Genomic DNA, 144,179 nt, shown 5'->3' on the forward strand with positions numbered 1-144,179 from the left:
ATGCTGCCTGAACCTGGACTCTGGTTCTTGTCTTGGAGCCAGATGATATCTGGGGCAGCAAGCCTGGCCCTTTGCGGCCAAAGCCCTTCTCCACATTGCCTCTGGGGACCCGAGAGCCTCTTCATGCCTGAGCATTCTATGGGTATACTTAAGGAAAAGCTTGGAGTTGTTCAGTAGTGATGCTGTCTGGTGACTGGCATGCTACACTCAGAGAAGGGGAGAGGGCAATCTAGGAAATATCTGTTGTAGGATTGTGTGGGTTCTCAAAGCTGGGGCCATTACAGGCAAATAATGGAGAAGGGGACTGCCATGCTGATTGGTACAGAAGTCTGTCGCTCATACCCCTTTCCCCTGCCCCAATTCTTTTCCTCCTCTCACTTCTTGATGTCAATGAGTAATGCTCTATTCTCCCTAGCCAGAATTAGAAGTGAAGATTCAAGGTTCAAATGGATATTGAATCTTCCCTGCCTCTATTTAGATCACAGTGATAAGGAAAAATGACATATTTCATATAACACTTTTTTATATGCATTGAAATATAGAATTGGGATGATTACCTATGATGATATGAAAGAACCAGGGAAAAGTAATTCCTATGTACTAAATAGGGAATATAAATAGAAAATGTATTATACATGAATTTGTTAACCAATAAATTAATTAGCATTTATCAAGAGCCTACTTATTGCAATGTAAGGTTGTGATATGCTGTTTAGTGAGGCTCACAAATTGGGATAATCATTTTATCACATAATAACAATCCAAAACCCTAGTATTTTTTTTGGAAGGAACCTTAGGGGTTATTAAAAATAAGTTTTACTGTGAATAGAAAGTTATCCCTTTTGCATAGTAGTCAAGAAATACTAGCAGTAGAAAATTAACTGGTTTAATTGCAATTCAGCAAATCTAATTTTAAACATGAGGAAACCAAGGTCCCAAGAATTGAAGTGATTAGCCCAAAATGACATAGGTGATAGAGTGTCCCAAAAGTCTTAGTGCAGTTTTAAGCTTAAATAGCTTAGAAATGGACTTTGGGCACACTTGATAAAGGCCCTATGGGCCCAGAACTTTAGAAATAATGCTTATTTCACTTTAACATGTCCTTAATTTTCCATTTGTTCTTCTCTTTTATACCATTTATAACAGGCCACTGGAGTGAGGAATCACTATCTTAGAATCTAACTGGAAGCAAAGTCTCTAGATAAAAGGAGCCCGCAGAGAAGATAGTGATCAGTGATTGCCATTGGAGATATGTTCTTTACAAGTCATTTAAGGAGACATCTACTGCATGGGAAGCTTCTTCCTATAGGGAATAATGGAAGGAGGTAGGGAAAGCTTTTTACATCTATGTGTAAGTATGTAATACATATACACACACACACACATACCAGGTCCTTCTTTCCTTTCAATTAAAGCAAAGTGAACCTCAATGTATTAGTTTAGCTCTGTACTTATTGGCTGACAAACATGATCCTGGAACTGTTAGACAAATTACTTATTAATAATAGCTCACATTTATGTAGTACTTTCATTTCATCTCATAATAGCCTTGTGAGGTGGTTGCTTCTCTTATCATCATTTTACAGGTGAGGAAGTTGAGGCTCAGAGAAGATACATAATTTACATAGGATCACATAGCTAGTCAATTATCTGAGACAAGATTCAAACCCAAGAATTCTTGACTCTATATTCATGGTCTTAATCATTACTTCACTCTTGCCTCCCTCAGTTCTTCTGCCCAAAGGAACTTGCTTAAAAGTTTTTCAGAGCCAGATTAGAGAAATATTTGTCTGGAAGGCATATGATAATTTTTTTGCTGGCCTGGTTAAAAGTTAATAAAAAAAGACGTCAATTTGCCACAGCTCATAGCTGAAGTAGCAGACTCTCCTTAAAATGATTTTGGAAGTGATTTATCAATGGATTATTTTGCTCCTGTGTATCTGTTTTCTTGATTCACCAAGGTGAATTTTTAAGGAAATGAAAATTGCCAATAATAAAGAAGGCTTCTGAATAAGTAATCAATCAATAAACATTTATTAAATGTCTACTCTGCTAGTTACTGTGCTAAATTCTGGGGATAAAAAAGGACCTCATGGAGCTTGCAGTCTAAAGGAGACAGAAAGCAAACACAAAGGTAAAAAATAAGCTATATTCAGGATAAATAGGAAATAGGGAAAGCACTAGAATTAAGAAGGGTTGGGAAAGACCATGTAAAGGAAGGGAAAGAATTAAGGATCAAATTGAAGATAAATGGAAAAATTAAGAAATAAAAGTACATTATTTTAGCTGTTAGTTCTTAGATATATTTCCAGTAGACTCCCCAAAACTTGAATAAAAACAAGTTTCTTTTTTTAAATCAAGATATTAAGTTATCAAAATCTTTGGGCCAACCCCTAATAATGAATCCTAACAGTCAGCAATGTTCAAATTCAGTCACATCATTTTACTGAGTAAGCAAAGCAACAATTTAGTCTTTCCATCTAAATCTTATTTCAAAATGAGAAAATATTCTGTTAGAATACAGTGAAATTTTTCTATTTGAAGAAAATACCTTTCAGCACAAGGAATTAACAGAATTAATTATCTTCATCTGTTTGAACAAGACTTTTTGGGTAATTCAATAAAAATGTCATTCAACTACTACTTTCATTGCTTTTAACCTGAGACCAATACACTATTGTCATTAATGGCTATGAAACACTATAAAAACAAATTCAATTTACGAAGTTTATTTTGACAAGAAATAAACACAAAGGTAGATTATAGTTTTCATAGTGTTGATATTATAGCATTTATGTTATAATTGTTATATAAAGAAAAATATTCAAGCATGTATAACTTGCTAACTGATTGCCAGTAAGAGGTTTAATTGAAAACAGTTTCTGTCATTTAAAAGTAATTTACTTTAAATATGCTTAAGAAAAAAAAACATTCTGGTTGATAACTACTTTAGGTATATAATATTATCTCAATGTGGGATTTAAGTAAAAGGTCAGATCTTGTAGGAGTATTTTCAGTATGACTCAGTTCTGATCATAGATAAATTTAAGCAAGGAAATGAAATTAGTTAACCTTTTCAAGTCTGAACATCTGTTTAAAGAGGCAACAGCTGTATCTTTCATAAATATGGAAGTTCAAAGGGAGAACTTTGGTTTATACACATAAAGAAGAGATTGGAAATGTTGCTATTATTTTTCTTTGAGAACCAGTGACTGACTGTTAACCTGCAATGCGAAACTGGACTGCTACCAACATAATGGATTTCTCCATAAGATTGTATAGCAGACAACAGCTCAGGGCAATGACTTTTTTCATTAGGTCTTTGCCAGGAACCTGCTAATTGTTGATCAAATACAGCTGGGCATGCAAGCAAGCATTTCATAGTCTAATAATAGATGTAGGAAACTCTCCTATAGATAAAGTTTTATTCAGAATATCCCAGCCTCAGCCACCAGAAAACAGGCAGAGCAAACAGATAGTTTAAAGGGATAATTAAGTCCCAAGAGTTGCCTGTAAGAATGATGGACAACTGAATATCTTATTTCCATCATCCTTCATGGAGGAAAAGGAAAAATTTTTAACAGTCTGTTGAGAATGTTATATTTGTATTACTGCCAGTGTCAAATAATACTTGTTTACACAATATACAGATTGGTCTCCCTATTAGAAGAATGAGTGAAAAGTCTGAAGAAACTTCAAAGGAAAAGAAAAGAATGGAAGAACACGAAAAGAAATCAGAGAAGAAACAAAATCTGAAAATGCAGAGGGACATCCTGCTTGTGCAAGTAGATTGGTATATAGAAGACTGCAGCAAAGAGGAGGAAGGGAAGAAGGCTAGGTTTTTCCATAGAGGAGGGAACTGGGGCCTATCAGCTGGTCTCAATTCTGTCCTATGAAATGATGTTAAGGATCAACAAATGTAACAAGGAGAGAAGCCACCTTATACTAGTCAGAGAAAAAGAGATGAGGGAATCATGATCAATGATTATGTGATAGAAGGCACTCATGTATTCACATATCCAATTGAAATGAATGGTAGAAAGTATGTTACCTTTCTGTGGAGAGCCTGTTGAGTTTTGGTAAGCCAATTGACCAACCTACTTCTGGCGACTGATGTGAGAACAAACGATTCTACTAGAAGAAATCTGGAAAGTATTGTTAATTCTAAGCAAAAAATTAAAGACATTTGTAGTATACAGATTTTTAAAAAAATCACTACTAGTCAAAGATCATATTGGAGAGCTGGATTTGTGAATCATTAGCTAGTTAAGAAGATGATGAACCATATTTCTGGATCATAATGGGAGATATAGAAACTAGGAGGTTTGGGGGAGGGATAGACTATCCTAACCATGTTCAACAAAATGTATATTATCCCAGAGACTTAAAAAGTTTTATCAAGAGCATCTTAAATGGAAAGTGAGGTCAGAAAACTCCCCAATATTTAATGAAGTGGATTTCACAGAGAGAAGACATTATGGCACAGGAAGAAGTGAAGAGAATCAGTTTTTCATAAGAAACAATATCTAAGAATAAAGCAGCAATAAAACACATGACTTCAGATATATACATATGAATGTACAAATGTACAGAATCATAACAATAAAATTAAAATGAACAAGTAGTCAATGTAAATCTTAACAGCCCCAAAAGCACAAATTTTTGATGCCTCAATAATAATGTAATTCTTCAAAAAAAATGGGAGAGCCTAATGTGAGGCACATAATAGATCTGAGAAAGTATATATCACAGAATTCAGAGCAAAGCAGTTAAGATTCCATAACCTAAAAATTTTCTAAGGGAAGTTGGCTAGAGAGAAATGGGAATGCTCTCAAGAAGGAAATTGACAAAGTCACAAATTATAATAATATTTAACTTCACTTTGCAATTCTTGCTTTACTTGATCCTCACAATTCTGAAAGGTGGTTACTATTATTGTTTCCATTTACAGATGAGGACACTTAGGAAAACAGGAGTTAAACAACTTGCCCAGAGTTACATAGCTGGCAAGCAACTGAGGCCAGATTTGAACTCAGGTAATTCTCAAATGATTGTGAAGAGATTATGTTATGTGATTTTGGAAATAGGTAAAACTAGATTTTATATCAAAGGACTTGTGCTCAAATCTGGCATTTTCAATTTACTATTTGTGTAATCATTTACCCTCTATGGCTCTCTGTTTTCTTAGATATAAAAGGAAGGAATTGTTTGATCATCTCAGAGGTCCCTTAAACCTATAAAATCTATATGAAGAGAAACTCTTTAAAGAGATTAATGCACAGGAAACTTATCTTAACAGCATGTATTTTTATTAATTTTTTTCTTTCGTTATCTTTTATTTGTGATCTTAACAATCATAAATAAATACAAACATTTTGTTTTACAAAGAAGTACTGTTAGGGACTGTTATGTGTGGGAGCATTGTAAACTATCATCACCTGGTGTCCTTGAGCATCAGAGTCCTATCTTACTAAGTGCCACAGGAGTGGAAGTGGATTAGAGACTGGGAAGGTATTTAAGCACTGGTATTTTGGTAAATAAACAGAGCACTTAGAGATCTTGATGGAGTACTGGTCTCCGTTCCCCTCCAATGCTTGCCTGGGGAAGTTTGAGGGAATCCAGAAGGGAATTTGACATAAGAGTCCAGGAAAGGGACTCAACATGTGACATCCAATAGGGATTCAACAAAGCATAAGAGGCTTAATATTTTTTTCTTCAGTGAGGGGAAAAAAATGACCCTTTATTCAAAAACAGACTTTGGTAAAATGAATATCTGTATATTCCAGTGCATAACGAATTATCCTAATAATAGCTAGGTCATTGAAATTCCAAAGGGTAGAGATGGAAATTGATAATTTACTCTGATAATAAGGAAGGATTCCATTGTAATAGCAAAAGAGTTCCTTAAACTGGGTTAAGGGAAGCCATGTGGTTGGTTTCAGAAGGAATCCTCTTCCGGAGTTCGAATCTGGTCTCTGTCCCATACCAGTTATGTGATCCTGGGTAAGGTGCTCAACCCTATTTGCCTTAGTTTTGTAATCTTCCAAATGAACTGGAGAAGGAATTGGCAAACCACTTTGGTATCTTTGTCAAGAAAACCCTCAATGTTTTTAAAAAGGCATCTACAGATTACAGATGCCAGAGCAGACAATTTAGGATGTATGTTGTTCAGTCATTTCAATCATGTCTGACTCTTCATGGCCCTCTTTTGGTGTTTTCTTTGCAAAGATACTTGAGTACTTTACCATTTTCTTTTCTAACTCATTTTATAGAAGATGAAACTGAGGCATACAGGATAAATGACTTGCTTAGGATCACACAGCTAGTAAATGTCTCAGACTGGATTTAAATTCATGATGATCTCTTTGTGTATAAATCCCTTTAATTTCCTCTTTTCTTTTTTAGTATAATTATTTGAGTTTATGATGTCAGGGTTTTGTTCTTAAAAGCCCTTCTGAGTCAGCCTGTCCTTTAGAATTTTAGATATGTCATAGGGTTATAGCTTACCAATCCTTTTTCTGAACTCTGAAGTATGATTTCTTTAATTCTGAGTGTATATCATAATCCCTTTACTCAGCATCATTCCTAGGTTTTTCGGAATCAATTCCTTTTGTAATTTCTAACATGAATTATAATGCAACACTATTCCACTATTTCACATACAAGATTTAGTCAATCCACAATTTCTTGCACAGAATTGCAAATTGTCCCCTTTGTTTCTTTTTTAAAATTCCAATAAAAAGTACATCTCTAAATATTTTGAACATATGTATCTTTTCCTTCTCTTTTTGAACTCTAAAAGTTGTTGTAGTGGCATACATTCAAAGGACCATAGTTAATAATTTTTTGATATATCTAAATTGCATTCCAGGATGATTAGGCCACTTCACAGTTTCACCAGTAGAGCATCAGTGTTCCTGTCCTCATGATTTAGTATTAATATCACCACCTCTTGCAATTACTCCTCTTCCTAATAAAAAAAACACAATTTCTCTTGTAACAAATAAATGTAGTCGAGCAAAAACAAATTGTCACATTAGCTATGTTTAAATTATATCTGTCTCCAATAATAGTCATTTTTCATTTTTTGCCATTTTTGCCAATCTTAACATAGATATAATATAATCTCAGTTGTTTTACTTTTCATTTATTATTATTAGTAATTTGTAGCATTTTTCTGTTTTAAATTTCATTTTTTCCCCTTGAGAATTTGTTCATATGCTTTGACTTGTAATTATTCATTGGACTTGTAATTATATATTAGAATGACTTGTAATTATATGTTTGAATCAATTCTCTATACATCTTGAATATCAGACTTTAGACAAAGAAGTTTGTTTATTCCCATGATTCCCTGCCTCCCCTCCACCATTTTACCATTTTCTTTCTAATTTAACTATGTTGATTTTATTTGTGCAACAATTTTTTCAAATTCATGTAATCAAAGCTGTCCATTTTATCTTATGATAGTTGCTTTATCCTTTCTTTGGTTAAGAATCCTTCCCCATCTGTATCTGTGAAAACCTACTCCTTTTCTGTTCCTTTAATTTATGATATCTAGGTCTCATATTCATTTGGATTTTATATACTGTGAGAAAAGTGAGTTGAGACTAACATAAAATGCCTTTCAGATTGACTTCTAGTTTTCCCAGGCTCTTAAAAAATCAAATTGTGACCTTAATGTAGTAGTTGAAATCTTGGATTTCTCAAATTGATCATATATTCTACCATTCTCATTCTAAAGATGAGGAAACTGAGAACCAGAGAGACAAGTTCATTCACTCAATAAATATTTATTAAATTACTGTGATATTTCAGGCTATTAAGTGCTGGGGATACAAAGAAAGCAAAAGATAATCCTTGTTCTTAAGTAACTCACAGTCTAATAACTTGTTCTAGTCATGGTTAGGATTCAAACTTAAGTCCTCTGACTTAAAATCTAGTACTTCCAATATATCATGTGATCTTATTTATCAAATGAGATAATGCCTATAAAGCATTTTGTCAGCTTAAACTGCTCTTTAAATGTTGGCCATCACCCCCATCATCCATTATCATCCATCATTATCTATCATCATCAATCATCATCAACTACATTTTCAACCCTATTTTTGTCTTTCAGCCTTAGGAATGACAGTTCTTCTTGGATAGTAACAAGAGGGACCATTTCCTACATTGTTTACCTGGCTATAAAAGAAAAGTTGTGCCTCTGACACCCTGAGTTTGTCATTGGTTCAGGTCCTGACCACCATATTCTCAGCTTAATCCTTAAGAATTGGCCAATGATTCCCTATTTGTACTAATCAGGGTCCTTTGTAACATCTTATCTCATTACCTGTTCTCTCTTTTCTGCTTTGTTCAATGGTTGAAGCAGAATGATTTATTCTAAGAGAATTTACTGTTTTCCTTTTAATTCATATGCAGAATGATGGAACTAGGAGTTCTGGGAGCGACACTGCTCTTTAGTGATTCCTCTTTTATTTGTATTCCTGATCTTGTGTGTCACTTGGGAGGTAACCTGGTATAGCAGAAAGAATTCTGAACAGAGACAGTAGACATAGGTTCAAATTCTTCCTTAGTTGATATGTAAGGGTTGTTTTAACTGAGATTTTCCTCACAGCTGATATATTGTAAATAATAATTTATATCTTGGTTGTATTGTTAACAAATTCTTTAATCAATAACCTTGACATTCATTTAAACCTAGGAAATTAAGGGGCTTGAGATATCTAGATATCTATATCCATATCATATTATAAATACACCAGTCATGTAATCAATAAATAATTTATTAAGCACTTATTAGGTTATAAGTAAAGAACACACACATATAGGGAGAGACAGTGTATGTATATACATGTGTACACATACAGACACACACACACACACACACACACACATATATATATATAAAGAGAGAGGGGAGGGGGAGAGAAAGAAATAGAAGAAGAAACTTATTGGAAAACTGATTTCTATAGTTTAATAATAATCATTAAACTAGAATGGAAGGTTCAGAGCTAACAGATTGATTGAGACATGTTGAAATTGCTAAAATAAATCATATGACTATGGATAGTTTGCTTAACTTTCCTTATCTATTCATATCCCTTACCTGGGATGTAATACCTACAATACCTTCCTTACAGGGCTATTGTGAAAGAGCTTTATGTCTTAAAATACTGTATGATCATGTATTCTTATTAATAATTTTGCAGATCCCGGGTCTCCATTTGAAGATGAATTTCAGTCCTAGTTCTTTTCTCCTGGAAAGTTTCTTCAGTTTTGTTTTCTCTTCTTGTAGAGGATTTAAATGCTGTTGTTTTGACCTCAGGACTATATTAACATCCTTAGGACTAGAGTACTTAAATATTTAAATAGACTTGTGGTATCATTAATATGGAAATTTCCTTTAATGATGCAGATCCTCCATTCCTACCCATCCCTCATGAATCTTCTCCTCTCATTAGTTCACTAATAAGAACCACCCAGCATACTAGAGGCCTTCCTTGTAAGAAAGGAGGACTTTAACACCTTCCTGAACACAGGTGTAAGTAATCAGGACTATGACTAGGAATTTCCTGGCAAAGGCTCAGGGATACTGAAATAGAGTTATGCCCTTAATTGCTGTTATTTTGTGCATCATTACCCACATAGATCAGCACTTAACATGCACAAATGGGAATACTCTAATTAACAGCATAATTAACTTTTTTTTTTTAGAAATTAAAAATGTATCCAGTGCTTTAGGGCTGGCTTTGGACAAATGATGAAGTCAGAAAACATTATCTATACTCCCCTCTCCTCTCCCTTATTTGTATTTCTCAGTTCTTGGCTCACTTTGCTCTCAGCTGGCTGCCATCTTACTGATAATTGTATATTGTATTACCTTTTCTGAGGGAAATGTGCATTTTACCAGGAGGCTCCTGAAGATAGGAACAGACTTCAAAACACTAATAGGGGGACTTGGGACAATACTGAGAGACCCTGGAGCTGATATTTTAGCCAGGAAGGGCTTCTTACAATTTTTTTAAGCACTCCAAGTTTTTGCTCATGCCTTTTCTTCAACCTGGAATGTCCTTCCCACCTGCTCCTCTCTCTCTCTCTCTCTCTCTCTCTCTCTCTCTCTCTCTCTCTCTCTCTCTCTCAATCTCTCTCTCTCTCTCTCCCCTCCACTTCTTCCACCAAGCCTCTAACTTCTCCAGCTCCAGATCTTCACTGCCTCTCTTTCTGAGCTCTTCAGCAACTTTTTCTCTTTCATCGTTCCTGAAACAATTGCTTCAGTTTTATCAGTCTTGTCTTCCCAACTATGTTGACTCTTCATTTTATATATCTTTTGCATTCTCCTCATCACAGGACCCTGCTCACTATCTACCTGCTGAATGAATGAAATCAGAGTGTGTAAGTGGGGCTTCTCTTCCAATTAATTAATATTCTTATACTGCTCTGAAAATTCCAATGATGTAAAAGGAATATGGAACCAGGGGAATAAAATACTCATTGACATAATCATCTTGCAACAACTACAAGTTCAGTTACATGCAACTATATCCTGGAATAGAAAATAATGAAAGCTATACTCACCTGTAGAGAACAGCATATTGGAAAGAATGCTCTACTTGGAAGTCCTAGGGCATGTTTCAGACATAGACTCTGATGCTTAGAGCCACAGTGACCTTGTTGCTTAGTTTCCTTAACTATAAAATGGATTAGACTAGGTGACTTTTAAGTTTCCTTCTATCTCTGTGGTCCTGTGAAATTCATCTCCCTTCTGTTTCTGCTTGCACACTTGTTTTCTTTACCTTTTGTTCTTGAGCTTTTGTGTATCATGTCATTGGAAGTAAAAATAAAATTCATGTAAACTTTTGAAAAAGATTTGGAATCAAATGCTTCATCTTTTCTTTATTGTACTACAATGAAAAGAGGACTGAATTTGGAATTAAAAGCTCCAGGTTCAAATCCTGACTCAGCACTGATTATTGATGTCACAATGTTATGTTCAGTGGGTGGAATGCTGAGCTTGGTGTCAGTAAAACCTGAGTTCAGTCCAGCCCCAGACTATGTGACCCTGGGCAAATTATGTGACTATGTGACCCTGTTTGCCTCAGTTTCCTTAAGTTGTAAAATGGGCATAATAATGGGGTTTGCCTCCCAAAAATTGTGTAAGGATCAAATGAGATGATAATTGTAAAATGCTTATCACAGTGTCCAGCTTTTTCCAATTGCTATATTAGTGTTATTATTTCCTCATCTTTTTTTTTAAAGGCAATGGACTAAGTAATCCCTAAGACTCTTTCCATCTATCAATCCTACAACCTGCTATTGCTAAAATTACTAATTAAACAAAATCTTTGACTGAGCTTTCATGGGTTCTAGTTGAGATGAGTAAGAATTTATTGGTTGAATACAGGCATTATGAAAGAGATTATGAAAGTGAGTAATACATTAGATCTAGAGTTAGAGGAACTGAGTTCAATTTCAGACTTAGCCTCTTCTAAAATGTGTGACCCTGGACAAGTCACTTAACTTCCTTGGGCTTCAGTTTACTCCTTTGGAAAATGAAGGAGTTGAGTTACACAAACTCTAATATTCCTTCTAGCTCTAAATCTATGATCCCATGCCTTTCTTTCAACAAATACAAAATTCACAATTGGAATTACTGGAGACATGAAATCCTCTTGTACAAATCTTTCTCTTTGTATCAGGCCTTTTATATCAATAGAACAATAGTGGTCACAAATATTATTTTTTTCTGGTTCTGTTTAGATTTTTTAAAAGTTCTGTTTAGAATTAAATTTTCCTTAGCATGAGGGGTCAACAGAGCTCTTTGGGCTGTCACTGTGGGAATATTCCACTGTGGGCAAAGAAGATGCCTCTTTGAGTGTGTGAGGGATGACTTCATCAGAAGTTAGGCTAAGTCATTTTCAGAGAATGAAAAAAAAAGCCAATTTGATGTTCACACACTCACACTGGAATATTCTGCTTCTATTGGGCCAGAGAATGACTTTCAGACTTATTCAGGTCTCCAAATTTAGCCTCTATTGTCAGAGCTCTTGGCAGTTCAGTATTGTGGCCCTCAAGTGAGAATTCAGTAGGTGAACTCAGCAAGTGTGGGTGGTGGGTCTGTAGTGCTGACCAGTCATAATTACTGTGTCTGCTCTGGGCAGAGTTGTGATATAAGTGGAAACATTTATTCTAGTTCAAATGAGGCAGTAGTTGCTTTAATTTGTCAAAACACATAGGTTATTTTTTTTGCTGAAATAATGCTATTTTAAATTGCACTGCATTTTCTTTTATAGGGCCAAAAAGAATTCAGAAACCAAGATCGTATTAACTCTCCTTCTGACATCCATCCTATTTAACCCTTGAATTTTCAGTTACATCTAGGAAGAAAAATTGTGCCTAGTTTCTTCAGTTAGGATTATATGGGGAGAGAGCAAACTACTTGCAGAATCAGAGAATGTAGGTTTAAATCCTACCTCTGAATCTCACTGGGTGCCTTAAGATAAGTCACTTAACATTTCTGAGCTTTAGTTTTTAATCAACAAAATTGCGAGGAGAACTGATTCAATGGTCAGGTGCCTCTTAGCTCTAAATTATGATTTTATGATCTTTCTCCTACAATGACAGTGTTTCCCATTTTTAACCAAGTTCCCAGGTTCTTTATACTTTATTCCTGTTCCCTGCTAACAAAATCTGCTTCTCTAAAAATTATCCAAAAAGCCTTTTCACAGTATAGTAAATTGTTTTCTAGAGCAGGAGGGCTTCTCTAGGTCTCTGTGTTCATCGTATTGCATATATTCTTGAAGTCTGACTATAGATGATCTATAAATAATAGAATCATAGACACAATTAGAAGGGGGGCCTAGGAATAGTCTGATCTGAGAAAGAATTCCCTCTACAACATTTCAAAAAAGTCTTCCGATCTTTGTTCAAAGTCCTCCAGCAATGAATTCATTTTTTTTTTTTATTTTTACCTTCTCAATGGCTTCCTATTCTACCTTCATGTAAAATTCTAGGCTTGTAACAAAAGGTTACAGAACTATCAATATTCGACCATGTCTGATATATTCCTCATTCTTCACACATATACACACACACGTATATATGTATAGACCATATATATATAGAGATCACCACCTCTCTGTTGAGAGGTGGGAAAAATTTTTCATTGTAATTTTTATGAAGTCATTATTGGTCACTGGATTAATCTGAATATCCATAGAAACAAGTCATGATTCTTTCCTATTATAACTCCTATTCCCCTGAAACTTAGGCTGACCTATTCCTCCATTGAAAAACATTATGGTGTGGGGCGGCTAGGTGGCATAGTGGATAGAGCACCGGCCCTGGAGTCAGGAGTACCTGACTGACTTCAAACACTTAATAATTACTTAGCTGTGTGGCCTTGGGCAAGCCACTTAACCCCACTGCCTTGCAAAAAAAAAAAACAAACCTAAACAAAAAATAAAGAAAAACACTGTGGCATAGGAGGTAGACTTCTTTTGTTCTAACATTTCAAGTTGTCTCATGGAGTCATTAAATTCTGTTATTTCATTCTATTTTTCAGAGAGTTCATTATTTCATTACGTTTTCTACTTCTTGTTCTAAGCTATTCTTTTGTTTTTTTTTCCCCTCCAGAACTCACATTTCATTTATAATTTCCTTTTTAGAATCTCTTCATTGTTTCTAGTCATTCTTGATGTGTGGTAACACATTTTTTTCCTCCGAGGCACTGCTTTTGGGACTACTCTTTTCTCCTGGATTTACCACTTGGGTTTCTTTTAACACACAATATTTCTTTATTATGTTTGGTGTTTTCTTCCTACTTAATCATATTTTCAGTCTCAGTTCTTAGATTGAGATTTTGTGTTCAGACTAGTCCTCTCTGAGACTCTTGAATAGGTTAGGTAGGTCTGGTTTGGACCTGTTCCTTCTGCAGTTTGCATGCTGATAAGGTGGTTAGAATAAAGTTCCACATTCTTCCTTTGTTCCTTGTTTTTGTTTTTATATATTGACTTCAGATATCATCACTGGCTGTTCCCCCACACCTGGAAGGTTCTTTCTTCTCATCACTACCTTTAGGCTTTCTTAGTTTTCCTTTAAGATTTTGTCTAAATTTGCCCTTCTATAGAAAGTCTTTTCCAATCCCTCAATTCTAATACTTTCTTTCTATTGATTATTTGCTATTCTATGTAAAACTTTTTTATACATAATTGTTTGCATTTCTCTCCCCCCCATGTTAGCTCCTTCAGAACAGATACTGTCTCATGTTTTTCTTTGTAACCTTATAGTGATTAGCACAGTGTCTTGCAAACAGTAGTCACTTAATAAATACCTTCTTTCCCAACTAATTGCACTCCTTTTGGACTTTTCCAAAATGACTCCAAGAACATCATCAAAGGAAAGCTTCATCATCTGGCAAGATCAAATCAGACTTGGCACTCAATTCTCATTAGAAATTTCTACCCCTTTGACTGGGCAATAGAACTATGAGCTCCAAAACTTCCATTTAAGAAGAGGGCTTGGGATAGCTATTTCTTTTGGGGTTGCAGGTACCCAGAATTTAGCACAATGCTTAGACAGTGTAAGTGATTAATAAATAGTTATTGACTGACCACTGACTAATTATATTACCTATTAAAATTTCTTCATTGTCTATGATACCTTTTAGTAAAGTATAATTTCCTTATTTGTCTCTTCTAATCATGCTTGTTTTTGCCGTTACTTTATCTGAGATCATGATTGTTACCCCTACCTTTTTTTACTTCAACTGAAGCATAATAGATTTTTACTCTAGACTCTTATTTTAACTCTGGATAAAATTTTCTATCTCAAGAGTGTTTCTTGTAAACAACACATTATTAGATTCTCATAATTGGATAACAGCATTCTGTTATGCTCTTCCATATTTATTTTTCATTGAGTTCATCTCAGTCATGGATATGATCATAACTTGTATATTTCCTTCATCCATCCTCTTATACTTTATTTTAGTTTGTTGCAAGGCAAATGGGGTTAAGTGACTTGCCTAAGGTCACACAGCTAGATAATTATTAAGTGTCTGAGGCCAGTCAGGCATTTCTTACTACAGGGCCGGTGCTCTATTCACTGTGCCACCTAGCTGTCCTTGTGCCACCTAGCAGCTCCTATACCTTTTTTCCCCCCTTTTGTTCCTCATCTTCTCTTTACAAATTAAAAGGTAGTGAAAGAGGTGTGTGCTTAGCATATATAGACTTGATGCATCTATTTCTGTACTTGGTCTTCTTTTTCTCTTTCGCTTACTCAGACTTCAAATCATACACTCTTATTCTTTCTCTTTTTTTAAAAATTCCTCTTCACATTCTATTTTCTAAGGTTGGGGTTTGGTTTACTTTTGACTGATCCTTCCTTGAATTTACCTTTTTTTTTTCTTAGATTCCCCTCTTTTTTTCCCTTGTTCCTGTTTTTCAGTTGAATGAAATGTATTTCTGCACCCAACTCTGTATGTGTGTGTTAATTACCCTTCTTGTTTTTTTATAGTTCTATTTTCCCTTTGCTTTTTTTCCCTTTTGGGATCATCAAAGCATAAGAAAATCACCCTTAGAACCCAGCTTATCAGTTTTCTATATGGCATATTTAGAAGACATATATAGCATTTTCTTCTTTTTGCACATAAGTATTTGGTATCTTCCAATTGCTTACTCAAAGTTACTCTCTTGTTTTTTCCTGACTTTTGTATCTGCATCTAAAACTTCTACTCAGTTTTGGTCTTTATGAATGTCTTAGAAATAATTTATTTTTCCCATTGTGGGATTATATTAAATTTTTCTGTGTGAGTTTTTTTTTTGGTTCTAAGATTAGATATTTTACCTTTCAGAATCCAAGCTCTCTGCTCTTCTAAAGTAGCAGTTGCTCTATCTTGAGATATCTTATATGTGGTTCCATGGTACTTGAAGGAAGCTTGATACTTCAAGTTCATGGTATTTAAAGTATTTCTTTCTGGCTGCTAGTAATAGTATTTCTTTCTTTTGGATTTTGGCTAAAAATTCCTGGATGTTTTCATTTGAGGGTTTCTTTAAGGTAGTAATTGGTGGGTTCTTTCTTTTTTTTTCACTTTTCTTTCTGGTTCTAATATATTTGGGTACTTTTGTTTCATGATTTCTTGAATTATGAAGTTCAAGCTTTTTTAAAGTTGAATTTTTAAAAAAATATAACACCTCTTCTAATTTTTCATCCTTTTGTTTTATTGTCTCAAGGAGTTCATTGCCATTTATTTGATCCAATATAACTTTCAAAAATATGTTGTTTGGGTTGTGTTTTGTATTTCCTGTAGTAGGCCGTTAATTCTTCTTAGTTCTCCTTCTAATGCTCTTTTTGTCCAAAGCTCATTTCTTTTCTCATTCTTTTTTATGAGCTATCATTTAATTTATAAAATAATTTTAACTCTTGCTTTATTTTTTTCAGAAATTTTAGTTGACTTTGTGTCCGGATTGTGTTTTGTTCTGAAGCTTTAGTTGCCAGTGGGCAGCCCTTTCATCTATTATCTCTGTCAGCTCTTTATGGTGGGAGTTTTTATTTATTTATTCTTCCAGCCTTGATATCAGAAATCAATTTTTTGTGTTAGGTCCAGACTTTGTATATGGGGCCATGTTTGTTCCTGATTTGTTTGCTGTGGGATCCTCCAAAAGCTTTCTCCACATATGGAGTTCTGTATCCTTCAGGAATTATAGGAATTCTATATGCTTCAGGAGCTTAGACTGGAGAACTGTCTGTTTTCAGTGGATTCATAGTGTTCTGATCAAGGCAATGTTTTGTTCTTGCCCAGCTTGTCTAATCCGAGTTCCTTATTCTATTTTGAATCTGGGCAGTACAACAGTGGGTTTGCACTTGGTTGGAACACCAATAGATTGCTGCTGCTCCAAAGACCTTTTAGATAGTTAGGAGGCTCTATAGATTCATAGTGGCAAAATTGCCTCTTGACCTGAATAACAAGTTTCAAAGAGGGGCAGAGATTCAATCTAATAGCCTGATTCAAGGTAGATACATATAGTTGCTGCTTCCTTTTATTCATATTCCATGCCATGTTTTATTCTTATTCCATGCTGTTCCATGTTTTGAGCAATGTAGATGCAAATTAGCCACTCCTAGGCAAAGGTTCCCTTCTCTGTCCACTATGGATCTGTGACCTAGCTCTGGTCTGGATTGACATAATTGCTAGTTAGCTCCAGTACGTGTTCCCTGATAGATCTGGAACCATTCCTTGCCCTGTTACTCAGTTTCAGACCCCAGTTTAGAAGCCAAGAAGATTGTGAGCAGTATTTTTGTTTTTGTTTTGGCTAGATATTGTTCCTTCTATTCACAGGCTTTTGTCAATTTGCTTTTGATAATTAGAGCTGTAAAAGTGACTCAGTGATTTTTTTCCTCCTACAGTTTCTGACCATTATTCTATCTGTTTTTTTTTATTGACATGTTACTACATGTTGGAGAGAGTTGAACTTTACTATTTCTTCCTATTCCATCATCTTTGCTGGTTCCTTCCTTCTGCTGACCAAGTCTGTTTACTGGATTTTAGCATCACTTCTCTTACTGCTTTTGTCAACTTCTGTCTACATAAATACATTTGTATAGTTCTGATATGGAACTTACTGATGTAGGGAAATTCTATTTCTTTTTGTTTTATTGGTTTTCCCTTGAGGTTCTTTTCAGATATTTGCTGGGAATTACATGGGGGAACTGAGCTTCTCTATAAACTTTTACATTGACATGTTAATTAGAAGTCCTGATCATAATCTGTCATTCTCCTCTATAATGTTTTACAAATGAGTTTACATTTTAAACAAATGTCTCCCTTGTCTGCTACATCTTTACTTCACAAAGTAAAGCTGCCTATGGTGACTTCTGCCATCACTTTGTGTCAGCGATAAGGAATTGCTTAAATATCTTTATGAAATCAAGATGATTAATATTACTTTTGAAATATTTTTGAGTTTTGACAATTTATTTTAGTGGGTTCCTGTGATCACATGTGACATTTCTTCCCTCATATTTATCCTTTTGTTCAATGATAATAGTTTCAACCTTTCTTCTGATTAAAAAGGTTGATAATTTGATTTGACACAGATAGCAGATTCTGAAAGACCTACTACATTGATAACTAGCTATTTCCTGTATGTTGATATTAATCAATTATTTTTTTGATGTCACATGGTACTTGCCATATCCAGCATCTTCTAAGTTTTTTTTTTGAAAAATATCTTAATGAACAATATATACATAGTACTTCAAGTCTCTGGATATTTTCAATTCTTGACTTCAAACTATTTTCCAACAGAGTTGCCATCATCCTTCTCTTTGCAATGAAATTACAAAGTGTGACTGTAATCTTTTGCTTTGAGAAAATCTGGTGAAGTTCTTCCTTGAATTTACTTATTCTTATATTACTTACAACAGATGTCATTGTTATTGTCTTCATGGTAATTTTCTTATCATCATTGTGAACACTGAAATGTTACATAAACAAGTGTCCATGAAGTGATGCTTTTTTTTAAATTAAGGGAATACCCATCAATTAGGGAATGGTTGAACAAATTATGAAAAATAAATGTAATGAAATATATTGCTCAGACAAAAGGAATGGATTAAAGAAATCTTGGAAGGTTTTTGTGAATTGATAGTGAAATGACAACAAGCAGAACAATTTATACAATTACTAAAATATTGTTAAGAAAACAAACTTTGAAAAAATTAAGGACTTTGACCAATATAATGACCAACCACAATACCAGAGGCCTCATGGTGAAGCATATTTACCCCTCCAGTTAGAGAAATGATAAGCTAGAAGTACTAAGGGAGGCAGACATGTTTGGGCTACTCTAGGGATTTGTTTTGCTTGACTATGTTTGTTACAAGAAAATCAAAGTGTTTTGAGTTTGGGGAAGAGAGAATGGAAATAGTAATACAGAAAAAGGAAAAACTATCCAAAAGAGAACTTAAAAGAATACACAGGATATTCAGAGGGAGACACAATCAAGCAGGAAAACTTTGAAGCTAATGTGTTGAATTCTCTGTACACTTCAAAAAAAAAAAGGAAACCAGTTGGACAAAGTAGAAATTCATGAATTTATAGACAATCTTCTTTTTCTGTTTTTTTTTATTGCCTAGGCTCATGTTTGTTAAGTGTGGATTAAAAAAAAAAGAAAGACATACAGAGGTAGACAGAGACAGAGAGATAGAAACAGAAAGACAAGAGAGAGATGGTAGAGGCAGAGCAAATGATTGATCAAAGTCTTGCAGGGGAAAGGATCAATGAAGTAGGTGCAGTGGGTAACCTTCAAATGCATAACCTTTATGTGCATCTTCTGAATAGCTAAGGAGAAAAGCATATATGAGAACTTGAAGGAATTTTAAGGGTTAAAGAATGAAAGATGAAAGAATTAACAGTCAAAAACTATAATCTCAAAACAAAAAATCCTCTCCTGAGAGGGAAACTGGGAGGAGATATGGAGAAGAGTAGAATAACTATTGTGGGGAAATAGGTATCAGTCAAAGTTGAGTAAAAGGGGTGGCTAGGTGGTAAAATGGATAGAGCACAGGCCCTGGAGTTAGGAGTACTTGAGTTCAAATCTGATCTCAGACACTTAGTGATTGCCTAGCTGTGTGGCCCTGGGCAAGCCGCTTAACCTCATTACCTTACAAAAACCTAAAAAAAAACCACAACAAACCCCCCCCCCCCAAATTGAGTAAAAGTATTTCCTTAGAAGGATTGAGTTGAAATTTAAGAATATGAAGTATAATGGGTCAAGTCGACATGATTTCATGACTATTTTCATGTTATAAATGCTGTGCTTTTGGTTGGTGCTTAAAAAAAAGGAGTAAGTTTTAAGAGGTCAATGGATATATGTCACTAAAATGGAAAAGATAAGATTCTATTTCCTCATATTTAAGATAAGTATCAATATAATAATTGATTATTTTATATGTTTATATATCAATATCATTATATTGATATGCAATTGTGTCCTCATCAATATTATTATATAAGCATTATATATATTGCCATTTTAACATAATATAAAATTCTTTGCCACATAATATTCTTTTAAATATGAGAGAATGCAAAGTCTTTAGTTTTTGGTTGAAAAGAAATAAATATTCCCATATAAAAATATTCTTTATTAGGAATAAGGATTTTCTTTTTGGTAATAGTTGTGATGATCATTTTGTCTAAAGGATACTGTTAAGATTTTCTTGTTGACCTTAGACCTCTTGTACTGTGAGTGACTTTCCTTCAGTACTGAATAAACTTTCATTCCCAGCACAGCTGATTTTTCACACTGGTCCATTATATTCATAATATTGCTTATATTCCTGGAGGGAAGACCCAGCATGGATTGACAAGTACCAATCAACAGGAATGTTTTTCAACCAGATCTATAATTTCTGACTTCTTGTCTATTTTCTAAACGTCTACAATGTGCAATAATAGCTCAAGGTCTCCTTTGTGTTCATAAATACATTTTTAATAGTGATCTCTTTCCTATAATATACACCCCCCAAATCTCCATTCTAATGGTTCTATTTTCCTCCTCAATACAAAACAAATCAAAAACAACACTGACAAAAAACAACCAAAAACCTGTTCTTAATTATTTGTTTTCTGGAGAAAAAAAATCTGTATTTCAGTAGAAACTGCTTTACTGTAGTGATGAGAAAGGGCTTTTTTTTTAGTTTTTTTTTGCAAGGCAAATGGGGTTAAATGGCTTGCCCAAGGCCACACAGCTAAGTAATTATTGAGTGTCTGAGGTCAAATTTGAACTCAGGTACTACTGACTCCAAGGCTGGTGCTCTATCCACTGTGCCACTTAGGTGCCTCTTGAGAAAGGGCTTTTTAAATGGTGTATGGGCTATCCCTGTAAAAGTGTTCCCTTTTTTTGTTATGTGGGGTTACCCTATATTTTATGTTTGTCACTTTTATAGTTATGATGCTATATTCTGATACTATAAATTTTAGGTGAATGTCTTTGTTCTTTGCATCTCTTCATTTTGGTACTTCAGCTATTTCCTATGTGCCTTTTCAATATTTTGACTATATCATAATTTGCCTATTTCCTCTTCTCCTGTCTAGACACCCTCCCCCATTCAAAATTTTCTGTTTACCAGGGATTCATGAAAAAGTAGAAAGTAACCAGAGAACCTGGTTCAAATCTTAACTACATGTGATTTTGAAGAAGTCACTCTTTGGCCTTCAGTTTTCTCAGATGTAAAATGAAGGGGTTGGATTGTATACCTCTGAGGTTCCTTCCATCTATGTAATTCTATGATTCTGAGCCTAAATAGAGAGTTGTGTAAGTCAGCCAGTTCATCCTTTAGTCTGGACCAAGGACCATACTTAGCCTATATTGTCAAAGCAATAATCTAGTCTGCTCCTGATACTTTCCAGATAAAGTCTTAGGATTATCTGTTTTAATATTTCAGGGCCTTCCACAGAATTGTTCTTGTGTAATTAAAATTCCTCATACTACTGTAAACCATCTTCATGATCTCCCTTCAGTGAACTGAGACAAGCTAGGTCCCATCCTTCATGTGCTGAAGTTCTCATACTACTCTAATGAGGAAGCTAGAGTTTGAGGTAAGAGCCTAGCCTCCCCTGTCAGATGATTTGGGTTTTCCTCTTGCCTCTGTTATTGTCTACCTAGATAACCAAGTGTCAATGATTCTGATGATGATGATGGCGATAATGGAGATAATGATACTTCAACTTCCTATTTCCCAAGTTTGTTATAATGTCAAATATTCAAAATGCCATATAAATGTTAATCATTTAAAAATCAGAACTCAAGAGCCCCATATTTCAGGGATTAATTATTCTGGGGAGAACCTGGCTCTTTCCCTTCATTAAAGTTGCTGTCTAGGGTTTGTTAGAAATTCTCAAGGGATAATAATAAAAGAAAATGTCTGGTTACAGGAGGTTTGAAGGTGGAGCAAAGAATTTTAGACACAGGTAGATAGATTCAGTGTCTGGGAGTCTCTTAAGCTCCAAGTTGTGATAGTAGATTTGCAGCAATGGGGGAAATTTCTACACTGGAAGTTCCTCATATTGATGAAAATATAGGTTCATATCAAAAATAAAAAGAATCACTTTTATGCTATATGCTCCTCATAGAGACCATGAAAATGAAATAAAGAATCTGATCTTCCTGTTAAGAGTGGTCTCTTAGGAACAATATGGCTATGATCTTATTTATGGAGTAAAGGGAGTAAGCATTTACAGAGTACCCCACTATAAACTAGACCCTATACTAAGAGCCTTACAAATATCTTATTTGATCCTCACAACAACCCTGGGAAGGAGGTGTTATTATTATCCCCATTTTATAGTTGAGGAAACTGAGTCAGTCAGAGGTTAAGTGATTTGCTCAGGCTCACACAGCTTGTATGTGGGGGAGACCAGATCTGAACTTAGGTCTTCCCAACTCCAGAGTCAGCATTGCGCCACTTAAAAGCCATCTCATATTTAGTTATGTTGATTGAATCAATTGATTGTTCCTCCTTACTTAAAGGAACTAACAAAACACCCTAACCCTGATATCTTGATATCTTTTCAAATCAGAACACTTGTACTGAATCAATAAATCAATCAAGGATATGGTTCTAAGTAGACAGCTTAGTTAATCAAGTTAAGATTAACCTGGTAGAATGCTTCCAGGTTTGGATAAAATGAAAAAGAGTTATACAGGAAGTATATGAGGATCGATTAAAGAAGTTTCAGACATACCTTGTGGGAACTGTATAAAATAACAAGTCAATCTGCAACCCTGCCTTCCAATGTCTGACCGGTTCAGCCAAGGAACTACTCTAGTCTTGGGCCTGAGAAGGAATCACTGGGGGAAGAAAAAAGTGAGAAGAGCCTCGTTCTTCCCCCCTCCCTACTTCTCACTTAACCTCATGAACTTCAGAGGGTTAAAAGATTTGGACTTTTTTCTCATCAGCATCCCAGCAAGTGTCCCCGGAACAACAGGAGCTCATTGTAATCTCTAGGGCACCAAGGACAAACTAGATGCAATGAAAAAAGTCAGATTCAAAGTCAGCAGAAGGCAACACCATTCTTAAGGAGAACTTTATGAGAGCTCCATGAAGGAGAAAGGAAGGACTTCCAGAGTTGTGAGTTATGACCTTTGTTACATTGCACCAATTATTATTAAAAACATCTTCCAGTTGAGAGAGAAGATCAACATTGCCAAAACCCACTTCTGTTGCTAAAGGGATAATAAAACTAACTCTGGGAAGAAGTCAACCTGAGAGGTGCTAGCAGTTTTCATCATGACCCTATCTTCAGTTTGCTATTCCAGAGACTTCTGGGAATTTCCTTTTGTTTAGAGTCTCTGTCTCTTTCTCTCTCTCTGTCTCTGGTTTTCTCTATTTCTCTCTGTCTTTGTGTCTTTATCAGTTGAGTTATTTCACTCTCAATAGGAGAGCTCTTTCATTTTGTCTAGTATGCATTCTCATGCATATTTTCTGATTTCTATTTTACTATCATCTTGGATAGATGTTTCTTTACTAAAAACAACAGACCTTAACCAAAAACTTTAGGAAGTCAAAATTTTTAAAAGTTAATTCATAAGTCTGGCCAGGTAATTGGCATTAATTGATAATCAATTGAGGAAGCAGAGTGGTAAGGGATGGCTCATAAAATACTAGAAAACCATATTTTAGCCCAATAGTGTCAAACTCAAATAGCAGTATATTGATTTTAAGCTCCACAAATTAATGTTATCAATGTTTTATTGTATTTTTACATATTTTGTTTAATATTTCCCAATTATATTTTAATCTAATTCCTAGCACCACTCAAGAATATTATGAAGAACTGATAGGTTATTTTAGAGTATTTACTTTGTTATTTTTTCCCCCAAACTAGAAATGATGGCATGTTTTATCAGGATTTTCCACCACTGCATGTTTGCCAACAAATTGATTATTTTTAAAGCTTTCTCTTCTTAAGTTCAGTTTTCAGATTAATAGAGTTATAATTTTTAAAAAATATAGTTTGTATAGATTGCTGAGAGTGTATCAAAGAAGTTATAAGACATTCTAAAAAACAGTTTATAATTTCTTTCTTATATTCTTTTTAAAGTCAAGTTTTTGGATGGCAAAGGACAACTGTCACAGTGATAGCAGCAAATTTTTGAGGTGGTAGAAACTGGAAACCTTTGAAACTCAGGAAATTGCTCTGACAATGTTCTGCATACTCTAGGTTTATCAAAGTGACCACAAAAATATGGTGTGCTGCTTCCCTACGTGCTTTTCATTGAATATGGTTCTTGTGTGTTAACACATCTATTTTGTTTCATGATGGGGGTGAAATATAATAACTACTGTACTGTGGCTTAATCTCTGTTCATCTTTATACATATGATGAAAAAAAGTAGACCAAAATGTTTGTATAATAAAAAGAACAAGTCTAGAAACACATCAATGTCTTGAAGTCTTTTTATGACTTGATGTTTGATGCCAAGTTTTGTTTTTCTTCTTCTAAAGCATGAACTTTGTGGGATACTACTGTGCTGGTAAGAAATGAGCTGATTGATTTTAGAAAAACAAGGAAGTACTTGTATGGAGTAATGAAAAGTAATGTGAGCAGAACCAAGAGAATGTTGTATGCAATAATAGAAATATTGTTTGAAGAATAATTGTGAACAACCAGGTTTTTCTGGCTACTTTAAATATTCAAAACAGCTATGTGAAGCAAGATGACACCTCCAGAGAAAACACTGATAAAAATGATTTGATTTTACATATATTTACGAATCTATGTCAAATAATATTTTCTCTAGTATAGGGTGGGGAGAGAGTCAGAAAGATAATTTGAAACAAGTTGGAAAAAATTAACTAAATTAAAAATAAATAAAATATGAACTTTGGATTCTGGGTCAAGTAATGAGCCTGCTATTATTGAGTAACTAAAATAACTAAAAATTCTCATTCAAATACAACTTTGTGACTAAGAACAGTTCAATGGAGAACACATTTAATTTTGCAGATAACTTATAGAGACTGTATCATAGAAAGAAATATAATTTTTACATTTTCCATTACATAATTTTTTATTGAGGGACTTCTTTATAATTTTGCTTTTAAAATGTCTGTTGGAAAGAATTTGCAAATTGTAATCTAGATATTACTGTGTCCCTGGAACAACAGGAGCACATTAAAAATGGTCAAGTGAGAGACACTAGACATAGTTGGTAGAGTTGTGAATTAATATAACCATTTTAGAGAGCAATTTGGAACTGTCCAAAGGATTAAAAAACCATGCCTACCCTTTGATCTAGCAATGTCACTTCTAGGTATGTACCCCAAAGAGATCAAAGAAAAGGTAAAGGAACCTACAGTATTTGTGCAAAATTACCTTTGTGGAGGCAATTCAAGGGTTTGCCTGGATGGCTGAACAAGTTGTGTTATATGATTGGGGTGGAATTCTATTGTTCTATAAGAAATAACAAGCAGGAGAAACCTGAAAAAAACCAGACTTTCATAAAGTGATGCAAAATGAAGTGAGGAGGACCAGGAGAACAGTCCACACAGTAAAAAGCAATATTATATGATGATCATCTGTGAATGCCTCAGTTATTCCCCTCAACACAATGATCTAAGACAATTCTAAAGGATTTAGGATGAAAAATGCTATCCCTCTAAGTAAGAATTAATGTAGTCTGAATACAGATCAAAACATACTTTAATTTTTTTCTTTTTTGTCTGTGTTTTCTTTTACAACATGATTAATATGGAAACAAATTTTATATGTCTACACATATCAAATTTTGCATAACTACTTATGTCAGATTGCTTGCTTTCTTAAGGGGGAGGACAGGGAGAGAGGGAGAAAATTTGGAATTGAAAAATTTTTTAAAAATTGAACTTTAAAAATTGCTTTTATATGCAATTGGAAAAGTTAAGTATTAGCTTTAAAAATTTAATTTAAAAATAAAAACATCAAATGATAAAATACATATAAAAGGACTTATGTTTTCTAAGAAAGGAGTGAAAGTGGAAGAAAGAAAACTGATAATTGGAGTCTAGAAGATCTGAGTTCAGATCTAGTTTCTGATACCTATTAGCTGTGAGATCCTGGGAGACTTCACAGAAGTGCCCCAGACAGTTCTCAGAAAAGATGTTATAAGTTGCATAAATTGAAGGCCTGCATTAGTAGATAGAATTTCCTTTCTGGAGTTTGCCTACAGCAATGAATGAAACAGTGGATCTAAACTAGAAATGTTAGACATCTGGTTTGGCCTAAACCCAATTAAAATGTAATTGGAAAATATTTCACAAAATAAATAAAATATAATAAAAACTCATAACGTTAATATGCGGTTTTCTAAGTTGATATGTCATGCAAAAAGGATCTTTGCATGCCCAACACCTTCTTAGTACCCTCAGTCACTTATCTCCTCTGATAGGAATGCTAGAGTGTAGGAAAAAACAAAACAAAACTCCTTCCAGAGTGTCCCTTTATAGAAAGATCATGATTTCTAGGTCTTCATTTCCTATTAGTACTTTGTTTTGATTCCCTGAACATCAAGGCACTGTGCTGGCTACTCTTTAGTAGCTTTCTCCCCTCTTCACTTGGCTTAGCTTCCTTTTCTGTATTAACTCTTCCTATTAGATTGTAAGCTTCTTAAGGGCAGGGTTTGTATTTTGCCTCTTTTGGTAGTCAGAGTGCCTGGCTCCTGATAGGAAGTTAATAAATGTTTGCTGAATGACTCATTCTGTGATCAGATTTGCAGATGACACAAAGGAAGCAGAGAGGACTAACATGTTGGATGGTATGAGTCAGGATCCAAAAGAGATCTTAACAGGCTGAAATAATGGTCTGAAATGAAAGAGTAAAAGTGAATAGGGGTTTTAAAAAAATTGACCACAAAAAGATGGAAATGACCTGGCTTAACAATAATTTCTGTGAAAAAGACCTAGGGGTTTTAATTGACCAGAAGCTCAATTTAAGCCAACAATGTGAGGTAGCAGCAATTTTCCCCTCCCTCCAAAAAGGCTAATGCAACCTTAGGCTGCATTAATAGGAGCATAATATCCAGAACCAGGGAACTAATAGTTCCCCTGAGCTCTGTCCTGGTCAGGTCACTTTGAGAATATTGTGTTCAGTTCTTGGAGCCACATTTACTAGGGGATACTTACAAATTGGAGCTTGTCCAGAAGATGGAAAACAGGATGGTGAAGGGTCAGGAAATTATATCATTTGAGAAATGGTAGAAGGACTGGTGATGTTTAGTAGGATTAAATTTTTAAATAGTTGAAGGGCTGTCAAGTAAAAGAGTGATTAGGTTTAGTTTTTGTAGTTCTAGAGCAATGGTTCTCAAAGTGTGAGCTATGGACCTCTGGGAGACTTCAGACCTTTCCAGGGAGTCCATGAGGTCAAAATTATTTTTGTAATTCTAATACATTATTTGTCTAATCAACTATTCCCTCTTTTCTCAACTACTTATCTGTGTAAGTTAAGATGTTCTTCATATCTCTCAATCAGTACAACATATTGCAATAGAATGAATGCAGAAGCAGATATGAGAATTTGACTACCATTTATTAAGCCAGACATTAAAAAGCTTTTCAAAAATATGTAAAACAAATCCATTTCCCCATATTTTTTATTTTGGAAGTTATAACTATTTTTTCATAAAACTATGTTAATTTATTAGATTTATTGTTTTTAGATAATACATAATTTAAAAAATTTATCTGTTTTAATTTTTTTTTTTAGATTTTTCAAGGCAATGGGGTTAAGTGGCTTGCCCAAGGCCACATGGCTAGGTAATTATTAAGTGACTGAGGTTGGATTTGAACCCAGGTATTCCTGATTCCAAGGGCGGTGCTCTATCCACTTCACCACCTAGCCGCCCCCTGTTTTAATTTCTAAGACAGTATGTGTGTGTGTATATATATATATATATATATATATATATATATATATATAGAGAGAGAGAGGGAGAGAGAGAGAGAGAGACAGAGAGAGACAGAGAGAGAGAGAGAGAGAAATCTAACCCATATAAACAAAACTTTTTTGATATTCTCAGTAATTTTTACAAGTATGAATGTGTCCTGTGACCAAAATTTTGAGAGCTGCTGCTCTCAGATCTAACAGACTTAAGATAAGATAGACCTAAGACAAATGAGAGAAAAGTAACAGGAGTGGGCAGAAAAGAAGATTTTGACTTATTATGAAGAAGGACTTTCTCACAGATGTCCAATAGTGGAATGAACTGTCTTGTGACTTCCAGCACTGGAGGGGTATAAAGAGAAGATGGATGAGTGTGTGTCAACATTTTTGAGGAAGGAAATCCCCCACTTGATATAAGAAAATAAGATCACATAATTAGAACAGTAAAAGATCTTAGAAGCCATTGAGTCTAATCTCATTTTACAGAAATGCAGAGACATTAAGAAACTGCCTAGTAAGGTTCTGAATCTGGATTTGAATCAGCTCTTCTTTTTTAATGTTTTATTCAATTTTATTTTTAATTTATGGAATAAACAAGCATTTTCATGACCTAGGAAAATGCGAATCTATATTGCATAACTTCAATTTCTTTTTTTTTCTTCCCGCTTCAACCCCAGAGGTAGCTGCCATTAGACACAAATATTTATATATGTAAAATCATTCTATTCATACTTTATCACTTTTTTCCTGGATTCAGTTAACATCTTCTGTCATGTGTCCTTTGTAGCTGAGTATTTATAATAGTCAAAATGACTTATTTGCTCAAAATTGTTCTTTTTTTGTTTGCTTTTTGCAAGGCAATGGGGTTAAATAACTTGCCCAAGGTAACACAGTTTAGTAATTATTAAGTGACTAAGGTCAGATTTGACCTCAGGTCCTCCTGACTCCAGGGTTGACTCTCTATCCATCTAGCTGCCTCTCAAAGTTGTTCTTAAAACAATATTGCTGTTACTGTACACAATATTTTCTTTGTTCTGCTCATTTTGCTCTTCCTTATTTTATTCTAGTCTGTCTGTATTTTTCCAAGATCATTTAGCTCATTATTTCTAATGAAACAACAGTATTCTATCACAATCATCTATTGCTACTAGTTTAAGCATCCCCTAATTGATGGGAATCAGCATTTTCTTGACTCCAATTCCAGTGTCCAATCCATGATCTCAAGTATCAGATTGTCTGTAAGGTTTTTCTGTTCCAGAGTTCTCCCTCCTCTGAATACGTGTAGCCTTTATTATTTTCCTGTAACCCTTCTATACTATCTTGGGACATTTCTTCTTTCATTTAACTTTTCACATGTTTGTATTTTGCTTTTCCGTTGGAAGTGATATTTGTGTTGTTAGAGGGCAACATCAGGGGATATGGTCCTAAGGAGCATGGTTGAATAAGATATGAAACATGATGTGGAGCATAATATGATGTAAAAATTACCTTTTTGCTTGCTAGTAATATTGTAGGATACTCTATGGAAGGATAATGATATAATTTACAAATATAATCAGAATATAAATCCTTAATGGAAATAATATGAGCATGGAATTTGTAATAAGAAATAAAAAATTAGATGAAGTTAAAACAATACACAGGTTTGATTTAAAAAAGAAGTTTGGAGGGAAACCCCCATTTAACAAATGATTGTCGGTGCTTAAAAAAATCTAACTTTCCCACAAATAATAGGTCTCTGTAGTCATTTTTCAAATAGTTGGCTGTAGAATACTATTAAATTATTTAATAGTAAATGTTGCACATGTTACACTCTCTTCTTTAGCAAGGTTTTGGGAAAGAAGTTCTAGGCCCTATGGAAGAAAATGCCTTGAGTAAGTCGTTTTGAAAGTTGTTGAAAATGTGGCCCAATCTAGTGGTCTTGCACTCATTGAGACCCTTTCTGGGCTACTCTCTTGGAGAAGCTGCTTTGTGTAGTACAATAACTTAGGCAGTGGCAGGGTCAGCTGCTAAGTGAACAGACAGACAAACACCCACAGTGTCTGCAATGCACACAGCTGCTGCCTGGCCACATGACAAGGTGCCTTTACGTGTTCCTCTGAGCAGCACTTGGACTCTGTTTTACAAGCTAGTGCTTCCAAATGCCCTGCAAGCAGGCTCTCCTGTCATCTAGAACATTTTTGTCTCTGACTTAAAAAGACAGCATGCAGCTGACCAGACAGCCCATTTCCAGATTTAGAGTAAAAGAGAAAAACACCAAGTGGCAAGATCATTTGGAGGTCAATGGGTCCATTACTCTAGAATTCTTTCACTGAGCCTTTTATTCCATTGGGACCAATATCCTAAACTGTGCTCAATAGAGATGGCTGAAGGTGTTTGCTTTTATAGCTGTTAGTTGCAAGAACAGGGGGGATGTGTTGTTATCACGTTGTAAACATCCTTTTCAATGTCAGAAAAAATCATTCAAGTTGGGAGAGTGGCAAGGGCTGGCATTAAAATGCTATTAGAATGGGTCAATGTATTTTTTCCTTAGTTTGGAGAACAAATATGGTTAAAAAAAAACCCTAAAAACAACAACCCATAACCCATTGCACTTATGTGTTCAGAAGTGTCACTCGCTGGAACAGACTCATGGGTCATATATCCTATATGTATGAGACTCTTGGGATTATGGGGGTAATGAGTGAGGTTGAATGATGGCTGCTGGTGTATGCTATTTTGAGAGTGTGTCTCTATTCAATATACATGTTGTAATGTTCAACATGTCACGTAGAACTCAAAAGACTAATAGTAAGCATTTAACATTTCAATCTTTAAGAACAGAAGAAAATTAAAATAGCAATAGCAATATGTTTCTCACAGCCACCCAATGAGTTCAGGTACTCATCATCTTTCTCCTGGAAAATACCCCCCCCCGCCCTGCCTTTTAGCATCATTGCCTCAAAGCTATCTCTGTTGTAATCCAAGGCTGCTAAGGCAGTCTTCCTATACCCTAGACCTGATCATATGCCCTTCTGTCTCCTAACTCAACTGACTCCAATTGTTCCCTGTTGCCTCAAGAGTCAAATATAAATTCCTCTTTTTGACATTCAGAGTTCCTCCCAATTTGGCCACCTTCTACCTGATCAGTTTTACTCTATATTCCCTTCCTGGAACCCTATAGTCCAGCCAGACTGGCTTTCTTGATATCTTATACACACAAAATACTCTATTTCCCCATCTTTTTAAAGTGAACTTTTTTCTCTACTCTATCACTTAGAACTCTTGATTTCCTTCCAATCTCTGTTTTCGCTATCCTAAACCTACCTTGAACTCATTTTGTATATATCCTCTATATGTGAAAATGTTGTTTCCCCCTTTAGAATTTAGCCTTGTTGTTCGTCACTAGGAATCAGCTCTATCCTAGCAAATAGGGCATGCTGGTTGAGTCTGAATATAAATGAACCTTTTTCAGTGAAATCTCCCATTTTGGCTTACAAGAGGTTAATCAGATCCGGAGGAGAAATCCATTTATGGATCAAATTTAGGCTTGAAATCCAGTTTCGAAAAAGTATAAGATTTATAAGACCATTTCTAAGACCCTCTGAAATCTTAAAGTAGCCTCTGGATGAGACCACAGCCTCTTTACCACAGAAAAATCCACTAGTATGCAAACCTGAAATTAGCACGTTTAGTGTCACTTAGAGTGAGAGATATCATTAATAGAAAATAAAACCATTTACTCTTTGGTGGTCACAAATATAAATTCACTTATCATTATCAGTGCTCTCTGAGTTTGGTTTGAAAAAAAGAAGAGGTTTGGGAAACTAAGTGGAGGCTGTGACCATGAGTCTGCTGACTAAAATCGAACCCATTTAGGAGTTAGTAATAACACACCCGTAGTTCCAGTTCAAATGGCCTGCAAAACCTCTATGCTTTTTTTAAAAAATTAAATAATATTTTGAATGTCAGAGTGCAGAGAGCCGTTCTCAAGGGCTGGGCTAAATTTGACTCTGTGGGAGAAGGAACCTAGAATTCCAAATGTGGTGATCCCAGCAGAATCTGTGATGCAACACCAATTTTCCACTTGTGCAGCAGCGTGGGTTTGTTCAAATCTCACTCTGAAAGGAGAGATGCCAGACTTGGGTGTTGACTCACCCCAAACATAAGGTAGTAATTTAGGTTTTATTTTAAATACCCTTTAGAGTCCGGGTAACCCAAAAATTGAGCTTAAGGAGATGGAGAGAATGGCAGTGGGGAGAACATGGATAGCCCAGTTAGTGTAGGCTTACTGGGGTTAGGAGGAGGGGACTGGAAATGCTTTTCACTCATTCCTAAAGAGCTGTGTTCAGGGTAATGAGCACACATTCACAAGTACACTAAATTCAAATGATCAAGATGCTGATAGAGGAGGTCTGTGGGAATACCCATAATCCCCATATCCCCCATTCTGAAGTATTACTTCAATTTTTCAAGCTGAATGGATGACTGAAAGGACTTTCATGAATAAGACTCAGCTATAGCCAGGTTTGGAATTGACCTAGTTTTTAGAAGTAACATCATTAGGACTGGGCTGGGACAAGGGGTACACAGAATTCTGGTGGAAATATAGTAAATGGAAGCAAGGAAGGGAATGTCCTGGAAGAATGGACTGACAATGGTAGAATGAATAGAAGGCTGGTCCTGGGGTGAGGAAGCTATGGATTCAAATCCTAACTCTGACAATTACTAGATGTATGACCTTGGGCAAGTCACTGAAGCCTCTGGAGTATGTTCTAGTTCCAAATCAATGCTTCTATGATCTCATTCGCAGAAAAGTTCATATCCTTTGACCCTAAATCCTTTCAATTTCTTCTACAGCTTAATTTTCTTCTGAAAGAGGAACCAAGGTGGTCCATTTTACTTTTTGGAGACCAAATGAGACTGATTAGACTAATAACAATCTTATTTGACATTTATGTAGTATTTTAGGGTTTGCAGACCAGATTATCTTATCTGATCCTCAAATAACCCTGTAAAAAAGATGCTCTTTTTATTCTCATTTATAGAGATGTAGAAACTGAATCCTAGAGATTGGGCAATGACTTGCCCTGGATTACACAGCTAGTAAATTGCCATAATGAGATCTGAATCCATGTCTTCCTGATGCTAATGTTTTTCTAGGTTAATGCTTTATCTACCACCCCCACTACCCCCCCCCCCCACAAATGGCCTTTTATCCGTGAGATAGAACACATAGATTAGAATCCATGTGTTCTATCATGGATAAAAGCTCATTTGGCTTCTACTTTGTTGAGAAATCAGTCACCACACCTATGCCATAACATTTCTGTTTGGGGAGTGTTTCAGAGGTTAAATTACAGCTCAGAATATGAGAGAGAGGCAATCTAATCCAGTCTCTAGCTCAGCCCAGTTCTCCTGTTTATCCTTCTTAAGGCAACTCACTCCTCCCCATACCCCAGTTTTCTCATTAAGTGAGAAAGGTTGGAGCAGTAAGCTTTGGCTAAAACCAAAACAAAACTGTTGTGCCAGTCATCAGTTTTGCACAAAGAAATACACACTACTCTGGAAAGTCTAAGGTATTTTATACACAGAAGATGATAAAGAACTGGGTACCTCTTGACTTTGTGGACTTTGCCCGAGGCTCCTGATTTCAGTCTTCACCTGCAAATAGGTTGGCAATGCTCATATAGAACTCATGCCATTCAAAAGAAGAAGCCACATTCACTTTATTCATGCCAGATGCATTTAGTTTTAATGGCCTGAAGAAAATGGGTACATGTTTCCTTTATGGAACAGAAACAGTATTGGAAAAGGATCTAAGGTTGTAGATGAAAATGCTCTCATTGTGTCTCCTGGTAATTCATTTATTGCTTTCTTGACCCAGTGTCTTTCAGGGAGGGCCACAAACCACATGATGCTTCTGGGCCCTACATTTCTCATTTAGGTCTCAGATTTAGCTGACAGATGTGAAAACACATGCATAGCCAGATAACTCCCTACTGAGGACACAGATGCAGAAGCTCAAAAGTGCAACTTCATCCAGTACAGGGCGGAATTAAATTTATGCTCAAATTTTTCCCTACAGATATTCCTTTCCCTAATTTTTCCAATGGTCTAATAGAGCTGAGGGTTGCAGGAGCTGACTTTATCTGCTTTTGGTTAATCCGCATCCACTTTCAAAGGACCCCAAGAAAGTATGTAAATCTAGTGCAAAGGAGAGTATGGGAATAATCACAAAATGAGTCTAAGATGAATCTGTTTTGTAGTCAGGAGAGAACTGCATTTGTAAGCTCTTGGGTAGAAAGGACAAAAAAAAAGAATTATGCAATTTTGGAACTGAAAGTCATCACAGAGATCATCTATTTCAAATTCCTATTCTAAAGATGAGGAAATTAAGGTCTAGAAAGATTAAGTCATTTGTATAAAAGATCACACAAGGGTGGCAGAACTAGGACTAACTCTCAGGTCTCTTGACTCAGTTCAGTACTTTTTCCACTGAATCAATCAGCTGGCAAGGATTTATTAAATGCTTATTCTATGTCAATCATTGTGTTGGAGGTTAGGGATATAAACATGGAAGAATCATAGTCCCTGAGCCTAAGGCATTTTCATTGTATTGAGTTCAAACACGTTCATAGACATGTAAATGTAGGACATACACAAAATCAATACATAGTGATAGTATATCAACAGAGATGCTAACAACTAGGAGGACATGAAAGAGACCCTGGGAGAGAAGTCGCGCTTAGACTAAGCATCAAAGAGCACTAGGCAATGATGAAGTTGTCCCTTCCTATCTTTATTGTCCCATCTCTGCTGCTGATATTGTCCAATTTTTGGCAACCTACTACTTGGAGCTCTGGTTGATGGTAACACCTTCTTCAATCTCTACTGGGGTATATTCTTTGTCCAACTGTTGCTTGCCTTACTTCATCCTGGGCCACATTGCCTTTGCAGCCAAATGTAATCTATATTATGCATAAATTGTATGAGGCAATACATATTGCATGCGGAGTATCTATATGTATGCATGTGTGTACACACACACACACACACACACACACACACAATTTTTATCTGGGAGAACGAAAGGGGATATAAAACCATATGGAACTGCACTTGGATAGTTCCTCACTTCATGTATGGAGATGACCTTTTTCTCACCTTGAATAGCATATTGTAAGTTGATTAGGCTTATTCTATTTTATCTTGAACTATTTTAATCATTGCATAGGTTTCACAACTTTTTTGCTTATTGACCTTTTTTGGCCTCAAAAATCCCTATGGCACTCTGGTGAAACCTATGACTCCTATTCATTAAAATGTTCTTTAATTCAGAAAATTTTAGAAAAAATTTTCAATTATATTAAAAAATAATTAACAAAATATAAAAACTGAACAACTGCATATAATCCAGGTTCAGAACTTCCATACTAGATTGTGAATGACATTAAGATATCACTGTATCTCTCCCAGGATCTATTATACATCATGCAGATACTTAAGCAATAGCTATTGAACGAATATTTAGATTTAATATTTTGTGTGTGATGTATTTATTGTTCTCCTGAGTACCTAGAAGTAGAAATGTGACTCAGGGGAGGTACAAAATTGGCTTTTTATTATCTAATTAGGACATTTCAAACATTAACATGCTAATAATAATAATAATGTTATCACTTTTATAGAACTTTAAGATTTTCAAAGCACTCTATTTCTATTTTATTATTTTGTCTTCACAACAAATAATCTGAAATAGATGCTGTTATTATCTTTATTTTGAAAAACTGAGTAGAGAGAGAGAGGGTGAATGACTTATTCAAGGTCAAAAAAGCTAATAAGTGTCTGAAGAAAGATTGATTTCAGGTCTTCTGAGTCTAAGAACAGCATTCTAATGATTCTGCACCTAGTTTCTTCTAAATTCTAGCATGAGTCTAGACTAGGGTACATTCACCTATAGCAGGCCCATTGTCTTTGTACAAATTGGCTTATTAAATCCCTTCAATCTAATTTGAAACCCGAATTATGAACTTAATTTTTTTTTACATTTTTTAATTGTTTTTTAACTTTCCCTCTTCAAATCCCCCCTCCCAAAGTGTAACAAATAAATATCGTCAAGCAAAAGAAATGTCCACATTAGTCATGTCACTAGGTACCTCATTTTGTTTATTAATTCATCACCCCTCTATTAGGAAGTGGTTAACACTCTTTATCTCTGGGAATAGATCAGAATTTGTATTTTGAAATTATTTTTTGATTTCTTTCTCAATGTTGATGTAAGGCATAAATTGTTCTCCTGGTTCTGCTCAATTTAATTTGAATTGGTTCATGGAAGTTTTCCTAAATTTCTCTGAAACTAACCATTTCATCACTTTTTACTGCAAAATAGTATCTTTTATATTCATACATGATAACCTGTTCAGGAATTCTCCAATTGACAGGCATACCTTCAGTTTCCAGTTCTCTGTGACCACAAAAGAGCTGTTATAAACATTGTTGAACTTATAGTTCCTTTTTCTCTTTCTTTGATCCCTTTGGGATATGACAATAATAAAGACATTGCTGAATAATGATATGCATAAAATAGATTAATAGTTAAAAAACTTTTGGGGGCATAGTTTCAAATTTCTTTCCTGAATAGCTGAGCTAATTAACAATCCCACCAACACTGTATTAATGTCCTTTCCTGGTGCCCCTCTAATTTGTCATTTTTTTCTTTTTGACAATTTTGCCATTTTGATGAGTTGAAATCTCAGAATTGCTTTAACTTATTTATCAGTGATTATTAGTGTTTTGAAGCATTTTTTAAAAATGTGGTGATACCTTGGAATTCTTCCCATGACAATTATCTATTCATATCCTTTGACTTTTTTTTATCATTTGGTGAATAGCTTTTATTTTTATAACTTTGAATCAGTTCCTTGAAAATATTGGAAATGAGATCTTTATTGGAAAAATTTGCTGCAAAGATTTTTTCCAGTTAATTCTAATCTTAGCTATATTGAATTTATATTTTTAAAAATTCTAATTTTGTAAAATCAAAATTGTTTATTTTGTCTTCTGTGATCCTCTCTATTCCTTGTTTGATTATAAACTCTTCCTCTTCCCATAGATGTAAAAGATAATTTCTTTCTTCTTTTTAAATTTGCTTATGATGTTATCCATTAGGTCTGAGTCATTATCTATTTGGAACTTATGTTGATATAAGGTGTGAGATATTTGTCTAGTCCTAATTTCTATCAGACTGCTTTCCAGTTTTCCCAGTAGTTTTTGTCAAATAGTGAGTTCTTACTCCAAAAGCTGAAGTCTTCAGATTTATTAAACATTTGGCTACTGTACACAGTTGTTTTTTTTATAATATATATTTAATTTGTTCTACTGATCATCTTATATGATTCTTCAGTAATAACAAATCATTTTGAAATTAATGTTTTATAGTGAAGTTTGATATATAGTGCTGGCTAAGCCCCTTTCCTTCTGATTATTTATTTTTTTTTTAGGTTTTTTTTTTTTTTTTTGGAAGGCAAATGGGGTTAAGTGGCTTGCCCAAGGCCACACAGCTAGGTAATTATTAAGTGTCTGAGACCGGATTTGAACCCAGGTACTCCTGACTCCAAGGCTGGTGCTTCATCCACTGTGCCACCTAGCCGCCCCCTCTTCTGATTATTTTCATTGTTTCCCTAGAAATTCTTGACCTTTGGTTCTTCCAGATGAATTTTTCTTTTGCCCTGTTCTGTAAAGCAGTCCTCTGGAATTTGATTGGTATGACCCAGAATGAATAAGTATAAGTGTAAGAATAAGTAATTTAGGTAGTATTGTTATTTTTACTGTATAGATTTAGTCTAACCACTAGCAATGAATATTTCTTCAATTCTTCAGATCTTTCTTTTTTTTGTGTAAAGAATATTTTGTTGTATTTATGTAGTTCCTTTGCATATCTTAGTAGGGAGATTCCCATGTGTTTTATAGACGTTATAGTTATTTTAAATAGATTTTCTCTTTCTAACTCTTCCTGTTGGGTAATTTTAGAAATTGTTAATGATTTGTGTGTTTTTTTAACCTAAAATTTTGCTGAAGTCATCAAATATTTCAATTATTATTGGTACTCTAGGGTTCTTCTTTTTTTTTTTTAAGTTTTTGCTAGGCAATGGAGTTAAGTGGCTTGCCCAAGGCCACACAGCTAGGTAATTGTTAAATATCTGAGACCAGATTTGAACCCAGGTACTCCTGACTCCAGGGCTGGTGCTTTATCCACTGTGCCACCTAGGCACCCCTACTGTAAGGTTCTTTAAGTACATCATCATGTTATCTGAAAAAAAGCTACAATAATTTTATTTCTTCTTTGCCTATTATTATTCCCTCAATGTCTCTCTCATCCTTTACTGCTAGATGTACCATATCTAGCACTATATTAAAAATTAGTGGTGATAATGAACATCCTTAAATTATCTCTGATCTTATTGAAATGTATTCTAGTTTCTCTCCATTACATATAATGAAAATGCTTAATTTTATGTTAAACTATCTCCCATATTTAAAAAAAGGTGTATTTATTCCTATGCTTTCTAGATTTAAAAAGATATGGGGACTGAATTTTTAAAAATAAAAAGCTTTTTTGGCATTTATTAAATTAATCATATGATTTTTGTTTTTCTTGTAATTAATATGGTAAATTATGTATGTAGTTTTCCTAATGACAAACTAATTCTGAATTACTGATATAAATCCAATGTGATCTTTTTTTTTTTTAAGGTTTTTGCAAGACAAATGGGGTTAAGTGGCTTGCCCAAGGCCACACAGCTAGGTAATTATTAAGTGTCTGAGACCAGATTTGAACCCAGGTACTCCTGACTCCAGTGCTGGTGCTTTATCCACTGTGCCACCTAGCCGCCCCAATGTGATCTTAATATATAATCATTGTGATATGTTTTTGTAGACTTTTTACTAATATTTTATTTAATTTTTTTTGCAGTGTTGTGGTAGAACTAATATCTACCATTGTTTCCCAAAATACAGGTTAAGCCTTCTTCTGGCTCCTTCCTTATTGCAACATAAATTAGCTTTTTTTAAAAAAAGGAGACAAAACTGTCTCAGGGACATAAAAGGTCCTGTTTTCCCTTAATCACTTCCTTGTCATTTAAGGACATAAAAAGTTCCAACCATTTGGAATTGGGGCCTAATGAACTTTATAGATTTCTGAAGATGGTATGATTTACCCAGTCTTTTAACATATCCTTCTCTAATGATCAGAATCATTTCCATATGGACCAAGGGGATCATATCCAGAGATGTTAGGTATTGTATCTTTTTGTAAATTCTTGCTATGTGAGGGCAAAGTAAACCTCTTTTTGTTAACTCTTCAATGACTGATGTTGGGATGACTCCTAATCATTTTATATGATTCTTAAGTAATAACAAATCATTTTGAGATTTCTGTTTTATAGTGAAGTTTGATATATAGTGCTGGCTAAGCCCCTTTCCTCCTCATTATTTTCATTGTTTCCCTTGAAATTCTTGACCTTTTGTTCTTCCAGATGAATTTTTCTCCAACCTCAGATTTGAAAAAAGAGTGAGAGATTATACCTGCCTCCAACAACATTAAGGATTTAAACTGATTGTTTTTTCCTTTCATTTTAGTTCTCCCTAGTTTAAGAATAAAGACCTTCTTTGTATCAAAGAAAGAATTTGGTAGTATTTGGTAGTATTCCTTCTTTTGATATTTTTGCAAATAGGTTGTGCAATATTGGCTTAATTAGTTTTTAAATAGTTGAGAGATTTCCTTGTTAATCCATCTGGTCCCTGGGATTTTTTCTTAGGGAACTCATTTATGGATTGTTTGCTTTCTGAGACTGGGTTAAATTCTCTATTTCTTGTTCTGTAATTCTGGGTATTTTTGTAAATACTCATATGTTTCATTTAAGTTGTCAGATTTATTGGCATATAGCTTGACAAAAGTTTCTAATAATAGCTTTTATTTCTTTTCCATTCATTGTAAATTTTCTTTTTAATTTTGCTACTGGGAATTGGTTTTCTCTCCTTTTTAATTAAATTAGCTAATGGTTTAACTATTTTATAGTTTCCTCTCCCCCCAAAATCCAGCTCCTAGTTTTGATGATTAATTCAATTTTTTTGCTATCAATTCATTAATCTTTAATTTTCAGAATTTTTATTTTGGTGCTTACTTGGGGGTTTTTAATTAGTTGATTTTCTTAGCTTTTTAAAAGTTATACACCCAAGTCTTTGATCTGATCTGTCTTTTTTTTGTTGCTAAAACTGTTTAGAAATTTTTTAAAAATCCCCTAAGGATTTCTTTGGCTGCAGCCCTCTAATTTTGGCATGCTTTCTCATTGTTGTCATTATTTTTTAATGAAATCATCTTTGTTTATGATGATTTGATCTTTGACCCACCAATTCTTTAAGATTAAATTATTTAGTTTCCATTTAATTTTGAATCCTTTCTTTAATAGTCCTTAGTGAAATATAATATATTGCATTGTGGTCAGTAAATGATGTGCTTAATTTTACATCTATTCTGCATTTCTTTTTTGAGGATATTATGCTCTAAATCATAGTTAATTTTTGTACAAATATATACCACTCTTTCTATATCTCATTACCCTTTCTTTCTCTCTTTCTTTCTTTCTTTCTTTCTTTCTTTCTTTCTTTCTTTCTTTCTTTCTTTCTTTCTTCTAAAACTTATCTTCTTGCTTTCCTTTCTGAATTTAGGGTTTGTTTTGTTATGGTTTTTTTTTTTTTTTTGCTTTTGACAAATTTCTCCCTGAACTTACTCTCCTCCTTATTCTCTCTTTGTTCCCTTCTTCCTGTTTATTCTTGTTTCTCTGTTGAGCTGAATGTATTTCCACATGAAACCCTTTATGTCTATGTGTTCTACTCTCTTTTTGACCAGTTCAGATGAAGGCAAGGTTCAGATGACTCTTCCTCAATCCTTTCTTTGTTTGCATACTATTTGAAATGCCTGTTAAATGGAATAAGTTCCCTTGCCTTTCCTCACCTTGTTTCTCTGAATGTCCTTTTCTCCCTTTCTTTTTGTTTACATTATCAAAACATAGCGAAACCACTTCTAAGTCTTTGTTTTATTTGAGTCCTTCCATGACCTCTGATGACCTTAAGGTTTCTAAGGGATAATTGTATCAACCCTCCCATTATCATGTAAACAGTTCATCCTTATAATATCCCTTCTAATTGCTCTATTGTATTTACCTTTTGCTGCTTTTTTTTAACACAGGCATATCACATATAGTGATAACTGTTAAATCTTATTTGATCTTGAAGTGCTTTCTCAATACTTAAATTCTTTCTTTCTGGATTATTATAATTTTATTTTGTTTCTTTAACCTGGAAGCTCTGCATTTTCATGAAAATATTCTTGTAAAATTTCATTTCGTGGTTCTTTTGAGGAGTTGACTGGTGAATTTTTAAAATTTTTTCCTTTGTTTCTTTTTTTAAAATTTGTTTTAAGGTTCTATTTATTTATTCATTCATTTATCTATCTATTCATTTATTTATTTGTTTTTGCAAGGCAATGAGGTTAAGTGGCTTGCCCAAGGCCACACGGCTAGGTAATTATTAAGTGTCTGAAGTCGAATTTGAACCCAGGTACTCCTGACTCCAGGGCTGGTGCTCTATCCACTGCACCACCTAGTTGCCCCTACTCCAGTTATTTTCAAACTATCTTTGTTGTTGTTTCAACCTAGGGTATCTCATATTTTCTTCTATTTTTTCAAAAAAGTCTTTTGACTTCTTACAAATATTTCTTGTTTTCCTATAAAATCATTAAGTTCTTTTTTTTTTGAGGGATTTTGATACTTGAATGAGGTTCTGAATCTCTTGTGCTAAACTATTAATTCTCTTTCTAAGTCTTTCCTCTGTAATTTTCATTTTTCTTCTAATTCTTTCTTATATCCCTCTCATTGAATTTTTTTAAAACAATATTTTAGGGGCAGCTAGGTGGAGCAGTGGATAGAGCACCAGCCCTGGAGTCAGGAGTACCTGGGTTCAAATCCTGTCTCAGACACTTAATAATTACCTAGCTGTGTGGCCTTGGGCAAGCCACTTAACCCCATTTGCCTTGCAAAAACCTAAAAAAAATCCAATATTTTATTTTCCCCCAATTACATATTGAAGCAATTTTAATATATTTTTAAAAGTTTTGAGTTCCAAATTCTATTCCTCCCTCCTTCCCTCCCCTACTGCCACCCTGAGATAGTTAGCAATTTGATATAGTTATACATGTACAATCATGTAAAATATTTCCATATTAGTTATTTTGTACTAGAAGACATAAGTAAAAAAAAAGAATGAAACAGATAACGTACTTCAGTCTTTATTAAGACAATATAAATTCTTGGGAAGTGGATAGCATATTTCATCATTAGTCCTTTGGGATTGTCTTGGATCATTGTATCATTAAGAAACGCTAAGTCATTCACAGTTCTTAATCATACAATATTTTTGTTACTGTGTACAGTGTTCTTTTAGTTCTTTTTCTTTTATATCAGTTCAAGTCTTTCCAGGTTATCATTTCTTATAGCAAAATAATATTTCATCACAATCATATGTTTAACCCTTCCCCAGTTGTTGAGCATCCCCTTGATTTTCAATCCTTAGTAATCACAAAAAGAGGTGTTATAATTTTTTTTTTTTTTTTTTTACAAATAGATGCTCTCCTTTCTTTTTCGTTTTTTGGATCTCTAGTAGTGGCATGGTTGGATCAAAGAGTATATACACAGTTTGGGCATAGTTCTAGAATGTCCTCCAAAATGGTTGGATAAATTCACAGCTTCACCAATAATGCATTAGTTTGACTTTCTTCTATTATTGCTTTTGTAACTTTTATTTCAAAAATATGTATTTCCTTAAGCCAATGGTTGCAAAACTACTAATATCACAGTAGTTTGAACTACATTTGGAAATGGAAATAAAGTTAGAATTTATGGATTATAGAATCAGTAGTAACCACTTGCCCTGTAATGTTTAGGATTAAAATGTTATAATTTTGTGACAAAAAGAAAAAATATCAAATATTTGTAATGATTAAAGGACTATATTAAATGCCGGGGATACAATAGAAAAACAGGATATTCCCTTATTTCAAGAAATTCATCACCTCCTAAGGCAACCTATTTCACTTTGAACAACTTTAATTGTTAGGATGCTTTTTTCCCTTACATAAGCCCAAATCTGTCTCTAACAATCTTCTACTCATTGTTCCTGGTCATGTTTTCTGGGGTCAAGTTAACCCACAAATTTAAGCCCTCTTGTGTGAGACAATTCTTTGCATTTTTCTGTGTTGCTACTATGTTCTTATTCAATTTTCTCTTCTTTGGGTTAATACCCTCTATTCCTTCAACTAATCCTTATTCTATACTCTTAGGTTTTTTCTTCCTTCTGATCATGCTTCTCTGGATGGGTACCAGAATATTGGGTATAATACTCTGGATGGGTCCTCAAGGGCAGAGTAATACAGAATTACTATCTTCCTCATTCTAGACACCATGCCACTCAGTATGGAATTTGAATAAAACTCTTTATTCCTGTTGTACTTGCAAAATACCTTCTAATCTTTTCCATAGGAATTATTATCTAGCTACACTATACCCATTTTATACATGCAAAGTTGATTTTTTGACCCCAAGATCACATTTATCCCCTATTAAATTTTCTCTTTCTAAATTTAGACCTTTGTGATACCCCATAGATGATGAATGCATAGATCTGGAGAGGGGAGGTGCAGAGAGAAAATGAGATGAAGCTTTGGTGGCAGGAACTGAAGCAGACATCAGAGCTAGGTCTCTGGGAGGAATGGTTAGATAGACTTATTGGGCCCAAGAAGTCTCAGGTTAGATATTGTGTTGCTGAAATCACTCAGACTACAGACAATCAACATCAAAATTCTATATATCTTTTCCATCCTTGGACTCTATCTCAGAATCCTGAAGTCTTTTCCACTGGGAACAGGAAAGGTACTTTGTCTTTTCTTTTCTTCTTCCAATTTTTCTTTTCCTTCCTTCCTTCCTTCCTTCCTTCCTTCCTTCCTTCCTTCCTTCCTTCCTTCCTTCCTTCTTCCTTCCTTCTTTCTTTGTGCATCTAAGGAAAGGAAGTGAGAAAGATGAGGTTTAAAACACAGTATCATCATTTATTTTAGAGAGCACATGCTACTAAATGATGAGAGACAAATAGGAAATACAAAGTACATTTCTAAAATCTTTTATATAATTCCCCTAAACAAATGCTGGCTTGCATTTATATGGCACTGAATTTGAACAAAGAACTGTGTTGAGCACTTTATAAATGTTGCCTCCTTTAATCTTCAAAATAACCCTAAGAGATAGGTGGTATTATTATTATTCCCAGTTTACAGATGAAGAAACTGAGGCAGAGACTAAATGACTTGTCCAGGGTCATACAATTTACAAGTATCCTAGTTCAGCTTTAACTCAAGTCTTCATGACTCTTAGTGTTCTATCCATCAGCTGCCTAGGTTTTCTGCATTATTTAAACAGTTATACCTTCCCCTTTTCTAAGGTGACATGGTGCCCTGGTGATCTGGTAAATCCATGTAAAATTTTATGATCATCCCTTTGTACCAGAGAAGAAGTCTGAAATTTTATGCTATTAAAAGGTAAAATATGTTATGTATATAGTTATTATTACATAGTTATATATTTATATAGTACTATATAATATAATACCATAACATATATTTTATGTATTTCTGAGTTTCCAAATTTTATCTGTGTCATATGCTGGCTTTACATGTCATCTGTGGCTTTGCAAAACTCCCCCAAAATTCCCATTTGATTTCTTATGCCAACCCATGATCTATTGAAGCCACAATGGGGGAAATTGCAGTGTGGAAGGAATATCTGTATTCAACTGCTCGAAGTCATATCTTTAGTTCTCTTTACTTCTTAACATCCCCATGCAGATGTTCACTTTTTTATACCCATTTCTTGTCTTCAGGATGTCTTTTTAACTTTTAGTTCATTTGGAGAAAAGTGATGACTTAGCAACAAAAATTCAACGTCTGTTTATATTGAATCTTTAATAGTATGATTGCAAGACTCTGAGCACTTGTGTGGGAATAAGTGTATAATTTTAAGGGCTCCAAATTTCCTTAGGACTCCTGATATCATAGCTGCAACATAAGGTGGGTCAAGCTAAGATGTTTAAACATGGGTGAGTAAATGGAGGATTAAATAAACCATATGAGCTGGGGAGGTGGAAGAAAGAGATATGTGGAGGTTATTGACTCATGCATTTAGTCTAGACACTTGGATAAGACATGTAATGACATAATAGATAATGCTCAGTGAGCATAATGTGAAGCAGGCTACTTCCTTCTCAGGACAATATGCTGTAGTCTGAGGTTTCTGGAAAGCCAAAACAATTCAGCAGAAAAGGGGACCTTCACATCGTGCCTAGAAATGATGCTGTGATTTCAAAATGTCATTATACTTACTGTGTAAACTTTATATAGGGACTCCCAGGATCAGGTTAAATAGCCCATCTCTGGGCTTCAGTTACCTCAATTGTAAAATAGAGATGATGATATTTTCACTCTCTGTTTCACAAGGTTATTATGTGAAGATCAATTCAAGGGCCTTATCCCCTATAAATCTGAGCTATTATTTTTGTTATTAGTAATAAATTAAATTATTATTAATTTTAATTCTCATCTCTCTTCAGCTGAAACTTGGATTTTGCCCTGCACTTTGATAGGTGCCTTAGTTTCCTCATCTGTAGAATGGGAATAATAAGAACCAAATTCCAAGGTTGTTAGAAGGATAAAATGAGATAAAGCATTTTAACAATCAAAGTGCTACTTCATTGCTAGCTATTATTTTTTTGCATCTTTTTTTTAAGGTTTTTTGCAAGGCAATGGGGTTAAGTGGCTTGCCCAAGGTCACACAGCTAGGTAATTATTAAGTGTCTGAGGCTGGATTTGAACTCAGGTACTCCTGACTCCAGAACCGGTGCTCTATTGACTGTGCCACCTAGCTGCCCCTTCTATTTTCTTTTTTAAAAGCATAATAAATTTTACTTTTACTTCCACTGACATAATTTGTACAAAAGCACAAGGAAAAAAGAGTAAAGGAAACAAATATGCAAGGTGAAATAGAAGGGAGATGGATTTCATAGGACCTCAGAGATAGAAGGGAATTTATAAGTTGCCTAGTCTAATCCCTTCATTTTATAGTTGAGGAAACTGAGGAACAAGGTTACCTGGGCTTTAAGTGTCAGAGATTATGTTTGAAACATGTCCTAGGACTTCCAAGAAGAATATTCTTTCCATTGTGCTGCTCTCTATACATGAGTATAACTTTCATTATTTACTGTTCTGGAATATAATAGCATGTAAGTGGACTTGTAGTTGTTGTCTAGATGATTAAAGTCAATGGGTATTTTATTTCCCTGGTTCCAAATTCCTTTTACAGCAGTTAAACTTTCAGGGCAGCATCAGAATTTTATTAATTGGAAGAACAGCCCCACTTATGCACTCATTTCATTCATTTAGTATGTATTTAACGAACAGCGTTCTGTGATGAGGAAGATGCAAAATATGTATAAAATGAAGAGTCAACATAGCTGCTGGGAAGTTGGAGGCTTGATGGAAGAAGTGAAGACTGGAGAGAGAGAGAGACAGACAGACAGACAGACAGACAGACACTCTGGCACACAGACACACAGAAACAGAGAGAGACAGAGAGGGAGAGACAGAGACAGAGATAGAAATAGAGAGACAGAGACAAAGACACAAGGAGAAATAGAGGAGAGAGACACAGACAGACAAACAGAGACAGAGACAGAGAGAGACAGAGAGAAATTGGGAAAGGATATTCCAGATTGAAAAAAAGGATAGAGCACTGGCTCTGTTATCAAGAAGACCAAAAGTGACTCCAAACACTTAACACTAGCTGTGCGACCTTGGGCAAGTCATTTAACCCTTATTTCCCCTGTAACCAGGGCCATCTCCAGTCATCCTGATTCACAGACCCAGATGGTTCTGGAGGAGAAAGAGAGGCTGGTGACTTAGCCCAGCATCCCCTCACTCAAATCCAGCTCATGTTTGTGTCATGACATCACCTCCCTGAGGTCATGGTCTTCTACGAGAATGAAGACATATTGGTAAATGTTTAACAATTGTCTCTCTCAAAAAAAAAAGTGTAAGGCAGCACATATTTTTAAATTTAATGTGTATTATTATTATTAACACTTTCTTAAGTCTAGAGTTTAGGTAACCAACAAAACGCTAATCAAGCCCTGATTTGTAGAATTTGTATTTATCAAGGTGTAAATTCTCACACTGAAAAACTTAACAATAAGCATTCATGGTTCAAGCTGGTTCTATCAAATCCCATTATGTAATTGATGAAAGTAGGGTACACTATATTACCAATGATGATTTGTGAGCATGTAGTGGTATAACAGAAATAATCAAGGACATATGTGACCATAAAAGGAGGTGGGCCCGCAATGTTGTAAGAACAGGGGATGATAGATGTGGAACCCACATGTTGTATTGGGATGAATGGATTAAAAAAAAGTATTTCTTCATCATTTTTTGTGTAAAACATTGTGATAAACTCTGGGGAGATTATATAAAATATACAAATATAGAAAATAATATATATATGTACATATTTATATAAATGTATATGTATATGTCCATGTGTATAGTTCTTGTCTCAAGGATGTCCCATTTTAAAAGTGGGTAGAAAACGCATAGGAGATTGCAACACCAAGTCCACTGAATGTCATGGCTAAATGGAAGGTACTGTATCCCCTTTGAGGTTATTTTCCCTGATAAAACAATATCTGTTTATGAAAATTTGGGAGCAGGGCCAGTGGTCTGAGGATGGGTTCTTGAAACTCAAGGTACTGCATTATTTCCATTGGGTTCTGTGGGGAGATTGTGGTCAAGGTTTTGTGGTTTGCTGACTGCTGCCTCCTGCATCTTCCTTAGGGATCTTTACTACTTTGCACAGGCCTTCTTGCCTTCTCTATGGATAGTAGTAGGTTTGTTGTTGGTTGACCTCTTTTCCAAAGAGTCCAGTCCTGGATCAGAAGCAGGGTCAGTGGTCTCAGAGACGTTGCCATTCTCAGGGTTTACCTGCTCATTGGTAATGGGGTCAGTGGTTGGTGCTCTTGACTGGGAGGATGGTAAGTTCATTCTACATAGGGGTTGTTGCTTTTTAGTGATGGCTGTGGGGGATCAGGTTGAATCTATGAAATATGAAATGTCAAAGGAACCAGGAGAAAGCCTCTAGCATCCTGAGGAGATACTCTATGGAGGATTTAGGGCAAGTCATAGACAAGAAGTTTAGAGGCTAAGAAGTTTGAATGAATTGCATTGCTATTAATAATAGGTAACATTTCTGTAGTTTTGATTATGTGCACTGTGTAAAGCACTTCAAAATTATCACATCTAATCCTTACAACAACTTTGGGAGATAGGCATGATTACAGATGAGGAAACTGAGATTAAGTGAATTGCTCAGGGTCATACAGCTTGTAAATGTTTATGCTGGATTTGAGCTCAGATCTTCCTGATGTCAGACCTGGTTCTCTATCCATTGTGCTACCTTATATTAGTAATAGAAAGAGTAGCCATATTTATAAGATCCATTGAAATATTAGAATAAAAAACAAGATGTCCCAAAAGTCTAAGGGCAGCCATTTGTTATCAAAAACTTAGAATTTCCCTAAGATTTTTTTGGGGGGTCACCCTGTTTAATTATGATATTAATAACAGGTAAGGGAGTGGGGATTGATCCAACCTTTTTGTAGCACAATCTGGGATTATGCCCAAAGAGTTATTAAACTGCTTTTATATTCTTTAACTCAGCAATATCACAACTGGATATATTTTCAAAGAGATTGTTTTATTCCAGAAATTAAAAATAGGATAAATTCTTTAAAAAAGAAAAAAAAGACCAAATAGAAAAATGAAACATATAAAACTTTTTAAAAAGAGGGCAAACTAGGGGCAGCTAGGTTAAGCAGTGGATACAGCACCTGCCCTGGAGTCAAGAGTACCTGAGTTCAAATCGGACCTCAGACACTTAATAATTATCTAGCTGTGTGGCCTTGGGCAAGCCACTTAACCCCACTGCCTTGCAAAAATCTAAAAAAAAGAGGGCAAACTAAAAAACATTTTTTTAACTAGCCAAATGAATTTTTAGGTTGAGAAATACTCTATATTTTTAAGGCTATCTTTGACAAATGAATGAAAAAAAAGCATTTCTTACACATATATTATTTGCATTTTTTCTCTAAAATGAGGTGATTGGACTCAATTATCTCACAGATTCCTTCCAGCTCTATAGTCTATTAGTCTTAGATTCTTTAAGGGTCTCAAAACAGTTGACTTTGTAGAGTATTGTGTAAATTATTGTTTTCTGAGCAAGACGGGGAGCCAGGAAAACTGAAAGCAAAACCAACACAAATGTCTAAAGCAGGGAAGCAAAAACAGCAACATGAGTAATGTTAATTTTATACTGTAATTTATCCATGTCACTTAGGCAATGGGTGGAATAGTGTGTTTCATAACAAAAAATGAGAAGTGAAATGTTTGACATTTGATATCTCCAAACTAACCAGGATGACTATTTTCAAGTTGCTAAATGACTGCCCTAAAAGCCAACACTTTACAGCAGCCAAACAAGAAATGTATATCAGGATAAATGCCCATTTATAGCAAAATGTTTAGCTAATTGTCTCTGTATTTGACACATCTGTTATTGACCCGGTGGTTTGTTTATTTAACTTCTGACTGTTATCTTCATTAGGGGCTTTTAACATAGTCAAATAGCACTGGTTTAGCCTAGCGAAAGGGATATATTATACTTGTGTGTACTCTCTTGTTTCTAAACTTAATTGTTTTTTAAATTTTCCTTAATAATGACCCTGAATGTTGATGGAGGTAAAATGTATGAATTTGTTCATTTTTAATGGACTCTGGTCCTCAGTTTCCTCATTTGAAAAAACGATAGAATCAGATTGGATGATCTACATGGCCCTTGACATTAATCAGTTCCTGACAGTTAAAAACAGAATTAGATCTTGTTGCAGCATCAGAAAAATGATTTATATTTATATTAATAACACTATAACTGGTATTTAAATAGTACCTTAAAATTTGCAAAGTGTTTTATAAATATTATCATATCCTCACAATAACCTTATGAGGTAGTTGCTATTATTATCTCCATTTTACAGATGAGGAAACTGAGACAGACAGTGGGTAAGTGCTTGTTCAGTTTCACTCAGCCAGTAAATGTCTGAGGCCGAATATGAACCCCAGTCTTCTTGGTTCTGTTAGGACCCATGCTCTATTCACTGTGCCACTCAACTTAGTTGAAGCATATTTTTATGAACAAGTAGAATATGCAGTCTTTCTGAAATTTGATTTTCTGTCATAATAAAGGATTTGCCTTTCAAAAAATGAGTTATATATAAGTTTGAGTAAAATACAAAATAATTTGTATTAATATTATTCTCATATTTTTCAAAATAGTTCTTTTAAAGGCACTGGTTAACATTGACATGATGAAATAATGAATTAAAAATATGAAACCAAATTACAAAGTACAAAAGGCCACTTCTCTTTTTAATCAGTGTGAGCTCACAATCTTAATTAAAAAAAATTCTAGTTTTGAAATGAAGTACTTCAAGCACAGACAGGAACAAAAATACTGAAAATATATTGCCAGAAGGACCAGTAAAATGTGTTAATGATGGTATACATGTATTACATACATATGCTACACATGTGCTTAATTTTTTTTAACTAAATAGGAAAATCTTACTCATCTCAGTAGAAAAACAGGGTTGAGATTTTAACAACTGCTGCCATTTGGGGACTTGATGGTATTTTGTCTCTATGCAGTTTGTCAAGAGGCAATTTATCTAAAACTGGAAAAGGATATGGTTTTGGCTGACTAAACTGTGGAGTGATATGCAATGATAAAAGTGCTTAGGGGAATTTTGGGGGCTCTTGAGCCAAACCTATGGGACTGTGTAGGTGTAAAGCGTCAACCACCCTTCCCTTTTTTGTACATTTTTTTTAAACTTGTGAATCTTGCTGACATTTTATATCTCATGTTGGAAAGATAAACCATTACTGGTGAGTTTGTGTTGTGGAGTTCAGACACGAGATCCTTGGATCGCCAATTCTTTTCTTAATTGCACAGCACATTTTGATCTTGGTGCTTGGTTAGAGAGGTATTTAAACATGAGCTATGAATGAGTACTTCTAATTCTTTACCTGGGTTGGTCTTATCCTGTTGATGACAATAAAGGATGAGACCCTGTTCTTGCTCTGGATAGAAAGTGTCTGTTTTCAATACAATTTGGCCCAATTTTTGTAGGTTGTAAAATTATAATGATAATGGGGCCAAGTTGAATAGGAAGAAATCCTGATGAAGCAGGGAATTTGAATTAGGAAATACATGGTCATTCCTTGGGTTAAGAATGCGTAAATCATTTCTTCTCTGCAAATGAGCTGGAAGCTGGAAAGGTTCTGAAGACAAGAAAAAAAAGGATAACAATAACTTTTATTGATATAGGACTTAAAGTTTTATAAATTATATAGATTATTTCATGTTAAAGCCCAACCTATGAGGAAATACTATTTTTCTTAGTTTATCAAAAAAGAAAACTGAGTGATTTGGCATGGTCATTTAATTGATTGGAGATCTAAACAGAAGGAAATGAAATTCTTGATAACAAGAAGGAACTACTTAAATGCAGACAGTATCCAGGAGCAATGATGCTGGCCACCAAGGAACAGAAAATCTTGGTCATCTGGCATAGAATAATAAGTTACAAAATCACAGGATTATAAATTCAGAGTAGAAAGAAACATTAGAAATTATACAGTTCAATCCCCTATGTCTCATCTGATGAGAAAAGTGATGCTTGGAGAGATTAAGTGATTTCTTCAAATTCATAGAGGAATTAGATATAGGAGCAGGAATTCCGAATTCAGCACTCTTTTTATTTTATTTATTTAAACCTATGAGAACCATATAGGGGTGATGGTAATGTTTAACAATTAGTTTCCTGGGAACGATGTATTCACCTTTCACTTTTAAGTTTATTTTGCATTATTAATATGACTTTTTTTAAGTCTAGAAATCAACAGAACAATAAATCTAGTTCTGCTTTGTAGCATTTGCTGACTTTGAGGTATAAATGCTCACTCTGAAAATATAACAATTTGCCCTTCAATGTCTATTTGAACTGACTTTATCACAAACTTGGAACCAAGACTTATCAAAAGAACCAGTATTAACAGTAGATCGATAAATGTAGTGGACCAGTGAATTCAGGTGAGCTAACCCAGTTGGACAGGGACAAGCATAGAATTTCCAGGATCTTTGATCTTTAGGTTCCTCCAAAAAGGGGATAAGAAACTATAAGGGAAGTCTCAGAACTGATTCCAAAGTCCTTCAGAGAGAGCTTGGGAATGTCCTTGTTATCACTTCTAACCTCCATGTTAGTGCTTGCCTTGTGTAAATTCTCCACAAAATAGCCTTTTAGGTAAACATACATTGGCATTCAAACAGTTTGGCCAGTCCAATGGCATTGCCCTCTGCAGCAAAATAACATAATAATATCTTATTCAAAGGAGTCTTTATGAAAAGGACCTACTGATAGACTAATTATTAAATGAATGACTTTTTTTTTTTTTTTTTGCTTCTGGAAGCAATTGGAGTGGACTAGCCCATGGTCTAGTAAGCTAATAAGTATCTCAGGTTAGATTTTGAACTCAGGTCCTCCCGATTCCAGGCCCACTGTGTATGCCACCTCACTGCTCCAGATGAACCACAATTTAATTGGTATAGGTTTTTTTTTGATAAAGGTATAAATATTTTTTGATAAGGTATAGATATTTGATAAGGTATAAATATTCAAAAAGGTATAAATATTCATAGGTTCATTCTCTGTGATGGATAAGTAGATATTATTATTCCTCTCATACAGAAAAGAAAACTGAGACTTGGAGAGATATTCTAGTTGTATCTGAGCAGGAAGTTCCCCCTCTAATTTATGTTACAAATGATTATATCTAGGTCTAGTCTATAGAATGTGCTGCCTTCTCAATTTTCCCTCTAAATCCCTTGATTCCTTTAAGATGCATTTTAAACACCTTTTTTTTCTGATGTCCCCAATCATTTGTATTTCTCATTCCTAATTAGCCTCATTATATTTTGTATGTATTTATTCATGTATACTTTAGTTTTATACACACACACACACACACACACACATTCACTGTTAGACACATATTGTATCTCCTGTTAGAATGTGAAGGAAGGAATTGTTTAATTTTTTTGTTTTTGTTCCAGAGCTGCCTAGCATAATGCTCAATACATGGTGGACTTTTAAACAGTGCTTAAATCTTCAGTGATGGTGAACTCATTCCTTCCTGACACAGTTCATCTTACTTTTGTGTAACCCTAATTATCTGTAGGGTGCTGGACTCAGAGTTAGGAAGTCCTGAGTTCAAATCAGACCTCAGATGCTTACTAGCTGTGTGACTCTGGGCAAGTCACCTCTGTTCACCTCAGTTTCCTCATTTGTAAGCTGAACTAGAGAAGGAAATAGCAAGCCACTCCAGTCTCTTTACTAAGAAAGCCCCAAATGGGGTCATGAAGAGTCACATACAAGGGAACAACTAAAACAAATTATCTGCCCCTCAGATTCTTCAAATCTTTACTTTCAATTAATCCCTCTTGCTCCTAGTAAAGCATGTCTAATCCACCTTCCATATGATAGCTCTGCAAATATTTGCAGATTACTATCAAGTCACTCCCTAAATCTTGTTTCCAGGTTAAACACCCTAGAACCTTCCACAATCCTTATGTGATGCCCTGTCTAGTTCTCTATCACAGGTGCTCTATTGAACAAGGCCTTGATCTCTGCTAATCACTTCCTTCTATACCAAAAATATTTTATTTTTTAAATGTTTTCTTTTTTCTTTTTATTTATTTAGTTATACATTTCATATATATACAGTGAGTGAGCAATAGGCCTTCTTAGCATCTTAGGTCTTCTTAGTTTGCTTCAGTCTTTGAAAACTATAGGAAGAAATTCCTACTAAATCGGGGAAAACAGATGGAGACTTTTTTTCCTTCTTACTTCTTTGAAGCTATAGATTTCTTGATCATGACCTAGAAAGAGAAGATGAGTGGAGATGTGTGGAGGCTTTCAAACAGCATTAAGATTATTTGATTTAGGTCTAGAAGGTATCCTAAAAGTCTTCTAATCCTAATTTTTTTTATGAGGACACAGAGACCAAAAGGAGGTAAGTTATTTGTCCAAGACTGCACAGAACAAACTGTAGAATAAGAAGCTGAATCCAGGTCCTTTGACTCTGAAATCAATTATTTTTTTTCCCATTATTACAGTCAAAATGACATCACTTTGTTGAGGTCTAGGTACAGTGTGTCCTAGAATCTCTAGGAAGTGACTGTCACCTCATGTTCCATAATATTAATAATAATAATAAATAGCAAACATGTATAGACCTTTACAACTTGCAAAGTATTTTACAAATATAATCTTTTTCCTTGCTTTCAAGTAGGTGGTGTGATTATCACCATTTTACAATTAAGGAAATGAGTTCAGAAGACTCTAGCACAAATAGTCCTTCGGAGTGGAGATGTCTTTAAATTTGTACTGCCCACATTTCTTTTGAGCTATTGCACTCAGTCCTTGGGGCACTGTTTTATAAAACTTCTGCCCAGGTGTACTGGACTTTATGTAAACATAAATTTTATTTTAGGCATAGAAGGAAATGAGATTTGAGATATGCCAAATATGTAAAACCTTTCACAGTCAAGATATATAATCACAAGGACATAGGGTTTTAGAATTTATAGCTGAAAGGAACCTAAGAGATCACATAATCAATTAATCAATAAGTATTTAAATACTTACTATATTCTATTTTAGGTACTATTTTGGGTGCTGGAAATACAAGGAAAAAATAAAATAATCTCTAGCCTCAAGGTGCTTACATTCTATCTAGAGAAAACATATATACACTTACCAATATATTGCTCTCTCTGGGATATTTCACCAATTTGGCCCTCATAGGTTACAGGTTGAATCTCTAGGGAGTCATCTCATGTTCATCAATAATAATAGCAAACATGTAAATAACCTTTTACAGCTTGCAAAGTGCTTTACAAATATAATCTCATTTATTCTCACTTTGAGGTTGGTGTGATCATCCCCATTTTAGAATTAAGGAAACCAAGGTTGAGAGACTAAATGATTTTTTTTCTCAGGGTCACATAGCTAGTGGTTAGATTTAAACTCTGGTCTTCCAAAATTAAGGTCCAGAGCTCTACTTACTATATTCCCCCCCCGCCCCAAAACTTAGGCATACAACATTAGTGGGAAGAATTGGCACACACATAGCACAATCTGCCTCTCTATACCTTCCATCCATTAGTCCTGTATTGATTGTGAGCCATACACACATAGGGATGATATGTGGACAAAATAACTTGTGCCTCTGTTGTTTCAAGACTCCAATATTCTCTATTTTTTCCTGGTACTCATATACTAACTCTCCCTTCTAAGCTGGACTCTTTGAGTCTGCTCTTCTCTGTAGCTTGGCTCTAACTCATAGAATTAACTGTCTCCATTGATTGTCTCTATGAAAAGTGTCTCCTATTAAGCAAATAGCTTCAATGAGAAGTGACCCAGAAGATGGAGAAAGGGGAAGGAGAAAGTGAAATCTCTTTTGCTATTGCCCTCTCGGAGATGTACAAGAGAAAAGGCAAAGAGCCATCTCTTCTCTATATAATTTTCTTCTTCATAGATGGTTATCCTCTAGACTTTCAAGGGTCACTGCTTGAATCTGTTTCTTCTGTCATTTCTCTTCACAGGGATGGCAAGCTAGCTTTATAAAGGTTACCTGAGGTATATTTACTCTTATATCAGCCAATGTTGTTTATTTTTAATACTGTCCAGGATGGGGCAGCTGGTTGGTGCAGTGGATAGAGCACTGGCCTTAGAGTCAGGAGTACTTGAGTTCAAATCTGGCCTCAGACACTTAATAATTACCTAGGTGTATGGCCTTGGTCAAGACACTTAACCCCATTGCCTTGCAAAAACTAAGAAAAAAATACTATCCAGGATGAAATTCTTTAATCTTCATAGAAAGGTCTCAAAGAAGAAATCTTTTCCATTTTATGGCATTAATATCTTGTTTTTTTGCTATCTGCCCCTTTGATTTTTATCAACTGATGATGGGTTGTATTGATCAGCTTCCTTGATACATATACATTTAGGCATATACACACAAAATAATTATAAAATCTTCTAGTCCAATTTCCAAATTGATCTTTTTGTTGTTTCCCATAAATGGAACCCGATCTCTTGCCTCTGTGCTTCTGTTGCTAAGAATGCTATCTCTCCTTGCTTCCACCTCTTGGTAGAGATAGGCAAAACTTGGTTTCTTCCTTTGTAGAGGAGAGAAGTACAATCTCCTAAATGAGGCATTTTGATTCCCCTAGTTTTAAGTTCTTTCTCCTTTTCCCTGAAATTACTTTGTATATAATTGAATTCATTTACCTATGAACATATTATTTCTTCCAAGTAGAGGGTAAACTCTTTGAGGGCAAGAGTCACTGTTTTTGTATTTACAACTCTAGTTTCTACCCCAGTATTTGAAACATAATAGGCTCTTAGCAAATGTTCTTTGAACTGGATTGAATTCTCTGTTTTTTAGAAGAGAAAATAAATTGAAAATTATTACATTTAATAGTTTCTAGAGTATATATATATATATATATATATATATATATATATATATATTTCTAACATTGTAGAGAACTTGGAAAAAAGTTAGACTATGAACATAATACATAAATATAAGGCTAAGAACACTGTACTTTGAATTTTTATGCTATAAAGTCGGTTAAATCTTTTTTAGAGCTACTGGCTACATAAATTGGGTTCCTTGTGAATGGTGCTAGATTAATGATGAATACAGAATTTAGTGTGATACTTTTTTTTGAACTAAGCCCATCCTAATAGCAAGCAATTTGCTTATTTTCAAAAGGTCAGTCCCAAATGTATCGAGGAGTCCATAGATTTGAATTAGAGTACAGCTTGTTCTATTTGTGAGCAAAAGACAAGAACGCTCTGTAGTTCTGTCTTGGAATGAGATTGGAAATTTATGATGTTTGGATATCTTCTATTGTATGTCATTTCTACTTTGGTCCTGATTCCTGCATTTTCACTATTAAATAACTTGAGTGAGAACTTGGGCAAGTCATGAAAAATTCACATAACTCTTTAGTCTTGAGGGACAAAGTAGAATGAGAATAATTAATCAGGAAATTAATGCTTACAGGGCTTTTGGGAGAATTAATTCGTGTTCCTAATAGAGGTTAAAAATGCTATATAAAAGTGAAGAATAAAGGTGGAGAAGGCTTAGAACATTGACATTTGGAAGAGATAGTTACTTTGTCCCACCTGTTCTGGTCAAAGACCAGAGTCAGTAGTGGGGGGTGGGGGTGGGGCAAATCAGGGTTTTTGAATGTTTTCACGGATAGTGGATGGATATTGGACTGAGTGTTTATTGGTGGAAGCAAATAAATTGGGAAGAAGTTCAAACTGAGATTCCTTAATGTACCAAGCCCCCAGGGCCTAGATCAACTGATGACATTAATGGGCAGAATCAAGGGCAGGTTGCCCAAGACAACTTAGCAAGACATATGAGTTCGTCAAAATTGCATATTACATACAGGGACAGACAAAAAAGGCATCACAGCAACAGGATTCAAGGGGTAATGAAAAAGTTAGAGCAGAGAGTCAAAGCAATTTCAGCCAAAGGAGAACTCCAGAAAATGGAAGGCAAGAGATTAGGGATTAGCAAAGAAATGGAGGCAATTTGTTTCATTCAATTGATTTGGTACCTTCTAGCTTTTAAATTAGGACAGGTAGAGGCAGCTAGGTGGATAGAGCATGGGATCTGGAGTCAGGAAGACTTGAGTTCAAATCCAAGCTCAGACACTTGATAAGACTTTGGGCAAGTCATTTAACCCCATTGTCTTGCAAAAACAAACAAAAAAATTAGCACAGGTGGCCTTCTCCCACTCATACAACCTATCTGTTGGGTGGCAAATTCTTCCAAATGGGAAGCAGCTCTGTTAAGATTAATTAGAATAATTCTGTGTGAATTAGGTCAAAGGTAGGACTAAGGATGGAAAGTACAGAGAGGAAGATTTTGACTCGGTAGCAGACAAATCTTTCTAACTACTGAAGAATGACTGAAAATGGAGTGGGACTTATTGAGAGATAATGAGTTCCTCATCATTGGAAATATTTTGCACATGTACTAGACATTCCCCAGGGTTGTGGTTTGGCCTTGTTGGTGGTGGGAGGGAGAGGGAAGTGAATAGAATAGTCAGTCAGTTAGCCTATGAGCATTTATTTAGTGTCAGGTTCTGGAGAAATAAAGGCAAGACAGTCTTGAGGAATTCACAATCTAACAGATATTACACTTTTCAGGAGAGGCAGCTGGGAGGATGGGGCTGCTCAATATTGGATCAGACTAGCCTCTAAACAGTGAGAGTAAGTTAGGATTGTAAGGAGGTGTGGCACCAGGTGTACTGTGTCCTGAGCTTTCCCTGCTCCTGATTTCATTGTGAAAGTGCTCATATGTGTTTGTATTTGCCTCTAAGATCAAGACTTGTGTTTGATCTATAAATCGGAGAGCTCATTCTTTCTGCATATCAAGACTAGAAAAATAAGTGATGATAGAATCTGGTTTGAGATTCAATCTAGAATTGCTTTTTTAAATCAAACAGCTTGTGTATACTTCCAATTTCCTTTTTCCAGAGGAAGGGTGACCTTAATTGAAAGAGTGACATTGTGATTACTTGTAGAGACTATAAGGGGATTCATGTTTCTGGTTAGAAGTTGTATTATAAGATTGCTAAGATGGCAATAGTACTGTACCTTTAAAATAATCATCATTATGGTAGAGAGCCAGCCATGGATAGAAATCTTGCTACTGATGTATACTAGTTGTGTGTCCTTGGACAGGTAATTTAAGTGCTTGGTGCCCCCAGGCAACTTTTTTCCTGTGATAAAATGATAAATTACAGACAGGTTGTTGATGTTCATCTGTGAACAGAATTTCCATAATGGAAGCTCCTTAGATCACTCAAACCACAGGTCCACTGTTCTCCTCCCCATTTCCCCCCAAAATCATACCATAAAAAAAATTTCCAGTTCTTGCAAATATTTTAGAAAGGATTCTAGATCTCTAGGCTATAGAAGAATAAAAGAGTAGGTTAAGGAGAGGGGAAAGAAAAAGATGGCTAAAGAAAGGGAAAGCAGTTTCATCTTTTGATGCCTCATTCAAAGCGTTTTTCCCCTCTATGACTCCTAGGTGACTTTGCAAGATTTGATTCCTCCCAAAGGCTATCTAGGAGACAAGATCCTAGACACTGCTTCACTCAGCCACTAATTTAATAAGTGAAAAAGGTGAATTTAATTCCATGAACCAGTAACTTCCCTAAATTAAGAGAAGACAAATTATGGAATCACTTCAGTTAGTAGTTTCCTGATGAGTGGGACTCAAACCTCTGGGGAAAGTTATTTGTGAATCCACAAAGATAATAGATTTCCAATCTCTGATAGATATAAAATATTATGATTAATAAAGTGCAAATTGACTTAAAAATTTACTCTATTCCTGGGTAATACTTTGTCATTTTGGTTTTTATCTGTCAATTGTGGTTAATCATAGTATAACTGTTATGTGGGACTCAGCTAGATTTCTGATGTTAAAAATGGGTCCTTGTATTCAAAAACATTGGAAATCTCTGATTCAGACATTTTCATCCAAATTTGGAAATAGGAAGATTCTTTAGGAATTCATTATTGCTTGGTACAAGGGTATTATATACATTAGTGGTGTCAAACACAAATAGAAATTAATCCCTCTTGTCATAGAAAAACCACAAATTAACATTTTCTATGATGTATTGTATTTTTGTTTATTTTGTTAAACATTTCCCAATTATATTTTAATCTATTTCAGGTCCATGAGAGTTTTGTAGGCAATTTTTAATTATAAGAATATTGCTAATAATAATCACTTGTATTCCTAAAACAACTTTACCAAAATTATTTGATTTTCACAATAAACCTGGGAAGTAACTGAGATAGTTAATTGATTGATCCAGAGGTTAATTGACTTATCAGAGGTTAATTGACTTATCCAGATTCACATACTTGAGGGAGGCTCTGAACTCAGGCCTTTCTGACTCCAGTTTCAATACCCTTATTTACTGTGAACTTTAACTGCCTTAGGAAAGAAGGTGCATTGGAACAATCTATGATCCCAACTATTGGAAGCTTAGACTACAATAACACAAACCAGACAAATACAGGATCAGGTCTTTATCCATTCACTGGGGAGGATTTGGGAAGAGGTGATGTTAAAAATAGATTATGCAGTAATCACTAAGAAAGTCTTATATGGGGATTGGAAGAAAATTGTATTCCTTTCTCCAAAGCCCCCAGGAGGTTGCAGGATTCATTATCTTCTTTTCTTTTCTCTTCTTTTTTCTTTTCTTTTTCTTTTTCTTTTGCAAGGCAATGGAGTTAAATGACTCACCCAAGGTCACACAGCTAAGTAAGTATTAAATGTCTGAGGTTGGATTTGGATTCAGGTCCTCCTGATTCCAGGGCCAGTGCTTTATCTACAGCATCACCTAGTTGTCCCCATTATTTTATTTTCTAACAGTCAGAAGTGAAAATACATTGATTTTTGACATTTCAGGTAGAGATATTAATAGAAGAAAGGGATAATGGATAGTGTGCTGTACATGGAGTCAGGAAGTCTTGGCTTCAAGTCCAACATTTGATGTATAATAATTATATAATCTTGGACAAGGAACTTAACCTGATCATTTCTGCAGAAGATTATAAGTTACGTCACAGTTTCTGATCTACATCTATGGAGAGAGTCTTCACTTTGGGAGTTTCCTGTTTTAATTAAATCACAGGACAGGACCAAAAAAAGTAATCAATAGAGAAATAGTAAACAACCTGGAAAAAATATGTATAAAAGCAAGGCATTTCTCCAAGTATCATATCATCATACATATCACGACAGGATGAAGAAATAGGAAGTAATTCAAGGGAGAAGACAAAAGATAGAGACTGGAAAGGGGGCAGGTTGACCTTGAAAGGCTGATTTGTTTTCTCTGAAGTCATTTGCCCACCTTGAACATTAATCGAAGCATAGCATTTCTCATTGCCATGTCTGTTAAACACCAAGACTTGGACTCTCAGCTATAAATACTCTCAGTCTCAAATCTGGTAGATTTGACAGCTACAAAAGACCTCCCCCTTGTATACTTGGAAGTCTTTTCTGAACAAGTATTTTCTCTTGATATTCTCAAAGCGGATTAACTTTTTGAGATTTGTGAGCTTGAAATTCCATCTCATGTCAAAAGCTTTAAAATGTGAAGGGAATCCATGGCTTTTTTTCTCTTCCAGAGTCAGGAAGGCCTGAATTCAACTGTGACCTCGGATACATACTGTGTAAGCCTAGGTAAATCATTTTGCTTCTGTCTACCTCTTTTTCTCCTCATTTGTAAAATGATAAAATCACCATTACTTGGGGTTGTTGTGAGAATAAAATGAGATAAGATTTGTAAATTGCTTTGCAAACCTTAAAATATTATATAAATGCTTCTTTTTTGTTTTTGTTCTACTGCTACTGCTAGTCTGAAAATGTGATTTTTACAGGCTTTAGGTTCTGTTGATCATGATGGTGGAAATACTGTGAAGAATCCTCTCCTGAGACATAGTCCTTGTGGACCACTATGGTTTTCTGGAGTATATCAATCTCCTTGAAATGATCTAAGGGATCCTGTTCTGTCTTTTTTGAACCCAATCTATAATTTTATTGTTGAGTTATTGGTCACATTATTAAAGAAGAACCCCCCTTCCCAATCCCCTTTCTTGAATAACTTTAAACCTTAGAGAGATATCTGAAGCACTAAGAGCTAAATGACTTGATATCAGAGGAGATTTGAATATGTGACTTCCTGGCCTGACCCTGGTGCTCATAATCCACTAAGCCATACTCACTCTTAGTCTTTATATAGCCTTTATATAGTTCTGCCTTTATCTTTGCTAATTTCTGAACTTCTGAACTCCAACATTCTGAATCTCATACTCCTAATCTGTTTTGGTGCCCCACATCCAAGGATATCCCTTACCTGATCCTTAATCACCTTCCACTCATACCATCCCATGTTTGTAGCTAGCTTTTGTATATCTTTCCCTTCTGACTGTACCCTGGATCAGTAGTCTTAGGCTTTCTTGTGACAAGGACCCTTTTGGCAGTCTGGTGAAGCTTGTGGACCCTTCTCAGATTCATGTTTTTAAACACATAAAACAAAATGCACATGATTACAAAGAAAACAAAAAAATCATAAAAATAAAGATGCAATTGTTTTCCTCATCTAAGTTCGTAGATCCCTTTTGTTTCTGTGAGCCCCTTCTCTAAACACTAAATATGTATTTCTGAAGGTTTGTTCAAAAAGGGAAAAGAGAAATTCATTGAAATATCACTGAAAAATTAAATGAAATTTAATTAAAGGAGTTAACATAAAATAGTAATAAATTTAAAATATAAATGAAATTAGTGTAATTTATTTATAGAAAATTTGTCAATAATAATGGGGGGGAAGATAACCAGCTTATTAAGTTATTTCTTACCCAAAGTTCAGCTACTTCTCCATGATTCTCACTAGACCTGGAGTTTAAAGATGTGCTGTTTTGGCCTCTTCTTTTGATCCCACAAAGAGAACAGTTATCCCTATGACAAATGATGTATAGATATTTCTGGGATATATCTATATGAGTTTTCTGGGCTGAGTATATTTGCTCATGTGAAAAAGTCCTAAGTTCATTAAATTAAGAAATCTTGGAATAGCTATTGACCTTGTTCTGTTCCACCCACATTCTTACCTTATCACTTGACTAATGGGGTACTAGTCTTTTCTCTGCCCAAAAGAGGCTGGGGAGGAAAAGAGCCACCACTTATAGTACAACTTGAGTTTTTAGACTGTTCTGAGAGCAGAATGATATTAATCCAACTTTTTCCTTCAACAAACCAGTTATTCAATTAGTAGGTTATTTATACAGCAGGCAAAAACCAAAGTCAACTAAACCAATTCCTACCCTCAAGGAGTTCACATTCCAATGACCCAACTAGAAACATTCTCTCTCTCTTTCTTTGTCTGTCTTTGTCTATTCTGTTTCTGTCTCTCTCTGTTCATACTGAAGACTTTGTTCTGGGAGGTAATAGAGAACCACTGGAGTTCATTCAGGGGGATAAGAGGAGGTAGAGTGACTTGGTCAGATCTATATTTTAGAAAAATCACCTTGACAACTGAATGAATGATGGATTGGCTTTGGGAGGGACTTGTGGGGAGACCACTTAGAAGGCTATTGCAATAGTCCAGTCAATATATGATGAGAACCTGAATTAGGATTGTGGCTATGTGAATGGAAAGGACATATACAAAAAATGATGTGACTTGAAGAATGGATTGGATACATGGGGTTGGTACAAATGAGGCATCAAGGATGACATCACGATTGTGAGTCTAGATGAGTAGAAATAGCAAGGTGCCCTTGACAGTGATAGGGAAGTTCAGAAGGTAAAGAGGATTTGAATTGAAAGATGAGTTCTCTTTGGGAGATATGGACTTTGAGATTCTTTTGGGACATCTAGTTTAAGATGTCTAAGAGGTATTAGAAAAATTTATGACTATATCAGTAGAGAGACCAGGGCTAGATACACACACACACACACACACACACACACACACACACACACACACACACACACACAGACACACACACATTTAATAATCATCTGCATAGAAATGTTCATTGAACTCATGGGACCTAATGAGATCATCCAGTAAGGTAGTATAGAGTGAAAAGAGAAGAGAACCAAAGCTCTTGGGGGCATCCTCAACGTCAGTGGGCATGATCTGGACAAAGAACCAGTAAAGGAGATTGGGAAGTGTTTAGATGAGTAGGAGAACAAAGAGAGAGAGAGAGCTGTATTATGAAAAGCATGAAGAGAGGAGAGTATTCAAAAGAAAAGTTGAAAATAATCTTTTTTAAATGAAAACACCTGTCTTAGTTTGGATGACTCTAATGATGAGTCAGAGGTCAAATCATTATTAAATATGTATAGTTGGGGTGGCTAGGTGGTACAGTGGATAGAACACTGACCCTGGAGTCAGGAGTACCTGAGTTCAAATCTAACCTCAGACACTTAATAATTACCTAGCTGTATGGCCTTGGGCAAGCCACTTAACCCCATTGCCTTGCAAAAACTAAAAATAAACAAATAAATGAATGAATAAATAAATAAATGAAAATGTATAGTCATTTCCTCTTGTTTTCATTTAAATTTCTGATGAGCATGAAATAAGATTAGATTCATTTTAAAGGAGTGAAATAAGGAGTAAGAGGGTAAGGGAAGAAGATAAGGTAACAGGAACAGGATTAAAAAGAGACTGAGAAGGCAAATAGTGAGTAAAAATAAGATGGATGGAAAATTCAAACTAATCATTATAACTTTGAATGTGAATGGGATGAACTTGTGTTTGATAAAAGAACATTGTAGTCAATAACAGCAATATTGTTTTAAGAAAACTTTTGAGAGAATAAATAATTTTGACTATTATAAAAACCCAAATGAACTATAAAGGACATGTGAAGAAAGATACATCTGCATCCAGGGAATGAACTGATAAATAGAAGTATATACATACCTATCTGTATCTAATGGAAGCCAACTGGGGGGGGGGGAGGGGGAAGAAAGAAAAAGAATAAAAATTTCATGATAATTTTATTATATATTTAAAAGGAATAACAAGTTGTATATAATAGAGTTGTGGTTTCATGTGCAATCATCTTATTATAGTATTGATGGAAATACTTGTTTTATTCCATAAATTAAAAATAAATAAATAGATGAACAAATACATTTTAAAAAGAAGAAAGCATCAGACATGTAAAAAGAATTGAATGTGGGGTTTCCAGTAGGAGTAGGGATATGCTAGAACCAGCTCTACAGGGAGAGGTGATTGTTGAATTTTAAGTGGAGTATTTATACCTCATAAATCGGTAAGGCAAACTACAAAATCAGGGCTTGATTTTGATTGTTTAGATTCTATACTTAAGAAAATGATGGAGAAATTGATAATGATGCAAATTGAAATTAAAAGCCTGTCTCATATTCATCTTCCCCATTCCCCTCCCCCTCTCCCCATTACTTTTTAAACATTTGCCAGTATACTACTGAGTGAGAGAATTCTACCCTAGTTGGTTCTGATTGGAAAGTGAATTCAGTGTTAGAAGGATTTCAGTACAAATAAAGTCCAGGATTCCCTGAATTTTCCCAGGTTACAAATGAAATGGTTCCAGGACTCTGTGGTCCGAATCTATTTTCTCTTTATTTTGGGTCACTTAATTCAGAGTGCTCTTCCTAGCTATCCCTGGTGTGCTTTGGGTCTCTGGAGCATCCTGTTACTTTCTTGATTAAGGACATTTAAGTGGAGGTATGAGAACCTCCTCTTTTCAGAGTGAAGACTTTGTGTGATGATGAGACGCTTATATAGAAAGTGCTTTGTAATCCTCAGGGATAAGCCTGGAGCTCAAATTCTGAGCTCAGGATCCCTATGATCGTATTCTTTTTTCTCTCTCTCCTTGGCTTGTTAATTTGAGTCTCCAGCTTTGCCTTTTATTGCAGAAGCTATTGTTTTTGAAGTGGATTTACTTGTAACGTTTTGTATTTACATCACACCTTTCATCTGGAGATTTCAAAGAGGCTTACCAGCCCTCTGTCATTAAGTGTCATTATTTCTAAAGAAGGAGGCAAAGGAAAGAATGACTTGCTCGAAGGCATTGATTCAGACTTGCCCAGAGTTTTGAGTCCTAGCCCAATAAGTGTGAGATATTTTATGGTTTCCAAATATTTTATTTAATACAATTATTTTTGAATTAGGCTTCCATGGATTTGGATCCTTTGGGATATGTCAGTCTCAATAATAGTAATAGTTACATTAACACGAACAACTGACATTTTAACTAGTCTTTGAAGTTTATGAAGTGTTGTGTAGTATACAAAAAGTTTTATCTTACCCTACTCAAATTTCTAAGTTAGAATTGCACATGGAATTTCTCCAATTATCTAAATCTAATTTTATTTGCATAAAATTTTAAAAATAGGGAGTCTGGGTTTGTTTTGTCAGTTATACTCCAAGGTTTATTTTTAAGTGTCTAGAGTTATTTTATATGCAGTGGTATCTTTTCTTTGTGTTATATAGGAATGCTAATGATTTAGGTGGATTCACTTTAGATCTTGCTATTTTGTTATTGCTTTAACTAATTTTTTAGTTATCTAAATCTGGAGAAAAGTCTGATAGAGGTATGTATAGAATGATTATATATATGATATATATATATACATTCATACATACATATTTGTTTCTGATAGTGGCCTTCTTCAAGGCAGGGTGGGGAGATGGAGGAATGGAAGAAAATAGGCAGAAAAAAGTTACATGACAACTTTTTATATTTTTAAAAGGAAGAGCAAGTTATACATAATAGATTTACAGTTTCATGTATAATCATCTTTTTTCTTTTTCTAGTCTACTAGGTTATAGAAATGCTTGTTTTATTTTTAAGTTCAGAATAAAATAAATAAATTAAAAAAAAAAGAATTGTACCTGGTAAATACTTGATATAGGGAAGCTTGGTTGTGAAATGGATAGAAAACAAGAACTCTAGGGTCAGAAAGACCTGAACTGAGTAGAAAACTGGTCTCAGACATTTATTAACTATGTGACCCTGGGCAAGTCACTTAACCCTGCTTGCCTCAAGTCCTTATTTGTAAAATAATCTGGAGAAGAAAATGGTAAACCACTCTAGTATCTCTGTCAAGAGAACTTCAGATGGGGTACAAAGAGTATGAAAAACAACTGAACAAATGTTTGATATAATAGTATGTATTTCTATGATTTTTTTCAGTGAGTTCTCACAACAGTCCCATGAGTTTGGCTGGACAATTTATTATCCTTATTTTATGGAGCTGAAAATGGAGGAGCAAATAAATGAAATGATTTGTCCAGGACCATGCCGCTGTTTAAGTGACAAGTTTAGACTTAAAATGAGACCTTCCAATTCTAATTCCAATGCCAGAGTGCCATACCATGCTGCCTCTGCTATATTAACTTGAAAGTATTATGAGTCCTATTGCCTGGCAGCAAAATGATAAAATGATTTCACTATCCAGGTGTATACATGCATTTTCCTTTTCTTTGTATTGCATGGGGCAGCGGAAAGAAAATCGTCTTAGATTCTCATGGTCTTAGACTTAGATTCAAATTCCACCCTTGAGATTTCTACCTCTATAACCTTTAATAAATAATTTAACTTTCCTGTTCCTCAGTTTATTCATTGGATTAGATGACCTCTGAAGTAATTTTTCCACTCTAGAGCTATGATCCTGGTATAGGGGTAAGGGGTTAGACCCCTAATTCTAATTAATGCAAATATAGAAGGGTCAGACTTTGGATTCAGTTATTCAAAGGTTTGAATTAGGTGGGAATGAATTATTTTGGGAGGAGCCAAGTTCTTTGGATGAGAGTGGATGATACCTCACATGAAGCATTTTGGGAATGGATAAAAGAGTCAGACTTGCTTCTGGGCCAAATAGAAGGCAGTGAGTCAGTCAAGATTCAGACTTAGAAGAACTTTGAAGAGACAGACCCTTTCAACTATGTATATAGGACTTGTTTATAACAAGTTTATAACAAGTGGGAGGTGGGGCATTGACCCAGAATTTGATAAATTAATGGGAGACAATACATCACTTATTGAGAAATATCATAAAGGCAAACTAAATACACTAAAGACAGGCAGCTGTAAGACTCTAAGGCATGGACACTAAGAGTTCAGCACTATACCTAGGGGAAATTTCTTTTTTTTTTTAGGTTTTTGCAAGGGAAATGGGATTTGAACCCAGGTACTCCTGACTCCAGGGCCAGTGCTTTATCCATTACACCACCTAGCCACCCCTGCCTAGGGGAAATTTCATGAAAACTCCACAAAGGAAGGAAAGAACTCTCTTCTATGCCCTTCTCCTTTATGGAATACCCCTATGTCATAAGTAACTCATAGCTCCAGGTTATTTGGAATTCCTTCTTCCTTTTATGAAGTTTTTTATGAAGGCTCCTTAGCTGTAATTATTGTTATGCCACACAAATATTCTTCATGTTTACCTTATTACCATTGCACTCTAAATTTCAGCTTACTTTCCCCATGGATCTATTTGTCCTTAGGATCTAGACTTTTGGGAAAATGTTTTTTGTACCAATTGTACTATGTTCCTTTAGTAACAATTCCTATGCAAATGCTAATCTAGTCTGGTTTATATCAAATGAGGAGGACATCAAATGGGCACTCATGAGCAATAGTGGTAGAAAACTGAGTAGTCAGCCACTCTCTGAACCTATCCTGCTACCTGTGAAAATTGGGAGAGTGAGTCCAAGGGGAATTCACTAATATCATAAGGTTTGAAGCAAATTCCACATCCTTTAAAGAAGATTCCATTTTGCAAAGCACTTCACCATATCAAGTTGCTTCTTAAATGAAATGAACACAATTGTTTTTAGAGAGGCATTAGAGTACCAGCAAAAATAAAGAGCTTAAAAGTAGTATCTGAGTTTCTTATTTCCCCATTTTCATAGAATGGTTGGTTAGTGTGGCTACCTAGGCACAAATGAGTGAACTGATGGATTTTTTTAATCAGAAGTTTTACAGGTGAGGATTTTTTTAAAAGTATTATCCTCCATATTTTTAAAAAAACATTCTTTTTAGTAAGCTATAATGAAGTTTATAAGAATTATTAGTCTTGAGAAGAACAGCATTGGGGCTGAAGATTATATTTTCTGAGTCCTTGTACAAACAGAAATCCATTGTGAATATTAGCTTCAACAAAATTATATTAGCAAAGCAAGTCTGAAAGAAAAACTCGACCCAATTCAATCCTTTTTAAATTTTTGGATATTTTTGCTATTTCTTATTATCATAACCAAAGTACTGTTCTATTAACCTGAATAATTGACAATGTACCCAATTTCAAAGATATTTTTAATGCTCATTTTTGAACAGGAGGGGAACACTGTAATTAATAATTGGCTCAAGTCATAACCTATTGTAGCTCATGTAGACCTTACCTAATGTGATCAGGAAGAAGCTGTTTACTTGCTGTCTTTAGCCTACTTTCAGATCTGTAGTGATGTAGAGGAAATGAGGAATGATTGGTGACCTAGTTAAGCAGCCACGCTCTCAAGAGCACACCATGTAAGACTTCTTGTACACCCACTTTTTTGTGTGTTTAAGACTCATCAAAAGTAATGTTTTGAAGGAGAGAAGCATAGGCTGAACTTTAGGATGCTTGACTTTTGTTTGAGTATCACTGAGACACAGCCATGGTGGAAAATATTTCTCCAAAAAAGATTTAGGAAGTTCTCATGCCACCTTAAGACCCTAGACAGAGATTCCAGCAAAGACCTTTTTTGTTTTCTTCATTGGCCTTCAAAAGTACTGAAATCTCAAAAGTTTCTCTACTGACTATTGGAGAAATGACCTAGCCTTGGTTTCCTTAGTATAAGATGAGGGATTTCAACTAGATTATTTTTAAAATAATCCCAATTTGAGGGGCAGCTAGGTGGTGTAGTGCATAGAGCACCAGCCCAGGAATCAAGAGGACCTGAGTTCAAATCTGAATTCAGATACTTAATAATTACCTAGATATGTGACCTCAGGCAAGTCATTTAACTCCATTGCCTTGCAAAAACCAAAAAATAAAATAAAACAAAGTAAAATAATCCCAACTAGAAAAACCTTTAAGTTTGTCTAACTATGTATTTTAAAGCACAACTCACTTTAAACATTTATCATTCCTGGGTTCTTAATATCATGATTATTGATACCTGTTATTAGACTGGGATTTCTAATGTCTACACACTTTAGGACAAGTCTTGGCACTACCTGGGGGTCAAGAGTGAGAAGTGCTTAAAACTGAGTGTTCATGACTCAAGAGACATAGATTCCATTATTACCCAGGAGCTGTCCATCAGGTTTCCAAATCAATAGAGTGATCTGTATTGTTATCTATACTCAGTCTCTGAATCTTCTCATTTTTCCTGTTCTAGTCTTCCTGGGCAAGAATGAATAGATGTATAACTATTTTTCTCTTTTAGAATCCAGAAATTCAGTTAAAGCAGTGTGCCTTTGAAATCAGAGAATCAGTTCAAATCCTAGCTCTTAAACTGACTATATAACCTTGAATAAAATACTTAACTTCCTGGTGCCTTAATTTCCTCATTCTAGAATGAGTTGGGCTAGACAGCCTCTAAGGGATCTTCCAGCTCTAGGTCTATGAATCTTTGGATTCAGTCCTGGAAGTATCATGAGAGAGTGAAAGAGAAACTCTCTGAGTGCAAGAGCCATCAGAAGTGGAATTGTTTATATTTATTCAATATATAGAATTGAAGGACCTTTGGGAAACATGGTCTTGAAAGTGACTGAATCTGCCACCCTCATTTTTAAAGATGAATAAACTGAGGCCCCAAAAGGGGAGGGACTTTCTTCCTGAAGGTCATATAACTAACAAAGTAGTAAACCTGGGACTTAGTTTGTCTAATGCATAATATAGGGAATTTAGAGTGTTGGGAGGGACCAGCATGTTCATTGATTTCTAATCCTTCCTTTTGCAAATGAGGGAAATGAGAGCTAGAGAGATAAAATAATTTGCCCAAAGTTTCATATAATAAATAGCAGATCTGGTTCTTCTATGTTATTTGACTCCAAATGGAGTGTTCTTTCTACTCTCACCACTTTTCTCTCTTCCCCAAAGCCTCTCTACCACATGGAGTGTGCTTTTCAAAATTCAACAAATATTTAATAAGTACTTATTGTCCTAGGTGCTGAGGTTAAAACAAAGTTTAGATAAGAAGTTTCCTAGAGATAAGACTCAGGCATAGAACACTATAATGGACATATAAAAGCTAGGCTTAGTCCACTAGAGAAGGGTAAAACCAAGTATCACCTAAAGATGAAATGGTTTATTTTGGGAGTAGAGATTAGGGAAGGTTTCATGGTGGAAATGTCATAGGCATCTTGTGGGGGTTGGATTGGGCGAGGTAAAGACATGGAGAGGGAAGGAGCTGGGCAATAAACACCTGGTGAGGAAGTGATCATCTTCTAGCTGAGACTCAGGCTTAACCCTGATTTGAGACTTCAGTCCTTAGCTTCAACCCTCCTCCCATTTATAGCAGCAACATTCCTAAAAATATTTACATAATGCAAGAACTTAATTTTGAAAACCTTGTATTTAGATTGTACATAAAAGAAGCCTATCTTTGATCAGGAAAAAAAGCTTTTAAAAAGACATCAGAGAACCCTTTATGGATTACAGATCGGAAGATGATTTGAGACATTTTACTGGGTCTATGCTGTACCAAAGTTGTTGAAGATACTAATGTCTAAAGTGGAAGATGCTGAAATCTAGGGAAGTGGTAAAGTACTTAGCTTCCATATTTCACATGAATATGTTGATTTCATTTTCATTTTCAGAACGGGGAAATTCCAGAATTGATATATTTGTAGCTTGAGGTTAACCCCAGCAAATTCTAGAAGAGAGGATTAAATATATGGTTTGTGAATGTTTTGAAAGGTTCATACTAACAAAAGTTAGTAAAGGTTATTTAAGGACAAGTTCTTTCTTTTTCTTGTTGGCTAAGACTATTAAGCTGGTACACTAGGTCTCTGTCTTTTGAGCCTATTCTACTTTGGAGAAAGACAAAGATGACAATTTTATTTAATTTGTAACTCAGAAGAAAAGAATCAGGGTACAAAGTTATCTCTATGGGCTAGACCACTTAATTCTAAGGTTATTAAATTTAATATAGTCAAATGTAAAAGACTTTTTGGTTAAATCATCAATAACAACTTAAATACAAGATGAGATAGATATTTCTAGGTAACAGTTAAAATGCAAACATCTGGTGTTTTAATAGGCTGCAAGGTCAATATAACTTGCCAGTGTGACATAGCTATGGGCAAAGCTAATTTGATTTTAGGCTGCCCTATAAAAGGGACAGTGCCCAGAAGTTGGAAAGTGATTGGCTCTGAAGTACCTGGCCCTACCTGGATGACATCTGGAATATCATGGCTACTTTGTGTGTTAAGAAGGATACTGACAAGATGATAAAGAGGAATTAAAATAATGTTATGTAATTGAACTCGAAAGGTTTAGCCTCAAAGAAGAAGGCTTAGGGTGAACAAGTTTGCTGTTCAAGTTTTTGAAAGTTTGTCATAGGGAAGTGGGGTGTCAGGGGAGAGAATTAGGACCTCTATGAGGAAACAGAAGAGAGAGAGGCTTGGCTCAGCAAAAAGAAAACCATAACAAGTCAAGTTCTGCAGAAAGAGAAGTGTCTGCCTTTGGAGGTGATATCAATGGAGATCTTCAAGTGAAGATTGACTGACCACTTTTTTGGTGATGCTAGAGAAAACTTCATACTTCAGGTATTCCTTAGATTAGATAACTTCTGAGGTCTCATCCAATTGAAGGTTTCTATGATTTTGTGGTAGATTAGGGGATTGCCTAAAAAATACCATGTTTTGATGTCAGAATGGCATTTGATTTGGTTTCCAGTTATACTTGTAGATAAGATAGAAAAAGTTATATGGATCAAAATACAATTAAAGGACTCCCCTCTTCCTAACTTCCCTAGTACTATGATGGGGAACAACATCCTTCCATTATCCCATGCTTGAAATTTAGGTGTCACTTTGCCTCTGTCACTCTTCATATCCAATCTATTGCCAAATCTTTTCATTTTTTCCTTTGAAATGTCTCTTATCTATAATCACATCTCTCCCCAGATATTGTATGGGTCAGATTCTCATCACCTTTTGCCTGGACTATAACAATAGTCTACTGGTCTATTGCCTCAAGTCTCTCCCCACTTCATTCCATTTTCCACTCAGTTTTCAAACTGAGGTCTAAGCGTTTTATACCCCTATTTAATAAACTCTAATCAGATCCATTACTTCCAGAATCAACTATAATATCCTCTTTGAATTTCAAAGCCTTGCATAACTTGACTCTTTTCTTTATTTCCATTCTTCTCACACCTTAGTTCTCCTTATGTACTCTTTGATACAGTGACACTGGTCTCCTTACTGTTTCTCTATCTCCTGACTCCAAGCATTTCACTGACTGTCTCTTATGCTTGTTGATGATGGTTTTTGTCCTCCATTCTCAAAGAAGATCATGACATCAGGAAGGTGATCCAAGACAAGCATGTGAATTGAATTTGAGTGGGAGGTGTTGTGATAAGTCACCAGTCTTACTTTCTCCTCTAGAGCCATCTGGATCCAGTGGCCAGATGTGAATCAGGATGACTGGAGATAGTCCTGGATGTGAGGCAAGCAAGGTTAAGTGACTTGCCCAAGGTCACAAAGCTGGCAAGTGTCAAGTGTCTGAGGCCAAATTTGAACTCAGGTCCTCCTGATTCCAAGGCTGATGCTCTATCCACTGTACCACCTAGTTGCCCCTTTAATCTCATTAACTTTCCTTTGATTGAGCAAGGAATGTTCTAAAGGCAGCTAGCAGATAGAATACAGGGTCCAAAGTTAGAAAGTCCTGAGTTCAAATCTATAGACCTGCGTAAGTCATTTAACTTATGTTTACCTCAGTTTCCTCAACCTTAAAGTGGGAAAAATAACAGCACCTACTTATAACCTTGTTGTAAGAATCAAATGAGATAATATTTTTGAAGAGCTTATCACAGTGACTCATACAAAGGATATGAATAATAAATGTCTATTCCCTCCAAGTTTACCCCCCAATTTATCCTGGATGCATCTTGCTTAAACATAATTATTTGGATACTGTCTTTCCCATTAGAATTTGAACTCCTTGAACTATTTTTTTTAATTTTAATTTTTAAAATTTTATTCTTAATTTATGGAAAGCACTGCTATAACATAATATAAAAGAGATGATTGAACATGAAACTGCAAATCTATTTTGCACAACTTGCTATTCCATTTATATATATGTGTACATAGTGATCCTGTAAATATCCTTTTTTTCCTCTCCTGTCCTAGAAATGGCTACCATTTAGACACACACATATCTATATCTATATCTATATAAATATATTCTATACATATTCTATAGATACTTCTGTTTACTAATTTTTCTTCTGGATGCAGATGGCATCCTTCTTCCTATAGTTTTTGTAGTGAATATACCTATCAGATGTTGTTGTATTATTTTTAGCTTTCTTTATATTCCCAATTCCAGACATGGTGTCTGGCTGTTGGACAGGTAGGTCTTTTATAAAAGCTAGTTGACCTGACTTGACTGTAGCTCATTGAATAATAATATTCAAAGATTAATGAATGTTAATGTGGAGGGAAGTCTCCTAGTTGTTTTGATCATAGGACTCTATTCTTAACCTGATCTATCTGGCATTTAAATCAATTCTTTGTGTATGGGAAGTTCCTGAAAATCATATCACATGAGGAACTTGAGGGAATTTGAGGGAGATGAAAAAGAGTGTGTCACGTTCAGGCAGGGCAATATGATAGTTATTTTGAGATACTTAAAGAACTCTCATATGGAATAAGGATTTTTGAGCTTCAGAAAATTTTTAGATGTGGTGGACCCATGATTCCACTATAGGGAATACTTTTTCCAAAAGGACAGATTGCTAACTATGCAGGTCTTCTTATTCTTGTCCAAGCTCTTCCACAAATCATCTGTAGCGATCTTTTCAATAAACTTGTTGTTTTTGATCTTTTGTGATCAACAAAGAACTACATGGATTATCAATCTATGATCCCTTGCTCTTGATTCATGATTAACCAGACTCCTTTTTCATTCATTCATTCATAGCTTTGATGATGTCTTTTCTACCATTTTTTATCCCAAAATCCTCATAGCTAATATACTACTGCCTACTTAGATCTATCATATATTTTCCTATTTTCCTTTCCATCACCCAAAACTTTTATTTCCCAAAGCTCATGATGTTCCATGGCTTGCTGTCACATTTTATCACTAGAATATTGGTATATATATATATATATATATATATATACATATATATATATATATATACACAACAATATGGTATATGTGTGTGTGTTTGCTAGTGAATAGTTTAGGAAGAATGAAAGCTTTTTTTCCCTGCATAATTCCACAAATGAAATTATAGTTTGCCCTCCTCTTCCTATCCAATTCAGGTTTTGTTATGTTCCTGTTAGATTAGCTACTCAGGAAGTGTTAGGTTCCTGCTGGCTAGCTTATCCTTACCCAGGCTAACGTTGAAAGGGTGGGAGATAAGGGGGAGTAGGATGACAAGTTCTCCTTAAAGTTCTCCAAGATCTCCTTTTATTAAACCAAATACAAGTGCTTAAATATCCTCCCCAGTCTCTGGTCCACTCCCACTCCCATGGCACTTAGTAAAATAATGCTCTGTTGCTAGAGGACAGCAGATGATAAACGTTAACAGTACTCCCACACACAACAGTCCCTTACACTCATTAACCATCTACAATGCCTGTCTAAGACATGGAATATTAATTGATTAACTCTGTGGATCTCCCATCTAACTGAATATTATAACCTGGACAATATATGATTCATGACATAGTTTTAGAAATAACCAAAATAACAGCCCTAGAATCAACTCAGCCTGATAACTTATAGTAGCCACATAAACATAATAAAGGTAGGAATATGTTTTTCCCTCCCTTGTCATCTATTCTCCCTTTTATTTGTATGGAAGATAAAAGAATCTTAAATATGGAATAATCTTAAACCCAGACACCTTTGGTGATTTATTGGAAATCAGGGCCTAAAAGAACTTTGAAGGGGTACATGACAATATGAAAATGATAGATATTAAAGAGGATTTTTCTAACCTTAAGTCAGATGGTTTGGGAAAAAAGATGTTCCTTTTTGTGAGAAGGAATAAGGTTTAAAGATAGATTGAATGCTGTCATACTCTATTTGCATGCCTATCTATTGAGTGTTCCAAGAGACACTGGCCATGAAGATATTTCTGTCATTCTGGAGAGACAAACTGAATATAGTGAAAACCCAGGAATTGACAGATTCCTTTCTTTTTGAGTGTTTTCCCCTACTCTGATGATTGAGTATTTGGCAGCCCTAACCCCACTACTGAAAGATATGAATTTAATCTTTAAGTTCTAAGCTAAAAGAAAAATGACAAAATTCACTTTTTGTCTTATGAGGGAAAAAGAATGCTTCTCAGTGAAGGACTTAAGCTGAAGGTCAAGAATTGATAGTAGTGTAAAGCTTTGTTGCCATGTGCTCAGTAGAGCGCAGCCCAACAGGGACTTTACACAATGTTCAGGAAGAAAAAGACTCAATGGAAGAATTGGGATGACTTCACTAGAATACTTTAGTCCTATAACAATGGCATTCTCTACTTGTATACTTTGACCCCATATATGTGTCCCCCCATATATGCACCCTTATAACATATAATCCTTAGATATAACTGCTTATCCCAAAGATAGTGGGTATACTTGTAAAGGAGTGTGCTACATGTTCTATTGCTACTTTTATTACTTTATAATTTCATTAAATACCTTTTAACTTAAATTAATTTGTATCCTTTGACTGATTAGTACAAATAAACATATTGTGAGAGGTTTAAAATAATGAGTGTTTGTGTGTGTGTGTGTGTGTGTGTGTATGAATCTCAGGTATCTTGGGGTTTATAGGGTTTTCAGAAAGGATCAGTACCCTGATGTGAGGACTTCTAAACCTTTTTCAAGGTTGTTCATCCACCTTTGGTATCTGCCTGCCATCCATCTCTCTCCTGTGGCTCTAAGAAGTTATAGCATGCATAGTCACCACAGCCTGGTAAAATCATCTCTATAGATGTGTTAACCCAAGTTGAGGGTAACCAATGGACCTCAAACTATGGTGAGTTTGAAGGTTGTCTTTCCCAAACATGTGAAGAGTTCCTGTGTGGAAAATGCAAATTATGAACATTTGGTATCAATGGACATGAAGGTGACTGAAACACATACTGTGGAGCCCTTAGAGCTTGGTCAGACATTGAAGATGCCATGGTCATCTACTGCATCCTGGGCCATAACCAGTCATTCTGACTTCTGTATTGCCTCTGGAATTTAATGACTCTGGAAGAGAGTGTGAGATTAATGAACTTCAAGCAACTCTGCCTCACTTAAAGCCAATTTATATATGAGTAGAAGATTTGATGTTTTTGAGCATGCATACAACATGACTTGACTAGGCTAGTCTTATGTTATTGTTGTTTGTCCTTCTTGAAGAAGACCATGACATCAGGGAAGTGATGCTATGATATGCATGTGAGTTGGATTTAGTGAGGGAGTGCTGAAATCATTCACCCCAAATGAGACTTGAACCCACAATCCCTGGCTTAGGAGGCCAATACCTTATCCATTAGGCCAATGGGGTTGACTCTCTTTGCTGTGAATTAAGACACATGAAGGATTTATTTAACCTCCAAAAAACCTTTGACATTGGTACCTGAGATTCCACTATTAGTCATGTCTTCACATTAGGTAGCATGCCTCCATAAGTGACATTTAAAAAGTTTATATATTTATGCATATCTAAGCATTGAACATCAGATACTGAATTTGTAGTCACAGGGCTTTAAATCCGGGCTTTTTCATTTACTGCCTTCAAAAAACCACCGAATATGTCTGCACCACAGGTTCTTTATCTCGAAAGTAAAGGAGTTGCACTTCTAGGTAATCTCTACAATCCCATCTCAATCTGAAGCTATGACCTATGAACTTAATGTGAATGAATTTTTTCATTATCTTCCTCTATGACAGCAAAGAGTAATTGGGTGACTGGAGGAGAGGGGATAATGAAATAAGAAAATGAAGGACAGATGAGTAAAAAAAATTTAAATTCTTCTATTTTGCAAATCATACATAACTGATACTTTGTGCTCATTTTGATATTTTTGACTTTTTGATTATTTGATATCTTCAAATTTCAACAAATGATGATCATAACTATCATAAAAATGGAAATTGACCTAATATATAATATTTGATCTGAGAGGCAGTTAGAATAGGTAGGTAGATAGAGAAGAAAGGGTCAAAGGAAAAAGAGGATGAATAAAGATGGAGGAAAAAATGTACTGGAATGGTGGTAAGGAGGAGCAAACATATTTTGTAGATGAATTTGCATGCAGATTTAAAGTTATCAGAGTAGAGAAACCCCTTTCCTAGTACCCCTTCCCTCATCCTTTCCTACTGTCCCATCTTCCACTGCCTTGTCAGCTGGTATACTGGAAGTTTGCTAGACCTGTCCTAAAGAAGAAACCTGATCTTGGGTTTTGGCTAAAGTAAAATGAGACATCTTTGGAGGAGAACCTCCATAATAGAAGAAAAATAATACAGAAACTGTGAAGTTGAAAGTTGGAAGTAGGACACACAGAACTTTTCAGAGATAACTTAATTCTCTTCTCTTTTTCTGGTACTTTTCCCTTGGCCTCTGGGATATTAGTATCTGGGGTGTTGACCATGTGTTTCTAGAAAAGACACTGGCATCTCCAATTTATACATACACACATAAATACATTCAATTGTTTTCATTGGTATCCTTAAATAGTATAAATAAATTGATAAAAATATGGTTCAGATAAAAAAATCATAGGGCAATGTTAAAAGACTGATGGAAAGGTGGTTTTGATATCTTACTTATTATTAAGTACATAAGACACTAATAATTAGTCATCTTATTCCTGGTAGCTGGGGGGCTGCAATAGAGAACTGGATTTGGAGTCAGGAAAGACCAGAGTTCAAATCCTACCTTAGATACTGACTATATTATGATCCTGGGCAAGTCACTTTAACGTTTTTCCTCTCAGTTTCCTCATCCTGAAAAAAAGGAGATGAAATCAACCCCTAATTCCCAAGGTAGTGAGGATCAAATGAGATAACTGTACTACTTTTACCATAATATCTGTAATAGTAATGTTAGTTATTATTATTATTATCATTATTATCATTATTATTGCTACCAGTTGTATATCCTGGGCAAATTTCTCAACCTCTGTTTGTCTCAATTTCCTCATCTGAAAAATGGGGTTAACAGGAACACGTAGTTCTCAAGGTTGTTGTAAATAGCACATGAGATGATAATTGTAAAGCCCTTGCTATATAAAGTTCACTATTATGTGTTATATCTTTAGTTATTTTTCATCATCTTGGAATACTATTTCTTGTTAATTGTCAGTACAATTTTCAATAGTTTTATGTCAAATATTATTGTCAATAATTTCAAATAATATTGTCAATAATTTCATGACAATTGTCAGTAGTCTTTCAATAATTTCAAATATTACTGTTGATAAAAATTCCATGACACTTATCAATGCTATTGTAATAATATAACATCAAATAATATGATCAATAATTTCAAATAATGAAGTCAAAAATTTCATGTCAATTGTCAATGCTATTGTCAATAATTTCATGTCAAATAATATTGTTAATAATTTCAAATAATATTGTTGATACTTTCATGTCAATTGTCAGTACTATTGTCAATAATTTCATGTCAAATAGTATTGTAAATAATTTCATGTCAATTGTCAACATAGTGTCAATATTATTTCATATTGGTAGACCAACAGTACAACATCACTGTTTCCTCAAGGAGACTCATATGAGAAGGGATTGTATAGTTCAGTGGTTTTTAGGATATCTTGGGAATTTGAATAAGAAATCATAAGTGAATATGGATTGACTACAAGCTCTCTGCTCTTCTTGCCTGCTCTTCTCGGGGTATGACTTTTGTTCTTTATATGGGCTTAGCTTTGGCTGAGAGGCTGCTTGGATAGAGGTTGCCAAGGTGTCAATTCTGGACCTTCTGGTTGAACCTCCCTACCAGGGTTCTTGGCTCCTTGGGTGTGGGGTCCTTTTCCTGTGGATTTGTACCTGTCTCCCCAAACCACATCTAAAGATGAGCCCTAGATTAGAAAAGTTTTCAAAGCACACTTCTAGATTTTTTTCAAATTCACCTTTTAGATTCATTTTCAATTTATCAGCTCTATTTTCTTCACTCTCTCTCATTCACTATGAGTGGCAAATAGGTCTCTATCATAGCATCGAAAGAATAGCATTAATTTCAGCAGTGCTGACCTTGGCCTTGGAAGTAGCCCTTAGGATAAGTTCAGTACACTCTTGTAATTTCCTGGAGCTTATCATTATTTGAATAAAGGGTCTGGGACTAATTACTATCATTTTAATGCCTTCTTCCATCAAACTTCAACACTTTCTGAAATTATTCAGCACAAGCTGCGGTGCCAAATAACCTCTCATTCCCAGGAAGCAGCAGCATGCAGGAAGTCTGGGATGATTTCATCTCAAAAGTTTCATACAATTTTAGGAGCAGACATAGTGCTGAAATGAAACCAAATCCTTTTTGCCTTAAGGAGGGAGGGGAGGCTTATTACTCTGATCAAAAGACTTTCTAGTGGATTTATCCTCACCTCCACATGATATTGTGTTGCCAACCCCAAATTCTCAGTCTGGGTTGAAACACTCCGTGTGTGTGTGTGTGTGTGTGTGTGTGTGTGTGTGTGTGTGTGTGTCTGTTGGGGGGGGGTTCTCCTGTCCCTGAGCTCAAGAAAAACCTGGGGGATCTGATTCCACAGATTCATTTAGGGTTTCTAGAAAATTACAAATGAATGCAAAAAGCATATATGTCTGCAACAAGTAATGAAATTACAAATAGAAAGCAAAGTAGTCCCTGTATTTAAGGAGTATTCTAAAGGGTTACAAAAACACAAGTGATTTCAGCTTCAAATTGGATCCAAAGTTTCCTTAGTCCCTAGAGTGAGTATAGCCACAAGGCATATGGTAATGCATTTTCTTAAATATCATTTCTATTGAACAAATATTATCCTTTTACGGTGTTGAACCATTGGACATTGCCAAGGTCTCTGAGTGTGAGAAGTTGATTGCTGAGGAGGTGGGGTCACAGCACCCCAATATCATCATGTAGCATCTCCACAGGGGTTGCTTTTTGAGAAGATGACTGTGGGAACTAATGGAAACAGAATCAATGATCTGAAGTGTGATTTTATTCCCGAGGCTCTTGGGTTCAGAATTGCGAGCTATCTCCATCAGGGTCTGAGGGGAAGTCACAGCAAGAATTTACTCTGCCTTACACATTCTGCCTCCTGTCTTTCAGCCAAACAAGTTTGGAAAAATTAATTTTTGTCCCAAAGGAACCCTCTTAAGCTTATACCTAATGCAATAAAGGTTAAATGCATTTTGGGGGGATAAAAGAGGAAGGAATATTGAATCTGTATATTCCATTTAGATAACAAGGCATACTCTGCCCAAAGTCTTCCTTGAAGGGGGAGTAGACCAGATCCCAGATCAAATAGCTATCAAAACCACTTGCAGGTCAGTTGAAGCTTTATGTGATGGAAGCATCCACACATTTATACCACAACAGCAATAATGAACAATTATTAATAACAGCACTACAAAAACTGTGTTATAAATGAATGGAGTGCTGGCCACCAAACCTGGATGATCTGGGTTATCTCACCTATGGTACATAACAATCTGATGACTCTGAGCAAGTCACTGAATCATTGACCTAGGCATCCTGCTAAGACTATAAATTTCAGAGAAGGTGCTTATCAATTTTGGCAGAGAGAAATTCTACCCAGATAGTTTTCTATACCAGTGAAATTGTAGGTTCTGTGCCAATTCCAAATAGTTACAATGATAATAGCTCACATTTATGTAGTTTTACATTTAAAAAGCAATTTCTTCATAACATCGGTAGATAAAAATGATAATCTCATTTTATGTATCCTTTAAAGTTTACAAAGCATTTTATCTACAATAACCTTATGCAGTAGATAATAAAAAATGTAAGGTATGTGTCCTCTGGATTGTGCTCCTGAATTCTTAAATTGGTATTTCTCCAAGAATTGCACGTACACTGACATTTCTAGTTGGTTTCAGTGCCAGGATAGTTCTGATTGTTTAGTCAGTGTAGGCTTTACAAAGGATGTAGGAGGAAGAGTGGGGAATTTAAAAGGAATAAGAAAATATAGAATAGGAGGAATGACAGCTGACTTTGAAGGTGGATTTCATTAGCCATGTTATTAGCTTCTACCTTGATGGAAGAGATGTGGATAATTTATGTAGCCAGTCGGTATAGGTAGTTGTTTGTGCCCATCCCCAGTCAAGGACTTGATACGTTGAATGATGATATATATTTGCAATCTAGATTTTCTACTCTTCCAGAAAGCTTTTATAGTCATGGTTCCTGAGTTTTCACAATCACTTTTGAGTCAAACAGTATCAGTGATTGGGAGTTCAGACATCTAGATTACTCAAGTGATGATGTTTTTTCTTCATTCTCCAAGAAGACCATGACATCAGGAGATGATGCCATGACAAGCACATGAATTGCATTTGAGGGTGCTGTACTAAGTCACCAGTCTCACTTTCTCCTCCAGAGCCATCTGAGTCCAGTGGCCAGATATAAATCAGGAATGAATGGGGATGGCCCTGAATGGGAGACAATCAGGGTTAGGGGACTTAGTCAAGGTCACACACTAGTAAGTATCTGAGATCAGATTTGAATTCAGTTCCTCCCTACTTCAGGGCTGGCTCTATGCATTCTGTGCCATCTAGTAGCAGCAATAATGCATAATGACTATTCTCAATAATACAATAATCCAAGACAATCCCAAATGAAGAACTGATACTGTCTGAATACAAACTGAGGCATACTATTTTGCACTTTCTTTCTTTCATTTGTACAGTATAAATGTACAAACTGTTTTTCTCCTGACAACCTTGAGGAAGTAGTGCTCTTGATATCTTTTTTATTTTGCAGATGAAGAAACCAAGGCTTAGAGAAGGGATTTATCTATGATTTTAAAGTTAGGAATTGTCAACCAGAAATTTGAATTCAGTATTCCTGACCCCAAGTCTAAAGCTTTCTCCACAATAATACCAATATAATTCATTTTCCTAAATATGCTAATAATCAAATAAGGCTCTTGGATAGAAAGTCCTATTATATTGAATTTATGATGCTCTTCAAGTGATAGAGGTTGGCTGAACCCAGAGTAACTATTAAATCAAATTATGACTTTAAATAAAAGGAGACTATTGTCCCAAGGTTGCTCTCAATTGGGATATTGATTTTTAAAACCAGTAAGCCAAGTGTGTGAGACCTAAGCTTCTGAGACTAATATTCCTTTGGTATAGGCACATGTACAACTCAATGCATTTTTGATAGACCACACACACACACACACACACACACACACACACACACACACACACAAAGATTCTCCACCAAAACAAAGAAGAAAGTCCATTTCATATTAAAGAATTCCTTTCTGCAAGTATGTTTTTAGTCATTTTCACAGTCTTAGGGGACGATTTCATGTCAATATATGACATGAAATGTCTCACAACATTCCTCAACTGTCCCCTCTGTTTTGTACCTCTGCTCCAATTTTTCTTCCTTTCAGAATATGATCTGAAAACCACATGTTATTTGTGTGGTCAAAAGGAAATCTCACTAAAAACACAAAAGGAGCCCAAGTGTAAAAACACAGAAACAAGCTTGACATATTTTTTCTTTATCCTCTGATTTATTCAGTTTCCTTGTTAGTGAGTCTGAAAAGACATATGTAAAATATTACAATGTCTCTGCTATTCAGTCTTCCCTATGTGCTGTTTTTATTTAAGTAAACTTATTTAAGTAAACTATATAAGTAAACTGAATATGCACCAGGCAATTCTACTTAATGACTTTCCCAGTTGTTTTTCTAAAATGGAATGGTCTGATCCATGAGATAATAATGTCCTCTTTACTGAAGGGATGTAAACAGAGACTGGATGTCATGGTATAATGAAAAGAACCCTGTGCTTATATTTGATAATATATGCAAGTTCTATAGAAATGGTAATTATTATTATTATGGTTAAAAAGATTTGGTTTTAATCCTGCTTCTGACTAGAGAATGTGACCTTGGATAAATCATCATCTCATGGACCTCTGAAGCTGAGTCAAAGGAAACAATGGCAAAATATCAGGGATTGACACAATTGAAAGCATTTTAATTGACCCATAGTCATACAAAGAACCTGGGGCTGAATGCGTGGTTTTGCATACACAGGTGCAACTGCTTATTGCTTTTTCTCCCTACAATTTCTTTCCTTTTGGGGGACTGGGTCTCCCTATCTCATTCAGGTAGGAAGTACAGTGGTCACTCATCAGGTTCATTCTCACCATTGATTGGCACAGGAACTTTGACATGCTCTGTTTCCATTCTGGATTGGTTTGACTCTCCTTAGGCAGCTTGGTGATCCTTCTTTGCCAATGGCTAAGCATTGCTGATTGACAGTTCAAAAACCTGATCAATATGGCTCATTATACTCAGAATTCCCAAATTCAAGAGATCCATCAGCCTCAGACTCCCCAGTAAAGGATTACTGGTCTCTACTACCATACTGGGCCCTTTCCTTTTTAATGCTGCCTGACATGTAAATCTTAAAGTTTATATTAAAAAAGTTTTATATAAAAATATTTTTATCATTGCTTATAACCAGATGATAATTCTATAAAATTTTACATGGATGGCTTAACTCAGAATTGTGAGAACAGTTTATAAATGATTAAATGATGGTGAATACACAGAAAATGGCTTTGATATATGTGATTCTCTGACATGAATATTGACTTGTTGATATAAGGTAAGATCTTGGTGTCGCATGATATTTAATTAAAAGTTATTTGAAAAATTAAAAGATAACTGCACCATATGTCAGAAAAATTATCTATGATATGGAAGCCTCCTACCCAGGGACACTTATATTCAACAGACAATAATTTCTAGGGACACATTTTTCTTTGCTCTGTCTCTCTCCTTTGATCTAGCACAAGTCAAATCCTTTTATGTGTTGGAGAAACTGAGGCTGCTGTGGCTCTGAATTTTCCCTCTCTCTCACACTCCCTTCATGTATCTTGACTAGTTCAGGGCACTGCTTATGTCAAGATGTTCTATCAATTTGTTTTCATGACCCAATTAATGCTTTTAGATGGGAGTATGAAAATATTTAAAAATAGATTAATTTTTTGGTATTTAGTTTTCTATCTGTAATATGGAGCTCATGATAGCTAGCTAGTCTCGTGGACTAGCATTAGAAAGCAATGATAAAAATATTCACATTTAGAGTGGTCTATGGGAAGACCCATAGATCTGGAATGAAAGAATCAGGGTTCAAATACTAATCTTACTAATTCTTACCTGTTTGAGTTTGAAGCTATATGACCTCTCTGAAGAGTTAGATTTCTAAGATCTCTTCCAGTTGTAAATCTTATATGTATTTGTTGTTGGTGGTGGTGTAGCATGGGAGTAATGTAAATTTTCTACTCTGTATGGCCTGCCACATACCATGCCCTTTCCTGCCTAATCAGTTATTTATTTCATAGATTCAGAATTTTAGAGCTGAAAGGAAGCATGCCATACTTGAAGTTTTCAAAATTTTTTTCTATGGGGTTAGGGTAGAGTTTTAAGTTGTTTTTTCCAGAAATTAAACCAGGGCTATATCAGAATCAGTGTTATCCTAGACTTTTCTTTTCATTTAATTGATCTCCACTAATTCAGGGGTTCCTTTCCAAGCACAATGAAAGTGCATGAAATAATCAAGGGAGTGGAGGAGATATAGCTATCCCAGAACTGCACTCTTAGTGGCTTTCCCAATGGGTCTAAGCAGTGCTTTCATGAAAAGGAAAGCTCTAATGGAGTTGAGAGACTCAAACAAACCATTGCTTTTCTGAGAATCTCTTTTTCCTTAAGATCTCATACAATCTTCCATCCTATTCAACCTATAAGGGCAAAGGACTCAGGATCTAAAGAGAACCGATCCTTTTCTCTGGACCACAATCGACATTGCTCCTTCACATAATAACCTCTGTTCTTTAAAACTTCTTAGCTACAGCTTCTCCTTGGACCAGAAACTCTTCCTCTGTGGTCAAGAGGTTTGGTTCAGAAATGCCATACTGTTCTATTGCTACCTTTTGGGACCAAATGGACCTTGAATCAAATGTATGTGCAGAATTTTTCTTCAGAGAACCAAGTCCTAGTGTTAATAAGTAGCCTCTTTCCTTTCTGTCTCTATCTCTCAAGCCCTTTTGAAAATATTAAGTTCAAAGGTGTATGCCTAACCATGCCATCATTGTCAAATATCATTAATCACCTGGATGATGAATTTATAACTGCTGTGACTCACCACCTGGAGACTTCATGTAATATTAATGAACCAAAAACATGAGATAATTAGGTGAATTCACTCTTTATTAAAGTTAACTTTGACAAGAGAATGTCATATTTCATTGAATAGATATGAGATATTCTAGATTTTCCAAACTCCCCTAGAACATATCTTTTCCAATAGTTTCCAGATTAAAGAAAGTTGCATTATATTCTAGACTAGTTATATATCCAGAGTATATTTGGGGTACCACATTTTAGGTGCAATCTGAAGGAAAAGTGAGACCACAAATTCACTGAAATATTGACAAGCAGGTATGAATCCCTAGGATAGGAACTAAAGCCTTGCCTCCAACCATTTTTGAAGAAATTGAGGTTGTTTAGCTAAAAGAAAAGATCAAGAAAGATCAGGATTCCTGTCTTCAAGTATCACTATGAGTGGAATTTAATCTAATCTATTTTCTCCCCCTTGCTCTTCTTGCCCCTCAAGAATCTGTCTACAACATTTATCCTTTGTTTGGGACCTTCTGTAAAAAAAAATTATCCAAAGACCTTACCTGAAAGCCTATTTGACTTTTGAGTAGCTATAATTGTTTTTTTTTTCCTTTAAATTTAATTTTATTTATTTTCCAACACATGCAAAGATAGCTTTCAAAAATTTTTTGTAAGATTTTGAATTCTACATTTTTCTCTCGCCATTTTTCCCTCCCCCTCCCCTTGACAGCAAGTAATCTGATATAGGTTAGTACGCATATAGGCTATGTTAAACATATTTCTAAATTAGTCATGTTGTGAAAGATGAATCAGAACAAAAGGGAACCAAAAAGCCTTGAGAGGGTTAAAAAAAACCCATAAATGAGTAACTCTAATTGTCAGGATGTTTCTTCTGATATTAAGCTAAATTTTCCTCTTTGCAACTTAAATTTATAACTCCTTGTATGTGTTCTGGCAACAGGGAGAATAAATTTAACCTGACTTCTAAATTGCAATCTTTTAATATTTAAAGATACTGTCGTGTTAAAAAAATCAGGAGACCATCAAATTTCTTGTTAAAAATTTAGGTAAACTATATATCAAGGGGTTAAGGCACAAACAATATCTTTCTGTGATTATGCAGCAGACTGGCTTATTTCTCAGAGCTGTGGCTGGAGAGTTTAGGTAGAATAGTTAAAGCTGTGAAGGATACTCTGTTTCTATTGGATACTCATCAATACACTAGGCTACATCATGAAGATGGGGTTTAATGGTGGAGTTTAGTAGGAAGAAGGAATGGGTCTCCAAGGTACATTTAGCATGCATATTGGGATGCATAGTGCTAGAAAACTGAAGAAAAGGAAAAGGAATTGGGACAAGATCATACAACACTGCTCAACTAAGATAAGACCATTGGGTCTTGAGACAGGGTCTCAATTCTTGGAAGGCAACATCTAATGGAATCAAAGAAGAGATAATCAAAGAGAAACTATCAATTCTTTTTTTTTTCAGTATAAAACAGACTAAGTAAGCTTGCTTTTATTTCTAATATGACAAACATGTCTGTACATTGAGTTAGATTATAGCATACAAAACAAATTAGTGAAGTAAATGAGAAAATAGATTTTAGGCATGGAAGAAAAGGAGTAAACATTTATATACTGCCTACTGTGTTCAAGACACTGTGTCAAGTGTGCCAAGACAAATATAATCTCATTTAACCTTCACAATAACCCTGCAAGGTAAAAACTGTTACTATCTCCATTTCACATTTGAGAAAACTGAAGTTAAGTGATTTGCTTGGGATCACACAGCTAGCATCTGGATGAAACTGAATTTCACATAATCCTGACTTCAAGCCCATTGCTCAATCAGCGGTGCTATTTTAGCTGCTTCAAGTAGTTATCCTTTTTTTTTCCTGCAATAGCAAACCCTTGATCTTTTGGTCTAGAAAATCTGTAAATAATAGAAATAAAGTCAAATTATAATGACCTGTCCTCAGTGAAACCATGTTGGCTCTTTGTGATTACGATGGTCTTTTCTTCTTTTTTAAAAAATAAATTATTTCTTAATAATAATTATTATTAACAAAGTTATTAATATCTTTTGTTTTCACATCACCTACATTTCCTAATGTATTCCTCCTCTCCCAGCCCCTTTCAGAGAGAAATTCCTCATATTGGAATATGAATGAAGGGAAGAAAAGTTCCACAAAACTCAACAACATACTAAAATCTGAGTTATATATAGTATCCCACATTCAGTATTCCTCATTTCAGCAAAGTAGTGAGGTAAAGTTTTCTTTTTATATTTTTTATCTTCATTATTTCTTACAGCATGGGGCAGCTAGATGGTACAGTGGATGGAGCACTGGTCTCTGAAGTCAGGAGGACACAAGTTCGAATCAGACCTCAGACACAACACTTACTAGCTGTGTAATCTTGGGTGTGTCACTTAACTCTGATTGGCTCACATCCAGAGTCATCTTCAGTCATCCTGATTCATATCTGACCAGTGGACCCAGGTGACTCTGGAGGAGAAAGTGAGGCTGTTGACTTAGCACAGCACCCCTTCACTCAAATCCAATTCAAGTGCTTGTCATGGCATCACCTCCCTGATTTCATGGTCTTCTTTGAGAAATGAAGGATAATTATCGTCATCATAATCACATTCTTACAGCATAGTAATATTCCACGATATTCATATACTTAAATTTTCACCTGCTTTGTCTCTAGTCTTTTCTATCACAGAAAGCTTTGCCATAAAATATGTAGTAAAGGGTTTTTAATTTTTCATTTTCTTCCCCTCCCTCCCTCCCTCCCTCCCTCCCTCCCTTTCTTTCATTTCTTTCATTTTTTATTTCTTGTCATTGTGGCATGTGCTAGTAATGAAATTTCTGAGTCAAAGATTATAGGGATTTTATTTTGCATAATTCCTGATTCCTAGAATGATTTTACTATTCTTAGTTCCACCAAAAATGTATTAATGTGTCTATTTTTCAAAAACCTTCCTTTGACTATTCTCAATTGCTGTCTTTGAAAGCTATGCGGTACAGTGGATAAAACACTGGACCTGGAGTCAGAAAGAATTCAAATCCAATATCAGGCACTTACTAGATATATGACTCTGGGCTCAATCTTTTCAATTTTCAGTTTAATAAATTGTAAAATGGGGATCATTATAATAAAATTGATTTCTCATGGTATTTGTGAAGATTAAATGACATAATATTTGAAAAGTGCTTTAAAAAAGGCATATATACTAGCCATTATTGTTATCATTGCCAATTTGTGGAGAATCTGCGGGAACCTTAGGTTTGTCTTTATTTGCATTTCTCTTATTTTAGTGATTTAGAGCATTCTTATGTATAGATTTTAATTTACAATTCTTCTTTTGAGAACTGTTTTCTCTGTCATTTGTCAATTTTCCTATTAGGGAATAGCTTTTGGTCTTATATATATCTCAATTACTTACCCATACATCATATATATATATATATATATATATATATATATATATATATTATATATCTGAGAAATTTAGTAGAAGGATTTTTTTTCCAGTTGAATACTTTCCTATTTATTCTTCTGGATTAATTTTGTTTTAAACAAAAGCTTTTCAATTTCATGTAACAATAATTATCTATTTTATCTTCTTGCAATTGTTTCTATTCCTAGTTTGGTAAAAAATTTCCCCCCACATACAAATATGATTGACTTCTCTTCTAATTTTTAAAAATGATATGATATTTACTATTCATTATCCATATCTGTTTTGAATTTATTGTGGATTATGGTATAAGATATGTCTAAATATAATTTATTTACCATTTTCCTTAAGTTGTCATCAAATATTTTTCTTAGGGGTTTATTGAACACTGCAGTATTAAGTTCAATTCTTTCTGAATCTTTCTTGTCTGGCCTCTTTTATTGATCCTTTTCTTTTTCAGCCATTGCCAAATGATTGTGACGACATCTCTCCTTGAATGAATTTATAATTATTATTTCTATTTCCATAAGCATTCCTTGGTAATTTGGTTCAATGCTAAGTATGAAAATTTACTTTGGGTGACAAGTGAATATCTCTTCAGTTATTTAAAATCTTTATTTCTTTAAGGAATATTTTATTCCACTGCTTCTCTTTTTTTTCTAGATGTTCATTAATCATAATTGTAATGATGATTCTAGAATTTTTGCCAGGATTTGAAATTGAGCTTACCAGCCTTTAGTTTTCTTGTTTTTTCTGAAAATTTGGACATTTGCCCCTCATTAGTTCTATGGTATCTTTCTCATTCTTCTCATTCTTTAAACAATGATTTAAAGGTTACTGACAAAAGAAAAGTTGTAAAAATGTGTACTCAACATTAGTATATCTAAGTGGATTTGGAACGAGTTTGATGACTAGACTTAAAGAGCTTTAATTTATAGTTTAGAAGGAGGTTTTTAATAGGGTGATCCTTGAACCTCTGCCTTTGTGCCTACTATATGCTAGATACTGAGGATGGAATCTCTCGTTCTAATTGGTGAGATGACAAATACATTTGTAAATGTAGATAGCAACAAATTAAATGAATAAATAAAAATGTATTCTAAGTACTTAGCTACAATATAGCTTGGGAGAGAGAGGACTAGTAACTATAGGGATTGGGAAAGATTTTATGTAGAAGGTAATACTCAAGTTATATCTCAAAGAAGAGAGTAATTCTACAAATAAAGGTGAAGAGGGATTTTATTCTAGATATGGGGTATAGACAGTTCAAAGTCATGGAGATAGAAATGGGAATACCACGTCTGAGTGTAGCCATCACAACAAGGACCTCTTTGCAATGTACAGAGGAGATTGTTTACAAGAAGTACCCTAGCTCATTATAGCATTATCTCTCTCTGACATGATCTTGTGGCACAAATCCCCAGGTTCTCTCCTATCTATTCTCTTTCTGTCAATCCCTGTCTGAATTTATCTCTTCTCTCTCTGTATCTCTTCTCTATCTCTGTCTCTCTCTGATTATGTATCCCTAATGACAACTTTCACTGTTACCAGCAAGCAGAGTCCTCAGAGGGTAAATGTTGTTCCCTGCAGGGTTTTAGGAGTAATCCTGAAGGGTCAGGGGTTATTCTTCTAGTGCATTTTTCCAAGTCTTCATTCTGGTGTCCTTCATCTCCATATCAATCTCTAGTGATTACTGCCTTAAATCCTATATCATTGTCACTATCTCCTTAGCATCATTTAAATCAGTTAATGTCTTCTTAATATTATCATTTGAAGACAAACAGTAGTTAGCTTTATGGAAGGGTATTTATTGAGGAAACTGCTTTGGTTTCATCCCACAAAATTTGGAATGTTGTTCCATTGTTTCATTGTTAAGATTTCTATTTTTATCCTCTGGTTCCAGGATATTAGGATAACTTTTCCTTGATGATTTCTTGTAATATAATATCTAGACTCTTTCTTTAATCATGGCTTTCCAGTAATTTTTATTATCCTTAAATAATCTCTCCTCAATCTGTTTTCAAGATCAGTTGTTTTTGAATTAGACAATTCACATTTATCTTTTATCCTTCCCATTCTTTTGACTTTGCTTCATTGTCTCTTTGTTTCATTGTCTCATGGAGTCATTAGCTTCCATTAATTCTAATTTTTAAGGAATTATTTTCTTCTGAGCTTTTATATCTTTTTTCCATTTCACAAATTCTGTTTTTTAAAGGTCTTATTCTCTTCAATATTTTGTGCCTCTTTTACCAAGTTGCTTCAAAATTTTCTTCCTTAACTTTAATTTCTTTACCTATTTTTTTCCTCTGCTACTTTTATTTGATCTTGAAAATAACTCTGCCTCTTTGAGGAATTCTTGCTGGCCTTGTGTCCAATTCACCTCTTTTTATTTTGTTTGTTTTTGTTTGAGGCTTTGCTTCTTGCTGTTTTGACTTCCTTGATCTTTCCTGTTACCATAATAGTTTTTTATGGTCAGGTTCTTTTGTTTTATTGTTTGTTCATTTTCTCATCCTGCTTCTTGATTTGAAGCTTTATGCTATTATTGGACTCTGTTCTCACCATGAGGATTTAGGAAAAGTTCTGTCTCAAGCTTCAAACTTTTTTGAATTGTTGTTTTTGCAGCTAGTTCTGAGGTTTTGAAGTTTTCAGTGCTTCTAAAGAGGTGTGATCTGGGGAGAGGTGAGGTCATTGCTCTCTTGGCCTGTACCTTGGTTCTTACTTGGGGCCCCTCCTCCCTTGGGACTGGAAATGATACTCTTCTTCAGATATACATTTAGATTGTATAAATTATATATTGTGATTTTACCTCTCGAAAAATGTAGGGGGGGTCCTCACCAACAATTTTGACTAGTTGAAATAAATATATATTATTAACCTTTCCAAAGTTTGTCCTAAATCAGGGACAAATTTTACCAGAGTTTTGACCTTCAGGAAGAGTCAAACAGGATTAGGTTGATCAACACATTTATTGATATTTCTCTAAATTGTGAACTTCAGCCCCTCAGGGTTTCCATTCTCTGTTGATTGAAAGTGTTCTTTTTTACCCTTGACTCAGAAGTAGGGTTAGGCAATGGAATTGCTGAACAGTGGTACTTTGGGATTTCTATTCCCTTTTGACTGAAAGTGCTCCTCTTACCCTTGATCTGTGATGCAGAAATAGGTATAGGCAATGGAGTTGCCCAATAGATTTTGTTCTGCATACTACTAGCACAGGAGCTCCCTGTAATCTGTTTCTGACCATTTAGCAGGTTCTCTTTCCATGTCTGCCCTGAGAGCTTCCAAAGCAGCTGCTGCTGTTATCCCCAACACTGCTTTTTCATCGCTATGGGCTCTGGGCCAACCTTCTTCCCTGCACCACAAATCTTTCTTTCCTACCTCCTATGTTGTCTTGTGCTAGAATAATGTCTCACTATGATCTTTTGTTGGCTCTGTCACTCCAGAATTCAATTTGAGGTGTTATTTTAAAGTTATTTGGAGAGAAATTTTGGGAGAGCTTGGCTGAGTACTTCTCTACTCTGTCATTTTGACTCTGCCTTTAGAAGTCCCTAAATGCACCTTTCTAAAAACTACTTGAGGCTGGTTGACTACATGAATCTCATGTAGTGTAGGTTCATGAGACAAAGCAGTACAAAAACCATATAGGGCTACTCCTAGAGACTGAATGGAACAGAGTAGATGAACTTTGGGACCTGACTCACAGATATGAATAAGACAACCACCTTAGAGTATGTACTACCCATATTTGTGCTTCTTTGATATACATTTAGACTGTATAATTTTTACATTGTAATTTTACCTCTCCAAAAATGTATGGGGATCCTCACCAGCAATTCTGACTAGCTGAAATAAATATATATCAACTTTTCCAGAGTATGTCCTAAATCAGGGACAGAGGTTTTGGCCTTCAGGAAGAATCAAACAGAATTAGGTTGACCGATGCATTTATTGAGGTCTATTGTTGTCCTTAAATAACTTTGCCTATTAGGAGGTATCTAATCATCTCCTGGCTTGTCCATTGTAGGATGGGATGGGAGAGGAGGAAGGGGAGACTTTCAGAAAGTCTAAAAGACCTTTAAGGAAAAAGTATAGCTTGAGGGGTTCTTGATGGGATTAAGAAGGCAAGCCTCTGTTCTGTTTTCAAATAAGTGCCCTGTTCAGTTGCTAAATTGACTTAATTACTGGGAGGCCTACTTTGGTATCTTGGTTAGACCTCACCCACCCCTCTGTTCTCTGATCCAATTACAATAAGGTTTTATGAAATAGATGAATTTCCAACTATTTGTTGCAGAAATGTTTAAATATATAATATGTGTGAGAAATCCACTGTTCTCATTATATATTTGTTCTCATATTGGAATATAATTTCCTTATGAATTGAAATTGTTTCATTTGCACATGTATCCCCTAGTATGTAGTACTCTTTCTGCCTTATGGTGGGTGACTAATAAAAACAATAGAACAAGAGTACTCTATAACATTCATATACCACAATTTGTTCCGCCATTCCTCAGTTGTTTGGTCATTCCACCAAATTCCAATTCTTTGCTTCTACAAAAAGAGCTACTATAAATGTTTTTGTCCATGGGATTTTGTTCAATTTAATCTAATTCTCAGTGAATTTACCTCTCTCTGAGGTCTCGGTTTTCTCATCTGTAAAATCCAGCAATTGGATTAGTTGATTTTTTAAATCTCCCTTCCAGATGTAACATTTCTCTTCAGTTTTGCAGTGTTGGTGGGATTGATTTTAAATTGTCTCTCAAACCCATTACCAAAAACATCTAATTTGTTTGTTAGTGTTAGTAGTTCATCCTCACTTCAACCCCAACCTTAGGAAGGAGTTTGAATGCCTAGTTATTATAAATAGTTTAAATAAGAAGCTTCCAAATGTCCTTAATTCTCTGGGGGTGAATGAGTGTGCAGTTTCTGTCTCCCCCAAGAGGATGGTGGCTGCCACCTATCTTTGTATAACTTAAGTTCCACTAGTCTCAGTTACAATTTATTGAGCTGGTCTCAGAGACAAACATTCCTAGTTAATGGCTCTGAGAAGTATTTGTAGAAAATTCACACAGAAAGTCCATTATGGTCTTGTTGAGGACCAAACCTCAAATAAGCCTAAATAGATGAGTTGCAATGCAACCATATGGTACTGGGCTGTTAGCTTTATTTGAGTCCATTTTGCTGCTGTCAGTTGATTTGAATATTTTAATGAATGATTTTATTGTGATTGTGCCCTGAGGTCTTCTTAAGTCTTTTTTTTTTTTTAAAGGTCTCTTAAATGAGTGCGTAAACAAACCCAAGTCTTGGCCTCCCAACCTGACATGCCAATTCCTGTACAGCTTTGGAAAGAGCCATCACAACAAGGACCTCTTTGCAATGTACAGAGGAGCTTGTTTACAAGAAGTACCCTAGCTCATTATAGCATTATCTCTCTCTGACATGATCTTGTGGCACAAATCCCCAGGTTCTCTCCTATCTATTCTCTTTCTGTCAATCGCTGTCTGTCTTTATCTCTGTCTCTCTCTGACTCTATCTCTTTTCTATCTTTGTCTCTGTCTCTCTTTCATCTTTTATCTCTATCTCTCTGTCTCAGTTTCTCTGTTTCTCTCCTTTCTGTCCCTTCTCTCTCTCTGCATCTCTCTTCTCCTTTCTTTCTATATCTCTCCATTTCTGTTTTTCTCCTTTTCTGTCTCTTTCTGTCTTTGTCTTTTTGTTTCTGTCTGCCTGTCTCCGTTTCTGTGATTCTTTCTGCTATTATTCTCTTCCCTAAATATGTGTTGCCTGAATGTTAAAGGACTCTATCTTTAACCAGAAAAGTTGAGAGGTAACCTGTCCCAAATGGTGAAGATGCAGATACATAGGGAAGTAAGCAGAACCAGGAAAACCATATACTTAATGTAAGTGAAAAGAACAGTAAGATGAATCTAAATGTCCTGCAATTGTAAAACCCAATTTTATCCTATGAGGAGGGAAAAAAAAGAAAGGAACTCTTCCTTTCCTTGATGGGGAGTTGGGGAAACCTTAGGTACATATAGTTACATATGCTGTCAGATGCTGTTACTGCAACCACTGGCTTAACTGTTTTCTTCTCCTTGTCTGTGTTTCTTGGAATCTTTGACTTCAAAAATTCAGCTCAAGCACCAAATTCTTCATAAAGCCTTTCTTGACCTTCCCCCTGCATCCTACTTCTAACTCTTTGTTTCCTTAAATTATTCTGTATTATTTTATTTATTTATTTATTTTTTTTTACTATTTAGTCATTTTCAGTCATACCTGCCTTTTTGTGACCCCATTTGGGGTTTTCTTGGCAGAGATACTGGAGTGGTTTGCCATTTCCTTTTCCAGCTCATTTTACAGATGAGGAAACTGAGGCAAACAGTATTAGATGACTTACCTAGGGAATATAGCTAATAAGTATCAGAGGCCAGATGTGATAATATAAGTCTTCCTGATTTGAAGCCCAGTACTCTATTCATTGTACCACATAGTGTCTCCATTTTGTGTTTAGCCCATTTGTATTTACACAAATAGTTTGTCATCCCCATTAGAATGCAAACCTATTGAGGGTAGGGAAGTGTTTAATTTTGTTTTGTCATCCCAGCACACAGGGCAGTGCTCAGCAGTCAGTCAATAGACATTTATTAAGTTTCTATAAGTGCCAACTACTTAGTGCTGGAATACAGAAAGAGGCAAAAGAGAGTCATCGTCATTGACTAATACTATACTAAAGAGGAAGACAGCATACAAACAAATATGTACAAAGAAGCTATATTATAGTATAAATGGAAGTGATTAACAGAGGGAAGGCACTGGAAATTAAAAGGATTAGGAAAAGTTTCTTGTAGAAATTGGAATTTTGATGGAGACTTGAAAGAAATCAGGAAAACTTTGGAGACAGTGATGAGGAGTGAGAGCATTCCATGAATGAGAGTCAGAGAAAATTCCGAGTTGAGAAATAGAATGCCTTATTTGTGGAAAAGTCAGGAGGCTTGTATTATTAGATCAAAGGGAAGAGGTAAGAAGACTGGAAAGGTAGGAGGTCTAGGTTATACTCCTAGGAATGCTAAGCAGAACATTTTGTATTTGATACTGGAAACATTAGGAAGGTACTGGAGTTTATTGAGTATGTGTGGGTGGCAGTCCTATAATCAGACCTGCCCTTTAGGAAAATTGCTTTAATGACTGAATGGAGGATGGATTGGCTGGGAAGAGATTTGAGAGAGGTAGACCTCCTATCAGGCTATTGTAATAGCCCAGGGGTCAGGTGTTGGAGGTCTACACCAGAGTGGCAGCAGTATCAGAGGAGAGAAAGGGGCATATCCAAGAAGTCTTGTAAAGGTAAAATTGACAGATTGGGTGAGAGATGAGGAGGAATCCAAGATGGTTCCCAAATGGAATGGAAGAATATTGGTGCCCTCTACAATAATAGAGAAATTTAGAAATGCAGAAGGCTTAAGGGGGAAATATAATGAATTCGTTTTAGGACATGTTATATTTAAAATGTTTACTGTACAATTAGTTTAATTCTGTCTCCAATAGGCAACTGGGCATATGAGACTAGAGATTAGTAGAAAGGTTATGGCAGGATAGGTAATTTGAGAATCATCATCAGAAAGATAGTAATTAAATCCATGGGAGCTGATGAGCTCACCTAGTGCAATAGTATAGTGGGAGGAGAAAAATAGAGTCCAGGATAAGAAGCCTATCATCAGAAAGTATGAGCTAGATGATGTTCCAGCAAGGGAGACTGAGGAGAGGAATGCTAGATAGGGAGAGAACTAGGAGAGAGTAGTATCTCAGATACCTGTAAAGAAGATAGTATCATGAAGAGGAGAATAACTGTAGAGAGGTCAAAAAAGCATAAGGATTGAGAAAAGGATGTAGAATTTGTCTATTGGGTAACTTCGGTGAGAGCAATTTCTTTCTTTTCTTTTCTTTTTTTTTTTAGGTTTTTGCAAGGCAATGGGGTTAAGTGGCTTGCCCAAGGCCACACAGCTAGGTAATTATTAAGTGTCTGAGGTCAGATTTGAACTCAGGTACTCCTGACTCCAGGGCCTGTGCTCTATCCACTGCTCCAACTAGCCACTCCATGAGAGTAATTTCAAAGGAAGGATGAGGTCAGAAATTCATTTGTAGGAGGTTAAGAAGAAGAACCTATTGTATATCACCTTTGCAAAGAGTTTACTCAGAAAGAGCAGAAGAGATATAAAATGATAGCAGAGATGTAAGGATCAAGTGCAGATTTTTTTTGAGATATGGGCATGTTTGTTGGCAGTAAGGAGGGAGCCTGTAGACAGGGAGAGGTAGATAATAAGTGACAGAATAGGGATGTCAGAGGGAACAATGTGTTGGAAGAGATAGGATGGGAGGGGATAGCTTGTGCTGAAAGAGAAAATTGCTTTAGTAAAGAGCAGGGCAAACTCATCATGTAAGAGAGGAATGAAGGAGGAGATAGTGGCAGAAACTATCTTAATGATATGAAATGAAGAATAGGAAAGAAGGAACTAATTTTTTTTTCCTGTAAAATATAAGGCAAGTTTTTCAGATGAGATGGTTGGTTGGGGAGGAGGAATCATTGCAGTTTTGAGGAGGGATGAAAATGTTTGAAGTGTTATGGAGAGTGAGATGGTGAGTTGCTAAGGGAGGTGTAGAAGGATTACCTAGCAGCAGTGAGAGCCCAGTTGAAGTTGAATAACATGTTTGTATTAGACACAGTAGAGTTGTATGATTTCTCTTCACCTTGTTCAATAACATATGTGTAGGATAAAAGATGGTGAATGGTGAGAGTTATCCAAAGCTGAGGTTTTATTGGGCACAATCAATCATAACCAGGACAGTCTCAAGAAAAGAGGACAGTCAAAAAAAATCCTCAACAAAACAAAAAGAAAAAAGGACAGTGTAGAACTGAACTGGTTCACCAAGGGGTCAAGATAGGAAAAATAGGAAAAAATGGTCTAAGGCAGGGGAGATGACCTAGGAGAGAACTGAAGATTGAGAGATTAGAAGTCATGGTGTGGATGAAGAATAGAGCTTGGTGAGAGAAGGCAGAGGGAGAGGTAGAAAGCTGATAGATTATGGTCAGTTTAAGGAATTTCAGAATTTAAAAGAGGTGGAGTAGAAAGGTAAGTGAGTAGAATGGTTAGTATATTTGAGGGAGAATCAATATTGTACAGTGATGGTGGTTAAGAAATACTTGGTTGGGGTGGCTAGGTGCTGCAGTGGGACAGCTAGGTGGTGCAGTGGATAGAGCACAGGCCCTGGAGTCAGGAGGACTTGAGTTCAAATTCGGCCTCAGACACTTAATAATTACCTAGCTGTGTGGCCTTGGGCAAGTCACTTAATCCCATCTGTCTCACAAAAACCTAAAAAAAAAAAAGAAAAAAAAGAAATACACACACGCATACACACACACATACACACACACACACATATGGACAAAGACAACAAAAATAAAGCAAAACAAATTAGTGGTGACATTGTAACTACTGAACTCCTAAATCTTCTCTGGGTATACTAGAATTCTAACTCTTGGGGATTTTCATAGAGTGAATCCTTTGAGGTTCCTGGTAGGAATTGTAGTCTCTCCTTGAGGCATTCTACTGTTCCAGTTTCAGAGTTCAGAATATTTTAAGACAACAGATAGGCTTCAGTGGAGACAGCAGGCCTCTAGCCATACTGAATTCTTAGCTATAAAATGTAGTCATAAATATGTTGGCTGAGTTGAAAATTTTCCACTGGACAAGCGTTCTACAATAATTAGTAGTACAAGTCTCACTGCCACATGATCTCTGTCTCCAAGTAATTGAAGGGCTGTCATGTGGGAGGCCTCAGACCTGTTCATTCTTGGCTCCAGAAGGCAGAACTAGGAACAATGACCCCAAATTGCATAGAGACAGATTTAAGCTTAGAGGACAGAAAAATTCCCTAAAAATTGAACAAGGCTCAAAGTGAAATGGGCTGTTTTGAAAGGTAGAGTATATCTAATCACTAGAAATTGTGGATAGGAAACTGGCTAATTTCAGGGATTTTGTAAAGAGACTTCAACTTTAGGTACGGGTTAGACTATGATTTTTAAGGTTCCCTTTAACTTTGAGATTGCATTATTCAAAAGCCACATGTTTTGTAGGACTTTGGTTCATTTAACTGGGATTGGTTCTTCTAGTTTCTGTCTGTTAAAGGACATCTTGTACTTCTTCTATGTATTTATTATATTATTTTTTGTATTATTGCTACTATTTTCTTCTCTGAGTTTCCTCTACTAGACTGCAGTCTCCTTGAAGCAAGGCAAGTGACTGAACTAATTTATCTTCATATTACCCAGTGGTTAGTTTAAGGTAAGCAGTTGAGAAAGAGAAAGAAACAAAGAAACAAAGAAACAAAGAAAGAAAAAGAAAGGAAGGAAGGAGAAAGAAAGAAACAAAGAAAGAAAGAAAAAGAAAGGAAGGAAGAAAGAAAGAAAAGATTCCCTGTGGGAGTGAGGGAGTGTCTCTTCTGTGCCATAGGTTTGAACCCTCGCTGTTGGTGTTCCTTTCTTTTTAGGGGCCCTGCCACTAGAACCCAGGTTTCATTTAACCACTGGGATTAGGTTTATAGATTAACTCAGTTCCATACCACCACCACCAATGTGTGTTTTTTATAATTATACATTTTTGTTGGTAGTTATTTTAGTATTGTCTGATTCTCTGTGACACCATTTGGGATTTTCTTGGCAAATATACTAGAGTGTGTTTGCCATTTCCTTCTGCTCGTTTTACAGATGAGGAAGCAGGGAAACAAAGCTAAGTGACTTGCCCAGGGTCACACAACTAGGGAGTTTCTGAGACCACATGTAAAGTCCTGACTCCAGGCCAAGTGCTTTACCCACTGTGCTACCTAACTGCTTCATAATTATACATATTCATATGTAAATGTGCATTTATATATGTGTACATATATTTAAGGCTTTTTTATATTGGTACAGGGAAGTCCCTATGAGAAAACTCTCTCTCCCACAGAAGATCTGCATATGCTCTGATATTTATAGTCTAAAAGTACTGGGAGGGGTGAAGTTATTTTGTTCATTCTTTGCCCAGACTCATACAGTTAAAATGTGCCAGAGCCACATCTTCCTGACTTAGAGTTGATGTTTATTCACTATGCCATTTTGCCTCTCCAATTGAATAGTAATATTAGGGAATGACTTTTGTGAGATCTTTGTAGAAAGAAAAGAGTATCTGCTCCATTTATTATAGAGGATTCCAGGTCCTGCATTTGACATTCTTCCCTGGACAGACTGCCAGGAGGTGATACTTGAGCATTTTTACACATATAGTCAGATAATGAGGATACTTTCAAGATGTTGGGTTGCTTTATGGAATTTCACAGCAATGTAGCCTGGTCCAGGGAAACAACAACGGGCTTGTATGGACACACTGAACGGAATGCTATCAGGGGCTCACACTGTAAACCACTAATCATGGCTCAAGCATTCACGCCCACCCTTAAAGTTTTGCTTATATAGGGTAATAACCTTGCTGGCACCTCAGGTCATGTTGCAGCTTCCTCTCTGTGCATGATATGAGGCCAGACATCTTACAGCTACATAGAACAGCACTGTCCATTTAATTGGTAACTGGAGAGTGTAGTTCAATAAACTGCCAAGGCCTAAGGCTATAGTGTTTATTATAAGAGTAGTAAAGCTTAGAGTACATAGTTAACACTGGCCTACCCAGACTGAGCTCTAAGTTAGGAGTAATCAAACAGAGTTTATAGCCAAGGGCAGGGGATTGCAGGTCTGGGAGCTTGAAGATCATCCAATCTGACCCCTCTTCCTTTATTTTTTTAAATGAAGAACTTGATCCCCAGAAAGAAAAAAATGACTTGCTAAAAGTTATGCAGCTATTAAGAAGCCCAGGTTGTGTTGACGCAACGTAAAATTATAGGATCATAGCATTTAAAGCCAGAAGAAACCTCAATCCATCTAGAACAACTCCACATTTTAGAAATGAGCAATTTGAGGCCCAGAGAAATTGTCACTTATTCAAAGTCACTTAAGTAGAGACTATCAAGTCAAATTGGCAGTGATTTAGGTAAGTTGATCAGGTGTAGAAAGAACATTGAATGCTGTTTCTCTTTAATTGGAGATGACATTCAATATGGTTGGCCATCTGGAACTGGACTACTGGATTCTCTAGAAGGCTGAAAAAGTAGATAATTGGACAAATGAGCAACAGTTTGGTGTATACAGGCAGCTTATGAATTAGTATTCTCACAGTAATTCCATGTGAGTGACTCTCTCCTTTTTTTCTGATTGAAAGCCCTCACCCATGAAATTGGAATAGAATTATATACCCCAGAAAGGGTAAAGTGATCACATCTTTCTAAGTGCTTTTGGGTTTTTGTATCAAAGTGGGTAAAAATATTAAATCTCAATGTGAAATCTTCTCAGCTAGCATAGTAGGAGACATTTTCAAATCCTGACAACATCCCAGATGATTTACTTATTATTAAAAATAATTATTGCCTTGAAAATAAACTAATTATTTTGTTGAAATACAACCAACCTTTGTTAAAAAAAGAAAACAAAGCAAAACAAGAGAAAACTCAACAAACATTTCAATATCTAATGCCCAGTTTTCCTTTTGTGTGCTCAAATAATGATTATAGCCTATGTGTTAAATATTGAGGTCTCCTGTAGGCATAATGTCCTTCTATCGTAGAATGCAATTCTAGTGTAGATAACCTCTGAAATACTTATAGAGAAAAACTATTCAAACACTACAGTGCAAACACTGGGTAATTTTTAGCATCTCTAGAGTATGTACACCAAGGAAACAAGAACATACAAACTTGTCCCTGTATTTGAAATTAGAATGTCCTGGGATCTAGGAACAGTTCCTACTTGATAGGGTTACAGGGAAGCTCAACTGAGGAATATTAATAAAATACTTTATAATACAATATTTAAACTCTTCATAACATAAATACTCTAAAGATGTAAGTTATTATCATCATATCCATGAATAGGGTATATAGTATGTAAATTTCTATAAGTTGCTTAGCTCAGTTGAATTCTCTTCTCTTCCCTTCTAAAGAGACAGAAAGACAAATGAAGAGGAGTTTCCTGAGGGCTTAAAAGGGAAGCATGAAGGAAGTCATTGTAATAGATAATTCAGAAGAGTTGTCATATGGGGACAGTAAAGATGGGGAGGGGGGAAATTCAGCTTCCATTCTCACATCTGTAATTCTAAATAGATAGCAAAACTTTCATTGTGGGATTTTGGGTATTTTGGCAGTGGTGGCAAAGTTCTTTCATGGCCTTGATTTTCTTTCTTTGAATACAATATTTTTCTGAAAACTTGGGATCTGTATGTTTTGAATGGAGAGTTAAGACCAGTCTTCTGGGCTGTCTATGAGAAGGATTTTACAGGGAATTGTCTTATCCTCAAAATGGAAACTGGGCCTTCCCTGCCTTGAATGTCTCTGAGTCAAGGGTTGCATTACTTCTAGATCATATTATTTTATTTCCTCCTAGAATCAAATAAAAAATCCTCTGTTTGATATTCGAAGTCCTTTATCTGTCACCATGCTATCTTTTTTAAAAATTTAAATATTTTATTTATTTGTTTTTCCAGCTAAGTGCAATGATAGTTTTCATCAATCAATTTTTTTGCAAGGTTTAAGTTTTATGTTCTTCTTCCTCGCTCCCTTCCCTCTCTCCTTCCTGATAGGAAAAAAAAAAATCTAATGCAGTCTTCCATCCCCAGCCCCCTGCTTCAGGCCTGCAGTGCTTCATTCATGATTACCTATTGGGACATTTCAAAGACAAACAAGAAAACAACCCCTGTCTTCAAGCAGTTGTATTCAATTGGGATCAATAATAAAATATAATATTAATTAGTATATAATATAGTATAAATTAATAATATAGTATACTATAATATAGTATAAATTAATTAATAATATAATATAGTATAAATTAATTAATAAAATATAATATTGAACTCTTTCTTAATAGTGTTTTACACTTAATGATATGGATTATAAATTCTTAAAATGAATACTTACAATGAATACTTAAAATGAAGAAAAATGCCTCGATCATTTTTGACCCTCCTGAATCTCCCCTCTGTTCCAACTCAACTGGTCTCAAATTTAGCAGACCTCTGAGGTCATCTTATTCAATTTGCATCCAAATAGGAATTCAATATGGGATATAGTATATGGAATACAGTACATTCCATTTGAGATTACTGAGCCACTAGTGGTAGTTGTGGTTCATAATTGAAGAGAACTGGGTTGTCATATTATTATAACATAACTTGCACATTATGACTGAGAAGGTCCTCCTACCTCCTGAGGCAGGCCATTCCAATTTGAGATAGTTCCAAATGTTAAGAAGTTCTTTGTTTTTGGGAAGGAAAAATGTGCCAAAGTACAATTCCTACCCTTTGTTCCTGTTTTGTCTTTCAGTCTCAAATAGAACAAAATGCATTTCTCTTCAAAGTGACCACCATTTTGATGTTAGCTATCTTGCTCTCTTCCTTCCCCTCCAATACAAATCTTCCCCACCTCCCCCTCTACTTCACAATTTATTTTCTTTTGGTTAACATTCCAAGCTTCTTTAATTAGCCCTAATAGGGCAAAAGCACCTGACCCTTGACCCTCTTTACTGCCTTCCTCTAGAATAGTTAAATAAAAAGCAAAACTATTACCATGGGCAATGGAATAATCAATAAAGAGGGAGGAAAAAAAGGGTAACTTTTCTCATTTCATTCCGGGGCTTCTCTTCTGATGAGACAAAATGCCCTTCTTTCAATAAAGTGACATAGTGATAGAATGTAAGGCTTGGAGTAAGGAAGACCTGGATTCAAATCCAGTCTCAGACATACTGACTCTGGACAAGTCGCTTAACTGTTGTTTGCTTGAATGTCCTCATTTATAAAATGAGGATTAAAATCAGTTCCTATCCTGCAAAATTATTGCAAAGATGAAATGAGATTATATTAGTTCAGAGTGGTACAGAGTAGGTGATTAATAAAGGTTCATTCCCCTTAACTTCAGTTGGTTACAGCTCTGTTGTATGTGGATGTGGGAAAAGGGGGGTTGAATAGGGTCAATAGGAAAGCCACCTAAGCATATTCAAGGACAAACTGATCTACCCAATCAAAAGGAATCAGAGATTATAGTAGTATTTCACTTTCTAGATACAGTGATGCCTCTTAACATCTGGAATCTGCAAAGAAGGGGAAAGGGGAGCTAGGGTTGTAATTCAACAACCCTCTGGAGAAGAGAGGGCATTCTGAAAGAAGGAAGTGAAAAGAGTTGGTTAAAGCACTTACAAAAACAAATCCTCCTAAATATAGAATTTAAAAACTGGAAGAAACCTTGGAGATCATCTAATCCAATCCCCTTCCAGGACCAGGGAACAGAGAGGTTATATAATTTTCCTAAGGTCACACAGCTGGTTAGCAACAGAGACAACTAGACCTTTGTTGCTCAGTTGTTTCAGTAGTGTCTGACTCTTCATGATCCCATTTGGGGTTTTCTTGGCAGAGATACTGGAGTTGTTTTGCCATTTCCTTCCCCAGCTCATGTTACATATGAAGAAACTAAGGCAAAGAGTGGTAAGTGACTTGCCTAGGGTCACATAGCTAGAAAGTGTCTAAGGTCAGATGGAACTCAGAAAGAGGAATATTTCTGATTCCAGTCCTAGTTCCCTATCCACTGTGCCACGCAATTGCCCAGATAGGAGTAAGGAATAGTTATTAAAGTCTGATTTTAAAGTCTTAATGAATAATAGCAGATAATTTGCATTTTCATAGTAGTTTCCAATTATTTCACCCTCTCAGGAATGAGTAGTATTTGCATTTTAGGAAATGTAACAGGAATAGTGGGTGAGATTTTATGAGGTGAGAGACAGAGAGGCCTTTCTATGCCATTAACTCACATGTTGTGATTGGTTGTCTTCTTTTGTTGTTTAATTGTTCAGTTATGTTTGACTCTTCATGACCTCATGGATCATACTATACCATCCATGGGGTTTTCTTGGCAAACATACTGGACTGATTTCCCATTTCGTTCTCCAAGGCTGCCTTCTTTCCTTGTTCATAAATCTGGTTTTGGGAGGGGAGCAGTATGTGCTCTGGTGTAAGCTGGGCATCCAAATTCAGAACCTGGTGCTTTCTACTGATTTCATAATATCATACAATAGGAACTTGGAGGGGTTGTAGGGAAGATTGAGTCTAAACCTCTCATGTTATTCTTTGAGAAATTGAAGGCCAAAAAACAACCTGTCTAAGGACATAACTAGTAAGTGAAAAGATCCTGAGCCTGAGATCTATAAGACATTTGGGACATTATCTAGTCCAATTCCATTCATTTAACAAATGAGGGGATCAAGGTTAAGGAATTGAAAATGTTTAGCTCAAGAATATATGGATAGTACCTAGTAGAACAAGGTTTTGAACCTACATCCTCAGATGCTAAATTTAATAATTTGGGCTTTTCCCCCTCATTACCCTAAAATAATTTGTTTTTTGTTGTTGTGTTATAAGCTTTGCATTAATGAATTTTTTTTCCTTTTCTGTTTATTTTCAGAAAGATCTGACAGAAGTCTGGGAATAAGTAAAACTCTGCAGCCTGAATTGAATTACTGTTGTTGTCCTGGGGTCCCTAAGTTGTTCTGAAAAAGCATCATGATGTCACTGATGCTAAAAGGTCTGTGTGGACAGGATTATGCTATTTTCAGAACCTCTGAGACTTAGTTGCTAGTCTGGTGGCACATAAGCTAAGCAGGTGAAGAGTTCTGACCTGGCATCCAGGACCGGCTGTTCCAGCAAAGAGTCTGAGGTGTGCTGTCTGGAGAAGGAGCTATCAGCTTTCACTTTATATCTGGAACCCCAGAACACATGGTTTGCTGCATGTGGTCAGTCTTTTGAACAGATTTTCTCCTTTCTTCTCTTGCATTTTCCCACACCCACTCCCATTTGTTGCTGGCTGCCCTCCCAGCCTCTCTCTTCACTAGGGACTCATATTAATAGCTGGATCTCTGTAGGCTCAGAGATACAGTCCCCTGGCGAATGCGTAGGCATGAACCAGCTGTGCACATAGGACCCGCCTTTCTCCTTCCCAAATAATGCTCCACAAGTCTATGGTCCATGCACATAGGGAGAAATCGTAATGTGATCTATGAAAATGGAGTCAGAAGACATGAATTCAAATCCTGATTCTGCCTTCTAATACCCATATACCAATGCAAGTTCTTTGGCCCTTAATTTATTAGGGAAGGGAATAAACATAAATTTATAAATATTATCTCATTTGATTCTCATTTGATCAACCCTACAAGGTGGGTACTGTTATTATCTTCCTTTTACAATTGAGGAAACTGAGGCAAACAAAGGTTAAGTGACTTTTCCAAGGCTACAGAGCTAGTAAATATCTGAGACTGGATTTGAACTCAAATTTTTCTTGACTCCAGACCCAGAATTCCATCCATGGCACTATCAGCTGCCAATAAGAATGAGTAAATATTTATTAAGTACCTACTATATACCACCCTATGATAATTACAGTATGATCTAATGAGGGCAGACAATACTCAAAAGAAAATTAAAAAGAGTTGGGGTAGAGAGAAGGGAAAACACCCTGCAAGGGGGCATAATGGACATCCAAACTGAATGCAGCCAGCTGGGAAAAGACAAGTCTTATCAACAGATTGAGTGTGTGGGATAGGAGTTGAGAATGACCCTAAGTTGGTCAACCTGGAAGACTGGAAGGCTGTGATGGTGCCCTCAATGGTAATAAGAATGTTCTGAAGAGGGGAGGACTTTTGAGGAAAGATAATGAGAATCATGGTGGATGAAAATACTTGAACTGTGAAGTAATATGACATAGAGGGTAGAGGGCTAATCTTAGAATTGGGAAGACTTGAAATTAATGGGATACAGTTGGAAGCACACTGATTTTGAATTCAGAAGACCTAAATTCAAATCCTGCCTCAGATGCTTACTGTGAGACCTTGGGGAAGTCATTTAATCTTTTAATCTCATCTGTGAAATGAGGGATTGGTCTAGATACCTTCTGAGATGCCTTACAGCTTTTAGATCTAAAATCTGAAAGTCCTTCCTAACCCTGGGGAAAAAAAATTCTTGCATTACCTGCCTCTCATGGTTGTTCTGAAGAAAGGATTATATACATGAGAATCATTCCTACTGTTCAGTTATGATTTTGGTGAGATGGTCTTTGTGGTCTTTGCCAATTTTGGGATGCTGTGTTTCTGGGATCCCAAATCAAGAGTGTCTGCTTGGGTCAAAGTAGAACTTATTAAGATCTCTTGGGTGTTATAACTTCCTGCTACACTCTGGAGGCAGTGACAAGTAAGTAGCATCATCATTGCATGCATGTTTTTTATTTCCAAATTAGTTTGAAGTCAGCAGGCTCCATGGAGTTTCCCGGGGAAAATGGGAATAACTGGAAAAATAAAAGTCTGCATGCAACATTCTCCACAGCTTTCCTTTTCTTCTTTATAATCTCTTCAAGAATTGCTTAATATTTTAAGTCATGTGGTCAAATGTGCCATCATTTAATTTTTACATTGTTTTACTTAAATTCCATCTGTGATCCTTACCCATTTAATCTGTTTACTTCAGTGGAGCCATCAATTACTATAATAGGTTCAAAATGATGATATTTGTCCTTCATTATAGATGAAGACTGTGACATCGAGGAGATGATGCCATGACAAGCACATGAATTGGATTTGTGTGAGGGGGTGCTGTGCTAAGTCACCAGCCTCACTTTGTCCTCCAGAGCCATCTCCAGTGACCAGATATAGATCAGGGCAACTGGAGATTTTCCTGGAATGAGAGGCAATCAGGGTTAAGTGACTTGTCCAGGATCACACAATGTCTCAGGCTAGATTCAAATTCCTGTTCTCCTGACTCCAAGATCAGTGCTCTTTTCACTGAGAGCTACCTAGCTACCCTTACTAGGTTCAAAATACAACCAGGAACATATATACACACATATACATACAATTGATGTTATATAAAATGTCATATCTCTTTACAACGTATTAATCTTTCTTAATCCATACTGGAATCCAAATGAGTGCCCCCTAGAGGAGAGATGTAAAAAATTTTCTTTAGAAAAGGTACCACAGTTACTGGTTACCACTGCCATCCTGGATAATTTGTAGAGGCAATCATGGTGGCATTTGTGGGTAGAGAGAGGGAGAGACATACAGTTAAGCTTTCCCTACCCCCAACTTCCTTAAGATGGGCATTTTAGACATCTGGAGTGGGGTGTAAGCCATTTGCTAGTTTCCCAGATGCGACTCCTGACCACATCTCTGGGACTGCCTGCTGCCTGCAGAGTTTTCCTTGGCTTCAAAGGGATTTCTCTCTGGGTGGAGGTAATGATGTTCCCATCCACAGCCTTCTCTGGTTAATGCTCAAAGGCCCATCTGAAGATACTGATTGGCAACCCACATAAAAAGTTCTCATTTGGCAGGCACAAGTTTCATACGTGCAAAATAACTACACATAAAGTAAGTGGAATTCACCCCCTTCATTTTCCCACATGTCCATGTTTGGGGGTTCAAGGCTTCTTCTTTAGTTATGGCAAGGCCTTGACACAAAACAGCTAAGGATACCCAAGAGAACACAGATCTTTCTGAATTGAGTTTTTTGGTGTGTTTTTGTTTTTGGTTGTGAACAATGGCTACAAAAGACATGCCAAGTTCTAAGCAAAGGCAATGGGAGATTAAAAACACTCCAATTTTCCACCAAGAGATTAAAGGCTAAAAAAAAAAGAAGTAGTAACATGGGATTTAGAGACTGGAGGGACCTTATTAAATCAAACCGTTCATTTTATAGATGAGGAAACTGAGGTTGGAGAGTTTAAATGACTTGCCTAAGTGACAGAACTAGAGTTCAAACCAGGCCTTTTGACTTTCGGATTTAATATATATTGTAAACATTTTCTTCATCACTTAAGAACTCACAACCAGCAAAACAATAAACCAAGCCCTGATTTTGTAGCATTGGCCAATTTCTGAGGTATAAAATACTCATCTCTTGAAGCCCCATGAGCTACTTCCAGCACACTTTTTAAAACTTTCCATTACATCATGCTAAAAATATATTACTTTCCAATTGTTAAAGGTGATTTTAGCATCAATACACATAGGTAGACTCTACTAGAAGGCAAATAAAAAAATATATTAGAGAAGGACAATGACCTTCTCAGATGTTGTAACACAAGATAAGATATCCAAGTGAAGTTTGCAAAAGCTACTATACCAGCAACAGATACATGAAGTATTGGGTGTCTTCCCCATGTCAATAAAAGAAGAAATTTAGATCAACTGGCTTTTATTAAATGCCCACAACATGCTGGGTACTGTTCGATTAATCCCTTCTAGAAGGAATAAATAAAAGTGTGCAGTTCAAAAAAAAAATTTAGGCTAATGGAATTTAGTGCTGAATGAGGATGACATTTGAGGTCATTCCACTGAAGTCATTCCCATCCCTTATCATATTATGTTATATACATTTGAGGAGGGACTGTGACCTGGGGGGGGGGGGTTATCTGAATTACTCAACAAGTAGCAAGTCAGTAGCAGGATTAAAAAAAGAACCTAAGTTCTATGAACTCAGAGCTAGTGGTCTTAGTATTCCATTCTTTCCCTACTTTGGGTAGGAATAAGAGGCTTTAGGGTAAAATTTAAAGAAGAATCTGTGTATGCTTATTGATTTAGCTACCCCCCAGAAAGCATATTTTTTGGTTTGACAGTTTGAATTTCAGTCTAACAATTGCACTATGAAATGTAAATGACTCATCTTGTCAATACTGATTCCATCAGTATAAAGTTGTCATTTTTATTTAATATATTTTTCTTGTCAATTTGTAATAAATAATGTATCTTGCCAATTACTAATTCCATCTTAGCATAAATTACCATTTTCATTTAAAATATTATTTCAAAAGCTTTTCTATGCTCTTGATTTAAAAAAAAAACCCCAACTACATATGGTCCTAATCTTTTTTTGCAGGGTATGAACGAAACTCCAATTTTACAATTAAAATAAATGGATATAGGCAGTTTAATAACTCTTTGGGCCTATACCCTTTGACCAGCAATATCATTACTAGATCTGTTTCCCAAGATGATTATGAAAAAAGGAAAAGATTCTATATGCTATAAAATATTTATTGTAGCTCTCTTTGTAGTAGCAAAGAACTGAGGGTTGCTTGGCAATTGGGGAATGGCTAAACAAATTATGTCATATGATTGAGATGGAATACTACTGTGTTATAAAAAATGATGAGCTCAATGACCTTAGAAAAATATGGATAGTCTTGGATAAAATAGAGTGAATGAGTGAAATGAGAAGAACTGAGTAAATATTGTATACAATAACAACAATATTATTTTTTTAATTTTAGAAAGGTTTTATTTATTTTCACTTTTACAGTTTTTGCCCCAATCTTGCTCCCCCCCCACAGAAGGCAGTTTGTTAGACTTTACATCATTCCCATAGTGTGCACTGATCTAAATTGAATGTGATGAGAGAGAAATCATCTCCTTTAAGGAGGTATGAGATATGGCAGAGTTATGTAATAAGACAATTAAAAAAATTAAATTAAAGGTACATGGAAAGTCTTTGCTCTTTGTTCCAACTCCACAGTTCTTTCTCAGGATACAGATGGCATTCTCCATCACAGAGATCCCAAAATTGTGTCTGATTGTTTCCCTGTTGGTATGAACAAGTCCATTAAGGTTGATCATCACTCCCATGTTGCTGTTAGGGTGTACAGTGTTCTTCTGGTTCTGCTCATCTCACTCAGCATCAGTTCACACAAATCCTTCCAGGCTTCCCTGAATTCCCATCCCTCCTGGTTTTTAATAGAACAATAGTGTTCCATGAACATACATATACTGCAGTTTGTTAAGCCATTCCTCAATTGATGGGCATTCCCTCAGTTTCCATTTCTTTGACAGCAATCTTATTTTAAGAACAAATCTGAGAGAATAAATCATTTTGATCATTATGATTACTCAAATTGCCTACAAAGGATATTTGAAGGAAGATATTATTTGCATCTAGAAAAGGAACTGATAAATGGAAATTATATATATATATATATGTATATAATGGTTTACATATATATATCCCTTACCTGCCTCCCCCATTTCTCTCTCCTCTCTCTCTCTCTCTCTCTCTCTCTCTCTCTATATATATATATATATATATATATATATATATTAATATATATATACACACATATATGTATACACACATACATATCTTTGTGTGAGGGTAGGTGAGGGGCTGAAGAAAAAAAGAAAATTACAAGATACCTTTATCATATATTTAAAAAGGTTGTTCATAACAGATTTGTAGTTTCATGTACAATAATTTTCCATTCTATATTATAGAAGTGCTTATTTTGTTTTTTAAGATAAGAATAAAATAAATAAAATTAAAAAATAAATGGGAAAATGTGATTTGTCCTCTGTAGAAATTTAGTATTGAGGAACTCATAGTAATAATAGCTATCATTATATTTCATCAACTATATAACCAGAACTATGCTAAGCACTTTGCAAATATGATCTCACTTAATCCTTACAACAATCCTGGGATGCAGGGGCTGTTATCACCCCCATTTTGCAGTGAAGAAATGGAAACAAACAAAGGTTAAGTGACTTGCCCAAGGTCACATGGCCACTAAGTGTCTGAGGCTAGATTTATTCTCAAATCTTTCTGGGCACCTGTCTTTGGGTAGTTAAGGAAGAATTTTTAATTATTGGTTTAATCATAGAAGGTAGTATTATGGGCATTGGATGGAAGTTACAAAGATATAAATTGAGGTTTGAAAAAATTTCTTTACAGAGAGTTGTCTTTTAATTTTTTTTTTTTGGCAGGAACGGACTCAGATTAAGTTACTGTGCCCAGGGAGCTAGATAGTGTTGAGGACAGATTTGAACTTGGGTCTTCCTGAGTCCAGGTCCAATACTCTATCTGCTAAGCCACCTGGCTACCCCAGAAAGAGTTGTCTTAAAGTAAAATGAGATGTCTCCAGAAGTAGAAGATTCCCTTTGTTGAAAGTTCCTAGCAAAGGCTAGATGATTTCTGGTTTGGCAATGTGTTGTAAGAGGGATTTTGATTCAGGTATATATTGGTCTAGATGAGGTCTCTTCCCACTCTGAAATGTGTGATTCTGTGATTTGCTTTGAAGGCAGAAGATCTGAGTTCAAATTCTATCTAGGATGATTATTAACTACCAGATTTTCCTTGACCAAATATTTTAGGACTCTGAGCATTACTTTTCTACCTCTGTAATTATTTTAAGTTTTGCCAATAGTCAGGGCCTTGGACAAGTATTAGTCTATTGCCCAGCACTCTGTTCCTCATTGACATACCAAAGCTCTGTTCCAGGGAGCAAGCTCAAGTTCAGAAACACACATGCCCATACCTATACTTACTGGTCACACTCCTTCCCCTGCAGTCCTAATATCTTACTTTAGTTACTTATCCTTATATAAGATCATATTTGAGCAAGCACTTTAGATTAGAGAATGTATAATTCAGTTATCCCTTCCATTTTAGTGGGATAAGTTGTATGACATGGCTGTGATCTGGAAAATCCATGTAAAATTTTTTGTCCCTCCCTTCATATCAAAGACGTCTATATTATTGTGAAATTAAAAGGTCAAATATGTTGATATTATATAATACTATACATATATTTTTTACATTTCTGATTTTAAAAGCTTTTTCCGTATCATCTGTTGGCCTTTGCTTGTCACCCGTGGCTTCTGCAGAACACCCCCCAAATTCCCATTTAATTTCTTATGCTGACCTGTGATCCATCAAAACTATGATAGGAAAAGTTGTGATGTGGAAGAGATAACTATATCATAAAAGGTGTCACAAAATACCACATCTCACTTGTTTCTCACAAGCAAAAGCCTCCTCTTAGGTTGGGGTTTGATTATCTTCCTCATAAATCTCCAAGCTGAAGCAAAAGATGAAGAGAGAAGTGATCCAAAACTCCAGCATCTTATATTAGAGCTTCTGCTTCCAGTTTAAGTGTGAGGGGGATGTAGGAAGCTGACTCATTCTCCATCTATACTAGAATTAGAGAGAAAATTCTCATTTTTCTCATGGTTCCATCATGAGACTTAGGATGACAGTATTCTGGCACCAGGGCCTAAGGAAGTCTACTTCAGCATCTAGCTACCATTGAAAATTATTTCTGCCATCCCAGTGCTGCTACAATGCCCCAGGGGCTACAAATGTCCACAAGCCTCTGCCTGTTACCATTCTAATGCTGATGATGGCAGGGAGACCAGCTGGCTGCTACTGCCTCAGTCTTTGCCCTGCTCCTTCAAAAGCTCCCTTGCAGTTTTGTGTCTGATGTCAGCCCCCTCTGTCTGCATCACCCCCACCCCCCTCCATGGGCCATGAATCCTGGGAGGCGAAATCCCGGGAAGCATATGACAGGATGTCAGAATATTTACTGGCAAAGGGCTAGGATGCCTGCCCCCTTAAATCTATAAAACAAGGATGACAATAATACTTGCATTATCTGTCTCATAGGGTTGTGAGGAGAAGTGCTTTGTGAATTTGAAAGCATTATAGAACTGTGTTGTTATTGGGGTGATAAAAGGATTCGACTAGAAATCTGTCCTGAAGCATTCATCTCCCACAGGGGGGAAAAAAAGCCTTTCTAGACAGGCTCCTGCTTTACACAGGAAGGCTCTCCTCCTCACCCCAGCCGGAAGGACTCCACTAGGCAAATAGCCTCTGACCCTGCTTCTCCAAGAAACCTTTGTCAGCATTAAAATATCCCTCTGTGGTCTGCATCTGGAATGAGGGCCAGAGGGCACCCTGTCTTGCTCTGCCTTGTACTGCTCTCTGGACAGATGCCTGGTTAATTAGCTTTAGGAGAGGCGGCAATCTTCTATGAGCAAAGGAGAAAACTCCCTGGGGGACCCACAGTGTAAACCGCAGTCTGGAAGATAAGACTGGACCCCAGAGTGGAAAATAGTCTTCTCACACCATATTATGTCTACAAATCTGAGACTAGAGGAGTCGTGGGACCTGAAAAGTGAGCAGGAAGGCAGTTTTCATCACACTGAGATTTCCAGATGGATCCCAAACTGGTCCAGGTTTCAGAGCTTTGGAGGCTATTACACCCATTTATCTATTCTGCTCAGTTTTGAATTATACAGCCTACGTACTTCAAAGGCAGCATTAATGATATGCCAGAGGCTCTAACAGTTCTCTCAACAAAGTGTGAATTCCTGTGAACAGTCCAGTGTGAGAGCCTCTTTCTTGAATCTTGTGATGTGTGTGTGTGCGCGTATGTGTGTGTGTGTGTGCCTGTGCACCATTTTTTTGGTGTGTTGTCTGAACTCAGAGGGGTTGGGATAGAGGGAGCACAAGATGAGGTCCAGAGAAATGGGGGAAATTGAGATGTGGAGAAAAGATAGGCATAAAGGGTAAGTGCAACGAGAGATTGTCAGAAAAGAACTGGAATCAAAATGGTGTCCATTGACCAGGACTCAATATTGGTGTGACCTCTGGGCAAGTCACAATCTTATTGGGACTCAGTTTTTGCATCAGTAAAATGAAGGGGTTAGACCTGATAGCTTCTGAGGTTCTTATTATTTCTAGATCTACAATCTTTGAAGAATGGTTGAATGAATTATGGCATATTATTTATCATATTTTTACATTAGATTGAAAACTCCCTGAGGGTAGCATCTCTCTGTTACCCAATTTTGATGTTTCCAACATTTAGCACTGGGTCTGACACATAGTAGATGTTTAATAAATATTGATTTATTGATGTCTCTCTAAGTCCTAGACATAGGGCTCTTATTTCAGGGAAGGCCTTATATCTTTAAGTCTTTCATATGACCCTTCAACTTGGTCATGAGCTGTACAATAATTTCCAGAAAGAGCAGAAATGAGAAACAGAAAAAGATTACCATAAATTGGTAAGAAAAAAAATAATTTGAAGGACTCAGGTAACTCTTAGCTCAAATGGTCTCATAGTCTCACATAACCTGAACCTGTTCTTTTTGTTTGCTGCATCCCCCTATATCTCTGTTATGTTCCTCACCTGGAAGTCTGAGAAATTTATTATATGATAGCACTCAATAATTCCATTTTAAGGGCATATGGGCTATTTTGTTGGTCTAATTCGGGGTCTGAGGATGAGCAAATATTTTCTTCTTCCTAAAAGAGAGAAGTCATTGACCTTTCTCTTTGGGAAGTACTAGTTTCCTACATGAACTCATAAGACATTATTTTTTGGAGATGTAGGATTATGAAAAGGCTATGGAAATCATAGCTTTTATTTTTTTGATGGATATCTTATTTTATTTTTATAATTACATGTTATGAAAGTTTTTTTTAACATTTATCCACTTGCATATCTATAAATTATATATTTTTCTACTGCCTTACCTTCCCATTCTCCTTCCCTCAGTGGTGAATGGTCTGGTAAAAGTTATAAATGTACATTTATACTTTTGTTGTTTTTTTTTTTTGCAAGGCAATGGAGTTCAGTGACTTTCCCAAGGTCACACAGCTTGGCAATTATTAAGTGTCTGAGGCTAGATTTGAACTCAGGTACTTCTGACTCCAGGACTGGTGCTCTATCCACTGTGCCACCTAGCTGTCCCCCTGTATATTTTTGTTTAACATGTTTACATGTTAGTAATTTTGTGAATTAGGAATTAGAAGAAAATCATGGGATAGGAAGGGAAAACATAAGAGAAGTTTTTAAAAGTTGAACATAGTACCCATTCAGATGCTGTGGAGTGGGGGTGGTTTTTGTTTATTTTTTTCTCCCTTTGGATGTGGATGGCATTGTCCATAACAGGTCTCCCAGGGTTGTCCTAGCTCTCTGAACTGCTGGGAGGAGCTGCATTCATCATAGCTGATCATCTCACAATGTTATTGTCAGTGTGTATTATGTTCTCTTGGTTCTGCTCCCTTCTCTCAGCATCAGTTCATGTAATTCTTTAAGTTCAATGACTCATAATTTCTTACAGAACAATAGTACTCCATAACATTAACATATCACAATTTATTCAGATAGACATCCCTTCAATTTCCAATTCTTTGCCACTATAAAAAGAACTGCTATAAATATTTTTGAACATGTAGGACTTTTTTCCATTTTTTATGATTTCCTTTGGATATAAGCCTAGTATTAGTATTGCTGGGTTGAAGGGTATATTCAGTTTCATTACTCTTCTGGCATCTTGCTTTCCAAAATGGTTGGATTGGTTCATAAATCCACCATTGGTGCATTAATGTCCAAATCTCCCCACAACTTCTCCAACATTGATCATTTTACCTTTTTGTCAACTTAACCAATCTGATAGGTATAATGTTGTATTTCATAGTTGTTTTAGTTTGCATTTCTCTAATCAATAATGCATTTTTCATGATTATAGATATTGCTTTAATTTCTTCATTTGAAAACTTTGATAATTTTTCAAATTTGATTCAATTCTCTAAATATTTTAGAAATGAGACCTTTATCAGAACCCCTAATTATGAAAATGGAATCATAGATTTGAAAGTTGGGAGAAACCATTGAGTCCAAATCCCTCAATTCACAGATAGTGAAACTCAGACTCAGAAAACTAAAATGACCTTCCTAGGGATAGTGACATGACTAGGAACTGTCTGAAGCTGTATTTGAACTCAAGTCTTCCTGATTCCAGGTCTACTTCTCAAACTGCCATGTCACTCTGCCTTACATAGTATCTGTCTCTGAAGACATCCCCAAATCTCTTTTTCCCTCTTTTTGCTTACAGGAAAGAATTAGGTAGCATGTAGCAAATTAGGTAGCATTCCTGCACAGGAAGTGCGGGGATGAGGTGGTATGTGCAGGGTTTGAGAAACCACTGTAGATCCCAGACAGTGACAGACTGACATAATCATAGTAAAAACTTTTGTGAGCAGATGGATGTTTAAATGATAGCTTATTTCAATTTTGATTTTATAAGGGAAGAAATTGAAGTTTAGAGATGTGAATTAACTATCCTAGGGTCTCTAGAAAGTGTTGGAACTAGAATTTGAAACCAGTAATCTAACCTCAAGTGCATAATATGATCTTCAATAATTGCAAAAGGGATCCCCAATCAAGGGACCTCAAAGTATCATTTGGTTTTATAAATCTAAGACCTGTCATTGAAGGTAATCACCTTCCCTACCCTTACCCTAGGATTAGAGGCTCAACTTCAAGCAGCTGCTCAGGTTTCTAAAACAGGCAAAGCCTTCAAGTTTCTTTGTAAATTCAAGCTGTCTCATCTCACACAAGTGGGTATCCAGACCAGAGCTACCAGGTCATTCAGCCTGAGTAGCACATGAGCAGACAGCACTAGTTTTTTAAGTCCTGCCCCCATTATAATCCGTATTGCTTTCTAAATGCCTACCTTGGGAATATCAATATCCAAAGCTAATTAATTCATAACTTAATTGGATTATTTTTTAACCTACTAAAATACCAATTTTTTCCTTCCTCAACTCATTTTGTTAGTCCTCCCCAAAAGAAATATCAATTGATTAAATAAAAATTTCTATTTTGAAGAAGAAAGTGACCAGCTCAGCTTCAGTTGTTTCTGGAATTATCTGAATTTTCAGATCCCATAATGCTCCTCTTTGTCACTTCTTGAGTTTCGAAGGGGGAGTGCATGAACTATCAGAAGACCTTGGTAGGGGAGTGCTTCCAAGTATCTCTATCTTTGGGGTCTTGAAGTTTCTAAGCTGGGGTTTTGATTACTGTCCTGGAGACAGACTGTGGGGCAGGAGGCATCTTTCAATATGTTATGGTTACTGACAATAGCTGCAGGTGACTGGTTGATTGCTTCTATCTGGGTGGCCAGAATGCTTAAGGAAAATTAATGGAAGCAGTGGGGTTAGTAATGTATGTTTTGGAGAAGCTGGCAGTTTTTATCTAAGTGAGAGGGAAAGAGGTAAGTAAAGTTTGTGGGTATGGCTAAGTTGCTCAAAGTCAGCATTTGGGGTCCTTGGATGAATAGTAACCTGCTCTGCTTTCCCCCTCCCTTTCATCAAAGTAGTGGTGAGGTCTGAATTCTTTTGGCATTGTGTTCTGAGTTTCCATTTATGCTTAAGGAGAAAGGCTGTGATGAAATAATGTGGCCATGATCGTTGGTTGCAGTGTCCCATAGAACACTCTCTGAGCCACTCTCCTTGTCTATTGTTGGTGCTAATTGTGCTCTTCTTGTGCCCCAACCATTCTTTTTCTCCTTGGTAGTGCCATGCTCTGGATGTTTTATGTTCCTTTCTCTTCCTCTCCCATCCCTCTAATTCCTGGATCATTCCCTCCTCATCTCTGTCTCTTAGAATATATTATTTCCTTCAAAACTTAGCTCAAATGCCACTGTTAACATGAAGTCTTTCCTGACCACACTAACTGTTGGTGCCTTCCCTCCCTGACAATTATTTTGAATTAATTTTATATTTATTTTGCATATACAAACATAAGAATAAATTTTATACAGCATCTTTTAAATTCCTTGAGCTCATTTTTGTATTTATAAAACCTAGAGTTATCCTTGACATATATTAAATAATTAGTAAATGCAAATTTATTGATTAAAAATGTATATTTATATGCAGAGAGCCTACTGACAGGTATACACATCAAGGAAATCAATGATAAAAAGAAAGGTCCCATATATACCAAACTATTTTTTTTTTGGTACCAAAGCATTTTTTTTGGTAGGGGATAAAAATTGGAAGCCAAGGAAATTCCCAGTATTGGGGGAATGACAAGCAATTTGTGGTACATGAAAATAATGAAGTATTATTACCCTTTAAGAAATTATGAATATTATGAATACAGAGAAGTATGAGAAGTCTTCCATGAACTGGTGCAAAAAAGTAAATGGAACCTGGAAAATTGTACAAAATGACTTCAACATTGTAAATGAAAGGAATAAAAGCAATGTGATCTAAATTGAATATTGTGAAATAATAATTATCCAACTCTACCCCAAGAAGAAACTTCTTTAAAGGCAGAGGTAGAATACTATGGATATGGAACAATGAGTATAATGTCAAGATTTATTTATATGTTGACTAGTTCTGCTAAATTGTTCCTTTTATTATTTTATTTTATGTTATTTTTAGGTTTTTGCAAGGCAAACGGGGTTAAGTGGCTTGCCCAAGGCCACACAGCTAGATAATTATTAAATGTCTGAGACAGGATTTGAACCCAGGTACTCCTGACTCCAGGGCCGGTGCTTTATCCACTACGTCACCCAGCCGCCCCGCTTTTCTTATTTATTTTTAATTTAATATTTATTTATTCTCATTTTGTACAAATGATGAGTTTTTATACATTAATAAAATATTCTTGTTTAAGGGTAAACAAAATACCCCCTCTCCCAATCAAATATAGACTTTCTTGAGCGATAAAGTAAAGGGGAGAGGAAATATTAACATTAAAATTAAAAATAATAGTAATAATTGTAGGTATGGTCAGGTGGTGCAATGGACAGAGCACCAGCCCTGGAGCCAGGAGCACCTGAGCCCATATCCGGCCCTGTACACCCAACAATCATCCAGCTGTGTGACATGCAAGCCCACCCCAACCCCACTGCCCTGCAAAAACCAAAAAAAAGAAAAAAAGACGCAAAATAAAATAAAATAGTAATAATAGTAGGGGTGGCGAACAGAGCACTGGCCCTTGAGCCAGGAGCACCCGGGTCCAAATCTGGCCTCAGACACCCAATGGTCACCCTGCTATGCGGCCCCAGGCAGGCCATCCAGCCCCATCTGCCCTGCACCCCCCCAAATAATAATAATAATAATAATAATAATAATAATAATAATTGTGCTTCAGTCTGTGTTCCAACACCAACAACTCTGTCGCGGGTGGATCACATTCTTTATGGTAAATACATCACAAAAACTACTTCCATATTTTTCCCCCGTTGCCATTGCTGATTGCAACTCCCTCCTTTCGTATTTTTCCACTACCATGTACTATATTTTTTCTTTCCTTTCACTCTGGCTCTGCTGTAGGGTGGCTGAGTGGGGCAGCAGACTGATCTCTGGCCCTGGGGCCAAGAGGCCCTGAGCCCCCATACCACCCCTTAGGCCCAGCATCCACCTGGCCCTATGGTCCCAGACAGGCCATCCAATCCCAGCCCCTTGCAAGAAGTAAAAAAGAAATTGTGTTATATCTGACCACTCTCCCCCCATGGTCCACCCTCTTCTACTTCATTCAAATCCCCCCTTCCCCCTGTCCCCCCCTTCTTACTCCAGATGCCTATACCCCATTGAGTATATATGCTATTTCTTCTCCTAACCACCTCTGATGAGAGTGAAGATTCCCTCATTCCCCCTTGCCTTCCCTCTCCATATCACTGCAATAGCTAATTGTAATAAAGAAAAATCTTATTATATGAAATATCTTAGCCTATTCCTCCTCTCCTTTTTCTTTCTCCCATTACATTTCCCTTTTTATCTATTGACTCCATTTTTAACACCACAATATATCTTCAAATTCAGTTTTCTCCTTTGCTTCATCTATAAAAGCTCCCTCTACCTGCTCTATTAACTGAGAAGGTTCATATGGGTATTATCAGTGTCATTTTTCTATGCAGGAATACATGCAGTTCATCATCATTAAGACCCTCATATTTTCCTCTTCTCCTCCAATCTCTATGCTTCACCCGAGTCCTGTATTTGAAGATCAAACCTTCTGTTCAGCTCTGGCCATTCCAACAGGAACATTTGAAATTCCCCTGGTTCATTGAAAGTCCATCATTTTCCCTGGAAGAAGACATTCAGTTTTGCTGGGTAGTTGATTCTCGGTTGCATTCCAAGCTCTTTTGCCTTCTGGTATATTATATTTCAAGCCCTATGAGCTTCCAATGTAGTTGCTGCTAAGTCCTGTGTGATCCTTATTGCAGCTCCACGATATTTGAATTGTGTCCTTCTGGCTGCTTGTACTATTTTCTCTTTGACTTGGGAGTTCTGGAACTTGGCTATAATATTCCTGGGGGTTGGTTTTTTTGGGATCTCTTTCTTAGGGAGATCGGTGGATTCTCTCCATTTCTATTTTGCCCTCTGCTTCTAGGATATCAGGGCAATTTTCCTGTAGTAATTCTTTGAAAATGATGTCAAGGCTCTTTTCCTGATCATGACTTTCAGGTATTCCAATAATTTTTAAATTATCTTTCCTAAGTCTGTTTTCCATATCAGTTGTTTTTTCAATGAGATGTTTCATATTTTCTTCTAATTTTTCATTCTTTTGGTTTTGAAGCATTGAGTCCTTATTTCTTGTAAATTCATCTATCTCACTGAGTTCTATTCTTTGTCTGATTGTTCTCCTCAGAGAGTTTTCTTATCTCTTTTTCCATCTGGCCAGTTCTGCTTTTTAAAGCATTCTTCTCCTCAATAACTTTTTGAACTGTTTTATCCATTTGACATAAGCTGGTTTTTAGCATGCTATTTTCTTCAGCAGTTTTTTGGATCTCCTTGACTAAGCTACTGACTTTATTTTCATGTTTTTCCTGCATCTGTCTCATTTCTTTTCCAAGTTTTTCTTCTATCTCCCTCATTTTATTTTCAAAGTCTTTTTTGAGCTCTGTCATAGCCTGACCCCAATTTCTGTTTTTCTTGGAGTCTTTAGATGCAGGAGCTTGTGCTTCCTCATCTTCAGACTGAGTATTTTGATCCTTCTTGGGCTCACAGCAAAATATTTCTCAATGGTGTTCCTCTTGTTTTTCTGCTTGCTCATTTTCCCAGCCTGAGCCTGTTTTGGGGGTGCTTCCTGAGCTTTTGGGACACTCCCACAAGGGTCTCAGTGTGTGAGACTCTGTCCTCCCTGCTGGTCTGTGAATGACCATAAGCGCCCCCCTCTGCCAGGAGACTGAGGTGGGGGGGGCTGCTGTTCTATGGGGGGGGGGGCTAGACTGCGATCAGGATCTGAATGTGGTCAGAGCCCCAGAGTCCTGTTCCAGGGGCAGAGGACAGAGCTTGGCAGTCTTTCTCTCTCTTCAGTCCCCTCCTTAGGTTCAATGGGCTCATGCCCTGGGGGCTCCTGCTTACCAGCTCCGCCTGCTTCTGTTTCCTGGATCTGGGTTGCGGTGGCCAAGCTGCTCACTGTGTACCCTGAGGGCTGGGCTCCATGTGCTCTCTCTGGCAGAGTTCCCCCCCACTGTCCCCCCAGGTTGTACTTGGTGCTCCCCAGGGTGTAGCTCAGGAAACTCCCCTGCTGCTGTGAGCTGGCTCCCAGTGCCCTGGGGCTGCCTCCGGGAGGTTGAAGTTCCTTTGCTCTGGTGGGTCACCCCTCCGGCAGGCTGCCCCCTCTGACCCTGGGGAGCAGTGCCTTTTTGCTCTTTTCCAGGTTACCTTGAGTAGGAGAACTGCCTCACTGGGTCCCTCTGTGGGTTCTGTCTCTTGAAAATTTAGTTAGAGTCCTTAGTTTATAAGTTTTATGAGAGAGCGCCCAAGAGATGTTCCTCGCCTGTTGCCATCTTGGCTCTGCCCCCCTCTTTTCTTATTTAAAAAATGTTATAAGGAATTACTTTGGAGAGAAAAGATAAAGGTTTACGTTGTGAAATGTAGGTAATGTGAATAGAAAATATTGGTAAGGAACTGTTTAAGATTCCACCCTTTCATATGGAGCAGTTTAGTGATGAAAGGGATAGGAAAATACTTAAGCATAAAAAAAGTGTTAAATAAAGTGGTGAAAAATGTAAAGTATTGCTTCTTTTAGATGAACACTTTGGAAAGAATAGAAAAAGAATAGAATAGAAAAAAGAAAAGAATAGAAAAATGTTTGGAAAGAATAGAAAAAAAAGATTTTTGGTTTAATAAAAATTGCCAAAATAGGTATGTGTGAAATAGCATAGTTGTCATATATGCGAGCAGTTGAGGATACAAAATGTTGTTAATTACAGATTTAACCTTATAAAATATAGCTTGGTGCTTCATTTATATGTGAACAGTTTGATGGTTTAAATGTTAAGAAAAACTTTTTATATATTTAAACAAGGAAAAACTGGAGTTTAAATAAGCTTATTTTTCAAGAATGATTGTTTTGAGAGTCAATGAATGGTTTGCAGGACACCAAATAACCTCATTATGTTTAATTATTTTAATACTTAAGAGAGTAAAGTAAAAAAAGAAAAAAGTCATATCATTATTTGTAGAATGAAGAATGATTAAATAAAGACTATTGAATATATTGGGGAGATTTGATGAGTTTTTAACCTTTGATTTAAGCCAATTAAAAATCAAAACAAAAGGTTGCTGTGTATATGTGTGTGCATGAGTGCATGTGTGTCTGTATGTGTGTGAAGAGTTTGAAGAACTTAAAAGAAAAACTCAGCAAGAGGCAAAAAAACATTCTGTAAGAGCTGTCTAAAGGAACTGGACTAACGTTCTCAAGAAGATACTGACTACTAGTTCCTGATTGGTTAAATAAAGAGTTGAGCTTTTTGGAAGAGAGACTTTGATTCAGCTATTATTATTTTTAAGAGAGATGAAGTCCCTCAGATGTGACTATTGTTCTTTTCTACCCCCTAAGGTTTTAGAGAGGAGTTGGAAAGGGAAAGTAGTTATTTTGTCATGTAGTAAAATATATTGAGATCTAATTGGATGTTTAGAGTAAAGAGTTGACTGTGCCTTTCTTGTAAAAGAGAGGGAGAACTGGACCGATGACTTTGTAGTTCTTCAGATTAAAGGGAACTGTTACCAATTCAACAGTGTAATCTTTTCCCAGTGTCTCCTCCCGCCACTTTTAAAAACACCGATTATAAGTTAAAAGAGGTATAGCCAGGTGTCACAATGGATAGATAGAGTGCTGGGCCTAAAATCAGGAAAACCTAAGTTCAAATCTGGCCTCAACTTTGACCTTGGGCAAATCACTTAATTCTATTGGCCTCAGTTTCTTCATCTGTAAAATGAGTTGAAGAAGGAAATGTTACCCACTTCAGTATCTTTGCCAAGAAAACTACAGATGGGGTCAGAAAATCATGTCAGAGTTGGATATGGCTAAAAAAAGATTGGATAACAAGAACAATATAAGTTGAAAGAACTTTTAAATTCTTCATTAGTTTAACAATAGGAGAGAAAAGGAATGGCCAAGATAAACACCAGTGAAGATCAGTGGATAGGTAGGTAACAAGAGAAGTAGCTTCAAAAGATGCAGTTCCTGAATTGGACCAATGACATCAAAGTCTATAGTCCATTGTTGTAAGTGACTTCATTGATAGGTTCTATAAGTGAGTTTACTCCCCAGTAGATTCTTAATGCATCGATGGAACAGTATAACTCAGGTTTATAGGTGGAGAGTAATGTATTTATTAATACTGCCTTTGCTTTAATGTATAAATATTTATGATATTATTATTGTTATTATTTTTGCCTTATTATTAAATAAATGGTTATGTTTAAAATATAAAAGTGTTAACATTGCATATGACTGCTTTGTACAAATGGAAACCTACTGTTAGGGAATCAAGAGGTAAGTTGTGAGTAAGGGAAGGTATATTTTTCCTCAAGAGGGTTACCCTAAGGACCTTTAGAAAATTTGAGTATAACCCCATAGTGATGTTCTGGGAACATTAAATTTGCTGCTTTCAAGACAGGTTGGAGTAAATGAGCCAGCCCAGACAGTCAGTAGGTGTCTATACATACATCCATATGAAGGGTATTATGTACATAGTGGGTGGGAACCCTCCACCAATCTCACATGTTTCATCACAAAACAATTTTCTTTTAAAAATTATGATCCTTTTCCAATTCTAAATCCTTGATAATAGGACACTGCAAAGTACTAATGATCACTAGTGTTTAATGTTTATTTTCTTTACCAATTTGTGATGGGTCATTCCACAGATAGGAATTTTCAACACCTTGGCAATCTGTAAGGAGCAGTACTTATTTCTGGATACTTGGAGCACCTAGAATGATTTTATATGCTACCTTTGATATGTATGATCTGGAGCCTTATTTTTCTTGGGTCTGGTCATAACTTCTTCCAAACAAGGAACAGGCAAGTTGCTGCTCTGACAGAGAATACAACAATTTAGCAGAGTGCTACTCTAGGGTTATGGTTTTACCCTTCCTGAAACTGGCAGTGACAATGAATCTAATGTTTAGTAGGGAACAGTGGTTAAGCAGGTGTAGACATCCCATGCCAGGAGTGATTCCTCCCCTCCCCTTTCCCCCACCATTCCCATCAGACCTCATCCTCTCTGTAGTATTTCATATAGCTCTTCTGAATGGATACCCTTTCCTTCCTTGATTTCCATAACTTTCCTGACTCCCCAAGCTGAAACTCCCCCAGTGTTTGTAACTCTCATCTACACTCATCACCTTCAATTTTGTTTTATAGTTATTGTATATTTTTAGCTTCTCTGCCAGACATAGTAGCCTAAAAGTATAAAGACGTATTTTTTTTAATCTCTGCATCTCCCTTGGGTCTTTCTTCTACTCCCCAAATGGGACTGGTCTGACTTGTCAGTTTTCTTTCAGGTTCTCCTTTGCCTTTTCATAACACTAGGTGAGGAAAAAAATTAAGATGTGGTAGTTTTCAGTAGTCCTGACTTTGGGATTATAGTAAGAGGGAGAGAGAGAATTGGACTGATAAGCTTTGATATCAGGGAACAGCTTTAATAACAGTGAAGGGAATTTTGTAAGGCAGACTGAGCTAAAATAAAGAAATAGTTTTATACTGGCCACTGAAAAAAGAAAAGTCACCCTAGTCCATTAGTCTGGTTCAGTTGAAATGAGAATACCAGTATATTACTGCTAAATAGTGAGCCTCAGACAGTGCCTGAAGGCAACACTTAATCACTGAGGAAAGAGGAAAAACTTGGGGGCTGTGTTTTTGGCACCTAACTTTTCTTCAGGGTGTGTATGACTTAGCCAATGAATAGTAAAGGTCTTAGTTTTTAAAGATTATGGTGGGGTAGATGTTGAGGCTCAACACTTACCTCATCTATACCCTTGTGAAGGATTTTCTGTTTTAAAACTTTTTTTGCCAAGCTACCATGATTTTCTCTATACTTTAATCATATTTTTAGTTAATGGGGCAGTAATCTTACCTAGGTTGAATCTATATGGGAGAGGTTTTGTTTCCTTTGAATTCTCTGATATTAAATGTGTTTTTTTCCCTTGGATTATCCCAGTGATTTTTACCTGAGGGTAGTTTCTCAAGAATAACTCCCTCAGATTCAAGGTTCATTCAGAATTCTAGCTCAGAAGTCCCCACCAATGTATTTACCTTCAACAATCAGTCAATTGATACAATTAGTTCTAATGAAGTCATTTACAGAAATGGCATAGTAAGAACAGTTGTAACAAAACTCCCCTGTCTCAGCTTTCTCTCCTAAATTTGGGATATAATTTCCCCAAAAGATGTCATGTTATTTGGATGTAGCTGCATATAAGATGTATTCCATGTTTAACAAATTTGTAGTATAAAATCCTCTTTGACCACCTCATCACAATGTAGAAGAAACACTGGATTCTTAAAGGCTATTTATTACAATAAAATGCAACTTCTGGATAGGTCTACTAAGCTGAAAAGATTTTTGAATATGTCCTTTGGCAGAGCCAGATCTGGGCAGTCCCATCACTAGACTTATGATAGAGAGAGAAATAATTTTTTGGTCATGACAATTTTCTCAAAAGTCATCTATTAAGAAATAGGATTGACATATCTTTCAGTTCCTTCTCTACCACCTATGAACATCCCCAGATCTTGCTCATAGTTTAAAACCAAACCAAACCAAACCAAACCTTTTACTTCCCTAATCACCAAACTCCTAGAAATTATCAGTTCCAAATAACGTGGAAATTTCCAGATATCTTTCCAGTATATTCTTTTTTTCCTATACTCTCTCCTTTGGTAATCTTTTCAGTTCTCTTAGGTTCAGTTATCTTCTCTATGCAAATAACTCCAAAATCTACCTCTACTTTCTTTTCTCATCTATAATTCTACATTATATATAGATATAGATATAGAAATAGATATAGATATATTTGGGTAAGGCAATGGGATTAAGTGACTTGCCCAAGGTCACACAGTTAAATAAGCATTATATGTCTGAGGTTGGATTAAAACTCAGGTCCTCCTGACTCTAGGGGTGGTGCTCTATCCACTGTGCCATTTAGCTGCCCCACTATATTACATTTTTAACCAAATCTGACCCTTCTCTATACTAACCTACTTCTGTTGAGGGTACCATTATGACTACAATCCCTTTCATTTATACTATTGGAATTATTCTTTTAAATAAAAAGAAATTAAATTAAATTAAAATATAATTTTTTAAAATTACATACAAAGATTTTTCAATATTCATCTTTTTTTGTAAGCTTTGAGTTTCACAGTTTTCTATGACTTTCTCTTTCCTCCCTCCTCTACATGCCAGTGATCAATTTTATATAGGTTGAACATGTAGAATCATTTTTAACATATTTTCTTATTAGTCATGTTTTGCTAAAAAAAATCAGAACTAAGAGGAAAAACCATGAGAAAGAAAGAAAAAAAATTAAAGAAGTTTTAAAAAATGAACTTTGCTCTGATTTCAGACTTCATAGTTGGTTTTTTTTGAATGTAGTTAGTATTTTCCCTAACAGTTTTCTCAGAACTGTCCTTAATCACTGAATTACTGAGAGGAGCTGCAGTCATTATAGTGATCATTTCACAATATTGTTGTTAATGTATAGAGTGTTCTGGTTCTTCTCACTTCCCTCAGCAAGTCTTTCCAGGCTTTTAAGTATGGATGCCCATGATTTCTTACAGAACAATGGTATTATTTCATCACTTGTATGATCATACTTTGTTCAGCCATTCCCCAGTTGATGAACATCTCAATTTCCAATTCTTTGTCACTGAAAAAAGAACTGCCATAAATATTTTTGTACATGTGAGTTTTTCCCCTTTTTTATGATCTCTTTGGATGTAGGTCTAGGTGTGGTATTGCTGGATCAAAGGGTATGCAGTTTTATTGCCCTTTGGGCATAGTATTGGAATTTTTCCTTAACTTTTCCCTCTCCCTAGTTTCCCCAACAAATCACTGATAATTCTCCTTCTGCAGCATCTCTCAAATTCATATTTTACCCTAGATTATTTATATTTATCATTTCTTACTTGGATTATTTTGTTAGCTTCCTAATTGGTCTCCTTTCTTCCAGGCTCTCCTTTTAATTCATCTTCAACCTAGCTTTCAAATTCATATTTCTAATCATTCCCACATCTCCATTCAAAGATCTGCAGTGGTTTTATTCTCATCTTAAGGCTGAAATACAAAATGTTTAGCTTGTCATTTGAGAATTTCCTCAAAGTAACTTTCTTGTTTTATTTTATATCACTACTCTTCATGCATTTCTATTATAGTCAAATTGACCAGTTAGATGCTGTAACCTTTATCTTCTAATATTTAAATAGATAATCTATTATAGATAATCTGTTATGTGGAATTTATTCCCTCCATTTTCCATCTCTGAGAATCTCTAATTCCCTTTAAAGCAAAGCTGTGATACCACTTCCAGCAGGAAGCCTTTCATGATTCTCTACTTTTTCCTACCCCCTAGTTTTTAGTGTTCTTTCTCTCTTGAAATACTTTATATATACATGTTATTTGTTTGTTTACTTGCTATTCATGCCTATTTCCTTGAGGGCAGAGACAGGTTCATTTTTGTTTTTGTTTCTCTGGCTTCAACACATTGTCTGCACTTAATAAAATGTTTGTAGCTTCCTCCTCCTCATCTTCCCCATCTTCCTCCTCTTCCTTCCCCTCCCCCCTCTTCCTCCTCCTCCCTTCACCCCTCCTCCTTTTCCTGCCACTGGCTGCTTCTCCCCTAACCCTCTTCCCTTAAATTGCAGCAGTGGCTGAGAAGATCCTGGTACTCTCCATGGCCAGTGAAAAGCTAAAGGAAGGAGTCAAGACTTCAAACAATGACACAAGTTATCAGGGCAAGATGGTTCAGTGGTAAATTTAAGATTAAGAAACATACATCACTTAGGAAACTCATGAAAGACTGTTGTGAACCACAGGTTTTGTCACTGAGGCAGATCAGAACCTGATTTGATGGGTAATCAATCAAAGAAATAGACACACTTGCACAGGTGGAAATTGGGGATGAAAATATAATCGATGTATTCTAGCAGCAGACTGAAGGGGTTTTACTAAAAAGAGAACTTGCAGTTCTATTTCAGAATTGTGCTCCCCAGGAAAATAATGAATTCACAATTAGAAAACCAAGATTTCCTTCATCCACATCCTGATTACTGCATTATAATTTTCTCTCTTCTTTAATTCCCTTCCCCCATTCATTTATGGTATGTAAAGTAACTGGTTTATGTGTAGAGGCAAAATTCGTATTTTTTTTTAACTAAGTGGCTGATTGTATGTTTTGATTAACGTCAAATGGAGATGGGGAGGGGAAAAAACAAAGCAGTTCTGTGAAAACATCCCCTTTTCCCATTAGTGGCATGCTTATTCAACTTTAATCTTCCTATTACAGTAAGTTATTTTGCTCTCATTGTTTAACAATAACAAAAAGAAAACTCCACAAAAATCCTTGCTACCATGTTTGATTGGATAATTTCAATGCTTTTCTTTTATCATGGTAAATCAAAGGTTTTTTATTACTCATTGTATGTAACTATTACATGGAAGGCAATCTCTGTCTCTCTCAGTAGGAATAAATTACTATAAAAATTGATCCTTAGATAGTTTTCCATTTGAGTCAAGTCTCTTGTTTTTTAAATAAACTTCTTGTTTTAAAAAATGTTTGTTACATTATGTATTCACATGGATGGAATTATAGAATAGTACAAATATAAATATATACTTATGTACATGGCATACATATTATATATGTGAATATATATTCATGTTTGTATGTACATGGCATACATATTATATATGTGAATATATTTTCATGTTTGTATCTAATTCTAGAAATTATAACTTGGTAATACTTCAGAGCTAAATCTTTTTCATAATTTCAAAATTCTTAATTGTGTATTAAGAAGGTTCTGCCTGTATCTCCAAATACAGTCTCTGGAAGATAAAAGGCAATGAATAGTTCCTGCTGAATTGAATTGAATCTATGGTTCCTGGATATTTTCTAGTCCAGGTGAACCCAAACATAGTCCAGAGCAGCTATGATATTGTGGGAAAGAGGCTGAAACATGAGAACTGAATTTTGATCTTGGATCTTAATCTTCTCTGTGATCCCAGTGAAGTAGTTTTATGTCTTTGATGCTCAACTGAAAAAGTGGAGCTATTGGTTCTGTCTATCCTAACAAGTTGTTCTGAGGATCACAGGAGACGATGTAAGGGAAGCACCAGGGTGTGGCCCAAGGGTATAGAACTGTGCATTTTGGTCCGGACTAGGTAAACACAATTGGGCAAGCACAATCTCTTTGGACATTCATTTCTAAATCTGAAAAATATGATATGCTAGCTCATTAGCTCAAGTAGTTAGTCAATCATAGATGCTAGAGGAATAAAGTCAGTAACTACATTTTGATCTTGTCATTTCTGGCAGCGAAGAGGTAGGAAGGATAAAGGAAGGCTAGAAGTTTTTTTTTTAATAGTTTAAAATGATCATTATCATCCTCAACATCAGCAGCAGTCAACAATTATTTTTGGGTACAGGGTAGGTATCAAAAGGATCTAGGCCCTCAAGGGATTAAGAGTTTACTGGAGGAGAGAGGAGGACACAACTCACAAAAAGGGTAAATAATAAGATAAAGGAAGTTATTGAGGCAGCACATTGCAGTGGATTGAGCACTGACCCTAGAATCAAGAAGATCTAAGTTCAAATCCAGCATCAGACACACATTTACTAACTGTGACCACTGGTAGTCATTTACTTTCTCTCTCTCTCTCTCTCTCTCTCTCTCTCTCTCTCTCTCTCTCTCTGTTTCTTCAGCTGTTAAATGGAAATAATTATAATAAATTCTCTCATGCATATATATAGAAATTATATATAACATCATAATTCTAGAGTTTTTGTGAAGATCACATGAAATATTTGTGAAACAGTGCAGATATGCAATACAGAAAACACTCAATAAATGACTGTTTCCTTCCTTCCTTCCCTATTGCAATCCTGCTAAGGCAGACAATACTACAGTTGAGAAGGAGTTGTATGTTGGCCCCACGCATCTGCCTACTCAGAGCTTTCTAAGAGGATTTCCCTTATCAACAATCTGCCTTCTTCAAGTTTGCCATCCTACTATAGCACATTGGATGACTTCAGGACAGAAGAGCAACACTTTCCTGAAAATCAACTCTGAAGTCCCTTTTCTAGAGCTTCCTGCTCTAAAGGTTGATTTCTATGAAAGATCTACAAAGTGCTACATCACATCATATTGTTTTTTTTAACTATACTAATTCTTTTTAGTTCTGAAGAACTTTGCCCCATCTAATTGCCAACTAACTGGTCACAAGGTTGGGGCAGCTAGGTGGTAGAGTGTATAGAGTTCTGAACTTGGAATAAGGAAGATTCATCTTTCTGAATTCAAATCTGGTTTTGGATAATTCCTGGCTGTGTGACCCTGGACAAGTCACTGTGTCCTTTTTGCCTCAGTTTTCTCATCTGTAAAATGAGCTAGAGACAGAAATGGCAAACCTCTGCAGTATTTTTTGCCAAGAAAACCCCAAATAGGGTCATGAAGAATCATATATGACTGAAAAACAGCAAAATTTCTTTTTTGGTCCAGAAAAACTTTGCCCCATCTGATTGCTAACTTGTCACAAGAATGTAAAGAATATTATTGCTTGCTTAGGTCAGTTTTGTGACAAACATTCTTCTTTAATTGCTGATGTGCTTTTGGTGACTTGCTTGACTCCTCTGGGTCACAGTTTTCTTATTTCTAAAATAAAGAAGTTGAATTAGAGAACCTCTAAAGTACCTTTTGGCTCTATCTCTAAGATTCTGTTGTTTTGTGATACATAAACTGACTAAGCATGCCTTCTATTTCTTCATTCTAGTCAGTGATAAAAATAGCTGGATTCAAGGACTGAGCCCATTCATACCTCCCCCCCACCGTGACATTATTCCATGAATCATAACATTTTGTCTCTGGATAGTCATCTGCTTCTTAATCCTCTGAGTGGACTATTATCCAATATACCTGGTTCTGTAACATCCTCAAGGACATCATGGGATATTTATACCTCACTGTGTTATGGAAATGAAAGTACTTTGTAAACCTTGACAGTATTGTACAACTATTTATTATTAATATAGGAATCAATTGAACATCTTTTAAAAGTGTTTTCCACAATTACACATAAAGACAATTTTTAATATTCATTTAAAAATATTTTGAGTTTCAAATTTTCTTTTTTCCCCTTCTTTCCCTTTCTTTGCCCTGTAACAATATGCAATTTGATATAGTTATGAATGTTCAAACATTCAAGAATGTTACCATATTAGTCATCTTGTGAAAGAAGACACAGACCCAGAGGAAATAAAACCATGAAGAAATACAGAAAGTGAAAGATAGTTTGTTTTAATCTGAATTCAGACTCCATTAATTTTTTCTCAGGAGGCGAATAGCATTTTTCATCATGAACCCTTTGGAATTATCTTGGGTCATTTTATTGCTGAGAATAACTAAGTAATTCATAGTTGATCATTGTAAAGTATTATTGTTACTGTGTACCATGTTTTCTTGGTTATGCTCACTTCACTTTCCATCTGTTTATATAAGCCCAGGTTTTTCTGAAAACTGTGTGCTCATCATTTTTTCTAGCACAGTAATGTTCCATCGCATTCATATGCCACAATTTGTTCAGCTATTTCCAATTGATGGCCATTCCCTCAATTTTTAATTCTCTGACACCACAAAAAGAGTTGCTATAAATATTTTTGTACAAATGGGTCCTTCTCCTCCCCTATCCTTTTAATTTCTTTGGCACGCAGACCTAGTAGTGGCATTGCTGGATCAAAGGGTATAAACAAGTTATAACCCTTTAAGCATAATTCAAAATTACTCTCCAGAATGGCTGAATCAACCCACAACTCCACCAACCGTGCATTAGTGTCCCAATTTATCTCCTTTAACATTTATTATTTTCCTTTACTGCTATATTAATCAATCTTATTATTGTGAGATGACACCTCAAAAAGTGTTTTAATTTGTATTTCTCTAATCAATATGATTTAGAGAATAGTTTCATGATTATAGATAGCTTTGATTTTTTTCATCTGAGTATTGTATGTTCATTTCCTTTAACTATCACATGGGGAATGATTAGTACTTTTAAAAATTTGAATCAGTTCTCTATGTATTTGAAAAATGATGCTTTTATCAGGGAACTTGCTATAAAAATTGTTTTCCAATTTTCTACTTTCCTCCAAATCTTGGTTGCATTGGTTTTGTTTGTGTAAAATCTTTTCAGTTTAATATAATCTAAATTATTTTTACATATCTTTCCTCACTGACATTGTTTACTCCTTTTCTTCTTTGTAGGTTTTTTTTTTTTAGTTTTTTGCAAGGCAATGGGGTTAAGTGGCTTGCCCAAGGCCACACGGTTAGGTAATTATTAAGTGTCTGAGGCCGAATTTGAACCCAGGTGGTCCTGACTCCAGGGCTGGTGCTTTATCCACTGCGCCACCTAGCTGCCCCACTTCTTTGTAGTTTCTTATTGGTTATATGCTGCTGCCTGCTCATCCCTGGTCATGTACCTTTCTATTACCCGCTTGGAGATATAGACTTTTTCAGTTAGCCAGTCAGCCAGTCAGTCAGTCAGTCAATCAGTAAGTATTTATTAGCTTCTAATTCCTAAATATTAATTATTTATTAATGGAGAGTACTAGGAAAAATTAAAATGATGTATGAGAGAAGTATCCTGGAAAGACTGTGGATCATGAGTTGACATTATGTAACTGGTTCTGATTGGCTAACCGTATAGTTGGAAGGAGCCTTTTTTCTTGATAGACTGTAATGAAAATTATTATTGTTGTTCAGTCATTTCTATCATAACTGATTCTTTGTGACTTTTTTTTAAATAAAACCACTGGAGAAGTTTGCCATGTCATTCTCCCTCATTTAATGGAGGAGGAACCTGAGCCTAATAGGGTTAAGTAACTTACCCAGGGTCACCTAATGAGTCTGAGACTGAATTTGAACTCAGTTCTTCCTGACTCCAAATCCAGAACTCTACCTGCCTTGGGATCCAAAGAAAGTCAGACACAACTGAAACAACAGAGCTAGAAGTAAAGGCAATGTCAAATAGTCCTAATTCAGTCAGTTTGAGCCATTTTGTGCATCATGTACTTTTTGCTTTCATTTAGTCTTATGATTTCATGAAAATGAAGTCTAGTGAGAGATAATGTAATAAGTGGAAGGCCTTAGGGCCTTCTTGCACTCTGAAATCATGAAGTTCTAGTCCTTGACTTTTTTATTTGTTCTTTTCCATTCTAGATAAAAGGAATTAGATTATTAGGCCTTGGTGAGCTCAAAATATCATCATCATGAGGACTGTCTAGTGTCCTGATATTTCAAGCCTAGGTTCCAATCCAAGAAGCAAAGAATGATCTTTTAGACCCAGGCCAGTGGTGGCTAAGATGAAGAGAAAGTGGACAGCAATGTTATCTTTTAGCTTTAATTTTTAGGACCCTTGCCATTTGGAACTGAAATAAGTTTTCCCTATACCAAAGTGCAATAGGGAAAAGTGTACTCCAGAGGTACTGGAGAAAATTCTTGTGCTTTGTTCCTACTGTATCTTTGAAATAAATATTGCTTTGTAAAACCTTAGAGATATTAGATGAACAAATATAAATGAGTTACTAGCTACTGACCACAAACAACAAGAAGAATATAGTCAGTGGAGGTTTGAACCGCTGGCAATAGAGAAAGGACACCTAAACCAGTCAGCATTATTTCCTGCAAGCCTCAAGAGAAGAGCAGCTGGCCTGAACCTGAAAGAGTGGGGCAGGAGTGACCAAGCGATATAGTCATAGATTAATAAATCCAAGGACACAATGTGATTTTACTGCTCAACGTATCTAACTTGATCCTTTTATAGAAAGTTTTCCCCTTCCACTGCTATTCCAGTTAGAAGTGATGTCCTACAAAGACTGTGGCCCACAAGATCATATCCTTCCTTCTTGAATTAAAATTTCTAGGTTTTTTTTTTTGTTTGTTCTCACTGATCATTTATAGATGACACGTGAAGCCAAGAATATTATTTTTGTCCTTAGACCAATTGTCTTTTCTGATTGAATGGCTATCTCATTAAATTATTTTACTGTATTGGATTTGACTTTTATTTGTCAAGTTAATTCACTGGAGAAAAGTCTCAGGATGGAAGCCTTAAATTTTTATAAGTCATTCCTCTTGGCGGTTCAGAGAGACAACCATATTAGACTAGCTATGGACAATGTTATCCCCATCCAAAGGAAGAAAAACAAAACAAAACAAAACACACAAAAAAACAACCCTTCAGAATCTGATGAACACTTTATAAAAATTATTTCCTATGTATCTCTTTCCCTTAATCCTAATTCCTCATACCAAAAATGACTAATCAAAAATATGTATATACTATGCTAACCTGACTGTTGCTGCTGAGGGGAGGGGGGGCGGGAAGGGAGGGTGAAAGGAAATTTTGTAACTTAAAAATATACATGTGCATATGGATGAAAAAAAGTAAATAAAAAATTAAAAAATTATGTCATTCCTGAATTTTTTTTGTTAGTGAGTTCTGACTCAAGTGTATTGGATTTTCAAGCACCATATTTCTGCCAACATCAGAATGCAAATGGAAATTTTTCTCAGCTTTATGGAGAACAAGGTTTTCTAAAGGAATACAACTGACTGATTTCCTCTTTTTTTTCTTGTTTCTGTCTTTTGTTCCTATGTCTTATTTTGACATTACTCATTCTCTTGTGTCTCCATCTCTCTTGAATCATAGGATTTAGAACTAAAAGGCACTTTAGAAATTAACTAGATCCTTAATACACAGTTTTACAGTTGAAGAAACAGAGAATTATATCTTAAGTCTGTTGTCCAGTTGTGTCCATCTCTGTGATCTCATTTGGGGTTTTCTTGGCAGAGATACTGGAGTGGTTTTCCATTTTCTTCTCTAGTTCATTTTACAGATGAGGAAATTGAGGTAAACAGGGTTTAGTGACTACCCAATATCACACAGCTAGTAAGTATCTGAAGTTGGATTTGAACTCAGGTCTTCCTTACTCCAGGACTGGTGCTAGATCAACTATAATATCTTGTTGCCCCTATCTTAGATCTAGCATTTGAAAAGACTTCAGAGGTCATCCTCTAGTTCAACCCTTTCATTTTTAAGATGGTAAAACATAGGCCAAGTGACTTCCCCAAGATCACACAACCAGTAAGTACCAGAGCTGGGGTTCAAACCAGTTCTCTTATTCCAATTCAATAGTTCTCTGTATTGAATTCTTATTAATTTTTTTTTGTTTATGCAGCCCTTTCTCTTTTTTCTCACATCTCCTCCTTAATAACATTTTATGTTGTAGGATGAAAGGGCAGCTAGAGCTCTGGGCCTGGAGTCAAGAAGACCTGAGTTCAAATTTGCATCAGATATTTCCTAGGTGTGTGACCCTGGGCAAGTTTCCTTATCTGTAAAATGCATTGTAGAAGGAAATGGAACCACTTAAGTATCTTTGTCAAGAAAACCTCAAATCACATGATGAAGAGTTGCACACAACTGAAATGAATAAACAAGTTTAGCATGTATACTTTTGTTCTATTTTCTCAGGGTCAGAACAGTTTTCCTCTTCAATCCCCCAATTTCCTTGATCTTTTCAGTGTGAAATCTATTTGCTAAATGATTGCCATTATATTTCCATCTGCCTACCTGGTGTTAACCCCCCCCCCCCCACTTTTAATTGGTTTTGGAAATGTTCTGAAGTTGGCATGAATCTGTTCATGAGGGCAAATTGTTAAGTTTTTAGTATAATCATTTACACTTCAGACATGACCAAGGCTTGATTTACTATCTTGCTAGTTATCTAAACTCAAGAAAGTGATAGAGAAAATGTTAGAGGTGCAAATTAAACTTAAAAGTGTGTTGAACATTTTCAGCTGCCAATTATTAAACTCTTACTTGCATAGTCCAGATTGGTTTTGTCTTTTCTGACAATCCCCACCTTCCTTCTATTTCCAATCAGATTTTATAGTCTTAAACATGATCTAGCCAGTGAGGATCTAGGGAAATATTCTTTCTGCAGTCACTGTTGTGAGAGACAATATGCTTAACTACTGGATAAGATTAATTTATCTAAAAATATGGTTCTTTTAAGAAGAAATGGACCATTTATTGTGGGGAAAATGTACTTAATCATTAGTGATTCATAGTAGACAGGTCTTTCCATCATATCCAAGAAAAGGAATGGTATAATACTAACTTTCATCACAGCTATGAAAGTTGATCTTTGTGTTTAGATCTAGAGAAACTGTTGAGGTGAGGGACAAAAATAAGATGAAAGCTTCTGCCTTTTACCTGGAAGTCAGTTGACCAGGGTAGTTCTCATCTTATTTAATATGATTCATCCTTGAAATAAATTCTGGTGAAAGTTGCAAAGGATTGCAAAACTCTGGAGGTTCCCCAGTGACTTTCTTGTTGACCCTTATTCCCCATTCTATTTATTTTCTGTGGCTTTGTGAGAAGACTGAAAAGAAATTAGAGGTGATTTCTTGCTTTTGGAAAAATAAAAGAACTCTTTCCACTCGTGTACTATCATTGTGTTTACAATGTAGAGAACTGACCTGGGCTAGTCTTTGCTAAACTGCTTCCACAAAAGAGTTGAGTTAGCTAACTAGACATAAGAATTAGAGCCTTTCAAATTGCTCAACTGTGATTTATCTGGATTCAATGGAAATGAAGGCAAGATTGGCATCTGAGGACCTGAGTTCAGATTCTGACTCTGATTTGTTAACCTATATCAGATTCAGGGCAAATTGTTTAAGATTTCTGGGATGTCATTTTGTCATTTATAAATAAAGGGGTTTATCTTTTTCATCTTTGAGGTCCTTTGTACTTCATAGAATCAATCAATTAGCAGGTTTTTAGTAAATGTCTATTTTGTTAGTCACTGGGGCATGAAGACAAAAAGCAATATGACGTATTATAGGGGAAGAATACTGGGAGTCACAAGATTTTAGCTGTGTGTCCCATTGATCTTTTAAAGTAAGTGCTGAATAAATGACTGTTGATTTTATGTGACTATAGGTAAGTAGCCTAAGTTCTATAATCCTTGGTTTTATTTTACAAAATGCATATGATATGAACTACCTATTTTGTAAATTTGTTGGGAGAAAAATCACTGTCTAGGGGGTGGTTAGGTGGCGGCTTGGATAAAGTACCGACCTTGGAGTCAGGACTACCTGGGTTCAAATCCGGTCTCAGACACTTAATAATTACCTAGCTGTGTGGCCTTGGGCAAACCACTTAATCCCCATTTGCCTTACAAAAAACTAAAAAAAAAAAAGAAAAAAAGAAAATCACTGTCTAAATGTAAGCTATTCTTGTCTCCTCAATTTGTCACAACTAACTTGCTGTATGACCACAGTCAAGTAACTTCTGGTTCTGGGCTTCCTTTGTCCCATCTTCCAAATGAAGTATTTGCTTTGGGGTCCCTCCTGGTTCTAAAATTGTAACATTCTAATCTGCAAACAAAAGGGATAATAAATCTGACATTGTCTATATAAAAGGATAGGTACCAAATGATCTAATGTTTATAATTACTTAAATATTTCTGGGATCTGGAATATTCCTGTGATCAAGGTAGTTTTCAGTCTTTCAGGTGCAATGATTTCTGAGAGTTGCTGTGGCCAATAATTAATCACTTAGTGATGTGAGGCCATATAATGATGTATGTAAAATGGTGTTTAAATGCAAATTCTTTCGTGATTGGTTGTAGCCTTCTTTAGGATGGAGTGGGAAAGGAGAGAGAAAAAAGTATACAGTAGAGAAAAAAAATTTAGAAGGAAGCACAGAAAAGCTGGGTAGTTTTGAAAATAATGTGTAGTATTTATTACATAGCTTTAAAAAAATAACCAGTCTGAAATGGAAATCTATACTTTTGTATTGAATCTTCTCTTTATGTCCTGCTGTGTATATTGAAACCATTCTCCCCTTCCTATTTTGTATTTAAGCTTAAAATTAATAAAAAAAATTCAAATTCATATGATCAATAATCAACTAAGTTATTCTGTGTGGTTCATGTTTGTATCGGAGCAAGAAATTATGCTTTGCTTACAATACTCTGGGCACTGTCCTAAGTGCTTTACATATATTATCTCATTTCAAATAATATCCTTAAAAAATACCATGAAGTAGATGTTAATATTGTTCCTATTTTATAGATGAAGAAATGGAGGCAAAGATTCCGTGACTTGCCTTGAGTCCTACAGTTAGTACGTGCTAAGGTTGGCTTTGAATGCCAGGCCCTGCGCTAAATGCTTTACAAATATTATCTCGCTTGATCTTCATAAGAACATCAAGAGGAAGGGTGCTATTTGTTGCTGTTGTTCATTAGTCAGGTCCAACTTGGGTTTTGGTTTTTGTTTTTTGGAAAAGACACTGGGGTGGAATTCTGGAGAATTCCCTCCTTCAGAAACAGGTGAAGTGACTTGTCCATTGTCACACAATTAGTACATGTCTGAGGCTAAATTTGAATTCAGGGCTTCCAGACTCAGGATCAGTGCTCTATCTACTAGCTATCTTGCTTCTTCAGGTGAAGTCATTTTACAGAATAAGAAAATGAGATGGGCAGAGATGAAGTAACTTGCCCAGGGACACAGAGTTACTAATCTTATGAGTTCAGATTTGAATTCCAGACTCAGGGTTATATGGATTTTTTTTTAGTTATTTTTGCAAGGCAAATGGAGTTAAGTGGCTTGCCCAAGGCCACACAGCTAGGTAATTATTAAGTGTCTCAGGTGGAATTTGAACTCAGGTACTCCTGACTCCAGGACCGGTGCTCTATCCACTGCACCACCTAGCCACCCCTAGAGTTTCTTTTTAAGCCATCTTTTTAATTGTGATCAACTGAGGCACAGAATGGTGATGTCATTCATCACACAGACCTGGAATTAGGAGGTTGTTTCTTTTATTTTATATATCTTTTCTTATTGAAAGACAACATATCACCAGGATACAGAGCTGTCCTCACAGACAGAGAGCTGAGTTCAAATTTATTGTCTGACACTTAACCTCTCAGTACTACATTTATTTCTTTAAGAGAGTATACCTACAATTATTACTATTATTTTTTTATTTTAATTTTTTTTCTCTCCCCTTTACTTTATCGCTCAAGCAAGTCTATATTCATGGGGGGAGGGGGTATTTCATTTACTCTTAAACAAGAATAGTTTATTAATGTTAAAAAAACATTTGTACAAAATGAGAATAAAAAATAAAATTAAAAAAATGAAAAAAGAGAGTATTTAAAGTCCTTCTTATCCTGGCTCCTCCCTACATTGTCTCACCTATTCTAGAAGTCAGTGACTTTTATGCCTTCTCCCTGGTTGCATCTCTCACTCTTTGATTGTTTTCTCTCCTCACCTCTACCTCCTTGCTTTCCAGGTTTTCTGACTCCAAGCCCAGCTCTGTGATACTTAAAAAATCTGATTGTTATTTTCCATCATTATCTTACGTGTATTTTGGGTGTGGGAATCAGTTTTTGCTCCTGAGTTATACAGGGTATTGTCAGGGCTGACTCATTTGGTTCAAGTTTTTCTGATTTAAAATCATTCTTGGATCTAAACAAATCTCCTTTTGCAGTACATTGAAAATCCTGCTCTATCCTTGGTACTCTCCAGTTCCAGCTTTTCACTATTAAGATGTTAGGGTGGGAATGACATCTGTAAGAAGTTACAGATGCAGAGGGTGTTAGCAGGCCTGCTCCAGTGACACCTTGAGATAGCCTGGGTCTGCTCCAGTCGATTTTCCATCTTGGATATGAACCAGAAACTGCTTCTGTTACCCTAACAAATGGTTCTTTCAGGGGCGTGCTGTTGGGGAAACTTGCTGATGCACTTCATTCCCTGGCCCCCCGCCTCTTTTGGACCAATTGGCTAACTTCACAAGAATGCGAACTGAGATAGTCTTATGATCACTTATATCTACTCCTTGCCAACTTCAGTCAGGTGAAGGAAGGTTAAATAAATGTACAGAAAAATTTCTGAGTATATTTCTCTAGCTATTTGTCATCCTAAATCACGTTTTATTTTCTGTTTTAAGGGGATCTTTCTATGTCTATTATTTTTTGATTGTAAAAATGCATTTGAAAAGGAGAAAAGCAACTTTCAAGTCAGGGTTGTGCAGGTAAATGACTATCAACTGTTTGAGTAAAAAAAAAAGTATTCAAGATACACTTTTAATCTATATCATTAACATTTTCCTCATAATTTTCTTAAGTTGAGCTATCAACAAAACATTAAATCAAGCCGAAATTTATAACATTTGTTGATTTCCACTGTGTAAATACTCATGCTGAAAATTAAACTGTCGAATTGAGTCCATCCGAGCTGATTCCTGTTCATTGTTGCTCCAAGCCCCTTTTCCCACAGTTTCTTCATTAAGATTAGATTAAATTCCTTGATAAATGCAGCCACCAAGATTGATTGATTGATTGATGATGGATTTATTGATTGTCCTTCACAATCAAATAAGACCATGACATCATATGAATAATGGCATGATTTGCAAATTATGTTGATTATAGTGAGGGGAGTGTTGTGCAAAGACATCCTTCTCACTGCCTCTTCCAGAACCATTTTCACCCCATGACCTGATCTAATAGGAAACAGGACTTCTGGTGATAGTCTGGATACAGTGGGAGACCTCAGGACTTTTGGGTGAGGTCTTTCCCATATTAATGCGGCACCACAATATTACCATAATACCAGGCAGAGTATCAGTATGGTAGATTTTGGTGAAAAAACTTGTGAAAATAAGGTAAAGGTAGCCTGTCCCCAGAATATAGGAATAAATGCTCTATTGGTATTGCCCTAATCTTGGAGGATATCCTATACAAAATATAAATGGAAGGTTTCGCTTTAAGTGACAGCATTCTCCAGGTGCTCCACCAGTATGCAGAAGACATTGTGTTGATTGCAGCAAGCCAGAAGACATTACAGGGATTTCTCAATGAGATCCATACTATTTTAAAAAGAAACAAACCCAAACTCACAAAACCTTTCTAAAATCTGCATACAAAGAACAAGTGGATGTAGAATACTTAATGCTCAGATTTTGACATGAAATGGGCAGTCTGTTGAATTAATCATTCAAATGATAGAAATATGTATATATATATATATATATATATGAACACACATATACAAAAATTTAAAAATATGTATATATAAATCTAAATAAAATTTATGCATGTGAGTATGTATATCCCCTGACCTAAGACCCATTGGTATGGGACACTCTCTTTAGAGGTGCAGAGGAATGTACTGCTCTGCATGGGGATTAAGGTAGATATGGCAAGAAGTGAGAGAGCTCTCCTTAGCTAGTCCCTATTCAGGACTCTTCAGGGCCTAGCCCTTTTGGGCCTGGTCAAGCTTCAGGTCTTCCTCAATTGTTGAGATGCTTTGAGCACTCTTGCCTTCCAGTTTTTAGAGAGAAGATGAAAAGAGACCAATCTCACTTCAAATTGGTGAAGGATAAGTTTCTGGGAAGACATTGAAAAACCCAACTGTCTCCACCACATCTGTATTCCCAGCTAATATACACACTCAAGATTTTGTGTAATTTCCCTTTGGGTGAGATAAAGGACACTTTCTCTTGGTTGAGCTGGGTTATCTCATTTCCAATGAGAGAGCTCCTTCACTCTGAATTATCTGATATATATTCTTCCTATGTATATCTGTTCTGATTTCTGTTTTTGATATGATATGGGCTTCTTTGATATTCATTATTTATGTTCATTGTTCTTAGCTATAGAGCCTGGGGTACCCTTCTTCTCAAAATGACAAAGCAATCAGAAGTTAGCTGGAACTTTGTCATATCCATTAAACAAAAAATATTAAAGGGAAATATAGATATATTCCTGCCTGGTACTACCTCTCTCTCTCTCTGAGGAGAGCCAAGCGGTGGCTTCTAGTCCAAACTTTCTCCTTCTCCTTCTGGCAGCTATGAAAGTCTCTCTTGGAGAAATTATTCTACCTCCTTTGAGTCACACAGTGACAGAACCCTCCATACTTCTTTATACATGTGGGGTCCACACTCTATTGTTACATATACATACTCATACATACAAGGAGATGTATACATA

The 144,179-nt window shown here is 35.8% G+C and overlaps 1 long non-coding RNA gene across 1 annotated transcript; it reads left to right on the top strand.

Annotated features, from left to right (window-relative positions):
• The first annotated feature begins 1,149 nt into the window (after positions 1-1,149).
• On the top strand, positions 1,150-106,777 carry LOC141488857 (uncharacterized). Its single transcript, XR_012468829.1, has 3 exons — positions 1,150-1,325; positions 4,952-5,036; positions 106,444-106,777. It is a non-coding gene; the product is annotated as an uncharacterized LOC141488857 (long non-coding RNA).
• The last annotated feature ends 37,402 nt before the right edge of the window (positions 106,778-144,179 follow it).

This window comes from Macrotis lagotis, chromosome 1 (genome assembly GCF_037893015.1).
Source record: "Macrotis lagotis isolate mMagLag1 chromosome 1, bilby.v1.9.chrom.fasta, whole genome shotgun sequence".
NCBI classification, from domain to species: Eukaryota; Metazoa; Chordata; class Mammalia; order Peramelemorphia; family Peramelidae; genus Macrotis; species Macrotis lagotis.